The following is a 113,529-nucleotide window of genomic DNA, read 5'->3' as shown; positions in this document are numbered from 1 at the left end:
CAGAAAAACATAATAATAATAATAACTATATTTATATAGCGTCACATAGTCTATAAGAGTTTCACAAACAAATAAAAGAAGGCAGGAGAGCAGTCAAATTTATCATCACATTCAATGACTGAAATGGCAAAACAGCCTAAAGTCACAGCACAGTAAGGGATAAAAGAAATGCTAATGACGGATACAGCTATTTAAAAATAAATTAAAGGTTCAGTATGTTAGATTTGGACATGCTTGTGTGCTTACGTAGAGTTTGTTTTGGAGTATTTGGGTGTCTTATACTTACATTTGCACTGTGTTGTACATGAAGTACCTGAATGTATGCACAGAACTGTCAAAAAGGTGAGTATGTAATCCTGGACATTTCTCACCCTCAATGATCTTGGCCATGTAGTGGAAGAGAAGGGACTAAAAATCATGGACGAGGGAGATGTGATTAGGGTGTTGCCAGTGAACACAAAGTCCAAAATCATGGTCATCAAAAAAATTTGAATACAAAAAACTAGCAAATAACATTGTTGCATTGTCGTTTCCAGTTCTGGTAAGTGCGATAACTGTCACCTTGATTTGGGACAACACTAATTTGCCACTGTGCGAGTAAGTACACTATGTATACAGTGTACAACATGTAAATGTACTAATGGAAGTTCTCGTTTTAAGACACAGTATCTGAGTTGTGCTGGATTGCCGTCGTTTGTTGATGTTGGCTGTCACCATTTCTAAGCTAAAAGCAGCTAATAGTGTGCACTGTAGAGGAGCAGAAGAGAGGCATTTAAGAATTTGGGAATGAGTATAAGGACCTGGGACCTCTATGTATAAATATCAGTGTACAGGTTATCATCATGGATGTCGGTAGCTGTCACTCTTAACAGTTACTAGCCTAGAAATGGAGTTGGCTAGTATCAATAAATGACTGGATCCCTGCACAAAATGCACCCCAACATAAGATTTATGTAAGCATCTTCAAGCAAGTTCAGTATGTAAGAACATCTTACATAGGCTATTGAACATTTAAGTAAAACCCAGATGGTAAAGTAAGTCTTAGAATGTTTAAAAGGGCAAAAAGCTTTTCCAAATGGTTGTTAACCTGAAACATGCAAAAGAGAAGAAAACACATTGTGGTTTATGCCAAAACGTCATAGGCCTCTGTACACACTACAACATGATTTGTCACACTATCTGTAAGTCTCCACTCTCTCTTTCACTCACAAACACATGCACAAATGTTGAGCTGGGAAGCCTGGAAACACTCAGTCAGGTGCAGTAAAGCGTGGCCTACTGTTGCAAAGGGCAAACACGAGTTTCCAGTCATCATGGCAGAGGAGGACAGTTAATGCATCATACTGTACGCATACTGTATATCGCAAAAGAATCACACACAAAGAGATTGAGAGGGAGAGACCAGGAAAAGGGAAAAAAGTGTTTTTTGAGTCTGGGTGTGAGATTAGGAGACCCTCATTCACAGACATACACTCATGGTGTGGTTAGAAAATAATTAGTGGTGGGTCTTGTGTTCACATACACCCACATACTCATACACATACACACAAAGTTGCCAGTCCAGCGGTGGGCCTACACAGACAAACAAACACCCCTCATACTGTATGATGAGGACCCGGTGGCAGAGAGTGGGTGGTGGAGTTGTTGCGGTGAAAAAGGGTCATGCTCTGTTTTCTCAGGTCAACAGTAGAAAAGAAAAGGAAGGAAAGTAGGGGAGCAGGAGAAGAAGGGGAGGAAATAGATGAGTGTAGTTGGATGGAGGGAGATATTGACACACTCGCTCTTTTTAATTTCCCACATCAAAGGGCCGTTTGAAGACACAGCTGGGGAGAGAAGAAAAGAAAGAGTGAAGTTAGTCACTCTCCCTCATTCCCTCTATGGGCTCATGATGGGGGTCTCCTGGGTGGTTCTGAAGCACAAAGTCTTCTGGTAGGCCATCCGCCAGCCAGTGCTGATCACTCACACAGTGTGACACTGGCTGGGTGCCGTTCCAGTGTGTGAGTGTGTGTGCAGCACATATATGTCAGTGAGAAAATAAGAAGGGCATGTATCTTTGTTTAGACTTTTGTTTTTGTGTGTGTGAGAGAGCGAGCACACACTGGCGCATGCCTGTTGGAAAAGGGGGAATCCAGGGTTTGTGTAAATGGGTGTGCATACAGTATATGTGTGTAATTATGGGTATGCGGTGGTATAAGTGCGGTGTCTGTATAACGTGCATGAGCATCAGTGTTTGTGTGTGCGCCTGTGTGTGTGTGTGTTTGTGTGTGGCCTTCATATGCTACCCATTACATCACCAATCTGTGTAAACCACCATAGGAGGAGAAACAGAGTGAGACACTCAGACTACGACCTCAAAGACATCAGAGAGGAAGGGGAACCTGTGACAGGGCCTGCCAGGCCTCACTGCCAGACAAACTTTACTCACACAAGCTTCACTCATTTCAGTCATGCTTTACACTAGGTTTCCTGTGCGCCACGGCATGTATTCACACATTATTACGCAGGCTTCAAATCTTTTGAGTGTCTCACACTTCTTGCTCACCTTTTGTCCCATTTTACCGACAGTCTTCCTCAGTTCAGGTAACTATTTACTACCACCATCTTTGGTTTAATTTAGAGGAAGTACCAGAACCAACATAACAAGGAAGCTTTAGAGGGGTTTTTAATGTTGGGGATTTTTATGTTGTTCACTGTTTATTTAAATGTGATTAGTCTGTTGTCTGAACAAATACAGAATCAGTACATCCTGATATGGCTTCCTTATAAATGTTTACTGCCTCAAATTAATTTCCATGTCCAGGAGACTTGTGGATTTAATGGGTTAAGTCTCATGCTCTGCTTACCTCAGAGTGTCATGTGTAAACAGTGAAAATGTTGGCCATGACGCAACACTGCTCCGATGGTAAAATGGATTATGGGAGAAGGAGTAGTAATAAATTCATCATTTTTATGTAGCACCCTCATTTCCTCTAGGGAATTCCAGCAGGGCTTGTGTAAACAAACCCTGAGATTACGTTCAAAGGGAAAACCAAAGCGCTGACCCTTTTACTGTTAATATTTGCTCTCCTATAACAGGACACTTTCAAGTTTCCCCATGACCTCCTCTTACTGTACTACTCTCTTCTTATGCTCTCTTTCTCCGTCATTCTGTCCCTCATTCATTCTCTCCAGTGCTGTCTTTGCTTGGGCATCCTATCTCGGGAATTGTCATGGTAACCTTACCCTAAGTCATTACCCACCATCCCCCCGGCTCCCCTCTGCTTGCCCCCTTATGCTTGTATGTACGTCAGAGAGCAAGTGAGTGTGTTAATAGTTCAAGGGTGAGGGGGTGGGGGGCAGAAATAGTGACACACAGAAGGGGGTTACAGTCATTGAGCTATAAAGTGACGTCTCTTACTTTCTCTTTGTTACTGGCAGTGATCGGTGTCGTCTTTCATACAGATATATAACAAGAAATCCCCCTTGCTTGCCCCCTTTTGATCTGCCTTATACATACAAGTGTTTAGTTGGGAAAGCTCCCCCTAGACACGATTTACAAATTGTGCATGTCAATTGCTCCCTTCCTTTTCCTCGGCCCACTCAAGACAGATATGGCTGTTGTGCATCTGTTGCTTTGCCTTTTTATTAGACCATTAAAGGAGGACATTAACCAGCATCATTATTGCAGGTTTCCTCTACTGGCTCGTCTCACAGGGCTGTGCAAAGGGCAGGATGCAGGGATGAAAAGGAGAGCATGAGGCAAATTTCTCTCCCTGCAGAGACCGGGGGAGTGAAATGTTTAAATCGGCTCTCTATTAAACACACATTTACGAGGCTCATTTTGTTTGGAAACCAAACTCTATGGTATGTGACAAAACACAGTGTCTGTGTGTGTTTTTGTGTTGGCAAAAGTGAGAAGTAACAAAGTACAAATATGTTGTTATTACACTCAAGTAAAGATTTTTGGGTATTTATTTTTGCCTTTTACTCCTCACATTTAAAACAAATACCTGTATTTTCTACTTCATATTTTGGAAACAGGCTTGTGTCTTTAGCTTAAATCCATTTTAGGGCAATTATCAGTGGTTTTGATCAGTGTTTGGAAGGCACTGCCTGCCTTCCCAGCATCATGACCAATTAAACAGATGGACGATAACAGTCTTTTGTTTACCTTGTATGTATATGAGAAAACGGAAGAGAAAGACAGACTGAACAGTGTAGGAAAGGCGTCATAGGGGTTCAAGCTCTATTGAGGACACTGACCACTGATTTGTAAATGGGAGCAAACTAAATGTTTATTATTGTCAGTATGTATGTATGTATGTGTGTGTGTGTGTGTGTGTGTGTGTGTGTGTGTGTATATATATATATATATATATATATATATGTATATATACTGTATACATAATTTTTCTGAAGTCAGAATGGTTTAATACTCTGTACTTTTTCACTTTTGCAAACATAAATAAATCGAATCATTACTTCTACTTTGTACTTCTACTAAAGGATGTGTGTACTTTTGCCATCTCTTTGCATGTGTAACAGTGAGAGTCAGCCGAAAACCTTTTCCTCTCTGAGTGCTGCTCACCTGCTCACATTCTCCCTCACTCTCACGGCGTCCAAACAGTTTTGCGTCTGCCAGTAAGGAAATCTCTGAATTAAGTAGTTGAAGCAATAGGTCACAGACAGAGTGTGAGAAGGAGAAGAGGAAGGAGGAGGGGGGTACAGCGGGAAGCAGAAACCCACGCAAAAGGAACTTTTTACTCTGCAAACACTCTTTCCATCTACACTGCTCGCTCCCTTCATCTCAGACTAGTGTTAATACACTGGAGAGCCCAGGCCTGTGTCAGAGCTCCCGCTTTCTCGTCCGGTTCTCCCTCCTGTTCCTCTCACCGCCATTCTCAGTCGCTCTAAACATTCTTTCCTCCTCTGTCATTGCGTGTCCTGTCTGCATCCCTCTCTCTCGCCCTCTCTCTCCATCTCTTCCACCTCTCAAAGTGCTTCCTCTCAGCTCTCTCTTACTTTCTCTTTCACACACTCAGTTGCTTCCCTTTCATCCCCTGTCCTTTATGTTGTCTGTGGTGTGCTGCAGGATCAGCGAACTTTAAACAGACACACACTCTATGTAATCAAGCATTTACATGTAAACAGACTCTTCTTTTTTCATCTGGCTGCTATATTGTTGCCCAAGTGAATATCTCTGTCCTCTACAGCACTTTTATAAAAGTATGAGAGTGAAAAGATGAAAGTGATAGTCCTGTTTGTGGTGCATTCCTCAGCGTGCAGAATAGTTACCCCAGTAACATTACTTGTGCATTCTCTGTCTCTTTGTCAGTCTTGCGCCATGTCTGTGGTGAGTTACTACATTGGTGTGTGTGTGTCTGTGAGTGATGTGTACTGTATCAGAGCTGACCACTACTTGCCGGCGCGCCGTGCGTCTGCGTCAGCCACACACTGAGTCTGTTGTCGTGTTATTCTACGGAAGCTGAGAGCTGCTGACAAACACTCAGGGGAAATGGGGAGGGGTGTGTGTGTTTAAGGGGTAACAGAGCCTGGAGAGACGACAAGGAAGGAGTGAGGGGAGTAGAAAGACAAAGGGAAGAGGACTACTGTGACGTCGCAGCTTGCCCTTCTGTGGGACTTTGTCAACGTGACGTGACCTCAGTGACTCGAGAAGGTGGGACGATGGCCTTTTACAGACAGATAGACTCGCAAATACACACAGACACACAAACAAACTTACACTAACACACATATGCTTACGTCTGTGAGACAGTTCACCCCAGTACTTAAAACAATTTATAACCCACTGTCCCCTTCAACTTGACATGGCCTGGCTGTGTCTGTGAACGCTGACGCACTTCAGGCCCGTTCATCCACAGCCATTCATTAAATTAATGCTCATTACACACTGACAATCATAAATCAACCTCCCACAACAATGATAGCAGATAACACAACTTATAACAGAGCACATGGGCAGCTGTATTGATTCTACAGTCGTTCCGCCATCCACTTCCTGTGCGTCAACCATGCATAGTGTGTAAATTTCATCATAACTAAGAGCAAACACAGGAAAGGAAATTTCATATCCGCATGTTGTCAAGTGTTTATGTTTTGAAGTAGCGTACAGATGGATTAAGAAGCTGAGCACAACAGTTTGGAGGCTGCTGCTGTTTGGAAATCAAAAAGACTTCTCTCCACATTCAGGACTCTGAGTTTTAACCACACAGGGAGGGGAGGCGGACCTCAAGTTCACTGAAATGTCAACTTTGGTTTGAAGTGACTTTGACTTAAAGCGGTGCAAACACAGCACAGAAGATACACTGTCTTTCTCTTTTAGTTTGAAATTTCTGTAGTTGTTGTAGCACTGCAGTTTTCTTTTTTGCATCCTCCTGCAAAAAAGAAAACACTGACTGTAACTGTTTATATAAACTGTCAACTATCTATGCCTTATTCTTGGGACATCTTATCTCTGGAATAGCAAGATATGAAAGTAATGTGTTTGCGTGCATTCTTCTCAGCCACCATTATCATTATCTCCAGTCGTCTGTGTGACAGCCATTTTTCCTCATACAGCTGCTCACAACCTCAGTTTCTCCTCTTGACCATTGTTTATAATGGGATGTCACTACAACTATGTTTCATGCTTGATTATTAAACAACCTTTATCATTAGAGGGCTCTGACTAAGAAGAACAATATGAAAGTTATTCTAATCTCTCTCTATTCTTGTTCCCAGTGTTTATGTGTACTTCGACCTCCTGCTGTTCTCAATTAGCCACAAATGTCTGTCGGAAGAGATCCAAATGCCTTACATGTCTTATTTTACCAATAACAATCTGTGAGTCAGGAACTTAGAAATGAAAACTATCCAGAAGTTTCTATTTTTGGCTTGGAGTTCACATGCATTACTGGGCCTCCCCCCACCACTGTCTTTTTATGTCTCCCCACTCCCTTTTCTCCCTGGCTCCTCATCATCTTTCGGTTCATCAATCACACTGTCCATCCTCATTAGAAGGTCAGAGCTGGAAGTATGAATGGTGTTGGTTGGCCTCAGATTCTGTGTTACAGTACAGACGCCCTCGCATCTGGCTGGACCCCCGGTAGTGCCAGGAAGCATGCCAAGAATGCAAGGAATGGCTCAGTGAACGATAAGAAGGAAATTCCCCGCAACACAGTGGACTAAAAGCCCAGAAACAACAGGCACGCTGACACCCACTGGGCAGACATGAAAGGGATGACGACAAAGAGGGAGGATGGGAGGTGATGGGAGAGAATGCCAGAACAGACATAGGTCTAGGTTTGTCACTAAGACAATAAACCCAGAGACAAGGGCTATTCCTAGGAAGAGTGATGACGAAGTTCAAGTGGTGACATATGAAAAAAAAGAAGACAGGAGTGGGAATGGGTTGGGAATGCCGGTAAGAGATAGGTGAGATGGTTAAGGAGAAAAGAGCTAATGACCAGCGATAATGTCGATAGTGATGGCAATGATGCAAAACAGACGATGAATGTAAAGGGTGTTGGGTGGGAGTAAGGGACGAGTGTGGGACAGGAAGACATAGAGATAGAGGAATGACACGGGAAAGGCGAAACCCTATAATCAGCCTCTGATTGGGTGAGCCTGACAGTGAGGGTTCAATAGGAGGATACGCATGCATCTCACGGGCAGATTTCTAGCTGGTGAGTTTTTTGGTTTGATTGATAGCACCTCTTTATGACTCACTGACCTGGCTTTTCTACTGTCTCTCTTACTGTGCCATCTGCTGTGGTATTTAAGCTGTTTGATCAGTTAACATCACATCACCAGACATTGATCCAGATTAGCTTCTACTCTGCATTGACCTACTAAAACTGACTTTACATCAGTGTCTACTAACAAGTAAACTCTTTTGTCTGCTGCTGGAGCTGATTTGAGGGCAGCCAGTGGGTAATTGTTTTGAGCTGCTAAATTGCACCATGAGGGATTGGATTACCTACCACCAGGGTAGCCCCCCCCCTCCCCAAAACTCCCTGCTTCTTGTTTCCCCTGGATTACATCAGAGTTTAGGCTCCTTCGTCAGTGAGTAAGCACATACCTCACAGTCACAGGAGAGGTCAGATTCCTGTCCAAAGCGTTAGAACAAAATGGTACATAATGGAATATATGGAGGAGGGCAGGAAGTGTAAACAGTTCTTCTCTATTGATAGTTTTCAGTGGAAAGATAAGAGATATAGAACACAATTAATGGTGATCTAGTTTCTGTTTTTGTGTGTGCATGTGAGTATGCATGTGTGGCTATTGTTCAGATCTGGCCAAAACCCCAGTCTTTTCTTTATTCAGATCATAAATAATAAAACCTACAAGGAAATGAAACATTAGCCACACAAGACTCCCTAGTGTGTCTTATCTTCTATTACTATGATTCATCTCTGTAATAGTGATCACATCATAGACTGTGGCCAATTACAATAGCAAAAAAGAGATAGATAAACAATATTCCCGCCACAATCCGGGCTCCTTTTCTCAAAAGTTACGTTCTAATTAATCTTCAAAGTAAAAAGCCTTCTTGCATGACACAGCATATCCTCTAAGTCACCACTCGAAGTAAACTTTCCTGGGTCAAATCAATATTGTAAAGCTCAATAGAGACACAGTGCAGGACAATGTCAAGCATGAGACGTTATTTGTACTTAATACTGTGGTTGTACAGAACAAATTGGGGTCAGAATTTGATCTACCGAACATGAACAGTTTTGTTTTCCTCTAGTACTTTTGGGTCAAAACCGCACATAATGACTTAGTGTGGTTCCCTGCCTTTTCAACCCATATGAAACAGCTGACACAAGGCAGATAGGTGGGTGTGTGAGTTTTGAGGTGAGGCAGTGAAAGGCATAGGCAGACAAGGAGAGGTAACTCTGTTTTTTTGGTACCTCCATTAAAAGGAACCTGGGACGTTTGGACTCCTGACAGCTGAGGTGGAGCCCGGGGCAGCCAGGCAGGAGGGAGAGTGTTTTCATGTGTTTACGTGTGTGTTTTCCTTCACCGCTGGGACTTATATATGGCTGCGGGGCTGTCTCTGGGGCCTTCAGCTCATGTGATGGGGGTTCTCTCGGGGTATAGGAAAAGGCATCAGGGACGACCTGTGGAACACCCCCATAATCCTCCTGGGAGCAATGCTTTTGAGGTGCGGTCCCCTACCACCCTTCACCTCCAATGTGCCGAATCAGTGGAAGGCAGAAACCCAAAGAGTATCCCTGACACTAATATGGAAAAAAGCCTGTTTGGAGCGAATATAAGGGCAAATATTATTCTTCCTGAGCGTAACCACGGCGAGCACCTCTGACCTGGCAGTGAAAGTGCTGAAACAAAAAGCCCAAAGACTTTTTCTGCTCCATCAAAGGAGAGCTACATAAAATAAACATGGCCATCAGATTACCACGCTGAACACGGTGCCGCGTTAGCCTGCGCCGGCCGCCCTGCCGCCCAACCCCATAGCTCTATGGGAGTTAAGTGTGGGGTCCGCTCAGTCAACACCATGACGCAAAATGGAACAAGCTTCTGACAGAAGCCCCAGGCTGATGGAATAAGGCCCCTACCCACAGGCCAACAGGCCCCCCGGCCCGAGAGAAACATACTGAGCAAGAATAAGAGAGAAAGAAGCAGGAAAACAGAAGTGCAGAAGAGGAAAGAAGGAAAAGGTGGACGAGAACATTTTGGGGGAAAAAAGGAAAAGACGACTGGTCCCATATTGGTAGCATTGGCCCTATCCCAAATTAAAAGCACACACATAAATGCGTTGCTGACCCATAAGCTGCAGGGCTGGACAGACAGCCGCCAATAGAGAGAAGGCCGGCACAGGCAGGGCAAGGCAGGGTACGGCGGTTGGTGGTGGTGGCTGTAGCTGCCAGTGAGACTGTGAGGCTTAGCCGGCTTGTCGTACTAACAGTGGACAGCCTCAGGCCGGTGGATCTGACCTCACAGGGCTTCTTTTATATCCTGCGTGTGCATTTGTGTGCAGGGATATGCATGTGTGTGTTTATGTGTGCATTTTACATTTTGGATGACGTAACCAGGAGAAAACAGATCGGCCCCTTGAGAAAGACCAAGGCTTTTCTCTTAGCCTTTCTGTCACCTTACTGAGGCTTTGCTGTCTGTTCCATCTGAGTCTCCTCGTGTCTGACTGATTTTTCTCACAACACCTCTGACCTTCTCTCAGCTTGTTTCAAACCTCACAGAGATTCCTACACCCCCAGTCTGTCTTTCTGTCTGTGTCTGAACTAACGGAGATTCCCCTGTTCCCCTGTTTCCTTCCTGGCCTCAACATAGCTTGGAGCCTCACATAACACTCCAGTCTCTCTTTTTTCATTCTTAAACTGGCTCTTTCTGTCTGAGACGCACAATAAGAAATGCTGCTTTATTTCCTGAGAACCAAACTCATAAAAGCAATTATGCCTCCCTTGCCATGTGAGACCAGTATAAAAGAACAATAAGTGCATAGTGGTATAACAAAGCAGATTCCACAATATTTGGTGATGATGACTAGTCTTAAACCCTCACACTTTCCCCTCTTATTTTCTGATAGAGTATGCCTCACAACCTCCTTCAGTGGCCCTACAGTCATCATATTCCGTCTTTTCCCGTGACGTAGGACTTGAATAACCTCCTTATACTACAGGCTTTAGTGTGACGCAAAGCTCAGGTAAAGTGTTACCAGATCACAAATAGATACTGACACTGTGCCAGATTGTAGCTGTTAGTGTAAAGTGTGAGAGCCATGGGCTCTTTCTGGCCCCTGAAAATGACTCCTGTGTGTACAACAATGAACACAATCACTGTGGTCCACTGGGCCTCACACCAGCAGCATTGCATTACCGTGCTTGCCTCCCTACTGTTCTCCTTTTCTTTTCATCCCTCTCTCTCTTCTCCTCTGACTCAGCTGTTTTGTAGGAAACTCCGTCTCTTTGAAGAAGGGAAGAATCTTTCATTACTCGACAGCAGGCAAAGAAAAGGAAAGAGGGAGATGATAGGGAGAGAATAACTGCCCCATTGTCTCCAGCCCCCGCACCACCACCACCCTCCATCCATCTATGATAATTGTGCTGAGCTAATTACAGAGAGCCACTACAACAGGTGTGGAACTCTGCACCTGGGTAAAGAAGGCTACTTTTGTGAGTGTGTGAGTGAGGAAGAGAAAGAGTAGTGTGTGTGTGTGTGTGTGTGTGTGTGATTGCTCAATTCTGGGTGAAAGTGTCTATGACTTTTTGTCTGTGTCACTGATTGAGATCACAGAAAAGTGCCTATGTGTCACATGCTTACTAAACCTTACACGTTAGTTAACAGGACTCAGACATTGGTCACCATATTGTATCATAGACTACTGTACATAATATCACACAATCAGCATGAACCTATACCAGTCTGGACCCCATCTGTGTTTAATTATAAGGGTACAGACTACATCTGTATGACATTACTGGAAAGTTGAAATTAGCACACAAACACAGTCTCACTCTCACTCATACACCACATTGAATTTCAAATGAGAGTGATTACAATCACTTAATTGATAAGAGTAACCACAGGGAGCCTCTTCTCATGATTCATAATCTATAACCAGACTTTTTCAATAGCATGTTTTTTGATGTCAGTACAGTAAGAAATTGGGTGGACTGAACTGGAGACAACAGTGATGATGTAAGCAGGGGTCTCACGCGGGATTGATGTTTTTTTGAGCTTTTTACCGTAAAGGAATTCATCTGGGAAGCTGACCGGAAGAAAGGAAGCCATTTGGCCCTAAGCCAATGCACAAGCACGCTCATTTGAGTTTATCAAGACGTCAGAGAGCTTCTGAAAACAAAGACAGTGGTGAACTGTTTAATAAAACCATCTGGCTGACTAGACAGTGAAATTGGCTGCATATTAGAAAATTGTGACAGAAACAAGCTCATGTTCAGCTGTTAGTCACATCTGATGATATCACCTGTCTGCTGTCTGTTCATGACAACTAGTTTGCTAATTTATGCTTAATGAGCTTCCTGTTGGACATTTTATTGGGCTGGGGGATTGTACCACATAAATGAAATGGGAAATCCTACTGATAAGACCACTTCAGTGTGTCACTTCCACTAAAGGGAAATTAAAATCTCCCCTGCTCTTAAGTCACCAGCTCTGACCTTTACAACAGCTTACCTTAGCAAAGGTAACCTTTGTGTGTGGTCGTCACAGTCTTATTTGCTTGCTTGAGTCATTAACCTTTGTAAAATGCTACCATTATTACAGGAAATGAGAATGTACCTTTGGAGCAGACCATAATGTAGTTGCATGATCGTCTCCTTAGTCAAGTAATTCTACCTTGCAGACTCATCATTTAACGTCAAAGAGGAATGAGTCCTGCATTGCCACCTTGTGGAATGTTTCTCTGGTGATGAAGCTGAGATGAGTGCCAAACCCCAGGGGCCCTACTGTGGGAAACAAGCTTGTTGAAGATCACACAGAAACTGTGGGTCTTTTAGACTAAAATTCTGTGTTTTAATAAAAACATGTAATAAAAAACAGACACAGAACCTAGGTAGAACAGTCATCTAAAGCATTACACAACATGGCCCAACAGATGTGTGGTTTCAGTCTATGGTTTAAAATAAATTCTTTAAAAGACTTACCAAGACAATATGCTTTACTTAGTTTAAATATCTGATCGTAAATAAATGAAATGATATGCATAATTCAAATTAACTTCATGTTATCGCCTCATTTCAACTGAATTCTGTCTTTTTTTTAACAAACAATTCAATTCACAAACAGAGTCATTGCTGTTGATATCACTTTTCCTCCATTCATATATAGACAAATATGGGCTTTCTCAAAGCCGAGTTCTCTGATTGGCAGGGAGCTCATCCTGGTCAAGTCCCCACAAGAAGGTACGGAGACGTGTCACTTCCTTTTGGAGCTCTGGGCTTGGGATTGGCTGGGAGAGATCAAGGCGTGGAGTCTCATTTGGGAGGATAAGAGGAGGGTGGTCCAGGAAGCTCTCAAAGATGTCTAAAACAAATTTTAAAAATCGTTGAAAAAAATTGGTTTGATATATTCAGACTTCAAGTGTTTTAGTGTGTAATGTATGATTGCATCATTAATAATATCTTTTCTCATGTATTTAATACCTCCGCTCAGCTCTGTGCCTGGCAGAGGGGCCCAGGCTGCTGGAGGTGCCCTGGTCGGCCCCAGTTTGTAATGGGTGAGCAGGTGATGCAGCTGGGCCGGGCTTAACAAGGCATGGTCCTCCTGCAGACTGGTCCAGGATGACTGGACAAGAGAAAATGGTTATAATGTGTAATTTAATAGAAACAACGTCAGTATAGACATGTTGAGTGAATGTTGTCCACATATTTTGGTCCTACCTGGATAAGTCTGGTCTTGGGAATGCACAGGAAGTTGACTGTGACTGACAGCTTCTTCATAAACTCAGAGGCAATATCACCTAATCCTGCTCCCTGGAGCCAGTCCAAAACCAGGTCCAAGTTTGTTCTGATCTGCACTGCTCTGGACCAAGAAAACAGTCCATCTGAAATGGAGAATAAATTAACTTGTACTTCTATTCATTAAATCCAACACTATATACATGTTAAAAAAAATACAGCCATACACATGCCATGACGAAGTACCTGAGAAGGTAGACTGGCTCTACTTTATTGAAGAACATACATGTGCATCGGTGTGAACAAGAAGAGGCCAAATTGATTGAAAGCACTGTGCGTGTGTGTGTGTGTCTGTCTGTGTGTGTGTTTGAAGTTAAATTGTGAAAAGCATTTGAATTATAAAAACACACCAGTCTTCAGACGTGAATATTTTTACCCCGGTGGTTATTCAGGCTGAAACCTGTATATTCCATTATTTATATCTGGACGTGTGGAGAGTGGAACTTTGTCTACATTTAAATAACTTTATTTTCAGAACAATGTAGAGTATGGATATTTTTTCAAGTAAAAACAACATAAATTGAATGATGATTTAAAGACCAAAGAAAAGATGGTCTATGTTTTTTAATAGAGGCATTTATTAAAATCCTCTATCATCCTGTAATATCACAGCCCAATAGGTTTGAATCTCCTCCACTCTGTCCTTTTACCTCTTTCAAGGAGAGTGTTAAGCAAGGAGGTGTTTGTGAAGAAGAAGAGGTAGCCAAAGGTTTGAGACGTGAGTGGTGGAGACAGACACGCCTCCCGTGACAGCATCAGAGAACAGCGATACACTTCTACCAGTCCAGCAACTTTGGGTGGTAAGGCAGACACGTCATCCACCTCTCCTTCCTCTCCTCTTTTTTCATCACCCTCGGCACCCCTTGATCCATCCTTTTCTTTTTCCTTCTCATCGCTGGAGAATGGGTTTGTATCCAGAAGAGCCGGAAGGAGGGAGTAGAGGGTCTGAGGACAGAAAGGAGAGAAACAAGTGAAAATGACCTGCAGGAACAATGTGGGAAAGATTTAGTAGGGATGACTTAGGGAAGAGTAAGGATGTTGTCACCTTAGTGAGGTGATACACACACTGTTGAAAAGTGTGCATAATGACATCATCCAGCTGTGCCAAGGCCTCGGAGCAGGTGTCCATGTCAGCCGTCAGAACTGGGTCCCCAGGGGCTTTAAAAGAGTGATCATTAGGACAAATGAAAGAGCTTATGAAGCTCAATGTTTAATGTTATTTCCTTAAGGGAAATGTTTTATTTTTCTTAAACTGATCTAACCTTCAAACTCCCACTCTTTCTCCATGACTTCAACCTTGACCTGGAAGAAGTTAAGGAGCTCTGTGGCATTTGACATCCAGAACATCAGAGGTCGAAGGTCAGATGAGAGTGTCTGAACACTGGGTGTGCTAATCTCACCCTCTTGCTCTGTGGAACTGGACAGAATATGCATGTACTATTTAAAATAAGGTACAATTAACTGTAAAAATATTGGAAATGCCCTCTTCTTTTGTTGGTTTCTTGACAAAGCAACACACCATAAGGTGAGTAAAAATAGACTGAGGTATTATTACTCAACTATATTTGAACCATTTTTCAACATCACTGTGTTATACTGCTTGCATCATACCACAAAAATTCACCAAAGACATAACAACACAGGCACAAATGTATCATGAATCACTCTACAAATCTCTAAACAGAGGAAACATGACGTGAACAAAAATGCTCTTACTTTTGCGTGGGATGCTTATCCCCAAATTCCTTAATGTTATCCTGTAAAGAGTTTTGGACACAGAAAAGAGCAGAGACATCTTGGTTTAGTGTGGGGCTGGAGGGGGGGGGGCAGCAGAGTCTAGCCCTGCAGCCAGGACAATTACAGCACATTTTCCAGCAGGAGGGAAGTGACATCAGCTCATCCTTGCTCCTGTCTACAATGCAGTAGGCCACAATGAAGGGCATATGTCTGTCTGTTGTTTTTTTCTGTCTGACTGAACGTGGCAATCTCAGTCTACCGATGTGATGTTTTCCTGCCAAACTTTTCTGAGTTTAATTATCTCATGAGACAAGCCAGTCTAAGATATGCACTCAAATCTCACACAAAGTATGTCATATGTCATATACTGATCCCTTGTTTTGACTCACCCAGACAATTTCTTTAATTAGATTGGCTGCCTTGAGTAGTATCTGAGGTGTGAGAGCAGGGTCGAGGTGTTTGGAGGCATGATCTATCATGATTGACAGCAGATAAGCAGGAGCTAAAGGCCCACCCCCAGAGTCTGGAGAGGAATTTTTGGAAATGATCTCCTGAGAAAGAATAAACATAAAGGCATTTATTTTTTATGATTCGAGACAACTGCACATCTAGCACATCTCATATGAAGCCTTCATCTTTGTTCTCACCTGTAACAGAGCATCTGCATGCCGAGGGTGGAACTTCAAAATTGCCTCAGTAGATCCCAAGTACTGCCTAAGTGCTTCCTGTCTGTCCACCAGCCCTGATGGGCAGCAGGTGGTGGATGCATCCGCCTGCCATGGCAATGTCAATGCCAGCGGTGGAGCCGGAGACACACGGGGGTCACGGTACAGGAACAGGAAGTGGTTTCCAAGACCGATCACATCCCCAGGCTTTAACACTGTCTCCCTGTAAACACACACCCCGTTGTGTGTGACTGCACCTCCTCTAAAGGGCCGCATCAGAGCTGGGAAGAAAATCAAGTTATATATTTGTGTGTGTGTGTGTGTGTGTGTGTGTGTGTGTGTATATATATATATATATATATATATATATATATATATATATATAGTAGAATTTTTACATTTTGTAAGAGAACCACATGAAGTCACAAGTTTAAGTATTTAGATCATTCAGGAACGTAAAGAACTAATATATTTACATGTAAAAGTTCTGCATTCAAAACATCGCTTATTATTGTCAAAATGGACTTAACAAATGAAAATGCGAAGCAGTTAGTGTACTGTAAAGTGTTTCCTGTCAGTGTTTTTCTATTATATATAACATTTTTGGATTCCTATTACCTGCTATATTAATGTATGTTGTGTTTTACTGCTTTACGTGTTTAAATAGAACTCATATAAAGCATTTTAAATACCACTTATATTAATCAACAGCAAAGCATATCCTGTAAGACAGTTATGTATTTAGTTTCTCTTCCTGTGAAAACCATGTATCTTTAAAATGTGCTTCTGATTTCTGACACTGTATTTGCCACCAAATCCAAGAAACTACTAACCAAATGTAGTAGAGTAAAAAGTACAATATCTGTCTCTGAGATGTGGTGGAATAGAAGTATAAAGCTGCACCAAATGGAAATATACGAATAAAGTACAAGTACCTCAAATTTGTACGTAAGAACAATATCTGAGTAAATTATCTTAGCCACATTGCACCACTGGATTTTGAACAGCAGTGTTAGTACCTCGTCCACTGGGCGTATCGGGAACAGCTGAGTCTCTCCTGACCAATAAGTGTCTGGCCAAGAGGTCAGGAGCAGAAAGAAATGTGTCCACCTTCAGAGGCCTCCTCCCCTTCCTCTCTCTCTCTCTGTCCTTCTCTCTCTCCTTCATTGTTGGTTTTCTCCCAAACACATGCGTATGTCCCGCCATGATGTACAAAACAAAATCCTAGAAGAAAGTCAGGGAGGTCTGTTATCTTACAAGTGTTTTGGTTTACACTGATCTTCCATCTTGGAGGAGTTCAACTCAAGGTGGGTGATAAGGTATAAAGTGTGCCACAGTTTGTTACAATGAAGACCTGTGTGAGGTCATTGTGTGAGATGAAGTGATGTACACAGAGGAGTTTTGTGTTTTTGAATAGGTAAGCTGTCGAGGCATTGTGCAGCTCAGAGGCTGTTTTGTGCTGGATGCTGAATGGGAGAGGCTCGTAGAGGGATGGAAACGCTGATGGTATGCGACGATTACAGACATGCAGGTATGATGTCATACGCAGGGTGTGTGTACCTCTGGACACATCTGCTACAACATGACTTTACTTTGCATATGTAAACATTTGTGTGTATGCACTGTGTTATTCCATGGACTATATGTGTGTTTGTGTGTGTTTATTTTGTGTGGGTAGTGTTTGTGAAATCTTGTGATAACGTCTGTCAACATGTCTTGCCTTGCTCTGATCATAACCCTGAAGCAACAGGAAGTAGGGCCGGTCTGTGGGTGGAAGGATTAAACTCTGTGACATCACTTCCAGGTCACAGCTGGAGTAATCCTTCTCATCTTCTGTGGGCTGGTTTGTCCATCCCACCTTGGCTTCAGCTTTTGATGCTCTAACCTAAAAAAGTGTATATAAGTGTTGTGTGTAAAGACTTGACAGTATATACACCAAATATGTCATTCATTTCTAATCCTTTTTTTTTTAACCACATCATCGTCCTCACCTCTCCTGGCTGTGGACTGATCATGCTCACAATGGTCTTCCTGTCCTGCACCCCTCCACCGTTGTTAGCCCTATTGGCAGAGCCACGTGGCTCATTGCTGACGTGGTTGCCTTGACGACGACGTAGACTCAAGTTCATGTCACTGATGCTTCTCCTGAGCTCTGTGTTCCTTCCACGGTGGCCACGCTCACTCTCCTCTGGTCCACCTCCTGATGCCATTCTGCTCCTCCGCCAGCGCACACCTGTAAACCAGCCAATCAGAAGGTCAGACTTTCCTAGGATGAGTCACATCTAGGCCTGGGTTGAAAATATTATTTCCTAATTCAAATCAATCTTCATTGGAATGACCAAATGGTTTTAATATAATACAGAAATTGTGTTCTTAATTGTCCCACGGATGAGTTTACTTGACGCACATCAGTCACCTCTGTGTTAATGAATATATATATATATATATATATATAATAAATGTAGGTCATGTAAATAAAGAGTAAGCTGATGTTAACATATGTAGTAGTTCTGCCCCTATGGAAATAAATACCAAAAATCGTTCATTCATGATTCATGTGAATGTTTGGCCAATTAGATGAAGCCCCAGCTACCTGTCATCTACCCTCACATTAATTAGTTTCTATTGCATGGTTAGTTGGCCGTTATATTGTCATTGCAATATTGAACAATGCAACTGAATATTGCAGACTTTATTATATTATTATTATTATTATTATTATTATTATTATTATTATCATATCATCAAGTCATATTTTAATTATATGTACAGGGAGCAGATGACTGACTGAATTATCCTTATCAGAATACACACTGAAGTGAATGAAAATGAATTGGATATCAAATTGAATTGGGACCTTGTGAATTGAAATTGAATGGATTGAGGTGGTAGTGACACTCAGGCTTACTGACACCTGTCTGTTGTGTCTTAACCATACCTTGATAGTTATCTCCCTCCCTCTCTCGTTCTTTTTCACGCTCCCTCTCTTCTCTCTCATAGTCTTCCTTTCTTTGGATTTCAAAGCGCCGCTCGAATCCGTCCTTAGGCCGCCACATGTCCACTAACAACAGGGGACATTCCCATGGGGCCACACTTCTCCGGCACTCTGTCTCCCACTTGATAGCTCCATCTGGCTGCTGGATGGGCTTTCCAATGACATCACACAACAGGAAGTCCTCGGGGCTGTGTTTCTGGAGAACTAGAAGGTAATGGAGGAAGAGAAGGGGGAGGATAATTATTTTTCCATAACACTGCTGTTTTTGTTTATATTAAGTCATTCCCAATTGGTTAAAAATTTTTGAGCAAACAATTCCCAGTAATGGATTGCAGCAGAGGTCCAAATGACAGAAAGTTTTCCTGTCTCATACCTGCGTCATCTGTCTCCTCCCTCTCTCTTTCAGTGTAGCGAGTGATGACCTGAGCGATGAGCTGCCTGGCTGTGGAGTGAATGTTGGCCAACAGGGAGCGATAGTTGGCTCCACTGGAGAGTGCATCCCCATAGATCTTGATCAGGCCTGGAGCAGTGGAAGAAGCAGGGGGCAAGTAGTGGTGGGATGAAGGGGCAGCTGAGTGGGCCCAAACTTCTCTCTCCCTTTCCCCCACCGCCCTGTCCCGGTCACTATTAGAGCGCCCCCGCAGGAAAAGATGGGAAAGACGCTTTGTGCGGGACTGGGGCCCAGCAGGCCGTGGCCTGAGGAAGGCTGGGGAAGGAGATGGGGATGGGGTAGGGGAAGCCAGCGAGGGGGTGGAGTTTGAAAGGGAAGAGGAAGGAGCAGAGGGGGCCTCGTGGAGGGAGGCTGCGTCAGAGCTGGTGGTCGACCTGGGAACAACACAGGAGGGGAAGACAGATGGAAGAGAGAGGAAGGAGAAAGGAAGGGACCAGTCAGCTGTGAATTATGACTGTCTAAACACGGACAAACAACAAGGTCTAAAATAAAACAGGGAAAGGTTACAGGGTTTGAAGGAAGTCAGTGGCAGTGGAAGTCAGATAAGATGGCATCAGTGCGTACAGTGACTATAACTTATCACACATTCAATTACAGCTGAAACCAATGTAGCACAAAAGTGGGTAACTGAAGAACAAATATGCATGATATAGAATTAAGAAAAACTTCAAACTGACTTGACAGAGATAGCACTCGGCCAGCGACCCCCAAGTTTTGCAAAATGTTTTCTGGGAGAGTTGATCCACAGACCCACTGGGAAATGGAGCTTTCTGAAGCGAGGACTGCCAGACCCCTCCATCTGACAGAGAGAAATGAGAGAAATGCTGATATTAAGGAGCAATTTTGCTTTCCAGAGTCATAATATCAGTATGTTAGGATGAAGTCATGTTTCCTTGAATCCACACTGTAGAGAGGAAGGTGTGTCAGTAACGTCAGCATCGAAACAATATAACAATGGTGTGATGTTGAGAAATATCAACAGGATGCTTACAGCAGGTTGTCAACACTTTGAAAGTAAACAGAAAGTAACTAGTTAACCCTCCCCAATCTACAGCAAAAGAAATACGTGTATTTCAAATTCATAAACAGGAAGCATCAGGTCCAGCTGTTGCACTGACAGGGAAATACCCCCACCAAGGCCCACTGCCTGTGCAGTTCATGGTCTTCCATACAAGTTGTCATCAAAATGTCAAAATGTAGGATCTCAGTGGGTGACCTTATGATCAGCACTGTATTCCTCTGTAAATTACCACAGTATGATCTCTAATATCAACACTGAAAATCCTGTGTGGGAATTTCAGATATTCTCTCCTAAATCTGCTGTGGTCACACTAAAGCAAAAAAAGGCTTTTTTTTTAAAAAAGAGCATCATGTTGTACATTACAAGGTGAATAATTACATAATGAAACCGAAAGAAATACAGCAAACATGCTTTGATAGATTAGATTTTTCACTTACCCACAGCAACTTTTGATCTGTATTTAGTCTACGGTGATTATTCTTCAGCACTGAAATAGAAAGCGAAGCTTAAAGTAATCTAATAACTTTGTGTGTTTCCTTCTCCCTACAGTTGAATTCCATTTTCCAAATTTACATACACATTAATAATTCTTAACACGCATTTTACCTATCTTCTCTTAACTAAAATGCATTTTCTTTAGTTTTTCTCGCTAACTGGACAACCTCTGCTCCCTCTCTCTTTTGCTGGTTCTCGGCCACTCTGGGTCTATAGATAGAGAGACAGACCCATTGTTCTAAGTGACAGAATTTCCTTCCTTTGCAGTGGACAACACCTATATCCTGACTGAGTGAGGGAGAGAGGGAGAGAGTGGTAGAAAGCAAGAGGGGTGGATTTGCACATATATGGTTCTTTAAGACCATGCTAGAAATACTACATGCAGTGATATACTTTATGAAGCAAGCTAAGTATCTGATTCTCAGTTATTTGGATTTAAAGAAGTGCTTTATCTAAGTTCAACAACGTCAACATAGGAATTAGAGATGGTAAAGGACATGGTAATTTAAATCATGAATTATGTGTGATTTTTAGTGGAGACAAGTATAAAATATGCATCACAAAATGTGCAAAAAGCTCACAGCTTGATGTTTTGCTGGAAAGAGGATGAAGGAAGCACACAGTGAGACAGGAAGCAAGAGGGAGCGACAGAGACACCTGTGATCTCTGACCTTGTCTTCAACAGGAAGAAAGAGAAAGGAGACTTACAGTGTCCCAGTTCAAGGGATGGATCCTCAGCAGTCCACATTTCTAGAGTCATTGCGTCATAGTGGGCCAGTAGGGCCCGTTCCTATTTCAAAGGTTCCTTGTGTCTTTCCAACTGAATGAACTTACTGGATGAAAGGACAGAGGTAATTTCAGTTTACAGGTTTTCCTTTTTTTCTAGAGTAGATTGATCTTTGATGAATTACTTTTCATACTACATATTACTGTTATTGGTCTCATATAGATTATCAGTAAAAAATAAAGTTTTTACTCAATATAAAAGTATGAATAGGACCACTACAACATAATGTGCTGTTTTCCAACACCAAAAAGCAATATTGGAACAAAAAATATTGACTGAACACTAGTAACATTCCTTTAAGGAGCTGCTTCATGATTTCTTTTCTTATGTACATATTTTGACAGCACACCAAGACTTTCCCCTCAACACTGAAAATCTGTGATTTTTTTTTTTTTTTTACAATGAAAATTTAACTTTAAAGACAGTGCTGAGTACTTAATACAGATTTGTGTTTATCACGACACCAGAAGAAAGATTGGGAGTATGCTGAATGCCCTTGATAGTAGCCAATTTCTAATGAATAAACCAATTACAAATAACAGGATGAAACATTAATAATATGGACATATTATCCGGTAATTGGTATACTGAATGTTTTTTAAATGCTCTTTAGTTCATCAATAGGCCTACTTGTTCTGATTTGGATATTAATGTGTTGTCACAAACTTATTTACTTCTTGTACAGATCATACACTAACTAGCTTGTAAACTAACAAACTAAACAGTAGATGAGTACAAAAATGCAAAACCGAATTCACAAATAAACCAGCAGGACGACATAATGGTTGGCTATAGGCTATAAAACTCTGTTGACAGGGGGATAAATGTAGACACATGACCACCATCCGCCATCCCAGCATCCCTTGCGCGAGAAGGACATCTTTCCGGAGAGGACACAACCAGTATCGTTCCAAGGTTAGCCCCCGGTATTCAACAATTTCTTTTCATTTGTCCAATTTGAAGTATATTATTTACTTAGATTTTTCATATGTTGTCGATTAGAACACAGGGAACAATAAAGTGCTTTCAGATATATTATCTCTTTATCAGACTTTGTGAAGAATGCGTTAGCAACTAGCTAACGGGCTGCGCTAACCAACTGGTAGCAGGATATTGCTAAGATATGTTTACTATGCTAACTGGGCTCAGAGCCATACTGTATTTATATTTCTCCGTCAGTACTCTGTTAGGTGTTAGTTAGATAAATTATGACATTTTTATCTGATAGCTCTCACCTCGTGTAGAAATAAAGTTATCGCTAAACAAACCTATTGACACTGGTACGTAATGCTAGATGTAGCTTAGCCAGTTGGTGTTATTGCTGAGGTTAAAGTGAGACAGTAAATGATATGCAACAGTCGGTATGAAATTAAACCATGAATTAATACACTGCCTGTTTTGTTTTTTTTTTTAAAGATCTAGCAGAGGCGTATAAAGTTTAAAATGGCTGAGAGTATTGAGGAGAAGATTCAGAGCTACAGGACTGCTCCGTTTGACGCTAGATTCCCAAACACCAACCAGACCCGCAACTGTTTCCAGAATTACCTGGGTAAGGACAAGCTTATACTACATACTGTGATCATACAATGTTTACTTCATGTAAACCTGTGGAGAAGGACAGGCACCGCGTTTGGGAATTCTGTGTTGCCCGACTCCTTAAACATCCATAAATATGCTGTCATATAATACTGACAAGTCACCAAATAACGATTAGGCCTAATATGCCAGTTATTTTTTTGTTTAATTGATTCATTACGTAATTTACAAGGTGTCAAAATATAGTGAAAATGCCTTTAAATTCTTTTACTACGTAACAGCTGGAGCATTCTGCTTCTAATAATTTAATCTCACATACAGCTGTGTACAACATATTAATACAGTACAATGATTTGTCTCTCAAACTGGGTAATCTGTGGAAATATTGGTACTTTGTCATTTTGATGTGAAAAGATGCCCCTTAAAATGGATAAAGAACACTTTCATTTTCTTGTCTTCTAAAATCTTGTTGCATCCTATTTTGTCACTTTTTTAGTATAATAGTTGGTCCATCTTAATGGACACAACAAGTGTTATATCTACCTTTTGAATATCTTTTTTTTTTTTTTTAACACTTATTTTGATTTTATGTTTGGTTTGACACTGATTGTAAGTGACAGGTCATTTATGCTGCTGCCTGTCTTGGCCAAAACACTCTTGTAAAAGGGATTTTTAATCTCAGACTTTTCTGGTTAAATAAAGGTTGAATTTAAAAAAAAAAAAAAACTTTTAATATGTAATTTGAATGGCTCAATGCATTTTTGTCCTTCGCTGGCTGGTCTTTCTTATGTTGGTATTGTGTACAATGACCTTGAACTATTTTGTATTTGGCACTAGACTTCCACAGGTGCAATAAGGCCCTGTCGGACAGAGACCAAGATGTGGCCCCTTGTGAATATTACCAGAGGGTCTACAAAAGCCTCTGCCCCACAGGCTGGGTAAGTTTTGATCAATCTTCCAAATACTGTTTGATCACTAAGGCTGCTTTTTAAAATTAGGTTTCTTTGAGTGGTTCTCCCTACACATACCTAATGCTGGTAGCAGGTCTTCTCACACTCCTTTATGTAGTTTCCCAAAAAAATAATTTCCTTTTCTGTGTAATTTAACATGTCCTTTTCATGTACTAAAATCTATCTTTTTAAATGAATGGTTCTGCTACCATTTGAGCAGAGCAGTCTGTTGGATCAGATGGCGCTAATTTGACCTGTGTCTTTCAGGTTGGCAAATGGGACGAGCAGATAGAAAATGGAAGCTTCCCAGGAAAGATCTGAAATCACCAACTGTTACTGACCAGGACAGTCCAGTTCAAGACACTCCCGTCACTTGGACCTTTTCCTCTGTTGTGTGCCTAAGGACATCTTCAGACATCTATCACATCATGATTACCAATGTTACTGTTTATCTTAAACTAGAAACACGCACAACTTTTTACCTACATGTTAAAGGTCAAAATTTGTTTCAGGTGTTGTAAACTACTCCTCAGCATTGGCCATTCAATAAATAAAAAATATTTAATTCAAATGACATGTTTTTTTCCCTCCCAGTGCTCTGATTACTGGTGTTTTATCAAACTAGACTTTGTAAACCTTTGTAATCTACAAAAGCTACTTTTGTTTGAAAGCTAACAAACGTGATTAAACTATGTCTCCAGGGGAATCAAATGTGGTCAAGCTCTTTTATTGGCTGTGGACATTAATAATAGACCAAACATTTGACAAACACTGAATAGAAGAATGTCACATTACATTTACTAGCATATTAAATATTCAAACTCCATCTGAAATACTCTGAAAAGGTATCAAATGTTTTAGAGACTGAAGCTATTTTTGTAGAAAAGTTTCTGTAGCACAAAGTTTTCTGGCTTATTTTTCTCTCTGGAGTTTTATGCCTATGTCCTTTGGTCTTCCGCTTGTTATGTAACTTATTTTGGAGGGAAATGGTCTCTTTCTTTGATGTCAGTTATCAAATTAACTTGCAGAAACCTGTAGTGCCATTTGATTACCCAATATTGCCTTCAGCTTTCTTAACAGCACATCCTCCTTTCATCAAAGCATCATTGACGTGTTCTAGACTAAAGTATACACCTCAGATGACAGTATACACAATCTCCAAAAGTGCTTATTTCTCTAAAACACCCCCTGGGCCAGTCTTCTGTTTAGACTGACGGTGACTACAACAAAGGTTTTTTTTTCCATGGGGGGGCAGCAGTGATGAAGTCAGGTGAACTTTTTTGTAGTTTCTTCTTTTTACCACACGATGGCGCAGTTGAGCAGAACGTTAAATTAAGTCTACTACCAGTAATACACACATCTGTAATTTTACTCATGCCAAATTGCACAGGTGTGTGACAAGTGGACTATTGACACACAGTGTTGCAACCACATTTTCACAGCTTTACTGAGCTGATTCAAATCTGAAACCCCAGTCAGACTTAACCCACTGGATATCCTGTTAGGATGTTGAAAACTGCTGGTAATGTGGTACAATCTAGACCACAGGTGTCAAACATGCGGCCCGGGGGCCAAATCCAGCCCTCCAAAGGGTCCAGTCTGGCCCCTAAAATGAATCTGTAAAATGCAAAAATTACAATGAAGATATTAATCATTTTAGTTCAGCTTCCACATACAGACCAATTTAATCTCAAGTGGGTCAGATCAGTAAAATACCATCATAATAACCCATAAATACTCACAACTCCAAATTTTTCTCTTTGTAAATGTAATAATTTTCATGTCATTTTACTTTATTTACACTAAAACAAACTAACATTTCAGAAAAACACGAATAACCTCAACAAATATAAACATTTTGAAATGTCTGAAGTGTAATTTTAACAATATTCTGCCTGTTTTTAAATGCTTTGTGTATTTGTGGATCCACTGTGATCTGTCAGATGTAATTTACATGTTAAAATAATAAACTCAGACATATTTTTAAAATTGCACTTAGTTTTCTTAAGAAATTTCAGTTTGTTCATGTTATTCACATTGTTTTAAAGAATAGTTGGTAGATGTAAACATTTTAATCAAATAATTTTACTTTTTTTGCTCTAAAACATAGAAAAAAGTTTGGAGCTGACATTATTTATATATTATTATTTTATTATTTTACTGGTCCAGCCCACTTCGGATCAAATTTGGCTTAATGTGGCCCCTGAATGAAAATGAGTTTGACACCCCTGATCTAGACCATCGGTGGCTGTGGGTAGAAGTGAGCTCAGCCTAACCAAATGTGAGTGTTGACTGGCCAAACAAATGTTAAGACAAAGTCAACCTGCTAAGTGCAGTTGATTATTTATGTTCCCAAACCAGAATCCAAGCCGACTCACTGTCAACAAACCTACAACCTAATTCAGGTGGTAAGAGATGGTCTGTGTGTGGGTCGGCAGGTCCATGCCAGTGTGGTACACTTACAGTCATTTCTCTTGGTCTAGATCATGTTTGATGTAACTCAAGAATCCCCCCAAAACAAGTACCTGTACCAAAGATTTACACCACAGATATTTCAAATGTATTAATAGAACATCTGGCATTATTGAATGCCAGGTGTCTGATTCATGTTTTTTGTTGTGTTTGTGTAGTTTTTTTTTAGCTTTTCAACAACTTGTTCATGGAGAAGCAGCATCTGCTATTAAACAAATAAATAATAATAATAATAATCTTTATTTATATAGCACTTTTCATACATTAAAAACTGTAGCACAAAGTGCTTTACATATCAGTTTAAAAATCAGTACCACCCACACCCACCCACTCACCCGCACACACACACACACACACACACACATATATATGCAAACCCACAAGCTCACACATACTTAAGAAGACTGGCTGAGCACGGATAGACCAGAACAAAAATGTAAAAGTAAAAGAGTCCTGTTTGGTCCTGTTTTTACATAATGCATGAAAATAGAGTGACCATTAACTGCTCTCAAAATGAATCATGTAGGGGTTGCCATACACCAGTGTTTTTCAACCTTGGGGTCAGGACCCCACTTGGAGTCACCTGGAATTCAAATGGGGTCACCTGAAATTTCTAGTAATTGATAAAAAAAATAATAATAAAAAAAACTTACTAATAAAAAATACATGGTGAGTTGACAGAAACAATCACAATACATAAAAGACATGACAAACGGTGAAGCTGAAACTGAAGTACTGTGGTACTGTTTATCTTTCAAATGTTCATTGTGTTCAGTGTCAGATGCTGCAGCTCTTTCATAATTTATAGTTTGAGTTATTGTTTTTTCAGTATTAATTGTCAGCCTTGTAAATCCAAGCTGGACTGACTGTACATATCCTGACCAAGGAAAAAAAAAATCTCATTTTGTGCAGTAATCTACACCTGGCTTTTCTGCCTCCGTCCATAATAATATACATTACATAGACTAAATGATGTCTAAAATCAACCTTTATTTGCAACATAGTATAGCAAACTATTACATGATCAAAAACAAATTAATTTTAGCAAAAAAAAGTCCACTGGGAACCACTGCCATACACCCTTTTTTATTATTTCAGTGTGTTGTTTTGATAAATTAAAATTAGTCAAACATTTGCTACACCTTCACTTGAACATTTTTGTTTTTGTCAGTGGTTGTAGTGTGGAGGTTCTAGGTAATCCACCTGATGTACCCTGTTCTCTCAGATGGATGTTGTGCAAATATGGTATTAAAAGAAAAAAACAGCAGCTTTACAATATCAGTGGGATTACTACATATGCAAATGTTAATCTTTAAACAGTTTTGTACCTCTTTTCATATGGCTTCTTTAGATATCAAGGCTTTTTTAATTAACTTTTAGTCTACTATAATTTTTTGATTCGGTTTTACTCTTCAAACATGTTGTGTTCATGACTTTGAGGGTTGTCACTCACCTTTTCCTGTTGCCCCCAGTTATACTTCCTCTAGCTTTTTTTTATATATATATATTTATCACATTTAGGTCAGATAAAAGACTCTTTTATCATGGTTTCATTTCATCTACTTCCTATTTTTATGGGTGTTCTTAACCCTGAATATCTGACAGTCAGTCTTGAAGTAAAGATCACATTCTGTTGCAGTCTAGCACTGCGCTGACACTTCTGTCTTCTCACCACAGCAGTTATCTTCCTTTGATTCTCTGTAGCTAACCACATCCTCTGCCTCTGCTGACATCTCTGAACACTCTGCTACAATATGTCCTGACACGTCCAAATGGGTGTGATACTGGATTGTAGACCAAATAAATTCTTCTCTGAGCTTATCTTCATACTAATATTGATGTTAGTATTACTGAAAGGGGAAAACAGAAACTACAATCTCAACTGAGGAAAAAATAGCCAAATAGATAAATAAAACTGAAAGACATAGAATAGGGATGAATATCTCAGCAACACGTGGGTGAATGGCGCCTCATGGACACAAGATGGCGCTGTTGCATGATTGTTTGGATAAAAACCTAATTTCAACCACCTGTAAAGAAGTCACCTTAACCTACCTTAACCTAACCCTACACCGACTAAATTATCACAACAAATGCCTACTTCAATTGCTCAAAACCACACACAAAAAAAGGAAAAACAACTGTAAATTGCATGTTAAAATAAAGTGAAATGTACATAAAATGTTGTAGTGCATAGTCACTCAGTAACTGGAGTCATTTAAATTAGCCTCTATATGTAGTATATAGTGATTTTTAGATTATGTAATGGATGTGGTGTGTTGTGCCTTTAAAATACAAACAGATTGAGACTTAAAATTGTCACTGAAAGCTACAGTATCTGGTTTGTAATGATCTCTCCCATTATTCCTATTTCCTTCCCTCTTTGCAAATGTCTTCTAATTTGATTATTTCTCTCTCTCTCTCTCTCAAATCATATTAGTGGAGAAACTGCTGCAGGTTGCGTTTCTGTGGCAACGGTGTCAGAGGATACAGATAGGATGCAGGGAGTTTGAACAGATAGGACACGAACATCAGAGGCATTGGACATGGACATTTGCACGTCCTCTCTGTGAGTCAGTTTCTTTATTTCTCCTTTTGCTTAGTGCTTATTCTTTATTCAAAATTCGAATTAAAGAAGTAGAATTCTTCAGTTTACTACTTTCCACGGAAAGAGGAAGAAAGACACCCACAGTGGCTAGAAAACGCCCTTTTCTTATGGGTCATTCTTGCAGATTTCCGGTCAGTTTTAGTCTCACAGTTGTAGGTATTAAAAGACTGGTGAATCACATGCAGCAGTCCTGATGCAATATTTGAGCAAAACATAGAAACATTCCCAGTAGATAGCGTAGATCGTTTCATTTGAGGTTTTCTCCTGTATATCACTTGATCTTGATCAGGAGTGTTTGCTCCTGGAGGGTTCTGTTGGGTTTCTATAAATTGGCTTTAAGTCTGGTTTTCACCAGCTCTGTATGTAAAGTGTCATGAAAAAACTTTTGTTATGATTTGGCGCTATATAAATAAAATTTGATTGATTGATTGATTGATTGATTGATTGATTGATTGATTGATTGATCGATCGATCGATCGATCGATCTTAGGCACAGTCTATACAGTCTTCAAATGCTATATGCCCTCAGGATCAGAAATGGCTTGTTTTAGGGTCAAAGCTCTGCGGTTTGAACATCTCTAAGAAACACATTTCTTCACTCTTTCCTGTTTGCATCACAGTGACTCTTTTCCTGCCCTGCACGAGTGTGATACAGTCTGATACCGTGCATAATGACAGCTTCATAATGGCCTCCAAAGGCATCAGGCACATAATAGTCAACTTTTCTCAGACTGTGTACTGTTATTAAAACTCACAGTGGAAATTGTGTTAAAATAGTCACCAAATGAGCGACAAAAAAAAAAAAATCAATAGAAATATAAAACCACTTGCTTCGCATAAAGTGGATTTAACCCTTTCATGCATAGTGGTCACTACAGTGGACAGTTATTCTATAGCTGTTCTCTTACATAATCATGGGTTTTGTTGTTTTAGTTCCATATCAGCCAACACAGTCAACATTTATGCACCACACTGCAGTTCATACTATTATTATTCATACTGTTCTTGATAAACCTGATTTGCAGTAACATGTTTGAGAGTAAATCAATTACTAATTGTTATTAGACTGTAATTAACAGTTTTCTTAAACAAAAAGGTTTTTTTTTTTTTTTTTTGTTGCATATCTCCATGAAGTGAATAATAACTAGTATTAGAGTATGTTAAAATGTGAGAAAACATCAGATTAGCTGCATTATTATTATTATTATTATTATTTTTATTTTATTTTTTTTTTTCAGAGTTTTCACACAGTATATCACTTTCTGATGATGGGTTTCAAATATATGTTTTTTTGCTTCAAAAATTAAACATATGTTGTCCATCTGAGTGGTCATTTTTGTAAGTCCATGCAAAAATAGGTTCATTAAAAAGAAACTCAGTTGCATTGTTTGTTTGTTTGTTTGTTTGTTTTTTTAAGATGCTTAAAGAGGAATAAAATCACTCAAGAAAAAAATATTGACTAAGGTTCTCATAATTCATGCATGAAAGGGTTAAAAGTGGCCCCGGGTTTTTAATTTTTCTGGAGAACTTGTCAAATTCCAGACTGGGATTTAAGTGGGCTGTGAAGATTATACATAAGTATTAGGAGGGCTCCCGGTTTGTTTGCCACCCACTGAGTCGGTCTCATGATTTCTGCATGACCGGGCTTTGTATCTGAGCTTCGTGCACTTTGGCTTTTGTTCTCGCGCCCCCGGTGAGCAACCGACGGGGCCAGCAGCAGCACAGAGCCTCCTTTCACCGGCACCGTTTGTTCTCCATCTCCGGTCCGTTTTGTACGCTCATTCGAGCACGTCCCCCTTCTTCAACTGAGCGGAAACACAGCACATCTGCGCCGCTGCTATTACCGTCATTACGACAGACATGAGTGAGGGCCTTCCTCCTGCGCGCTTTTACGCACAGGGGCGATTCCACTGAAGTGTGAATCATATTGAAATGTGTTTGCGAGCATGTCCCACCTTCTTTAAAATGACTGAAATAGGAACAAGGGCTTAACATTTGTCAAAGCAAACAGATCTGAGCAAGACGGTTCACTTAAGGCTGTCCCACAGAACGGTAATCAAACATTTCTTTCTTATTTTTAATTAACATGGTGCTTAATTTACTGAGTTTTTAAAGTTTCGATTTTACTAAATGTCAAGAGCTACTGATACATCATTAGAGATAATTACTGAATTTAATTACAATTTTTTGAGAATTATTACATCACTGTATCCTCATCACCTGCAGCAAACAATAATTTAGTTTGAAGCATTGGCGTTACATCACTTTCCCCTTTTTATTTCATATTTGGAGCAGAAGAGGAGGGTTTGTACGGAAGGAGAAGCAGAGGGAGGGGTTTACTGAGTTCACTGAGTGTTAGAGCTGTCTGGGCCGCACAGTGCGACATAATCTGAGACCATTAGGTGTGTAGTTTATTCTGCTATTGTATAAATTAACCTACTATGTCATATCCAACATGATATTTATTCCAGAAATGCTACAATGAAAGTGTTGCTGATCCAAGGTTGTCTCATGACTTTCTGATGTTTGTTTATTTCAGGTTTTTCCAGTGACTGTAAAGAGGTGTGTGTTCATAAGGAGTAAGAGGTTGAATAGTTTTCAGTTTGCCACCTGAAGTGCCTTTGCAGTATTCCTCAACAAACAGCAAAGATGCAGCGTATGGAGGATGAAAAGGTAATTATGACTTTTCATCAAAACTACATGGTTTGCTGTGTTTTTAATTAATAACTCCCTTTCTTGCTCTGTTTTTACTTTGAACTATATGACATTTATTTTAGTTAGGTTTTGCATTTAGATCCAGATTGTTAGAATTCTTCAGTGTTTCCTAACTAAAAGTGTCACCCTTGTTGTTTGTTTTATTTCCGTCCTGTTTTGTGCGCACACCTCTTTAAAAGTCATGTACTTACAAGTCACAGAGGAGCAATACAGTAATTTTCCTTTCTGGCAAGTGTGAGAGGAGAGGACTCCAGGACGTGACTATGAGTAAGACAGTGGGCAACAGGGCTGATGGGTGGCAGGTTTGGACTTGAATGTGTGTGTTACATTGATTTTATCTGCCAAAAGGGGTGGAAAGGTGGAATGAGAGATTACAGCACAGAAATGGAAGCAAAGATCGACTACCTTATTGTAGCACCTTATAGTAGAAGGGAACCTGAAACTAGTTGTAGGGAAAACATGACACACTATAATGAGTTTTTTCGATTCAACTGTGAAGTTTTCAGTTTTATTTACATAACCTAATAGCACAAATTTGCTTCAAGGTTCTTTGCTATCTGCATATGTGACATCCACAGACTAAGGAAAAACTAGAGTAAATTTCTGCCATCATCATAAATCTCTTACTATCGCTGACCCTGTATTGAAACAGATGTTGCAAGCCTTCCTTGTGGTTTTAGTTTTGAAACTTGTTGCAGGCAGTTGCCTCATTTAATTTTCAAATCAACTGTGCTGGTGAAACCACCCACAAAAACCAGCACATAGTAATTATTTGTGGGTGATGAAACAAGACTAAATGTTTGCATAAAATGAGCATCCCATTGATCAAAAGTCTTCTGTTAAATGCACCCATACAGAGACATTTATGCAAAGTTGGAATTTATAATGAAAAGATACATGACAGCTCAAATTCAATATAAAAAAACCTAACAGGATACAGGTGGGAAAGAAATTGAATAAAAGAGAAGGATCACAAGATGACATGAATGTAGAAGATGAAGTTTCTATCTTCTATTTGTAGTAATATTTTCTGTACATGTAGGCAACACAAAGTCATCAAGAGTAACAGTTATAATTGTTTTTAAAAAAGAATGACTTGAAATGACTAATTAATGGAAGAACATTTCAGAAATTAGCATCAGAATTGTACTGTGTCTTTTGACATAAACTATGATGCATTTGCACACTTTACTCTTAGATATTGAGACATGTTTTGGGCTTGTTGGCCAAGTATTTTGCACAATACACACACTTACAATAACACACAAATGCACAAGAATGAATACCGGTCTGTGCAACCACAAGCCCTTACAACATGTCTATACAACCTCTGAGCCAGTTATATTGTGGTTGTAACACACATAATGCTCCTTTTTAGGTGCCTACACCCTGGTTAGAAACAAAAGAAGAGGATTTAGATGTGTAATACACTCATCTATATGTTACTCAACAGCGGTGCGTCTCTGCAGATACAACTGATATTCCTGCTTTTGATTTTCTTTCTGACTCACAAAACCACAAGCCCACAAGCTCACATCCAGTTTCTCGTAATCTTTGAGGCATTGTTGTACAACACAGAGAGGCAAAAGTCAGTAGTACTTGCATGTAACTAAACTATTTTATGTATTATTTCCATAGTCATTCATGAACAGAATTACAGAATTAGCATGCAGGCAGGTGGCAAATTAAAGACATGATGGGAGGTGTTTGTCCCAGGATGTCAATATTCACATCCATAGGACTCAAACGCTCACTGAACGGTTCGATCAAGATCACATGAATCATATGCACTGGCCTTCACAGTCACCCCATCTCAACTCAGCTGAACTCCTACGGGAGATTCCATTGTTCATCCATCATCCATCACAGTTCACAGGCTGCTAGAGTCAAAGCTGTTCTGGGGACACAGCACCTTACGAAGACCCTTTGTTAATTTTTTTTCCAACAGTGTGTCACATTTCTGTATGTGTGATACTTAATGTACTCTCTGTTTTGCACATTCTGCAAATTCTACATGACACTAATAATTTCAGTTTGTTTAAGTCCACATTAAACACAAGGCCACGGTGTCCCTGTGAGAAACATACTGCGACCTGGAAGTTTGATAACAGCTATCATTATCTCATTGTAGTAAAATATTCTCTGTTATCAATCCAGGCTTTTTTCCCTCCAAACTAGTTCATTACTTCCTTTTTAATATTGTAACTACTTTATAAGTTAAAAAATTAGGTTGTGTTCGATTTCACATTTAGTTTTTGATGTGTGAATTTCTGAACATGCATATTTATTTAAGGAATTTATATTTGTGTTTAGATAATGATATAAGTTATGAAAAAAATAGGCAGTCCAGAAAGATGAGTGAAAAGCTAAACTCTGGATGTAAATAATAACTTTAAAGAAGATCTCAGAAGCCAATGTATCACAGTAATTCATTCGAACTAGAATCTAAATGTCATTTGAACCAGTTTCAGTGCTCACTTCTGTTTGGTTTAACCATTGCAAAATTCACTTCCATGTAAGACTTGCCATGTAAGGGATTAATGTTAGGTGTATTAGCCACTTATTATGAACTAAGCCCACTTTATTAACAAACCCAGCAGGAAAAAAACATTCACAATAGGATTCAGTCTGTTTCTCTCAGGATATCTTTAGCTACTTAACTGAGAAATACCTTAGAGCAGTAAATCACAGAACTCTGGCAATGTTGTAACACCTAGCTTTCACAGCAGTGCTGCGAGCCTGCAGCTGCTAATGCATAAAGCTGAAAACAACAAGGAACAGCAGATGTAGAAAGGCTTATTGTGTGTAATTACCAGCGTCAGTGTAAACAACAAGATCTTTGTAGAGCCAGGAACAGGCCATGTCCTCCATTCAGACTGAGGGGATGATTGTACATCAACCCCATGCAGTCCATCACTGTTGTAATTTTGTTTGTATCTCTGTCTTTTTCTCTCTCAACAGCCAAAGAAGAAGGTGACGTTGTACCTTCTCTACTGTGTTTCAACAGCTGTCATTGGCTCGCTGCAGTTTGGTTACAACACTGGGGTCATCAATGCACCTGAGGAGGTATGTGTGCTTCTGTATATGTGTGTATAGTAGTACCTTAATCCTTTAAAGCTTCATGTTTCTTGCACCACTGTGAGCTTAATATGAGCTGTGGTCATGAGGTTTTTATTTTTTATTTTTTATTTTGTCTGCCCTCATTTAACAGCTTTAAAAGAGTTATTTCGATACATAATAGTAAAACACAACTTAAATTGGACCTAACTGATAAAGTTACAGTGTTAAAGTCAATAGCTTGTTTACAAGGATTACTGTATTATTTATTTTGACATTTAAAGTTAAAATAAATCACACATTTCCCATGACCTCAAAAACCACATCTGCTGTGGACTGTGCACACAGTGTGGCCTACATGTCAATGCATGACGCAAAAAGTTGGTGTTGAGACAAGTTACAAATTTGATTGAACGGAATATGTAAGCTATTGTTATTCATGTTTTATCTTGTTCACCCATTTTGTGTTGTGATGAAGAGGAGGCGAACACAATACGCTTGAGAAAGCAAGTGAAAACAACATGTTCAACTGTGACACAAGTGACTCCATGGTTCCCTCCTTCATTCACTGTTACCAGCCATGATACTGTTGACGTAGTCCAAGTGCATTAAAAATGTATCGCTTACCCTTACTGATTTAATGTAAGATACTGCAAACTGCACTGAAGTTATGTATTCTGTTATCTGTAGTGACTACACATCAAAGTAACCAGTCTCATCTTGCTTATGGGAACACTAAGAGCTATACTGCCCCCATGTGGATGTGTCAGACACTTAAATACACTGCAAGAGCTAACAGAAACTTTCTATCCCATTCCTACAGAAACTGCGAACATTCTTCTCCAACGTGTCTATGGAGCGATATGGAGAGCCCTTCAGCCCTGAATCCATCACCATGGTGTGGAGCTTTGCAGTGGCTGTATTCAGTGTGGGAGGCATGATAGGGTCCTTCTCTGTTGGAGCCATAGTCAACAAATTTGGCAGGTGTGGATATAGAATATATCCAATTTACTGCATGATAGTAGACAGAAAATCAACAATGTTTTTTCAGAATTGTAACCAAAGTTCATTGGCCAAGGCAGCAATTTAGATTTGTCTTCCTTTTGCATTTTGTATCCTTCCTTCACTAATTCTGTCCATCCATGGTCTTTTCATGTCAACAGGCGAAAATCCATGTTATTAAATAATGTCCTAGCTCTGGTGGGTGGAGGTCTTATGGGACTGTCCAGCCTGAGTCGATCGTTTGAGATGGTCATCATTGGGCGCTTGATTATCGGTGTGTTTTGTGGTTTGTGCACGGGACTCACTCCCATGTATGTTGGAGAGGTCTCTCCCACCGCTGTTCGAGGAGCGTTTGGCACTCTGCATCAGCTGGGTGTTGTCATTGGCATCCTGGTGGCACAGGTATAAAGTAGTGATAAGTTCAAGGTTATTAGATGTAATATGTAAGTAGAATCATCCACAACTAAAATAAATCATTTTGTATGTTTTGCCTGTGGTTTAGATCTTTGGTCTGGAGTTCCTGCTGGGGTCCTCTGAACTGTGGCCTCTTCTGCTGGCTCTGACCATCTTGCCTGCTGTGCTGCAGAGCATCATGCTGCCCTTCTGCCCCGAGAGCCCCCGCTACCTCCTCATTGTCCTCAACCAGGAGGAGGAAGCGAGGAAAGGTCAGTTTGTAGACAGACCTCTGTTTACCCTCAGCCTAAGATGGCAGTAAGAGGTTTTAATGAGACTAAAAGTAGAATGACTTATGCATTATTAATGACCAGTGGAATGATGCATGTCCTGTAGATGAGTTGGCCTTCTGATGTATTCATATTTTAACATTTAACATGATGTTTCAAGACAACAAACACTGACATTATACTCACATAAAATGTACTCACTTCCCCCCTATTACTGCATCCTTTTGTCTCCTTGTAGCACTTGTGCGTCTGCGTGGTCATGAGGACGTGAGTGAAGATATTCAGGAGATGAAAGAAGAAGGCATGAAAATGGCCATGGAAAAGAAAGTGACCATCCTTGAACTCTTCCGCTCTCCAAAGTACCGTCAACCAATCATTATTGCCATTGTTCTGCAGCTCTCTCAGCAGCTGTCTGGCATCAACGCTGTGAGTACAAGTTGCATCACATCCTGTAACTGTGCACAGTTATAAAAAGGTTAGGGTTATAATTATCAAATGTTACTCTACATGAAGTAGAGTGAGCAGCCATCCATTTCTTCAGTATGTTCTCAGACACATATCTTTATAGGCAGTAAATGATGAAAAATGTGTCTGACAGGCACATGATAGCAGATACTTCGTGACTCCAGGCAATGTTAGATTGAGTGGAATGATTTGAGCCTCTCAGGGTCACTGAAAGATGAGAAGCACAGTGGTATTTAATAGATATTTTGTTAATAAGGTCATGTAACCAGGCTAACGAAACGTATTAGTGGTTTCTGTCTGACCTGACAGTGACAGTGAAGCTACCACAGCCAGAGGCCAAAAGCAACATCGATTGAACAGACACATTAACAGTGATGACCTGTATCACTCACAAGCAAAGCAGCAAGAATGATTACGCAGCTTGTGTATATTTAAATCATTAAACTATTCACACAAACAAAAGTTAAAGCTGCTCTTATTTAACAGTGATGCCGTTTGTAATATATAGATCAAATAACTACGTGTCCTAAATATGAAAACATAAAAAAGCAGTTTCTCTTAGCTCTGCTAAACCTTTAATTTTTTTCCACATCATTGTTTTACACCCACAACTGAATGTGTGTAGAGACCCCACTTGTCTTGCTGTCTTTATATAAAAGTAAATAATTAACTGAGCCCAGGGGAATGTAGTAGTAGAAGGGTTCAGCATGTCCCTCAGGTCTATGGAAAGACCAAAAGAGCTAAAAGGAGCTTAACAGGCTTACATTTGGCAATTGGTGGCATCAGTGTCGGGGAGTAACGAGTTATATAATGGTTTTACATAAGAATAGCACAAAATGAATGCAAATGTAATCCATTATAGTTACAGAGAAAAAATAGACTACAGTTACAGTGATTCAAATTGTCAGTCATAAGGGTTTACATCAAAACATGTGACCAAACCACCACAGTAACATGGATGTGTATATCATCAAACCAGAACACTTTTCAGAAATTTCAACAATATTTTCCTTCTGAAATTAAAAAATGGCCCAAAAAATATAAATGTCCAATGTTCAATGTAATGTTTTCTTTTTAAACAGCAACATTTACAACCCAGTTTGTAAATATATATATTTTTAGAATTACATGTATGTATATATGTATGTTGCACTAGTATACTATACTATTCCATCACAAAACTGTTTTTGCCCTCTCCACTTCTAGGTGTTTTACTACTCTACAGGTATATTTAAAACTGCTGGTGTAACTCAGCCAATCTACGCCACAATAGGAGCTGGAGTGGTCAACACTGTGTTCACAGTTGTCTCTGTAAGTGTTTGACTGAATGTGTTGTCTTTCTTCATATTAATTGATATTCATATTTGTTGAAAATATAAATTGATGAGTTATCTTCTTGAACACCAGCTCTTCTTGGTTGAACGGGCGGGGCGAAGGACATTACATCTTGTTGGTTTGGCTGGAATGGCAGTCTGTGCCCTCATAATGACCATCTCACTTTCTCTTGTGGTAGGTGACTGTGACTGTATCCCTATGTGCTTTTTACTCATGATAATGTCTGTTTGTCTCACCTTCATTACATTTTTGTCTTCTTCCTTTTCTTCTCTGATCTGAACAGGAGACCAACAAGTCTCTAAGCTACCTGGCCATAATTGCGGTGTTTGGCTTTGTTGCTAGTTTTGAGATGGGTCCAGGTCCCATTCCATGGTTCATCGTAGCTGAGCTCTTCTCCCAGGGGCCCCGACCTGCTGCTATGGCCATTGCTGGTTTCTCCAACTGGACGGCCAATTTCCTGGTGGGACTGGGTTTCCCGAAACTAGCGGTATGGACACGTTACCTAATTGTAATCATCACATATACAGTTTGTGCGAGTTTCTCTTATAACAAACATCTGTCTGTTCTGTTTACAGGAACTTTGTAAGAGTTATGTCTTCATTATCTTCATGGTCCTCCTCATCATTTTCTTCATCTTTACATATCTGCGAGTGCCTGAGACCAAAGGACGGACCTTTGATGACATTGCTCAGGGATTTGCTGCATCTGAAAAATCTGCCAGCTCCCCGCCACCAGACGAAGTGGTCGTGGGCTTACCTGAGAGTAAAGAACCTATACCCATATCTCCCACAGAAAAAGTTCCCATGGTGGATCTTCCTCCAGAAAAGCAGTGAAATATTTAAGGAAGATTCAGGGTACAACAGAGATAACAGGTTTCAAGCACATAGATATTATATAGAGTTTATTTAACTCAAATGATGAAAAGAGCAGCTTAACGTCACAGGGTCAGTTTAGAACAGGCCAATTCAGTGTCTTAATGCCTGTAAGAGGATTTTAGTTTTTTAATATATGTTTATAGCATGCCTTTTAAAAATGAAATTCAGTGTTTTATGAAGATCCTCTAAGTAATTGTGTTTTACAAATTCTGAAAAATTTGACCAAACAGCATCTAAGTGTACCTTCAATGTGAGCCAAACTTAACTTACTTAATGTTTGTTGACATTTAAAGTGCAAGCTTCATGCATATTACCACATAAGAGGATCAACATATGTTCAGTGTTAAGACTCAAGCCCTGAGCTACCCCCAGTGTTAAAAGGCTCTAGGATTTGGGGTTTTAAGTATTGAGGTCAAGCTTGAAAAGCCGGTTTTGGAGCATGGTGGCTTGACCCAAAAAGCCTGACTCCGTCCTGTCAGTCTGAATAGGTCCCAGAGGAGGGGAGCCATGTTGTCTTGGGTAGATACAATAAACATGGAGGAGATGCTATTCGAGTCCCTCTCAGCTTCAGGTACACTAAAATTCTCACTACTGATTTTAAATATATTTATGTGTGACAAAGATTATAGTGTACAAAAGTTTGCTTCTCACCCTATAATACAATAGTGTGATGTCAGCAGGACTCATGCTGATAAAGAAGTAACACAAGGACAGTTAGATATGAGCTCAGTCTGCACCAAAAAAAATATTTATATGAAAAGTTAGATAAGGTATAGTCAAGCACCTCCAAGCCTTAACAAAGCTACAGGATTAATGTTCTTTAAAGCACAACTTAACCTCTTGTGTTTAATTGTTTCAGGGCAGGGTACAGCCAGGATGACAGAATCACTCCTGTTGTAGTGCTATAGTTTGCACAGTACATTACAACATGTATATGAGTACATGTAGTGTTTTGATACTCCACAATTCAGGTTTCTAGTTAAGTTACTGTACAAGGCATTGAAAATTATTTTTTCCATTTTTGTACTTGAAATTCTCCTGAAAAGAAAGTGTCACTATTCGCAGGAAAGGCTACATCATAGGCCATGAAATAAAACATCTTCACCTCTTTTAAACGGTGTTACATCAAATAAAAGGTTTGCATCTGTGTTTAATGCTTGAGGTATGTGTAGAAACGCATTTTGGGCTGATGAATAAAAATATATTTCAACTGGAAGAAATGGAGGCATTGAGTACAACACTAAATGAGTACGTTTTGTGATCTTGCGTAATTATTTCTAAGTGTTTGACATCGTGTATATATTGTAGAATTTCCCATTTTTATTGTTATGATCAGCTTTGTCTGCACAATACACATGCTTACAAATGTGGGTCCATGTTTGTATAGTTGCATCTTGTCAATGTGCGCACAATGGTAAGGAAGCACTTTGCAATATTTGAGTGTTTCACTTGCATTTGCAGTCTGCCTTCTATCTACTGATAGTTTGTATTGTATGTTACTCTTACATGTAAATATATGATGTGTTTGGTAGTAGTTTCTCTGCTACAGGGCATCACATCCATGTTTTTCTTGCACTCTAGCCAAACTGTTACTATGGTGAATGTCACTTTATTGCTTTGCAGTTCTCCACAGTGTTATGTGTGTCGTTAATATGTATATTTTTGCCCTTGTAATGCTTTTTTGTTGTTGTTGGGAATACAGAAGCAAGAAGTGATGAGAGTTGTGTGAATTGATCTATACTCTTTATGTTATAGGGCTCCTCTGCTGCTATAACAATATGAGACAATGCTTTGAGAGACGTAAAGGAAATAAAGTTCTCTATCTATGAAGGGAAAGTCTTACTTTAATTATGAGTGAAATCAGAGCTCTTCAGCCTCTGTAATCCTCAGAGTCAAACAAAGTTTGTTGGCATAAATGTTTAATGTGCTTGTGCCTCCTAAAATGAAAGCATGAGACTTGTCTAGTATTTTGTCTGGTACACAATTCAACATGGTGGCAACTCCATTTCCTTCATTGCACCGTAGCACTTCAGTCAGCTGTGCAGTCATGCTCTGTAGGACACACAGAAACACTGAAATAAAACTGTGAGTTACCAAACAGAAAACCAGAGTTCCATATTTCTGTGGCTGCTGCTGTACAGTTGGAGTCAGAAAAAAATATTCATGGGTGTGTTGATGTTTGTAGCTTCGCAAGCATTAGTAGGAGTATTTATGATTTAGGGTTTCCTCTTGGGTCAAACAGCTTCAAAAGCCCAACCAAAACACATATAGAGATGCAAGAGAATGTTTTCCTCAGTGAGGAGTTCCTAAGAAAATGCATTTACCCACTGGGAACAAAAAAAGTGTATTTTTTCTTTCATCCTAAGCAAATGAAATCTCCCAGTCAGCTGCATTTGTAGCTGTTTTATTTTAATGACTTACTTTAACAAAACTAAAACCTAAGACTAAATTTTTATGTAACATGAAGAAAACTGCTGTGGTAGAAAAAACTAAAAATGGATTAAGAAGTTTTAAATCTGCCTTAATGACCGCAGGACAAAGATCCATTTCTCTCTTCACTTTTCCTTCTGTAGTTCAGCCCCTCAGAGCAAAAAGCCTTTGGTAAAGGGCCCCCGGCTGGCTGGGAATGGGGCCATCTAACTGTGTCAAACCAATCAGCAGCATCTCCCTGCAAGAGTCTACTGGAGTCTCACTCAATGCAGTGAACTGGGGCATGAAAGCCCATCAACAATCTGTAGTACCACAGTTTGACCAGTGAGTGGCATGCACGGACTGGGGGGGGGTGTTTAAATTCATTGTGTGTGCCTCTAAATGCTGTCTGGATGAGCAATCCTGTGAGACAAGAAGTGTGTCTGAGGGCAGAGAGAAGGAAGGAGGAGGAGGTGTTAGCAAGAGTGAGCATCCAGAAATGTGGCTAAATTATATTCATTTCTCCTAAAAGGTAGTGAATGGAAAGAAAAAAGAAGTATATGCCACAGCTTGAAAAATGCAAGTTAGCACAGTGTCCAAACATGTGAGGGATGCCACAGTTTCAGACTCAGTCTACTGGGCAGCACCACCTAAATATGTGCAAGCCGGAAAGGACGTTGATAGACACGTCTAGACGGTTATTTATAAAGATCAGACAAAGTAGCTTTATTAATTTTCCACCACTTTCAGCCTCTCCTCCACTTTGTTTATTCTTGCTTGTTGTTGATTCTGTCTTTGTTTCTGTCACATATAAAAAGTCTCTCCCACTCTCGTGCATTCACTCTGTCTGATGTGTTCTTGCCCTCGTCTCTTTGACAACAGTGTTTTGTTTACTTCCTCACTTGGCAGTATTGTATGTGCTGTCTATTTTGCTCTGTAAATATTTTTCTCCTTCTCTCATCCCTCCATTCATCCACCCCCATTCTCTCTCTCTCTCTCTCTCGAATAAAGGGAGCAAACAGACTCCACCCCCTCTCTCACCCCCCTCTCTCGCTCTGTCACACACTCACTCTATCTCCCTCTTTCTCTCTCTTTCATGCTCTCTCCCTCCCTCTCTTTCTGTCAGTGTCATTCTGTAGTGGAGATGTGGAGTGTCTTTCTGTCTCTTTGCCTGTTTCTCCAGCCTAATTCAGCTGAGGAAGGTAAGAACTAACTTTAACTTTAATTTACGTACATCTGGTCTGTGATTCGCTTGATGGAGGGCTCACACAGCACTCTCATCATGTGCTTGTAGTGAGTCTACAAGTGAGGAGGGATGGACACTTGGTATGTTGCTGTAGGAGGTCTTTAAGAATGTGCTTCTCTGGGAATTCAAGGCATTTTGACAATGTGTGAAAGTGTGACATACAAGGCCGTAGCAGCAGCAGAAAATTTAATTCATTCTAATTTTTGGGGCTCCACCTCCAATCTGGGACACCCTGAATAATTATCACCTTTTTCCTGTTAACACATCCCTCAGTCTGTGTTACTTTGTGCACTTTGTGTGTGGTTTTATGCAGAGTGTGTCTGTGTGTGTATATGTATGGATGTGCTTACGTGTGCCACTGTGGTAGCACATCAGATAGGACTTTGTTGGCATGGCAGTGCCAGGTGCATGCTGTGGCCCATCAAGCTCCAGCAACAAAAGAATATGGAAATAAGGCATAGGGCAAGTGAATAATAAGTTGCATTACCCGTTTCTCATTTCTTATGTACTCCGTGCCCCCCCATTTCTCCTCAGCCTGGTGTCACTTATGACCTCACAGATGTGACAGTCAGAGACCCCTGCCCTGCTTTGTGGCTGTTGTCAGTGCCCCATCTCTCCACTGTTTTATCACTAGATGTGTCCTCTACTTTGCTCTCAGCTTTGCACACCGTGTTTACAGAAATGCAAACATTATGTGTCTTATAATATGGACAGTGAGCTGCAAACAGAAAGAGAACGAGAGTGTAATGTGTTAGTGGTGGTGGTGGTGGGGGCAAATGGTTAACTGGCTCCATCATTAAGTGTTTCTGTCAGATCAGAGTGGGCTGACTTGAGAAACCTGAGCATTAATTTGATGACTCAGACTGCTTTTATATGTCTTCTTGTGTGTATGCATCTGGTCATACAGTTATGAGCAGAGCTTTATAGGTGCATGCCAGCAGAAACGTCAGCCTATACATAGCTCCTGCTCCTACATCCTGTCCCCAACACTTGAGAGGGTTTCAGCAGTCAGCACGCAATTACTTTGAAAGGATCTGGATGCATGTTGGAAAGCGCTGCAGCATGCACCTGTTCACACTTATTCCCCCTCGGCTTTGGTTTGCTGCGAGGTATACGCGTGTCAGTAGTAGTCCATGACAGAGGTAACTTATATGTCAGCCTCATGCCACAGATTCGAGCTGCTTTGTAACAGATGGCCTGGACAAAGATGAGACAGAATGATTGAGAGGGAGAGAGGCTGCACAGTGCTACTGGCCTACTGACTCTGCCTGTAATTGAAATAGAGCTCCACATAATACAGTATTAACCCAATAGCATGGGCGTTCATACAAATCCACATGAATTACAACATCTAGTTATGTCAGGAAGGGAGGATTTGGTGTCTGTCTCAGCTTTGATCACAGTAAATGATGTGTCTGTCTGGACTGACTGGCTTTAGATGCCCATTAACTGATGGTGTGTTTACTGTCTCTTTCTATTGTTTATTGTCTGTCTACTGCCTTTTAAGTCGCCTATATCCCTGTATTTGTCACTAATAACACACATTCTGTCATTCAAACCCTGAGATGGTTTTGCACTTGTGAGAGCTAGTTTTCAGCTTCTTTGCTCGCAGAAAAACTACAAAATGTGTGAGTGACAGGACATTTGATTTATCACATTCACATGCTGGCGGTGTAAGTGTTGATGCGTACACCCACATGCATTGTTGTTGTGAGGTGTTGATGTGAAGCCACATGGCTGGCCTCTAAATTGTTAGATCTGTGTCTGTTGCGTGTTCACATTGGATTAACACACTACACTGACTGAAGGGGCATCCTGCACAGGAGGAGACACACCTGATGCCCCTCAGCATTTCACCTCATGGATGACTGGAGCTGCAGTGATGCTCACTCAGCGGAGTAGATCCAGAAATTAACCTTGTTTCATTAGCCTAGCGTAACTTTGCCCAGTGGAAGTAACATGGATGATTTCATAATTCATAGATAAGTGGCAAAACCCCAGTGCGAGGAATTTGAATGTGTGATACATTCAAAGCCTTACTTAAGAACAAGCACAGAAGCACTGGCATCACTCAACAAATACCTCAAATAGATCAGAAAAAAAAGCTAAGAAAAAAAAAAATAATAATAATTTTTTTAAAAAGTATAGGAGACCATTTAAAAGAATTAGAAATAGTCTGTTGCAATTAATATATTCATCATGAATATTTGAATTTTTTTTTTTTTTTTTCATACTTTATTTACAAAATACTGTATACACATATACCAGAACATGGCATGGAGAAAAAAACATAATGCTCGAGGTGAGGCAGGAAGAAATAAAATACAATTACATAAATAGGTAAGTAAATTAGATAAAATAAAAGTAAAGGAATAAACAAGAAGAGAGAGAAAAAATAAATTACAACTTAAATTCTTCCCATAAGGCTTTAGTCTTCACAGCTTTAGGGTTAGTGCAAAAGTTAAGTGTGTCTTGATAGGATTTCAAATAAGATTTAAAGACCACAAAGCTGGGTTTCTGATTGGCAAATTTTCTTGTATGTATATGAAATTTAGCAAATAAGGAAATGAGATTAAGAATAAACAATTTCCGAACAGGCAAGTCAGTAATAAAGAAACCAAATAAAATATCTTCAATTTAGAAGTTAAAAGAAATATCCAGCTTTCTATTTAAAAAAAAAAGATTGATATCACACCAAAAAATTTGACAAAAGGCACATTCCCAAATCAAATGAGTTAATGTTTCATCCGAATTATGACAAAATGAGCAAAAAGGGTCAACATTGATCTTATACTTTATCAGAGTTGAATTAGTTGGATAACACCTATGTAACAGTTTTAAAGTTACCTCTCTCACTTTATTCGAAATAAAAAAACTTCCTTGATAATAACCATACCTTTTCCCATTCCACATCAGAATATAAATTACTCCAAAAAAAGATGGAAGTTGGCTTACAAATTGTATTGAATATTTGAATTGGTAAAGGTAGAGCTTATTATAATGACTCTATAGTGTTGCACAGCTTAATGACACATCATATACATATAATAGATAACAATATGAATACGGAAAACAATCTGAAAAATTAGATAGAAGCAGCAGTGCTTGCATTTAGTTAGAAAAAGGTTAAAGGTTGATGTATAAAATAGAGTACTTCAAATAATTAGTTGCATTTGTGAGCAACTAGCTCACTTTTAGTGGTAAAAAATAACATTTTAATCAGTTATAGTAAAATTATATGGATGTTAATCCATAGTTTTTTTTTTTTCAGGATTTGAATGGACTAATGTGGTCAGGTGAGTTTTCTTCCAGGTTATAGACAGGTTCTTTATGTATTAGCCGCAGGAAAAGTGAAAGTCAGAAACGGTCTGTTACGCTAAATGCCTATTTCAATAAGTCTTCGTGTCATATAAAAATCAGTTTCATTTGTTCAGTGTTGAAAGATATGTTAACAACTTCTAAATGAGAACAGGTGTGACAGCTAATATAGTAGCTAACTGCTGTGTGCAGTCAGCCGTAATGCTAACGTTAATCTTGCTAGCTAACTGCTAAAGGACTGTAAATGTCTCCAAAATATACTGACTGTCTGTTAAAGTCAGCTGGTTTTGGATGTCTACATGTTAACATTAGAATATAATGTTCTGTGACTGTGGATTTTGGAGTATAAATGTACTTCATGCGCAAGTGAGTAATGCTATCTAAAGTGAGCCATTAAATAAGTTAACTAATTTTATTTATGTTATTTCATCATTAAAGTAGCTAATACAATAATTGTAATATCTCCTCATTTACATTGTTAAAGTAACATGTCCAATACATTTTATGAAAGGTGAGGAGTTTCTATAGGCTACAGACTATAGCTAATGCACCCTGGAACAAATGTTATATTGGACTAACTTGACATATAAAAATGTAGTTGACTTGTGGTAATTAATTGTCCATAACATTAGGGAGGTGAGAAACCATTGATTTCCTTTGCAATGCAAGTAAAACAGGCTGGGAACACAACAGCACTTATATAGTTACTACTAATTTAAAATTATTACAGTGTCATTGAGTATTGGCAATGAATGCCCATTTCAGCTTAATGGGTGTCAAAATAATAATATAAATAATAATAATCTTATCTGACAGCAAATGAGACAATCAAAACAGCAAGTCTGTTAGCAATAAACCAAAAAATAGTTTTACAAGTCTTACAGGCAAATACTTAATAAAAAGTAAATTAAACAAAAATTGGTACAGTCAGCACCCAATAAAGGAAGAGGCTCAAGATATGTGATTTATATGTGATTGAACTGATGATGATGATGATGAGGAGGAGGAGGAGGAGGAGGAGGTGATGCATTCACTTAAAGCCATCGTCATAAGTTGCTTATCTTTAGCTCCACCAGAGCCATTATGACATTTAGTTATTTCATTAATTCATTACAGTATTTCTTTATGTCATTTTCAAATATTTATTCCTAGTAATTGAATCAAAATGCATCTGTAAGAATCTGTAAGAATACCTGAAACGGCTGTATTTTGACCATAAAACACATTTATTGAACTGTAGTTTGCATGCAGAGCAGCAGAGAACCAGCCACTGCAATATTCAGATTAGATCCTGTAATATTGTGGTGTCAGGGATAAACACATTTGCACTACAATACTGAGTTTGTACGTCTTTTAATATAAGAATCAACTCAAGAACAGGGAGTACTGGGGTTAGAACTAATTGGATTTATCAGTATTTCAGTAGTGATTAGGACTTCGAGCTAAATATATCTACATCAGCCTGTATAAACTTTGTGCTGTGTTGACATTTTCACTTTAAGGTCATTTCACCTGCCCTCACTTTAACTGGGTTTAAATGAGTATTAGACAGATCATTATCTCTATCTGGGTGTCATAAGCTGCCTTTCAGGACAGTATTAATTAACCACAGTGTGATAAGAAAATAAATGGCATGCTTGTCACAGTGGGAGTGCAGTAAGACGGACGCCTTTACACAGCTATAAGGACTTTATGTTTGACACTATTTTAGTTTGTCATTTTTAAAAGCAGCCTAATTTTCTGTGGCTGTTTGCTATTGTGTGCTGAGAGTGCTGTAATGACATTAGGCCGCTTTTCCTCAAATGAATCACACATCTGCCATTTGTGATATGAGTGGTTGAAGCCCTCAGGGCGGCTGGCAGCCAAGGCTTTCTGCTTTGAGTCAGTCAGTGTCGTGGCTGATAGCGTCACAAATAATATGCCTGTGTGAACAGGCAACGAGTCAGAGCCAAAATGTAACTCAAAAGATGAACGCCTGGTATGGACTGCTGTGGCACTGGAATGCAGTTTACAGTTTTGGATTTCACGTTAAGCTGCATGTGGCAGTTTGGGTGTTGTCATCTACCAAATGATGTGAGAACCAAGTTGGATTGTTGATGGCTTCTTTATTGAGAAGTGACACAATGGGATTAGGTGCTCTTCTCATGTAAATTTCTTCGTTTTAGCTGTTGAGGGTGGAGATTAAAGTCAAGATATGTCTGTGATGATTCTTACTTTTTTTAATGCCTTTTTTACAACATCATTTTTTAACTTCTTGTATTAAATTCTCTGATTGGAGCTTATTTTCTGATTTGTTTCTCCTCTTTGTGTTGTGGACCGAGCAGGATGTTCAAACATTTTATAGAACAAACAACTCATCAGTTAATTGAGAAGGAAACAAAATCAGATTAATTTACAATGAAAATAATCATTAGTTGCAGCCCTATTAAACTCACTGCTGTGCCACTTTTGTAGTGAAGGTTTTGATCCTTCATTTTCTCTCGGCACTCATCATCTCCATCAAGTGCAGAAGGAGGGATAAACCTCTCCCCTGTGGCATTGTTAGGGAATATTTTCCATGTTTTTTTCATAGTGTTTATACAGTATTGTTAAAATCTGTCGTAATTCCTTCTTGCTTGCAAATTCTGCGATTTTCTAGGATCAGAAGTTGCTCCAAATGTGTCATGTTAGCTGTCTGTCCAGGGTTTGTTTTCCAGGTAAATATGCCACCACCTGTAAAGTCTTCCAGTGTTTAACCAGTTGGACTTTTATACAAATGCCTTGCAAGCAACAAGTCAGTTTTCATGAAAAAGAGCAACATCCCCCTACCTGCTCCTGTTGCTGCCTGTTCAGCTATTCATTGCTCTGTCATCTAACCTGGCTTTAGTGCTGTTTATTGCAGCAGCACTTTCATTTGGCTTAACCGCCAGAGACTTTTTGATAACTCCTTTTGACATGTGCATGCTTATTTCTGGAATCACGTTAATCCCCCTCCTTCCTCGCCCTCCTCCCGCTGCCTCTCTGTCTTGGCGTATCACTCTCTCCCTGTGGTTGTTTGTAATGATGGTTTTGTGTAGGCCTTGCCCTTGACTGACTGTCTGTGGGTGGGAGCATCTGGAGCGGATAAAGAATGGGTGGAGATGGACAAAAAAGACAAAACACAACCTGACCACTGCTGGAATTTTTTTGTGTGAACACATACACGTGTGTAACTTGTTGGTGTCAGTTGGTGACTCAAGTAGTGTTTTTAGATGCATTTTCTTTACTCACTAAACAATGGTAAGGCATTTTACACCTTTACACACTCAGAACATCTAGTTTGTGTTAATATTAACACTGAAAGTCTATGTGGCGCATTGAGGGGCTCGATTGCCTGAAAAACATGTGATGAAGTAGCTTACATCTGCCATCAAAGAGGCGTGACATGAGCGACAGCATTACACTCAGTGCTGGAGAGTGTCAGTGCATGCATGGTCACACAGAGTGGAAAGTGTGGAGCCAAGAGAAATGTCGGAGAGGGTCACTCTGCTGAAGTGAACACTTCACGGGTAGAGGGGACCGCCATGAACTAATGCAGGTCACCTCTAAATAGTGGAAAAGAGCATTTCTACACCCACATCACTGATAGAGAAGGGAAAAGAGTTAAAGAAGCACATTAATATGCACAAACACGATCTTATCCTCCACCTCTTTTTTCATCTCATAATCTTACCTCTTTCTCTTCGTTTCACTCCGTTTTTTTTTGTCAAAGTTTCACAGCCCTTCCCAAACAAACACCAGATCAGGCATCAATAATGGAGCAGTGCGTTTCTCCTTATTTAACGTACAGAGATGCCTGCCCTGCTGTCACTTTTTAGATAAATAATACACACATTGAAAGGGGACAGGGATCGGAGGACAGGGGACAGGATGGAGGTAGGAAAGGGGATATTGAGTAAAAGTACAGAGTGGAAACAAGTGAGCTCTATGCATTAACACAGCACTCAGATGCAGATTGCGGACTCAGCACTCCTCTGAACTGTCAGGGACAAACTTTGAGTGTCTCAGCCCCTCAGATGGACCAATAGTAGACGGGCTGTAGCACTCTGTGAGCAAAGAGGGCTTGCCGGAGAGTTAAATAAAGAAATAAAGGGGCTTTTACCGCTATAAAATGTCCCTCTCTTTTGTTCATGATACTAGAACCTGTCTGAGCTAAACCTAATCTTTGAAAGGTGTATAACACACCATGCAATGCGCATCTTAAGATGTCACAGTGAATAATTCAACATGCTAATGTCACGCAATGAGACATGCATGGAGCCCTTTGAACACTCCATGTAATCTTCATGTACAGGTTTCCCCTGGAAAGACAGAGGCAGTGCAAGGACCTGGTCCCAGAGCTCCACAACGGGAGGCTAAATAGTTGAAGCATAAATATTTATGTCAAACTAGTTTGGTATATATTATTTATGTATGACTATGCCCTGAAGCAGAGGGTTAATTGAATCTGGAATGACACATTTGCAGCGTTTGTGGGCATGTTCTTATCGGATAAAAATAGGATGGCGTTTAATGAGGTCATGATAAGTGAGTGTGCATTTAACTCATGATATGTTTATGCAGTCAGTGATCATTAGTTACTTTGACAAATGTAGGGGAACGAGCAGATGAGATAGATGATGAAGAGACAAAGGATGGAAAACAAATCAATACAATGTTTCCATGTCATCATACATCAGCTTTAATCTATTGATGAGAAAATCCAGTACGTGTCCTGCTCAGTTCTCTTTGTACTTTCTAAGTGCTGCAGTTAAGTACAAATTTGAGGTACTGGTAATTCACTAGTGTATTTGCCTTTTATGCAGTTTTATGCTTCTACTCTGCTACATTCCAGGGCAGTAGATTCACTTCACTACATTTGTCTGATACCATTTGTTTGATTACAGTTTTTCATCCAGTTCTTGTCCATTCCAAATGTGTTGATTTTGAGTGTTTGTAATAAACTGAAGGATTGAGCATTCCTTTATGTGTTGACACAACTCTCCTCCTTCTAAACCTAAATAACTCTTTAAAAACCCTCTTAGATTAACTGGAAAATGCATTGTCACAGTTGAAAACATGCCTTTTTTTTTCTATGCTTACCCTGCTTCTCGTATGACATGGATGCGACAAACATATGATGATCTCACAGAATATGATGCATCACTCTAGATTAAATTTCCCAACAACATATGATGTAGTTCAACTGAGCAGATCCTTAAACATCTACAGCAGTGAAATGGAACATACACATGAGCATGAATCCAGAGAGACCGTCTGGAAACAAAACACTGACAGGGACCATTTTACTGCACAGCATTGACTTTAATTTATCATACTTAAGGGTTTGCTGATACTATTAGTAAAATGGTTTAAATGCAGAACTTTTATGTGTAGTTTAGTATTTTTACAGTGTATTATTAGTACTTTTACTTAGGTTGAGAATTCAAACGCTTCTACCACTAGTTCTGCTTCAGTCCCTTCATTAAACAAGGCTGGGAAGGTGTGTCACCTACATAAATCATCATTCTTCTGAAAGGTTTTAGACATCTCCGCCTGCTGGATTTAGTCTTCTCCCTATAGCTGATTTTATCCTGATCAGCTCTGTGATTCCAGCCGCCAAGCTGTCCAGACATACGCTGCACCCGGCTTCTCTAAAACTATTTATTCTGAGGCCTGTGGCTGAATGTAATCCGTAGCTGTCACAGTCCATTTGTATTCTTTTCTCGATACAATTCATATCACTCAAAATCCTGGAGGACTTCCATGGAAAATGTGTGAATTGAGTAAGATTGACATAAAGACAAGCTAGTGGGTGAAAACAGACTGGAGGAGGGGGAATAGAGGTGGGATTGAATGACAGATTTGTAGAGTCTCCATCTGTGGGTATAATCCTAAAAAAAATCACTTTACAGCACAGTCAGAAAATGGGATGAGGAAAATTCATGCCACTAGCCACAAATGATATCAGGTTTTTATTATTTGTTTGTTTTGTTAATCAGAATAAAGGCAGAGGGAGTCAGTGTGTGTCGAAAATCTATACATGAGTGTGTTAGATAAGGACAGACATAGAGTGAAATGGACATCAAGGTATGTCAGTGGGTTGCTGGCGTTTTTATGAGGCAGGGTTCCTTTTCACATCCCATCCTGTGTCTGTGATGATTATGTAGATATCATTTTTCTGTCAGTCTTTGTCTGGTTGTCACAGAGAGAAAAAGAGCCCCTTTTCTCTCTGGCGGAAAATTGTGTGACATGAAATGGAACTGAAAGCAAAAAAATTGTATGATACAATGAGGAGAATTATTTATTTGTAAACAGGCAGATTGCTCTTGCCCTCCTTTGTGTTGCATGTACCTATGTGTGTCTCTGCGCATAAGTGTACTGAATACAGCTCTTTAGGTGATTAGTGTTGTGCATGATGAAATCAGGCAGTGTGCATTTTTCTCCATTAACTCCATCTGTGCAAGCTTCACGACCTGAAGTCTGATGTTTTTGCCACCTCTGCGTACACGACAAACTTTGGCTCGCGTTCAATCAGTGTCTCCTCAGCAGAACTGAGCGCAGACGGTGCCAGACTGAAGGAACGGCAGCCACCGTGGTTTTGGAATACTAATGGAAAATTCAAGGGCTTCAGCTCTGTGTGGGAAGCTGCCATGTGTCAGCACGCAGCACTCAGCATTAAAGTCACTTTGTGTGGGTCTGCATGTGTGATTTCTTTGCCAGTTAGGTTTTTAAAGCACTTAAACTAAAAGCAAATTATGGCAAAACACACTCCAACGTCAAACTCAAATGCTATTCTTGTGCTTTCAGGATACATGACTGGAAATGAAAAAGTTACTATTAAAACCCAAAACAAAAAGAGGACAACACTGAACATATCATCACAAATAATGAAGGTTCCCCTACAAACTACAAGCTGCATCACTTTGCAAAGTTTCAAGAAAATCTGACGGAAATCATTATGGCTTTTTAAGGTTGGAAAATTTGACCTTTAATCATTGTGGCCTATCAGGTCAGTCGCATTAATTTTCAAACTCCAGAACATGGTGCCAAAATCCATCATTACTCATGATAGCTTATTAGGTTCGACAGAGGCAAACAGCTGGAGCCCTTCCTGATTTTATTACATGAGGGAAAAAATCAAAGAGCAGTGCGAACAAAACTTGGACCTGTTCCATATTCAGCAAACCAGCTTCAAAGTAATTGTGGTGCTTAACAAAACGATGAAAAATGCAGAAAAACTTCTCTCCAAAAATATGACAACTTTGTGAAGTTTATCTCAGTGTCAGCATCACTGGAGTGAATCCATATTTCAGGTCCCGATAGCATCATAGAGCCAAAAAGTCTGCTGTACTTCAGCCCTGAGAGACTGATTAAAAATTCTGTTTTGCAGTCTTTATTCTTTTTTAGTTCTCTGTGCATATAGGTTGAATCCATTAAAGCAGCTAATTTGTGTTTGTCTTCTCTTTCTCACCTGTCAGTGATGCTGCTGGACACAACAGAATCTACCTCAGAGCTGGGCTGGACCACCTATCCAGACACCGGGGTAAGCAGAGAGAGCGTTTACTGTCGATGTGCTTTCCAGCTGTTGAAGCATTAAAGCCTAACTGCCTGATCAAATGTGTTAACCACATGTTACACACATTATAATGGATGGACATAATCACAATGTTTGTTCGCTGTTGAGGTATAACTAACATTCATAACACTGACACTAGATTTAATATAGTTTTATACAGATATGCTGTGGCATTCATTTATTAAAGTTTAATTTTTTGCTTAAAGGGGTCATATTTTGTTAAGCCCACATTTTTTAGTCTTTGGTACATTTATTTGTGTATTTTGAGACCCTAATAGTTCAAAAAGTTTGAATTTGAACCCTCCAGGTGCTGCAAAGCTATCTTTATATTAATTTTGGCAAAAATCAAGTGGATTTCTACAACCTGTTTTAATTCCTGCTTAATTTGTTACGTCTATAACTAGTTATGTCACAACATTTGCACATATAAGGTCAAGATGTCTGACGAACATTTCTCCGAATATGCTGTAACTGTTTGTCAGCAGCAGCAAGTATAGTCCATACTGAAAATATGTCCAAACTTGAAGCCGATTACCTAAAATGTTCAGTTGTTGGTTGAATGGGACACAGCGGCACAGCCAACAACCTGGAGGGGGTGGGGTGTGAAGTGGCTCATTTGCATTTAAAGGGCCAGCGCTCAAAATGACCTTTCTTGTGTCATTACTCAGAAATAGGGTTGAAGATGGACCTGTGGAGTTGAATTAATGAAGAATTCAGACCCAAGCATAGCATTTACAGTTTATGTAGACCACAGGGAAATGTTTTAAAATGCATAATTCCATTTTAAAAAAGCAAAATATCACTCCTTTAAGTTACTCGGATGAAGAGTATTGGCATTAGATTATACATCCCACTGACTTTGTGAAGGTTTATTCGCACAATAAATGTTTTTGACTTTGATATTGAAAATCCCATCTGGTTTATCTAATAAACCCTTTATTTATTATTGTGTTTTATGAATAGTAAATATAACAGCAAATACTCAAGCACCTTATAAGTTGTTGAATTCCATAGTTTTCTGGTTATGTTGTTAAGCTAGTCAGCCAACATAAAACCTCTGGACTATTGAAGTCTGTTTAAAGCAAAGAAAGTACAAACACAGCAACACAAAAAATCAACTCAGCACTATTCATTTTCGCGGGTTCTCCCACTGTAGTTTTGTTTGTGTTTTAGACGTTTTACTGCTGCATGACAGATATACGTTAACGAGTACAGCTTTGAGACAGGTTTAAATGGTTTAACTCGACCAAAGTCAGTTGTGCGATCATTAAAAATGATTCTGATTAATCGTGAGTTAAAGTCAGGGTTAATATCTATCAGATCGTTTGACAAAGGGCAGACAGGAAGTGAAGCCTGAGAGTAACAATACTGAAGGCTCAATTGCCCCTGAGCTCTTTTATATTGGTCTCTATTGTGCCATGATTGAACTGTAGATCTTCCATTCTTCAACTGCTTTTTAGTTTTAAGGGCTTCAGATCCCCTTGAGCCGTGTAAATACAGCTTGTGTGTGTGTGTGTGTGTGTGTGTGTGTGTGTGTGTGTGTGTGTGTGTGTGTGTGTGTGTGTGGTGCAATGTGTGTTGCGTGACTGTACCAGGGTCAACTTGTGGGTCAGCTAAATTCATTCGTCTGTGAGTGATTGTGGCTCAGTTCTAATATGGCTCATAATTACACACATACATTGTCGTCTTTGTCGTCTTCCTTGGAATAATCACTCGAAGTACATCTGAGAAAGCATAGCCTGTTACTGTGGGGGAAATTCCTTTACCAATTACTCTACTGACACACAATAATATTTTTCTTCTCAGACCCCTGTCCGTACAAGGAAAATATGTTCAAACATCTAATATATATAGAATATCTAACTATGCGTGACATGAAAACAAATCAGCTACTCTCATACATTTCAATTTGGCTGACAAGAGTGACCAGTAGTAGCCACAGATTCACATGTTGGCAGCTCAAAAAGACCGAAAGAAAATACGGTAGTCTTTAACTAACATCTGGCAAACATACCCACTCCCACAGCGCCTTTTATCTCACTTTACACTAAACTTCGGTTTTATGCGCTGTCATTATCACCACAGTCTGGCCTCCAGTGTCAGGTCTTAATTGTACATGATGTTTGATTAATTAGTGGCTCATATGTGTGGGGAATTTATGAACCGTGATGGCAGCTGCAAATAGGATGCCGTCCATTTATTTACACTGCATGTGTATGAGTGTATCAGTGAGTCAGGCATTTGCATGACTTTTTTTTCTTTATGGTCCCTGGATGAGAAGTGCTTTTGAGATGGAGATATGGTTATTTGACCTGGGGCATCAAGCTGAGAGAAGTAGAAAGACAGACCAAGAGAGGAGGGGGGAAGAAAGAGGGAGGTTTAGTGTGCATTTCAGTGTGCATGTACGTTCTTTTTTTAACCCTTTCCTCATTTTTCTCTGCATTTCCCATCTTTTTCTTTTGCTTCAGGCTCTTTTTCTTCCTTCACTGCACTCTTCTGGTTCTTTTTTTTTTTTTTTTTTTTTTACATTTTCTATTCTTTTAACTTACTGACAAGCAGCCCTCCTGCCTCTTTGTCTCTGCCCCTCTCACTCTCTTTTAATCTTTCCTCCTTTTGCCCTTCACAGTCCCAGTGCCACTGGGTCTCTGTCTCTCATTCTCCCTTTTATCCACCCCACTCACCCCTACCCCCACCACTGTGTCTATTCTGCCCCTCATTTCCCTTCAGTGTCAAAGCAGCAGGGATCTCCCTACTCTGTACTGTAGTGTATTTTCCCTCCCCTTGTTTTCAGTTGCCATTCCCTCATTGTGCGTTGCCTTTGTGCATTTGAACATGCATATGTCCTGCAGTAAATGTGCATGTCTATGTGTTTGTGTCCACGGCTGTGTCCAGAGACCTGCCCCTCCCTATCCTCTGTCACTGGAGAGATTGCGTGGCATTTCGGTTCAAATTAAATCACAAAGATGAGTCGTTCTTTCTTTTTTTCCCTTCCCAACACTCCATCCACCCCTCCTCCCCAATCTGCCCTGTTTCTTTTTTTCTTTACAAGGGAGAAAACGAGACGGGGAGAAACAGGGAAAGGAGCAAGAGGGGGAGGTGGGGGTGTTCGGATTTGGGGTCAAAAACAAATGAAAGCTGTGTTTCTTCTCAAAACTTCAGATGCAAACTGCACACAATGGCTCACATAGATTCCAGGGCCCACTTTAGGCCACTGTGTGTACCTGAAAGTCTCTGTCTTTTATTTTCTCTGTCACAACCGGCACACACATACACACTCAGTTACACTTTTCTCTCTCAGCGACACTCTCCCTCAGCATCCCTCCACCCCAGCATGTGCTCCCTGCTATCCCCTCCATCCCTCATTCCCATGTCTGACAGGGAATGAATCACTGCCTGTGAGAGGAAAAACTGTCCTTTCACTCCATTAGACTGACACCGCTTCAGACTCTTTCTATAAGCTCACTGATCTTATCATTATTCCAATTCGACCCAATATGAATGCACTCTCTCATGTCTGATGTACAAAGATTTTTGTTCATAGGCAGTCAGAGCCACACAGAGAAAGAGACTCGAACATGCAGAGATACAAACACAGAAACACACACACGCCAAATGCACCCTGATAGGGTGTCAGGACCTTTTGTCCCCTTGCCATTGTTGCAGGGAGAATAATGATGATGAGGCCTAATACATAATTCCTCTGTGTTACAACAGAAAAGGGCCTGCTTGTCACTCACGGCTATACAGGCTTAAAGCAGAGCCTTTTCATCTTTACAGCTACCGTACTGTATAATTGGTGAAACTAAAACCTGCGCCTACATTTACATTTTGACTCATCTGACAGCCTCATTCAGAGATGTCTCTCAGTTTTCTCCTTCAAGGTGTCACTCGCATCTTTTATCCAGATCCTTTAGTACATCTTCATGTTTTCAGCGCCCCTAAAAATATGACAAAATGTGCTTGTCTTATTTCGCAGCAGCTGCCACGAATCAGACACACAGGCCACCTGTCAAATGCAAACAATGGGACAAATGCAAATGCCAGAGCAGTGCAAGGGAGAAGCAACGCACATGTTATTTTAGAAAACTACGCTGTTGTTAATATACTATGATATTATAATGCAAAAACACATCGAATAAAAAATGCCTATGTAATCTTTTACCTCATGGTTTGCGCTGTCTGAACATTCAAGGATCAGCTCTTTCAGTTTGCCAAAAAAATCACACTTCTCTGTTGGCTACAGACATGTCTAGCCACGCAGATAATTTTGGATTTTGTTTGATGAGGATAAAAAATATGGGTCTATGTGTGCTTTAAAACCTAGTGTCCTATTTCCTGTTTCCACTACAGCAAGAAATAGCTTTTTTAAGAACTATTTGAGAACCCCCAGTGTTAATTTTTTTAATTTTAAGAGGCTTTTGAACAAACTTTATCTCTTGATCAAAAGATGGTTAAAGAGAAGCCACATCAACAGCTTTTAACTTGTGTATCCAAACCTTTGTGCGTGTTTCCTTTAAAACTAAACTGTAAAATATGGATGAATGTCACTGAGGATGAAGATGTCAAACAACAGTGTGTTCTGCTTGTAAAAGACTGGACCTACATGCCAGTAACTCTAGCAATGTTTTCAATATTTACTTTGTGACATGTAAACTCTCTTTTGAGATACACGAAAAGACTCATAACTGTTAACTAGCAATAAACATACTAGGGTTTTAAGAGTATATACACTGACCTGCTCAAGATCAAGTTGTTCTTTTATTAAGTGAAGTTTACATAAGCTCATATTTTTGTTCCTGTCTCTGTCAGTGGGATGAGGTCAGTGTCATGGACGACCGGGGGAAGCTCATCCGAACCTTTGAGGTCTGTAATGTCAACCAAAATCCCCGGCTTCAAGATAACTGGTTGGCTACGCCTTTCCTGTATCGCCACTCGGCTCCACGGGTATTTGTCACGCTGCGTTTCTCAGTGCGTGACTGCGCCAGCCTACGGTCACCATCACCCACCTGCCGGGAGACCCTCACATTGTACTACAAACAGGCTGATTCACAAAGGGAGCTGGAAAAGACCTGGGTAGCTGAGGTAAGGTGGAAAAAACCTGTGCTGGATTCCTTGAATGCGTATTTTAGTTTGTAAAGTAAAAGAAAGTAATTGACCCTCATGGAAAAAGTGGATCAATGCCATGTGATGTAACAGAAAAATTCTGCCCAAGTTTTTGTCAGTCTTAAGTGTCCCTTCTGGCAGCCACAAATAAGATATTTTCCATCTCCCAGCAACATGTTACAGCAAAACAGACAGTCATTCCTAGCAATTTGCATCACCAGTGAAATGCCCTCTCTTGTTAGACAGCAAAACTTAAAAAAAAACAAAACCCTCAATGCACCAACTTTTAAATTAACAGCTAAATTACAGTTGAATTTTCTTTTTAAACTCTCATAATCCAGGGCTAGGTAGGACTAATTTGGTACTACACAGCTCTATGTATTCCGCAAGAAAAGTTAGTTTAGGGAAGTGTCCCAATACAAACAAAGGGGAAACTGATTTTAGAAAACAGCCTCCTAATTTAACAATGTTAAGTACTTTAGTCAGGATTAGGATACAGGTCTTCTACAAACAAAACGTATTGACAGTTGTTGTTACTTTATATTTCTAAGGGTTACTATAATATCTGAAACTCTTTACTTGTGATTTTTTATTAATCAGTAAAGCACAAATTATGAACAATGATTTCCTGTTCTTCATCAGATGTATTGCTGGTTTGAAGGTGATCTGTAATAGTTAATACAGAAACAAAGGTCTTAATATAGAGGCTAAATGGTTAGGCTGAAAATAACTCATTATTTCTCTGAAATGGTTGTACATGTACACTATACAGCAGTCTAAAGTATATCCCAGGAGCCCAGTGAAATAGTTAAACGAATAAAGAAGAAAAATAACAAAAAAGAGAAAAAACTGACTTTCTGATTATAAGCATCTGAGCACTGATTCAAACTGAGTCATTTCTGTTTCTTCTCAGCTGACTATCATTACTAAAAGCTGCTCTAGGCAAAGAACCTTCTGACAGAATCATTAAATAAAGAAAAATCCAATTTTCATTCTTGTTATTCTGGTGTTTGAACAAAACAACAAAACCTCTTATCATCCCATGACAAGGAATAATCACCATAATCGCTGTTGCAAGAAGAGCTGTTGAGATATATGTCCTCCTTAGGCCACATGTGTATGAGGCACGTTTGAGGTTTACAAAATACAAAAATGTCACTTTGACCTTTAAAATGTCACTGGTGTTCCACTAATTACATTTTAAGGCCTAGAATAAACAACAGTGGCCATTTCACACTCATTGTGGGAAATTTAGTAAACCTCATGAAGCAGAAGCAGCTATGATGTTTCAGTGACACTGAAACTCTAAATTCAACTTTATTTATGGTTGTGGTTAAAATGTATTTTTTCATGATTGTTCTCCTAAACTCCTGGCTCTGAATTGCCTCTGCTACATGTACAGTCGCAGTCAAGGTGGGAGGGGTGCAGTATTTGTATATATGAATGCATTTCTCCTTAGGGAAGTGAGATGCTTTTTAAAAATGCAAATCAAAGCCTGATGAGGAATCAGAGGAGAGTTGCAGAGGAGACGGAAGCAGTGCAGCGCTGAAAGCCTTTGCAGGGACTTGAACACGAACCCCCACCGGGGCCTGCATAGATTTAAGTCACTGTTTACGCTTCAAACTAAACTGATTCATTTTATAAAAGTGCCTGGGAAAAATACAGTAAAACTCTAAGATAACTTCTATCATTTTTTGTCTTATTTTTCTCATTTTTTGTACAATTCTAAACATTTATTGGTTACTTATTTAGTATTATGTGATGTTTATATCTTTAGACTTTTATTTTGGTTTCTATGGACCACCTCTCAGAGTTGACTCATGTCCCCCTTCCAGCCATCCACTGGAGAGAAGGAGACCAGGGAGGGCTGGGTGAAGATTGACACGATAGCAGCAGATAAAAGTTTTTCCAAGGTGGAGCCCAGTTCACCTCACCAGTACCAGCCCAACAGATACAGCCGCATTAATATCAAGACTCGGAGTTTTGCCCCTCTTACACGCAATGGGTAACCACCACTCTAAAAGTCCTGACTGACGTTTTCTTAGTTTCCTCATCTTTACCTGCAGATCATGATAACGTCTGTCCTTACAACAGATTTGTCCTGGCCATCGTTGACAGTGGAGCCTGTGTGTCCCTCATGGGTGTCTCCATCTTCTACCGCCGTTGTCCAGCCACCAGCCTATACTTGGCGTCCTACCCGGCCACTCCCTCAGGGGCGGAGCCAACCGCCTTAGTGCCTGTGAGTGGGACCTGTGTACCTCACAGTAAAGCACAGCAAGGCGCGCTACCTCGCATGCACTGCAATGCTGAAGGAGAGTGGATGGTGCCTGTAGGAGGGTGTGTCTGTGATGAAGGCTATGAGCCCAACCTGAATGGATCTGCCTGCTTGGGTAAGTCCAAGGACAACTGACAATGCAATAAGCAGGTTCAGTCCTGTGCAAATAGTTCATGAAATAATTGTATCATGGTCAAGAAAATTGTCATGCACCAGCATCATGTAATGAGTACTCAGGTATTAAGCAAGACTTAAAAAACATGTGGCAACTACTACTAATACATAATTATATTGGCCATATATTGGTTCTCATACAAAATACTGCCAGTAAACTCCCACATCTTCCCATTAACAGTTTGTAAAGCAGATTATACATTAACAATCTGTTGTCTGCCAGGATAATTAGAGGTAATGTTGAAAATATAATAATACTCCATGTTACTCCATTTTAGACAACATGCAGCTGTCTTCACACAGTGAGAAGCACTCATCAGGACAGATATTTACCCTAAAAAATCAAGTTTGCATAAAATTTGTACCACACATATATTTGAATGAATTTCAAATCAAGTTGTAACTAAGGACTTAAGTATCAGTGTTTGCATCTTCAGCACACATTCAACTTCTGTAACAGTTTAAGACACATTTCAGTTCCTCAGCTAATGATCTGTTGAAAGAAATATAAGATCATAAGAATATAAGACACTTTTTTTGTTCTTGTTACACTACTGTTCTAAAGTCATAGTGTGTCACAGCTATGTGTCCGGGGGGGGGGGGGGGGGGGGGGGGGGTGAGCTGAGAACTGAGGAGTCGTTCCACTGAATGACTCTAGTTTAAGAGGAGTTTTAAGCAATTCCTCTGCTAACATTCAACGCTGGATCTTTGACAGACTCTCTCTGTTGTCTCTACATTAGAGCACATAGTGTGGAGTTAATGTTACAGTACACATTAGTTTGTGGTACGTGTGAAAAGGTGCTAGGAAACGGGTCTGGTTATGCGAGACTACAGATGGGATGGTTGACAGTGTGTTTGTGAGAGAGAAAAAGCAGCACAAGGAGAGGTTGTGCAGATCAATGGACAGTATACAGCTCTACAATGAAAACAGTAGTTGTTGGATGTAACTCTCGTTCTATAAATATATACGTAACCCTTTAACAGACTTTGCTATTTTACCTACTTTAAACAGTGCAAAAATAGAAAATCAATATGTGTCAGTGACTATTGTGGCATGTAGCCCATAAATAAATCAATTTATGAGAAAGGAATACTGTATAGTATTTGATCAAATACAAACTTTTCTGATGAGTTGTCGTCATGATTATTCATTCTGCACAGTGCACTGGTTTTCTCCATGCTGCATTAGCTAAGGGAACAACAGATGGGCAATACATTTTAGCGACACCCTCAGCTAATGCACAACACACTCCAAGTTTCTAATTTAGTAAAACTCATTTGAACTAAAGCATATCTTAAAAAAATACAAATAAATAAAAGCACTAGTCAGCCTGTCGTGATTTCCTGTCAGTTCTCATCTTGGTATTTCCTGAGATATGAAATGCCTGGATCAATACTGAAAGGAGCTGCTGTCAGTTTGATACACAGCTGTGTTTGATGAAGAGACCAGAGGGGAATGAGGGCAGGTGGGTCAGATCAGGATGAAATGAGATGAGAATAAGAGAAACTGTAGCTATCAGATCTTTTATGGTGCTGTAGAGCTGTAGCTCAGTGTGCAGTAGAAAGAACATGTAGACATACTGTTTGGAATACAGGAAAGTTTACAGTCTAAGGATGATGTATTAAGGAATGGGAGGAAGAGCGAAGAGAAGACACACACGTATAAGGGAGTATACAGATGAGGGCTGCAGTATTAGTATTAAGGTCAGCAACTGCAAAACTGGTCAAAAGTGTTCACACTTCTTAAAGAGTGTAAAAGTAGAAAAGGAAAAGAAGTGGAGAAAATGTTGAGAGCTGTCCAGACGAACACGAAGGAATATAGGGAGAAAGCAGGAGGAGGGATAGAGGAAGAGAGGGAGAAAGCCATAGTGAGAGGGATGTGACACATTTAGGTCATGGCGATGTAATGGCCACTCGTCTGTGAACAAGTGACAGAAACCGCAGGGGGAGAGAAGAGGAGTGGAGGGAAAATAGGGAGAGATTGAGGGAGAGTGAAAGATTGGAGGATGCAAGTTAATGACTTAAAGAACTGAGCATGCAAAAATTTCTGAGGGCGCTAAGTGGAAAGAGTTGATGTTGTATGTATCCCAGTGCTGCGAGGGAGCGATACTTGCCTGCTTGGTTTTGGTGATGTACTTTGTCTTACTCCACATACGTCTGTAAACGTCAGGATTACTGGATAGAACTGAAGTCTCCCAGGAATTTTACACCCATAACTGCTCAGCTCCAATACACGGTGGCCCTCAAATTCTAAGAACCTTCAGCACAATTAATTCTCAAATCCTGCCTAGTCAGCTGTGAAATTTGTTCATGCTCTTCTGCTTTACATCTGCACCCAGCCCACCACTTGTGTTTGTCTGCATTTGATTGATATTTACTGACAAATCGCCCCTCGAATCTGCTTGGCTGTGGAGCACAGCCTTCCATGACTGTCTATGAATGATCTTACACATTGCTGCCCACGCTGCTCAGGCTTTTTGTTCCAACTCCCATTTGATTATGTTTTGTTGATCACTTCACTGACTAATGATGTGAATTGGCATCATTACATTGTTGTCCTCTCTGGCTCCCTGGGAATGATGAGAAAAGAGACAGATGGTTAACTGGCGAAGCAGTCGTCAAGGATTATTAACAGTAGCCGCTGCTTGTTGTCAACACAAAGTAGAGCATCCAACTTTCTTAACTTTTTGAGCACGAACATTTTGTTCTTTGAATTAATCACCAAGGACATGCACACTCACGCATACCTCTGCCAAGACCCCACACTCCTGATTCAGACACTCCATCTTACAATATCAGCACCCGTGATGAGAGTTAAGCTCACTTCTGGATCTGCTACAAAATTTAAGGGCTTTCATGAATACCAGTGCCATATTCTTTCATAACCCTGCTGACAGACAACAAGCAAGGCTGTTATTTATATTAATTAACACAAAAACTGTATTAGTTATGGAACAATGGCCATATAGTTTTCACTGTTTCACTAATAGGCTACTTGCTTTCATAGTAATTTGCCCGTGTGTAAATTAATGCAGTTTAAATCCATGTGAGAATATATGCAGCACAGCTTTGCCCCCTCAAGCAAGACATAATTTTTAGGACATAGTCTTATAGTCTTGGACCCACCTCCTGTTATTCTCATGTGAAAATGAGGATCAGTGGTAAATGGCTGCGTTTAACTACACACAGCCCTAATAGCTTACTATTTTTAGACTTAAAGGATTCTCTGTAATGTGTTTCATTTGTGAAAATTGAGTATGATAGCATTTGAAGCAACAGTAAGAAGCCCCAGTCGTTAAAATAAATAAATAAATAAATAAATAAATGAAAAGTCAATGCCAAAGTAGCTTTATCATTACATTCACAGGCATTTGGCACTGATGTTCGATGCTTTTACTCTTACACACTTTAGTAATTTAGGATGCAGTATATTTTCAGGAGATCATAACATGTTAAAAGGATAAGTGGGCGGTGGTGGACACTCAGCTGGCTTTCTTACAAAGTGTTGAAACCGCTAAAACATCTTTTTAAAACATGAATATTAATGATTAAAAAAGGAAAACTAACATTTTTAGTTCAATAAGAAATCCTCAAATGTTATGAAATAAGAATGAGAAGGGACATGAGAGGGATAAAGAATAATTCAAGATCTGCTGCATCGTAACTGTGTTTCTGATGTGACAATCTTAATTTGATTGACATTAGATACAGAAACACAGAATAGAGTGATGTAAGTTCATGATAAATTGAGTGGACAACTCAAACACAAATAGAAACACAGGTAACATTTTTGACTAAATTAAAACAACAGTTTTGAAGATGTTTATCACAAGCACATCAACAAAAACGTCCATCTAGCTTCTGTCCAATCACTGTGACATTTAAAGCTCAGTTTTTGATAAAACTCGTGTTCAGTCTTTTGAAAAATGATAAGGACGGAGGCAGATGACAAGCGGCAGCTGTCTGCTGTTGTTTTATTTTTTCTGTCAAACAACAGAGGGATGTTTCCCCTCCTTTGACATTTGCATCCCACGAGGGAGACAGAGAACTGGAGAGTGCAGACAAAAACGCGGACGAAAGCATGAGACACAATTACACCTGTGCAGCCAGACATGAAACAGGCTCCAGTTTTGGGCTCCCTTAGCAGGTCCAAGTTGGCCTTACAACATCCTCAAACAAGCTATTCCCATCTGTTTGATTCCTCTGGAATATTAAACGACTTTTGAGGATTTGGGAGAAGGATTAGTCGGCTTTGAGTTAATTTGGACCAACAGTGGCATTTTCTGTAGCATGCAACAGTGAAATATTCAACACGTCACTGTGGCCTGATTTGTCACCCTGAATGCTCACTCTCAGAACAGACACATTCTCTAACTATCCCCAGGCATGCTGTGGCTGCATTCGGCCAGGGATGAAGTAAACGTGCCAGTGTGATATTGTTTTGAGTGTCATGGGTGGCTCTTCTCTGATCCCAAAAAGACAGGTTTACATTACAATCTTCCTCTAAGATTGAAGATTTTTTCTTAGTTTAATTCCTTCAAACGGTGTTTTTTTCTTAGTAACTATTACCAGCTATAATACTTCAAATACCAATGTTTGTGTTCAGTTGCTTCTGCTGTCTGTCATTTATAGAGGTCAAGCTTTGAGTAAGACACACATTTGACTGAAATAATCAATAGAACACTGAGTACTGGCTGTTGATTTGTCTGTGATATTAGTTAGCCTGGTGGTGACGACAAAATGAACCCATTTACACTCCACAGCCGTCATCCATCGACAGAGTTTACTGGGGTGTTGGACAGAACAAGTAGTGTAAGAATAAAAGTATTTCTAAGGCTTGAGTCTAAGTACTTTCATGATTAATCTTGAAAGTACTTAAGTAAGGGAAAATAAGCGCCATCAAACATCCACATAGAAGATAAACAGGCTTTATAAACACAAAAATGATCTATAGTTATAATAACAGTGCTTTGCATCATGCAGTATTCTTTTTGTGCATGTAGCTATTATTTTCTGTGTATTGATTAATTGTATTCACATAGGATTTTGCCTGGCAAAGCTTAACACTCAGAAAAAGTTTCCTTATTAAACTTTTGGGCACTTGCAATATTTATTGTGTATGCTGCAATAATTCTTTCATGGAGTTTAATAAACATGAAGCTGCAGAATTTATGTGAAACAGAGAGAGCTATTTATTTGTGTCTGCGATATAAGATACTAATAAAGCACAGCTTATAGCTACAGTGTAATGCATAGGCTGTATTAAAGGTATTTGTTTTTGTGGGAGAATAGAACAAAGAATTATTTTCTGCTGCATATGTCTGTGCTGTTGGAGCTTATGGCGATATAAGAGCTCATAGTCTGTTTCCTGACTGCGATGAACAAAAGAAAATGAAGAATGGAGACACAGCAAAAGGCATTTACAGTTAGAACCGTGCGTACCCATCTCTGCTGTTGTGCAGTCGCATCTGTGACTGAGCTTATGTGTGCGTGAGTGTGTTTGTGTGTGTGTGTGGATAGAGATTATGCTGGGAGCCAAAAGAGGGAATGAGTGCATGAACGAGAGAGGAATAGAAAAAGAGAAATTGGGTCAGTGATCTACATACCAAAGTATTATGTTAACGTCAAATTACTAACGTCATTCCTTTCTTTTTTTTCTATTTCTGTACAACTACTTTGAAATTGATTCTATTTTTTTTATATTGTGCATCAGTTTTTCTGCTCATCCAAAATTAAATTTTCTTTTCATGTATTCACTACTATAGGGAGCTTTTAAAAATATTTCTCATGTAACTGTGAAATTAATAAGCCAAAACATTATACATAAATAGCGAAACATTATCTCTTTTAAGCATGATAGGTGGGAAATGCAGATGCTCACATATGTAAGCAGAAATATTTGGCACTGGATGTAGAAATATGTGTATGTGTTAATTAATAATGACCATGAAGCGTCTACTTTACAGCTGGGAGAAAGAAGAGGGGGGGTGGGCTGCTCAAACATAGAGAAAGGGCAGAGGTCTTGCTCTCCCATTGGCTGATGTAATCAGGTGGATAATAACCAGAAGAGGAGGGGGAAGTGTTGCTAGAGCCCCTAACAGCAATGGGAGGCATTGTAGCAAAGTCATGTTTCGTGTCAGAGCTGTAAGAGAACACGTCTGGTAATGTGCAGCCAGGGACATAAAAGATGAAGAAACTATGCTTGCCTCTCTTCATCCTGCTTCTTTCCCTCATTTTTCACCCATCATCTGGCTCTCCTATGATCTTGTTGTTCCTCCTACAGCTGTCTTGGGTCTTCTATCTTCATGTTCACATCTTTCCCTCTATTTCAGTTCATCCTCCTCTTGTGATCTCACTCTATCTTTTTGCCTCTCTCTCTGTTTTGCCTACTTCTTTCTCTTGAAAGCAAAGTTAGCTCTCTGAGACAAGTGAGAACACAGAAAGCCTTTTACCTGTTTATTTTTTCCCTTTTTCACTCCTTATCCTCTTCATCCCTCTCCCCACACAACACCATTTGTGCATCCACACGCACATACCCATTGTCATATTTATGTCCTTAACTCGTTTGTATAAATAAGTTCAGGCGTTTACTCCCACTGACCGTAAAGATCACACTTCTTTGTGCCCACACATCTCCTCTCTCATCCCGTCCCTCTAATAGTACTTTACAACCTTTATAAACATGGAGGATCCTTCAGTTGAGCTGCTGGGTCAGGTGTTTTCAGGTATGCCATTTACACTTTCAGAAATACATGAAAGCCTTGGCGTATGAGGAACATACACACACTCTGCACTTAGCTCACAGACAAAGAGACTTTCTTTTGAATGATACAACCTTTAGCTGACACTGCTTAAGGTGTACACACACATTCACAGTGTGAAAATGGCACCAGACCAACCTGGAGGCGGAACACTCAATATTCTCATAGCCATGCTCAAGCAGAGCACTTGAGGCTCTGGCAGGCAGCGGCATGAAGTCGGCTGTGTTACCTTGACCTCAGAGCTCAGCTGTCCTGCTGTTGACATTAACAATTGGCACATTTTACAGTTTTCCACAGTAAAACACATCAGTGCAGGGTAAGAGCCTGCAGTTGCAAATGGTATTTTCTATGTGGGACAGAGAGCTGTATAAAATGTGCACTCTTTGAACTTGAGTTTGTAGTATTTGGTCCTGTTGTGTTTGATTGATTACACTTGTTGCATCATTAGCCTTAAAATCAGGATGAATTATCCCATTTTCATTTTTCTCCATCCAGTTTTGCAATGTTATCAAAACTGAAATCAGACCTCAACTTAAGAGCATTCTTTGAGCAGCAAATCACAAATCACAGGCACAAGCTGAAAGTCCTGAAATTAAAATGCATAACAAAGATGAAAGGGTCAAGAACGGACTCTTTGCTCAAGCATCTACATGTAATTTTTGTACTGATTCAGACAATGAACAAAAACTATTTAAGTGACTGATGCAGGGTCAGTGAGGCCAGTTACTTCTTTCATGTGTGGCCACTGGTTTGGCTGTTCAGAGGCCACTTCCTCTGTCAACAGAAGTAAATGACTGCACTGGATAAACCAACAACAAACAGCAGAGGTCTGTGTCTCAAATGCACTTTTCACTCAGACTGAACCACAAGCCAAAGTAAAACTGTTGCTTAACCCCAAAATAGTTAGTTTTGTTTTTCTTTGTCCAGGACAGAATGGACAAAACAATAAAAAGTACGAATTACATGTACACAGACCGTATAGTTTTCACAGCATAGATGATTGTTTTTAGTTTTTATGAGTGACTGCCTCTTCTACAACAAACTTTGATGTGGTTTGACCCATAGATTCATGCATAGATTCATAGATTATAGTTTCTGTACAGTTCATGAGCAGAGCTTGGAAAACTTAATTTGAATGTTCAGAGATAACTATGTGTGAACTTATGTAGAAATTCAGGGCTCTAAAATTAGGTTTCATAATTATATAACATGCCTCTTCATAATCTTCCCACTGTATTGTACTTTGTCACCTTTTATTCTATTCACACTTCAGTTAGTTCATACTTTCATGTACAGTGTGAGCACACAATACAATGGCACATTGTAAAGCTTTTGGGGCTTTAATGCTTTTAAGTTAAAACATAATAGTTATAGCAATTATATCTCAGGAAACGGCTGCTCATTTGTTCTTAATTCCTCTGCTTTACCCTGTTTTCCTAATCAGATCATGTTACCTCTATTATTAAAATTACCTAATTAATCATCTTAATTATTCCTAATGCATTTTAGTAAAAAAAAAAAAAAACATAGAATATCTGGAAGTCATACTTTATATTTCATCATACAGTTACGATACAGCAGCTGCAGTGTTTCATAGCAAAGCTTTTAGATCCTTGTAATAGCACCATACTGGACGTCACAGATGCCTGAGGAACCATGAATCACGAATAACTCTCATCTTTTTTTATATGTCTGCTCTCATCTCTGCAGCCTGTCCAGTGGGCTACTTCAAGTCCGTTTCAGGCGCCGTTCCCTGCTCGGTTTGTCCATCCAACAGCAGAACCAGCCAGGAGGGATCGAGGGTGTGTGAATGTCGCAGCGGCTTTTACCGAGGAGCCAACGATGCCAACTCCTCTGCCTGCACAAGTGAGCTTTGTGTGTTTGTTTGTTTTGCCTGGCTCTCTGGGAGGTGCTCACAGGGCCTCAGTGGAGTCATTTGTCATTTACCCAGACTGTGAGAACCACATTGATAATAGTTTTACATTTATCATTGTTGAAATTTGTTCTTGAAGATGTTTACTACTTTACTTTCATTATTTAGTTTAGTATTGAATGTCTGTTTTCCCACTACAGGCCATTTCTCAGGGGCAAGGTTTAAAAAAGGCAGGAAAATATTGTTTGATAAAATGGCAACAAAATATCTTACTGTTTGATGAACAATCCACAAAAGACACTGGTAAAAGATGTGTGTTTGTAACCATAACCCATCACAATCCAAATCCATCATCTGTTTTATCACACATAATGAATCACCCTCAGCAAAGAGACGTGTTTAAGTTTCTGGGCTCACTTTACTTCGGCTGTCTGACTGCCAAGCTCTGCATCATAAACTCTTTTACTTGGATGAATTTCTTTGCCAGCATGCAGTGTCTTTCATATCTTAAACTTTTTAGCAGATGCTTCCATCTAAGTGTGTTCCACATACATTATGAATGTTAAACTCCTCCCTTTCTCCACATTTACTTTCTTGTTCTCCACAGCTCCCCCATCGGCTCCAGTCTCTTTGACCTGGGAGTATGAGAGTGGTGACGGTGGCGTATCCCTAAGGTGGCGCCCTCCGGTGGACATGGGAGGCCGCAGTGAGGTGTGGTATGGTGTGGTGTGTCGCATCTGCCCCTCAGCCACTTTCACCAACCCGACAGCCTGCTCGTGGTGTGGGGAGGGCGTCACCTTCAGCCCCTCGAAGACCAATCTGAAGCAAACCAAGGTCACCCTCAACAACCTGCTGACCAGAGTCACGTATCTCATACAGGTACTGTAGACAGCTGTCTGCTCAAGGCACTAAACACCTGAAATGATTTATGGAGTTTAAAAAGATTTCCAGTTTGCACTTCTGGATATTCTGGTTACACTGGTGAATTTTTGGAAAGAATCAATTGATGCAGTTGAAACCAGTTTTAAGATATTTCAGCGAAGGGTGAAACATTTCCCGGAACTACAGAGGAGGCAATTCTCCTTAGGAGTATTATTCCATAAGCTCCACATCAGCAAATACACAGCGCCATTTATTATTTAGCTCAGCTTAGCTCAACTAAATCATAGTCTATATCTTATTCATAATGGGGAGATATTTCCCACATTGGTGTTTGTTGACCAGCAACAGAGCAAATACTTTGAGTGTCAGGCTGTATTTGTGAAATTCTGAAGCATATCTTTAAAGTAAATAGACAAAAAAAAAATGCTTTTGTCACATCTGTGTGTTCTGTTTATTGACAGGTGCAAGCCATGAATGAAGTTTCAGCTTTGAGCCCTTTCCCAGCTCGATACACAAGCATCAATTTCACTACAAGCCAGTCAGGTGAGCATAGGACAGCTGGGATAAAAAAGATGAGATGAAAGAGAGGGGTGGCTCAGATGATTATGTTTGTATAGTTATAGAGTGTGTGTGTGTGTGTGTGTGTGTGTGTGTGTGTGTATGTGTGTGTGTGTATGTGTGTGTCTGTGTGCGTGTATGTGTGTCAAGGGGTTCTCTTTCTCCTCCATCTTTCCTCTTCCTGCTCTATGGACAGAGGGTTGCTCGCTGTTACAATATCCTGTCAGCTTCTATTATTGTCAGTGTGGAAGAAAAACGGGACAAATCACAGACTGGAAGACAAATGAAAGAGAGACATAAACTAGTAGGACGGAGAATCGGACAGACAAAGTGGACCCATTATACAATTTTCGGAGAAACTGATGCAGATTGATTAGAACTCTGAGAGCTTATATTATCTAAAATCCTTTTCCTCTCAGAGTTTATTGATTAAATGAATGGAAGTTTCCTTTAGCCAGTTGGCCAGCCAGCTCAGTGCCTGTAACTAAATCCTGTGGTTCTCCATTAAAACCTCCACTTTCTTTATTCTCTACTAACTATCTTCCCCAGGCTCTGTAACATTGCCCCCATGTGGACAGTGTAACACAAGTTATACAGTATGAGATATGGATTAACTTAAAAAGAGTGTTTCACTAAAAATTCTTAATATTGAATACCTACATGGTGATTGTTGTTATAAGTTAACTTACTTAATAAGAAGCTAAAACTGTTCATATTGCACAAAACTGATCCTTATTGTTATCTTTTGTTTTAATGGATTATTTTTGCTGATATATGCATGGTTAAGTAGCATAAATGCATTATATTTTACTTCACTTCTTTCTTTCAAATAAACACCAGACTTACCTTGGGAAATTTTTACAGTTAGTGACTCAAACCTCCCATTCATAATATTACAGGTGGTATGGTTTTCATTTAGTGTTGAATGAATTTATTTATCTTACTTATCTACTTTGGACTTGATATCCCCTTAACTAAAAACCACAGAATGGACACATAATGGGGGAGGGGTTGAGGGTGTTTTTCAGTTACCTCTAATCTGCAACATCACTTGTAGATGCTACTAAAAATTATACCATAAACCTTTAAAAAGACTAATGTCATTAAATAAAAGGAGTAAAAGTGCATTTTCCTCTTTAATTGTAGTAAACATATGAAGAAGCATCAAAAAGAAATGTGTCAGTCACCAAGTGTAGGGGATGTTTGTGGTATATCATTCCCCTTCTCTTTTCCCTAGATTCAGATCATCCTAACACTCAGATTAATCAATGTTGTAAAAACGTAAACAAGTGGTGCCAGGCACAACAAACCCCGCCCCTCATACATATTTCGCCCATTATAAGTAAATAGGAATATTTGAATAAATCATGAAAAATTTGAACTTTGACCTACCTTTCCCAAAATGTAATGACACCTATTCTGGGTCACTGGCAATCTATAAACCCAGTCTGGTATGAATTCAACCAATAGTTTTTCTGCTAAAGTGTTAACAAAGAAATAATAACTTGTGTGTGTGTGTGTGTGGGGGGGGGGGGGGGGGGTGCAGCACTTGATTAAATGTCCATAGTTACATGTCTGTGAATCAAGGTTCCGCATATGCAACAGCTGTCTCCTCTCTCTCACAGTACCCAGTACAGTTCCCATGATGCACCAGCTGAGTCGTGCTCCAGATTCCATCACTCTCTCTTGGCCTCAGCCAGACAGGCCCAATGGAGACATCCTGGAGTACCAACTCAGATACTACGACAAGGTAAACTCATCAAACGTACAGGATTGGGCCTCTCAAAATTTCCCCAGAACTACTCTAAAAATCTAAATCAACAAGTGTGATTAAAAGGTGAACGCCATGACATGAGACATACTCTGTTTGTGTCCATCAGGGTTCAGATGTGGACAGTGCTCTTAATGTCTACAGTGAGACCAACACAGTGACTGTCAACTCTCTAATTCCCGGCTCCATCTACGCCTTTCAGATCAGAGCTCGAAATGAACGAGGCTATGGCCCCTTCAGCAACACCATCTACTTCACCACCCTGCCTCTGGGTAGAGCACTGTTTTTTTAATATCAGGAGGAAGTCTGTCAGTCACAGCTGTTAAATTAACACTGCTCTGCAGGTACTTTATGGGCAGGAACTCTTTATGGAGCACTGAATAGAGATCACTCATTAAATTTAGGAAAGAGGTAAATAATAGCTCTGGGTGATGAGTTACAGCAGCTATTTTTAATGGGTCTTTAATTAGTGTTGGAATGGAAGTGATGCTCTTAGGGCTTAAAGTAGAAAAACAGGAAGATCTTTTGATTCAGCAGCACAAATGTACCTTATTTTGTGATCTTTGTGTTTGTTTAAAGACAGTGTCTATTGTGTGAAATAACCTCTAATTGTTAGTGAAAGTAACATTAGCGCTCCTTTTACCTCTGTCTTTCCCACAGAGGAGCATTCACAGCAGATCCAGAATCGGCTTCCTCTGCTGGTTGGTTCAGTGATGGGTGGGGCTGCATTTCTCCTAGTAGTGGCAGCCATTGTCGTTGTGGTGGTGTTTCGCAGGTTGGCGTTTGGTCTGTTATGCCTTTTGATGTACTGTTGTATGCTTTTAATCCCATGTGCATTCACATAATTTCTCTCCTCTTACACTTTACAGCAAAAGGAGGGAAAGCCCGTACAGTGATAGACTCCAGAGGTACATCAGCAACCGAGGTCAGTTTAGAATCCACAGCGAGAGATTTACTCCTACAGTTTTTGCACATTCATATTTATACATCTTTTATCATATATAGTGAATCATTTGTAGCATAGCCAACCCAATTTAACAATAATGAGTTAGAATACCTGCTTATTAGGCTGAAACACAAAGGATGAAACCTGAAATTTTGGGTTTTATGTCCAGGTGGAGTAAAATATTACGTGGACCCATCTACGTATGAAGACCCTAGTGAAGCAGTCAAAGAGTTTGCCCGAGAGATAGACCCTACCCACCTCAAGATAGAGGAGGTGATCGGTGCAGGTAGGTCTGATATTTTCATTTATCTTCAAATCCTGTTTTAGTGAAGCCTTGACCGTTATGTGGTCCACCTCCTCTCCACCTCAGCTCAGTTTGGGGAGGTTTCTCGAGGCCGCTACCGCCCAATGGGTCGCAGGGAGGTGCTGGTGGCGGTGAAGACTCTGCGCTGGGGGGCGTCTGACAGAGAGAGGGGGATGTTCCTCAGTGAAGCAGGGGTCTTGGGACAATTTGACCACCCAAATGTGCTGAAGCTGGAGGGCGTGGTCACTCGCACCCCGCCAGAGAGGATCATCACCGAGTTCATGGAGAATGGACCCCTGGATGCCTTCCTGAGGGTGAGACAAAAAATTGCCTATGATATCTACCTTTGCCTGTTATTACTGACTGCACACATTTCTTTACACACACAATGAGAACGTATTTCCTCTTCATCTCCCTCTTTGTGTTTTAGGAAAATGAGGGACAGTTTAGTGTCCTCCAGCTTGTTGGGATGCTCCGAGGAGTTGGTGCAGGGATGCGTTACCTCTCAGAGAGAAACTTTGTCCACCGTGACCTGGCAGCTAGAAATGTGCTGGTCAATTCCAACCTGGTTTGTAAGGTGTCTGACTTCGGGCTGTCTCGACTCATGAGGGGCCTGGACCACAATATCCCTACATACACTGCCTCACTGGTATGTACTCACAACACAAGTTCCTATAGAATGCCATTTGCACATGTAACATCTAAATAGTAGTCAAATGTAGATTAAAACATACATTCTCTATGCCTTCCTATGTCACATTTTGTCATAAATGCACAAGTATTTGACTCAGCAAACATGTAATTCCAATCATGTCTAACAAAGGTGTTTAATAAAAGGGAAGGCTGAGGTGTAGTAATTTTTTGCTCTTCCCAGCTGAGTAGTTTATGAAGGTCAAAAACCAAAATGGTGCAAGTTCACCTTAATGCAGCTCACTTCAGGATGGTGATGGTGCACTTTTATCCACTTCTGTTTCAATATCTAGTTCAATCATTCATGCACCTTCTACTGCTAAACTTACAAATGAACACTTCTAAACCTCAACCCTGGCTCACATTTTATACCCTACCTTTCCCTTGTGGTCTTTTTGTACGAATGAATGCATGCAAATTACCCACATCAGTAAGTTATGCAGAATGTGCACAATGTTCTGCCTTGCTGAAAGAAAAGGTGTGCTTAAGAGTCAATTAAAATACGTGAAATAAATGTCTTTTAATATGCATCACAATGATATTTGCACAAAGAAACTTTATGATGTTTTGTTGTTTTACAAAGTGAAAACCTCTCATATCCCTGAATTCTGGGAATATGTTGTTCCTCACATCTGCGTATGCTTTGTGTTCATCCAATAACAGGGCAGTAAGATTCCTGTGAGGTGGACAGCACCAGAGGCCTTTCAGCACCGCAAGTTTAGCTCAGCTAGTGATGTCTGGAGCTTTGGTGTACTTATGTGGGAAGTGATGTCGTATGGAGAGCGTCCATACTGGGACATGAGCAACCAAGAGGTGAGTATGAAGGAGAATGTTGCAACATTAGAGAAATATATTATGAATTACGAAAGTGTCACCCCAACATTATAGTGAAATTATAAATGCTACTCAGGCTCATTTTTCCACCAGACAATGACCAGTTCTATTCACTCAGGGGGTCAGTCAGACATTTATTAGATTTTGTACTAGGAGGTGGTATTGTAAAGTTTATCTAATGTCAGATTCATCTCCTCCAGCTCATGTCTAGATCACGTCAGGGCTGCAGTGCATGTCTGAAAGGAGATTAAATATCCATTTGAGTTGTAACAGTCAATTGTGTGTAATGAGTAAGTTTTACAAGTTGAATTTTTTTCTGCAAAAAAGCTCAGTCACCTATGTTGATAAAGTGCTTTTAATCTTGTGTTGTTTGATGTTGAGGAATAAGTGAACTGGGGTTACCTAAGGAAGGAAACCTGCTCATAATTGTACTGTATTTTCTAGAGACATTTAGGCGGTGATAAAATGCCAGGCAGCTGAAATTTGCATAATTTTCTGTGACTCACACTTTGAATTTGCCTTCAGTGTCCTGTGACCTTTTTATGTAAGGCAATTTAACAAAACTGTCCTCACACCATCTGCCCTACTTATGTCTGATGTGGCCCTCCATCTCTGCAGGTGATGAAGGCGGTAGCGGATCAGTATCGTCTCCCTGCCCCCCACAACTGCCCTCCGGCCCTCCACTCTCTGATGCTCCAGTGCTGGCAGGCCGACCGAGGGGACCGGCCAGGCTTTGACTCACTCCTGTCCTCTTTGGATCGGCTTATCAGACACCCTGCCTCCCTCAAGGCCGAGCCAACTCGGTGAGACCGCAGCTCCTGGCAGACACTGCTGCAAAATGTTCAGAAGCAGCAGGTGATGTACAATCTGTTATATTTATGGAGTCTAATGCTCATATTTCTGATCATTTAACCCTTTTACAGAAGCTGCTCTCAGCCACTGCTCAGTCCCACCCCCACAGACTTATCGTCAGTGGCAACAGTCAGTGATTGGCTGAAGGCGCTGAGGTTGGAGAGGTATCAGGATGAGTTTGACCGCGCTCACCTGGACACATTAGACCGAGTCAGTAGGCTCACCATGGAGTAAGTACAGCACAGTGTGCTCTTATGTTTGAGCAGGAAGTAGAAAACTGATCTTTTTTACCTCTTAAGTACAAGCCTTGGATTTTTTAATTTATTTTTAATGGTATCAAGAAGCACAACAGAGGCAACAGATTTGAGTCTGATTCTCTACTTTTCAGGCATCTCATTTTTGTTTTGTTTTTATTACCATTAAGCATTATGTTTGACTTCCAGGCAGTTGTCTAAAATCAGAGTTTAATGGAAAAAAAACAGGGAAAGTTTCTAATCACCACTGGCTACAGCTACAAAAATAAAGAACTGATCTTTTTGAACTCTTAAATGTCAATGTAAGAATAAACAAACCCAAGGTTTTCCTGTCTGTACTTCTTTTATGCGTAAATACATTAGAAAGTAACTGTTTTTCTGATTCTTCAGACACTATCTTTGAAGCTATTGGTAATTTTTGCAAAAAGCACTCACCAACCACAAAACCATTCCACAAACCAGAAAAAAATATCACATATGTCTGACCAAAACCCATTATTCCAATAATCACACATAATATCAACTACCTAACTAACCATAACCCTAACCCTAACCCTAGTTTTATGTGTCGCCAGGATAAATCAGAGAACTACATAACAGAACCCTAGTCAGCCCCCTGAAAAGCTGCTATCGTTTCACTTCTAAACTGAGACGGCATTGCTGCAGTAGTCTGTATATCTTATAATGTGCACAAATTCTGTATCTCCTTTTTATTCTATTAATCCTGTATGTTGTGTGTATGTTGTAGGCTTGTGTTATACGGACTTGTGTCTGCAATAAAGTTTATTATTACTATGGTAACAGGGACTAAAAGCAACACCAAGTGTCAAATGTGATAGACTTTGTTTTTCATGGATAAATAAATGGCAGTGTCCAGCCACCAGCTGAGATCAAATATGTCATACATATTATACAATATACATGTTATTTAAAAAAAAATACCCTTTTCTACTTGCCATCACAGATGCATGTGATTAGTTGAGAATTTAGAAACCCTCTGGTGTATTAGTACCTGATGTGTTCATTTAAAACAACCTGCAGACTTAGCGCAGCAATATTACTGAAGTGACACAAAAGTGGACTTAGGTTTAATGGATTAATATATTGTTCATTTTAGGTGCCTTCCAAAGATGTGTGTATATTTTAACAACTTGAGGTAGTTTTTAGTCAAATAAATGCAAATTTATGGCCATTAAATAATTCTCTAGTCTGGAAACAGCATTAGAACATAAGCCAAAACGTTAATCCTGGCTGATGGTATGAATGAATAGTATATTTACATATAGTAGTTTTATTATACATACAGTAAACACACATACACACAAGTATCCAAATATGTGCAACAAAAAATTTTAGAAAAGTGACCAGTTAGGCTTAATCTTACCATCTTTATTGAAATAAGAGCAAATCATTCATCCATAAGACATGCATAGTGATCACTGTCTGAAGAACTGTTTTATTAAATTACAAAGTGTAAAACAGCGACCATGTAGTCACACTCTGTAATTGCATTGGCTACTGTTCAAGATTAAGCATTCAGAAAAATCACGAGTATGCACTAAAAACAAAATGTTATGATGAAGTACTTTCAGATTGTTGAATTAAATCCCCTCTGTTCATCTGTTTGGTTTAGTGACGTCCAGAACCTCGGCGTGAACCTGCTGGGACACCAGAGGAAGATTGTGAGCGCAGCCCAGCAGCTCAGAGCCCATCTGACACAGGGACAGGTGGAGGTGTGAAATCCACCCACAGAACAACCTGCACAGTGGCGTTCTGTGGTTTTCTTCCCTTTGCTTGCTGTGTCTGGTTACTGCAGCGCTCACTTCGAAGGAGCACGTTAAAGCCACTGAAAGCTTGTTGCTGTGTCTTCTGATAAACCGAACACTTCAAACAGAAGGGGTGAAAAAATTGGATCAGACTTTTCTACCAGTCACTGAAGACAGCAGAGAGATGCACTATGGGAACTGCAGTCCAAGTCAGAAGGAGGTTGCTATGGTGTTAGCGAAGGAGAAGGAGGACTTTAAAGGTCCCTCTGTTTTCACTAAATTTCACTTTATAAATGTCTGCCTTGTTCTTTCCTCACCCATCTGCAGTCCTACCTCTCACCTTCTCCTCACATCCAGATTGTCTCACCCCTGTCCCTCCTAAAACTCATTCACCCTCCCACCCTCTCTGACTACAATGTTTTTGTTAAAATACTTATGGAGGTGTCTCCTCACAGAGAATTGCGTGAAGACAATCAAAGCCTTTTTATAATACTTTTTTGAGTTATTTGTAAAGTTAAATCACTTTCTCTCCCTAAAAATGCCAAATGCTGAAAACTGTGCAAACAAAAAACAAAAAAAAACAAGAGTTTAACTGTTTCCCCGCATAGCCCTATGGTCTATCCCATAAAATTACACTATTATCTGTTAGAAAATGGGATATTTTGTCACTGGTTTTGCTCTTAGTCATAAAGTAAATCAGTGCTGCAAACCCTGAGGTCAGACACAAATCACTGCTGTGAAATTGGGGGAAAAAACATGCTTTTTGTAAGCTATAATTAATGTTTTCCCTCATTCTAAGGCATATCCAGGGTCACAGGGTCCAGGGGAGCAGCCCTGTACATCCATTTCACTCTCAGCACCAGCAGAGCTCAGACGCTGCAAATGTCCATCACTGACGAAGACAGAATAGAACAGCACCCACCTTTATGTGTACATTTCACACGTCACCTCTTTGTGTTCAATTGCCAGAGTAAAGACACTGAGTCGTTAAAACGTTGTGAATGTGTGAAATGAAAAAGACGGTCGAAATCTGATCTGATTTACACTTGAAGGAAGAAGGCTTAATGCTTTGTAAGTACATACCTGTGTGTCTGTGATGTGTGCTGTACATGAGGCTGTGTTCATGTGTACATCAGGTTTATGCTGTACATGACGCTGTGTGTGTGTGTGTGTGTGTGTGAGTAAGTGCGTGTGTGTGTGTGTGTGTGTGTGTGTGTGTGTGTGTGCGTGTGCGTGCGTGTTTGAGACAAGTGTGTCAGGCTACACACATTATTAGCTGTGTTTACTTGTGTGAGTGTTCACCACTATTCCATAACTGTGCAAATTTGTAAAATAAATATGATTTTATTTAAAAACTGGTGTTTGTGCCTGATTTTATCCAATGCTGTCAAATCACATGTGTTGAGGTTGAGGTTGAAGGTTAAGAACAATTATCAGAAAATTCATTAAAAGAATCCCATTTTACCATCGCTCAAAGTATTTTCTCCAAATCAAGGGTGTCAAGCTCATTTCAGGGGCCACACACAGCCCAATTTCATCTCAAGTGGGCCGGGCTAGAAAACTAATTACATAATAAATTAGAAATAATGACAACTCATAAATGTTCTCTTTGTTTTAGTAAAAAAATAAAATTACATTAAATTACAAAAATGTTTGCATTTGCAAACTATCCTGTGAATGTAAAATGTGAATAACCTGAACAACCATAAACCACCTGACGTTTCGTACAGTTTCAGCAATATTATGCATCAACTTATCATTTATACATGTGCATTCCACTTTACAAATCTCAGTGGATCTACAAAAGCACAAAACCTTTTGTAACAGGCGTAATATTGTTTCAATTTTGGAGTCTGGAATTTGGAGTTACCATTATTTATAGGTTATTATGCTATTATTTTACTGGTCTGACCCAGTTGAGATTAAATTGGTCTGTACGTGGCCCCTGAACTAACATGACATTTACACCCTGGACTGTTTCTACATTCAGTGTAATTTTTACATTTTGCAAATTTGTCCTGCAGGCCAGATTGGAACCTTTGAAGGGCTGGTTTTTGGTCCATATTTGTCAGACTCCTGTTATAAAAGTTAATTTTGTTTATTGCTTTTGTTAATTACATTTTTGTTGACATTATTATAGTAATGTACCACTTCTTGTTGTACAATATTGTCCCAGTAATGTTTCAGATGGTGCTATAATCATCAACTTTCAAAGCTTCATTTACTTTTATTTCTATGAAAAAGCTTACTTGTTCTTTTATAACTCTTTTTTTTCATACTTTTTTCTCCAAACTGCCAGAGGAACAATAATATATATATATATATATATATATATATATATATATATATATATATATATATATATATATATATATATATATATATATATATATATTTTTTTTTTTTTTTTTTTTTTTTTTTTTTTTTAAAGTTAGGCTACTAAATCTGAAATATAGAAACATATGTCTGTTTTAGGGAACATTAAACCGTGAAGATCTCACAGCATTTCCAGCAGTGGAAGTAAATGAAGCCTTGAGAGTTGATGTGATTTTCCACTGTGACTCTGTTGGCACTTTCATACCCTTTGTCTGTGTGAAAGCAGTGTCAGATCAACTATTATTACAGTCAGTAGAATGTTAGAATTATACCTGCATGAATTGAGTCATTGTCTCTGAAGAACCACACTCATAGATCTCTACAGGTTATGGAAGTTTTTTTTTAACACTTTTGATTTCCAATCACATTATAATACACTGCATTGTACAATAAACTGATTCCTTTGGTTTAGTAATATAAATGACTATCAATGCTTCTCAAAATCAAGGCCCAAATTCATCTAATTTAACCGTCTGTGTTATCTCTATGTGAAGAAACATCAGATCTTTCACATTAAACGTTGCTGGAGAGTCACCTTAACCTTCACAATGTTAGTAAGTCAACTTCATGTTCTTCAGGTTGCACAGATCAGCAGGTTTCAGAGGAATCAGAGTTTGAGATCTGCTGGGATCAGCAGCAGTTAAAGACCTGACGCTGCTTCCCACATGTCCCGCTGCCGCTGATATCTGATCAGATCTGCACGATAATAAGACCGCTTACACATCTTCAACATTATTCTGACTGTCTGATCCCGATGCCTGCAGGTTATAAAGTAATTACTGTAGTTTACTTCTGGCAAAAACTTAAGATATAATAATAATATATAACATTTTAATCAAAAAGTTTAAGTTGATGTGAGTTTAATTAGGTTAAAATCTAAATATATATCTATCACTAATGAGAAGAAAATGGCCTTAAAATATGTTCATTAAACATTGTGTAATCTCATTTTAAACAGAGGAATTTAAGAAAAAAAATTACATTTTGATCATTTATGTAACATGTTTGAATATGTGTCATTAAAACTGCTGGTTATTATATTAAAAAATTATGGATGAACCTCTAGAAATAGTGGTTGCCATCTGTCTGTTTTTTTGTGTTAAGTCACTCTGAATAAGACAGTCTGTCCACTTTCATAAATGGGCCACAGATGTCTGATAATGATTGTTTGCTGTTGTGTTTCCACTTAAACTGACATTGTGTTGTGAAAGAAGTTGTGCGACACCTGTCCAGAAACAGTGGACACGTAAACCACAAAATCATGTTTTTATGGTGTTATTGTTTCTTTATAAAGGCATCAACAGATTGGAAACCACTGGTCTTTATGACACTACTTAAAGATGGTGCTCGGTGTCCGGTAAACAGCTATTATCTCCACAGTCCTAAATGACGGCCACATTAGCGGGGCCTCCTATAGAGTCTCCTTAAATCCTGTTTATCCTGCGGCTAACCATCCTGTTAGTCATGACCTATAAATGGAGCAGCAAAATACCTGCACACTCGACTGAGTTAATCAGAAACATTGTAAAAGTGGACTGATTCAGCAGTTTACAAATAATTCATGGAGGTGGAAATTAAGTCTGGGGCTCAGTTTTACTTTGTAGCTTGTCGGTAAAAATAGTCTCCTTGCCTAGAAAAATGACATTTTCTCTGAATTTAAAGAACAAAGATGATCCAGTCAGGTTGTTTTCATTGGAGGAAAGTGACATGCCCTAATCGGACATGATGCTGCAAACCTCTAAATGATCATTATGGTCTTTGTAATGTGGCAATTACCATGTGTATGATCACTCCTGTTGACACGTCAATGGTGCTCAACATGTTAAATCACTGTGAATGAAAGTACTGAGTGTGTGCAAGAAGCAGCATGTTGGAAAATCACACATCATTGCCGTATTTAGTGCACTTTACATTACTCTGTTTCTTCCGGAGAAATGTACCCATTATTAGAACACCATAAACAAAGCACTGTGGACATCTGTGTCTTAATATCTGGTTTCAATTAGCAGCCCGTGTGCAGACATACATGCTTGCAGTTTTCAAACAGGTTCTCCTTAACGGTTCACCAGGAACAATGACCGCTATGTGAAGACTGTCATGATGTTGCTGAATTTTCACAGTGGCCATGCAGGTTTTGGTGCTGGTTAGTGGAATGCAGACAGGCCTGGTGATAACAGGACTGGAACACTGACATGCTACTTTGTGCAGCAAATTATTTCTGATTAGCGTGACAGAGAGGTTTCTGTTCTAACCTTGGACTGAACTTTAAAGCACAACATTACTTGTGGGTTTTTGTGACCAGCAGTGAAAGTCCACCTGCTCATTACCTGCTCACTCTCTCTTGTCTTACCTGCTCACTCATCCTCATTCTCCACCCATTCATTGTCAAACCCTCCACATGTCTCCTCCCTCACCACCAGGTCATATATAATGGTCATGCTGATTGGACTCCACTTCTCCTCAGGGACATTTTTTAGGTGTAGGTTCCAAACCTGTAAGTGTTATGACTGCATGTCGTCAGAAGCTGAGGAGCGGCACTTTTCTGGTTTAACAGTAAGACTGATATAAATATTCTCTGTTTTAAAAGTATTTGTATGTTAACAAGAAGAAAATGTAGACAGTAATCGACCTTCATGGCCTGCTGCTACAGCCAATAAACTACTCTACTGAACATTTCCATTGTATTATTTTTGTTCACTTACTGACTACTTCTCTCCTTTTTTTTTTTTTTTTTTCATTTCTCTCTTTTTTTTTTCTTGTAGCTGTTCACAAAGTGTCAATGTCTCCGTCCTGGCCAGATCTGCCTCCAAGTGAGCTAAACCACTGGTGGAGTCAGCTGAGGTTTCGCCTTCAAAACAAGAAAGGATGGAACGAGATGTTGGATGAGACATTTCTGCTCTACACCAAACAGTAAAAACATCCATTAAATGAACTGATTGATCCGCTTACAAAAAATCATGTTAAAACTGAATACATGTTGGTGAAAAAACATGTAGAGCTGTAATGAGTAACTGCCTTAATCATGCTAATTTTTTTTTTTTTAGCGTAAATGACATTCCTCTCTTCTATGCGGCTAAAACAAACAGTGTGAGTTGTATTAAGAAACTGCTGAGCTGTGCATCCACTAACATCTTTGAGAGAGGTAATAGCTGTAAATGGTGAATGCTTACTCTGCTGTGTGCTTCATGTCAGTGTAAAGCTCTTAAACTGTGATAATTTCTCTCAGGTTCCCTTGGGGAGACGGCCCTTCACGTTGCTGTGATGAATGACAACCTGGAAGCTGCCGTGGCTCTGATGGACGGAGCCCCTGAACTCATCAATGAGCCCATGACCTCTGAGCTTTTCCAAGGTTTGCACATTATGAAGTCCAAATGCCAGAAGCGAGCACCCACATACATACTACAGATTAAACTGTATTTGGACAGAGGGGAAATTTACATAGATCAAAATGCAATTCTGGAATAGAACATAAATCAATAGAAGGAAAGGAGGGACAAAAGGTGTCGTCATCATGCAGTAAAATGGTTTCTATTATATATCTGTGTAGGTTCTCATTTGCCCAGGTCATCATTTTTTTTGGTAGTTCTTCTCGGTTCAACTGGACTGGTTTAGCTCTTTTGAAAATGTGTCATCTCTCATCCAAGAGACTTCTTCAGTTCTAATATATATGATGTTTTGTATCCATGTAACTTCTGATTCATAGAATTCATATCAGTTTTTAAATCAGATTACACTGAACTAACGCACTTCATATTTCTACTCCTTCTCAGGTGTTACTCCTCTTCACATCGCTGTTGTTAATCAGAACGTCAACCTGGTCCATCATCTGATCAGTCGAGGAGGTGATGTGGCTACACCTCGAGTCACCGGCCTTTATTTTAGGAAAAGGATCGGAGGACTTATTTACTACGGTATGAGTGATCAAAATGAAAAAGATGAGGTGAAGCAGGACAGTGGAACCAAAGCATATAAGAAATTAAGTCCATCTTCCCTTTTTATTGTAATAACAGAGAAATGTGTGTGTGTGCATGGGTGTTGTTGTTTTTCTACAAAATTCCGTTACAGGTGAACACCATTCTTCTTTTGCTGCATGTGCTGGGAATGAGGATATTATCTCCATGGTGATCGATGCAGGAGCCAGCACCAGGGTCCAGGATTATCGGGGTATGAAATGAACATCTTGCAACAGCATAAAATATTGTCTCATATCAGTGCTTCAGTTGGATATTTTAATTATGAATACCTACCTTTTTACTGTTTTTGTACCCCTGTCTCCTGTCAACCCTGTTCTTCCTCCCTGTTCTTTCTTGTCTTTGCTGCAGGCAACACGGTGCTTCATATTTTGGTTCTGCAGCCCAACAAGACGATTGCGTGCCAGGCCATTGACCTGATTATGGCACGCGATGCAGAGATGGACCAGTCAGTGCCACTTGCATGGTGCCAACTACCGAGGCCTTACACCTTTCAAACTGGCAGCCAAAGAAGTGAAACGTTGTGGTGAGTGAGGAGAGAGATGGTCTGAAATACCAGCATGAATCCATGTGAGATGAAGCAGATTATTTCTCTAATCCCATTCTCACAGCTGTCATTTCCTGTGATTCAGGCTTTTCAGCACCTAGTTAATAAAAGGAAGATCGTACAGTGGCATCTGGGCCCTTTGACATCTAACCTGTACGACCTGACAGAGATTGACTCATGGGCCGACAACATGTCAGTGCTGGAGCTTATTGTGGGAAGCCCCCAGAAAGAAGTACAGTACATCATGTTCTGTTTTTATCAAAACTAATGACTTTGATCCAATGCTGTGAGGAAGTTAAAACAGATTTGTGTCCAGGCGAGAAGGATCCTGGAGGTGACTCCTGTGAGGCAGCTGGTCAGTCTGAAGTGGAACCTGTACGGAAAACACTACTTCAGGTAATGTATTCATACCAGCTTTTAAAATAAACAGATTTAACGCACTTGGTGTTTATTCTCAACACAATTTCTTTATTTTTTTTAAGGCTGCTGCTGTTACTGTATCTGCTGTACATTGGAACCTTCACACTGTGTTGTTCATATCGCCCTCTAAAGGATGCTCCTGAGAACTACACACAGTCAGAAATGGACAAAACAATCCGAGTCCAGAAAACACTTGATGTGTGTGAGCTCTATATACATACCATGAATTCAGTATTTAGATATATCATGCTTATTTATCGCTTTTTTTTTTTTTTTTTTTTTTTTAACATGGACAGATTCTGTTTACATACATACACTGAAAAAAGCCACAGAAAAAAATATTGCTATGTTTATAGTAAATTTGCAGAAGGCTATTATACTTTATAAACACCTGGACGTTTAATCTACTGTAATATATTTAAATTAATTCTATAAGCTCAACATCCTTGAAACATCCACTTTCCATAAACTCAGAAAAACAGCTTTATAAAAATTCCATTTCCAGAAAATCTAACAGGATTTTTACAGAGTTTTTCCAACCATAAAATCTCAAAGAACAAAGCATAAATTAATTAATATGTTATATAATTCTTTTTTTGTTTGTTTGTTTGTTTGATAAGGGACCAAATTAAAACTGTTCAGTGCAAATACCACAGATTACAACACCTGCCTTCAAAACGGCAAAAAAAACGGAGCAAAATATAATATCATAAAGCAAAAGCAGCAGGATATAAACAGATGCACATTGTACTTCAATACAGGTCTGTTGCTGAGTCTCCAGGTATATTAGCTCAAACATTATTTACTTATTAAACACATCTTATAGCATTTATATTGTAATGTAATCATACAAGTACACTGAAAGTACATTAAATCAGGAGCTGCATCTCTTACTCGGACCTTGTGTAAATGTCACACTGTGTGCCTGCATAAGACATCCACTATAGTCTAATAATAATGTGCTTTTAATATTAATACAAACTGTATTTCCTCCTCTTGTGCCTCAGGAGAGTTATGTGACATATGAAGACAACCTGCGGCTGGTGGGAGAGATCATCAGGTACTGGGAGCCTCTTGTCATCCTGCTACTGGAGGTGCTTTTATAAATCCTGCTTCCTCTTTACACATACCCCACACATGCAGCATACTCTATATTGCCATTTCCTTTTTTTTCCAACAGATCCCTGACATCCTGAGAGTGGGTGCAAGGCGTTACTTTGGCCAGACAGCACTGGGAGGCCCTTTTCACGTCATCCTGTATGTGCCAAATGCCTCCATGTCTGCGCAGTAAAATGAAGCACACTTATCTGAAAATGCCTTCTAAAACATTTTGTGGGTCTTTTTTGTCCAGTATTCAGCTACGCCTGCCTGGTGGTGCTGCTGTGTGTGTTCAGAGCTGTGAGCTGGATGGAGAAGCTGTGCTGATGGCGGTTGTGTTTAGTTCTCGGATGGTGCAATGTTATGTTCTTCGCCCGAGGTTTTGAGATGCTCGGCCCTTATGTCATAATGATACAGAAGGTAGGAACAACCTTGACTTACAGATATATGTGACGTTTATACAGTGATGTGACTGTGCAGGGTGGAGGAGGCATTTCAGTACTATAAAGTATTGATGTTAACCCATAAAGACACAAACAGCAACTGGCAAACAAAATCATTTACTGATCTAAAATGTTTAATACCTGTTAATCCACAAATCCTATCAATACAAGTGAATAATTGGTATGCAGTTTGTCATCTTTTCATGGTCATCAGATATGACCCATTTGTACGTTCAGAGGCTCCGTAGTGAACATGGAAATATATCATCTTCTACAACATTGATTCACCAGTAAAACCCATGGAGGTGACAAATGACAGTGGTTATTTTTGTGTTCAGTTATGGATATATTGCTTAAAAAGTCCCCATTTATTTGTTTTTCTCTGTTTCTGATATAATAACCTTCAACTTTAACCTGACCTTTGATGAACATCTACCTTATCAGGAAAATTAATATAGGAAAATATATCATTTTTACTGGAAAAAATGCAAAATACAGGGATAATATTATAATAACTGATGATAAACAATTTAAGAAAGGTTATATCTAGACAAAAATGTATTCGGGAACTGCCAGAAAATAGCACTGGGTCTTTATGGGTTAAAAATAAAAATCTGCATTTTAAACTCTTGTTCAGTAAAATATGCAAAATGCACTTACAGTATGAAGAGTCAAAGTATCCAGTTTGCAGGAAAATTGTCCCCATCGGTGTTTTACTAATATTGATGATTTTAATGCTGCATTAATGCGTCTGCTGCATTTAGATGTTTTTGGCTGATGGTTCATTTTTGCTACTTTATATACTGCTGATTTAATCTACAACAGTGCAACATTCTCTTTAATATCACCATGTTCTCAGCATTGCCACCCTGTAAGTAGTGTTATGGTCAAAACCAAGGCAAGGAGAGACAAGGCCAACATTTGTAGTGGTTGAGATCAACACCAGAATAGAAACGCATCACAGGCCCAGAAACCAGTTTTACAAATATTACAAATTGATATGGCATGAGGAAGGAGACGACAGGCTTTGTTATTAAGTATCTGAATGGGGCAGCCTGTGGAAAGATGAATAATATTATACTATAATAATAAAGAATTGGCAAAAAGATTTATGCAACAAAACAAAGTTCAAAACATAGTACAATGTTAATAAATAAATCAGAAAACACATCAGGTACCACCACTCTAAGGGAGTGTGATCTTTGTCTGAAACTAAGACAAAAAAGATAAAAATAAAAAATAAAAAAAAAACACATCTGAGGTGAGACCAAATAATCAAATACTAAAATATTACAATACCACCTTTAAGGATTACATATTCTTAGATGTTTGACTAGACTCCAAGAATATATTTGACATAAGACATGAGGAAAATTATAACAACCCATAAATTATAAATATCCAAAAAGGATCATATTTGGGAGATATATGTTTTTCACTGGGCAAAAAGGGGAACAGAAATTGTAATATCATCATTAGCATGACCAAGTTAATGTTTCAGCTACAGATCTGATGTCGGACCTTACTTGACACCTGTCTTTGCATGATTCAGTTCACCCATAAAGACCCAAACATCTACCATTGAACAAAATCATCTACTGATCAAAATGTTTAATACCTGTCAGTCCACTAATCTTATCAATACATGTAAATAATTTATGTAAAATGCAGTTTTTCATCTTTTCATGACCCATTTGGATGTTTAGAGGCTCGTAGTGAATTTGAAAACACCATCATCTTCTACAGCATTGATTCACCAGTAAAACCCATGGAGTTGAATCAGTGACAGTGGATGGAGACGCTTGATTTTACACTCAGTTAATGATTGATTTTGCAAAAAAAGTCATGATTTCTTTGGTTTTCTCTGTTTCTGATATAATGGCCCTCAATTTTAATCTGAGTTTTTAATGAACATCTACATGATCAGTGAATTAAAAATAGGAAAATACCTGATTTTCACTGAAAAAAAATGCAAACACAGAGGTAGTATTGTAATAAATGCTGATAAATCACTTAAGAAAGGTTAAATATAAAGAAAAATTCATTTGGTAACTGACATAAAAGTAGCACTGGGTCTCTATGGGTTAAAGTTGTCAGACAAACATAGTGAAAAGTACAATATCTGTGTCTGAGTTTGCAAAGGGCTGTAGTGAAGTACAGCTGCATCAAAAGTGAATACTGTACTTTCAACCACGTTATGGCATCAAATGTTGAAGGAAAGAGATGTATTCATTTGTTTTTCTGATGTTTGAGGTTCATCTGTTTATATTTTCAGACTGACCTACCTCATGTTTCATTTTCCACTAGATTATATTTGGAGACCTGACAAAGTTCATGTGGTTGAGTTTCATTGTGCTCCTTGGTTTTTCCACCTGTGAGTATATTTTGTTAAAAAAAAATACATCAAATCTGAAATCCCTTACTTAGATTTCATATCACAGACTCATTGTTTGTCTCCAGCTCTATGGATGGTGTACATGACCCAGGAGGCAGACGCCATCCCTTCCTATCGCTCCTTCCCCATCACCCTGTTCTCCCAGTTTGAGCTCAGTGTGGGCCTCATTGATCTGCCTGTGGACCACACCATCACCACACCGCCCATCGTCCACGTGCTGCACTGTGCTTTCTCTGTCGTTTCCTACATCCTTCTGCTCAATCTGCTGATCGCCATGATGAGCGACACACACTGGAGGGTGGCCCAGGAGAGGACGAGCTCTGGAGACTCAGGTAATGCATTTAAGTAGAAAAACCACCTCTTCAGATTATTAACTAAGTCCACTACATCATATCCTATCACCCTAATTTTTCCCATGAACTCCAGAAAACATTTATTTATTAATTCATTTCATGACTCTGAAATACAGAAAAACTTTTAACCCCTCACATTCTCTACCGGACCCGGAAAATCAGATGATTCCACCAACCAGGCTTTCATTTATGCTCCCTTGGTCTTTTACTTTAACCCTCAAAGACCTCAACAGCTGCCTGACACCTAAAGCATCTACTGATCTAAAGTGTGTAATAACCTTTGAACCACTAATCCTATCAATACATTAAATAACTGAGGTAAAATGCAATTTCTCAGCAACATCAGAGGTAACCAATTTAGATGTTCACAGGCTCTGTAGTGAACATGAAAACCACCTCATCTTCTGTGACATTGATTCAACCAATAAAACTCACGTAGTTTTACAAATGAGGCTATTTTTTATATATATATTAAACAAAGCTTTAATGGTCCCATGAGGTTTTATGAACATGTATACATATGGTTAGTAAATTAAGCAAAAGAAATATCTGATTAACACTTAAAATGCCACGTACTGAGGATAATATTGTAATATATCGTCACATATCCCTTAGGAAATTTTTAATTTAGAGACAAATTCATGTGGAGGTCACCACAACCATAGTTGTAGATCATTAAGGGTTAAAGAGAACAGTTAGAAAATGGCCTACGCTGAGCAATTGTCAGTCCACTTTCTCAGAATGTTTGCCTTTTAAAACTATATGATGTTATGTACCTTCATATATATTTCTGATAAGTGAATTTTTTAAAATATAGGCTATAGAATTTAGATTTACAGTCAATGTTTGCATCAGGATAGGGCAAATCCATGACCTGTTTTGACTTTGCCAAAAGCAAAAAAAAAAAAAAAAAAAAAAAAAAAAGACAGATGAAAGATGATAATAATAATAATAACAATAATAATAATACTGAGAAGAAGAAGGAGAAGAAGAAGATAAGAGCTGATTACAATTTTGTTTTTGTCATGACCATGGGGAACCTTGTATTATGATTATTACTGTACAGGTGGTGGCCTACAACTCTGATGCTGGAGAGGAGGCTCCCCCGCTGCCTTGGCCTCGCCCTTGGGGTCTGCGGTCAGAGCTATGGTCTGAGGGAGCGCTGGTATCTCCGGTAAGACAAACCTCACCCTCACATGACATAACTTTAAAGGAGGAAATACTAAAAACAAACACAACCCATCCCAACACTTTAGAATGTGTGTAAAAAGGCTGTAGTTACACTATTTTGAAGTACAGTGACATCAGGAGTAATAGCACTAGGTTTATCACAGTCTTTGGAGTTAAACCTGGCACTATTTTTACTTAAATAATCACGCAGGGAGAAACAAGTTTGTCGACTGACCTCAACCTTAGTCCTTAAAGCCCTGCAGCCACAAAGGATGTTGTGCTGTGAGTAAGAAGCACAACTCTCACTGTCTTGTTGATACAGTGCTATATTATCCCTCCTGTTTGGGCGACTCAGACTCACTAGAGCAGATTTTCTATGTCATATCATAACTTTGAGCAAATAAGAAGTGTCTAGTAACTATCTTACAGTAAACATCCTGACAGATTAGACTGAAAGCATATTTGTTGAAACCTCCTCCTTCATCTCTTCAGTGTCGAGGACAGAAACGACCCCATGATGCAAAAGATGCGGCGTTACGTCAAGGCTTTCTCCAAAGATGACGAAAAAGAAAAGGAGGGTTTGGAGAAGTCTGACTCGATGAAGGGCTCGAGCGCAGGAACCCCCAGACTTAGACCCAAAACAGAGAGGATAGAAGGGGGAGGCCTCTGTCCGGGTGGCAGATCATTCGCCACAGCGCTTTAGGTCTGGATATGGATCAGTACGAGCTGGACGAGGACCCCCGACATTAAATTTGTCTAGAGTGAGATTCTGCACAGAGGAAGAGACTGGAAAAGGGACTTCACTAATGCAACAATGACACACCTGCAATGAGCACACAAGACACAGACTTAACTTTTCAGTCTTTATATATAGTCAAAGGTGCAATTATTCCTGCAGTATTATGCTATAGAAAAGAATGCATTATTTTGTAGCATATAATCATATGTAGCAATAATATATACTAAAAAAGCCTGAATATTTTGGACATTCAACATATGAAGTGGTTTCATGAACATTTTTATATGACAATAAATCCTTGAAACAAACTCACTGGCCTTCGCTTTTTGTAAAATTCCAGTAGTTTACGCATCATATAGTACATGAGCACAAAATGAGCTGCCTAGTGCTGACAGTGGCAGTGACAAATTGCAGATAAAGCTACACAATGCTACTTGAAATAATTGTTATTCTTGTTCTTTGTTGGTTATGACTGGTTTAAGTGAAAGTTGGAAGGGTTGCTCTATTGCGATGCAGTTAGATGTGTTGACAGGAGAATGATTCGCTCCATATTCAGCTCAGGGCTGCAGCTGGCAGATGAAGTAGGAGATTCTTTGACAGCCTACTTAAGCAGTTCTTGTCAGCTGGGTTGTCGGTGTTCAGCGTCACACACTCGCCGTCACCGGGAACATCTGACCAGTAACTGCAAACAAGAATATAAAAAACATGACTATGATAACACAAGAAAGATTAAATAGTTTATCATGAGTATTTGTAGTGAAGAGCAGTAGGACTGAACCTCTCTCTCAGAGGACTGTTGTCGACCCAAGTCCAGGATTCTCTCTCTCTCAGCCCAATCCAGTATTTCAGGTTCCCCTTCTTACTCAAAAATGTCTGAAAAAAGAAAGAAGCATTTACTCTATATTCTATATATCCAAAACTGTCATTCTGCATGGTCATACTACACTGTATATTGTTTGTGGTCATCTTATGACACCTGAACTCTCTGGCTGTTGATGATGGTCAGAGATCCTCCTCTGTTGGTGCAGTTCCTCTGGCTCTCATCCCAACTCAGCCTGTACGTGGACAGGAAGAAGCAAGACTGGTCGAGCATCAACCAGCTTTTGGGGCACTCACGACCCCAGAGGCCTAAAAGGAAAGAGAATATTTATTTAAAAAAACAAACAAAAACAAAACTAAACCTGTTTAATATGATCTATTCCAACATCTGAATTCCTGACTTAAATCTTTACATTGAATAGTCTTTGTATAAATCACTGATCTAAATAGACAGTTTTGGTTTCATTTGGTTTCATATTAATATTTCTATTAGTATTGTTTTTTTTAATTCAGATTCTTCTATACTGGCTATGGTTGTCATGGGAGAGGGAGCAAAACACTTTAAAAAGAAAACTAAATACCAAAACACAAAAAAAATATAAAAATATTTACAGTCACAGCCAAATGTTTTGGAAATGACAGAAATGGATTATTTGATTAAATGTGATTTATTTGTCAATTGAAACACTCAGAAACACTTGAAAAATTTAAATAAATAAATAAATAAACTTAAGCAGCAAATTTTGCAAAAACAAGTCTTGTGTCATTCCTAAAACTTTTGCCATCAACTGTGTATAAAACTGCAGTCCAGATGGGCTCCAAAGGGACTTAAATCTGTCATTATCTACGATGCATCTGATAATCTCCTAAGAAATCCATGATATTTTTACAGTTTTAGTTCTCTGTACACCTGCAGTCATAATTCTCTATATTCCCATGTATGAGGAAATGATAACAAGTAATTAAATGACTAGAATAACTCCTTTCTCAGTTCTCAAAAAGCTTGCACATGAACTAACTTCCTCTGAGTCTTTTCTGAAAGGCATCATGGTCAGCTATGAAAGCAGAACTATTGTTTACAACATGGTGATTGGGACAGTGCTGTATGTTTTTCTTTTTCTGTATGTCCTTGGATGGACTTGCACCATACACTTTGCGTGACACTTACGCCGAGGTTGAATCTCGGGGAAGTGATTCTGGCACCATTCCATGCTGCACCTTTCAACAACTGCATGGTTGTCGGTTGTTTTCTCTCCGTCTGAGCAGACTGTGGATCCAGTCTGGACTGGAAAAGGGAGCAGAGAGGGTGGAGTTTAAAGGAAAAGCTTAATGCCTTAAGGCTGCAGCTGCACAATCAGACACACTCTGTTTTCCTGTACTCATTGTTTGGATTATGAGCAGAGGAACTGGGCTGATATAATATAACATAAACAAACCAACCAGTTATGATCCCTTGATATTGGTCCATATTCATATTTCCATATTGTAAATCCTATTAATCCTTTCACAATCTGCGTCGATTGTACAAATGTTGCACACATACGTGGCATGAATTCAGATCAATGGCTGTAAATACTCACGTTTCAGACCAAGGACGACAGTGATGAGGAGCAGAATCAGACAGATTATGCTGAGGCACAAACACGCTGCACGCCACAAACCAATGTTGGCCTGAGTTTGGCTTCCTGAAAAGATAGATTCAGCTTGTAAGCAAATAACAGCTCACAGACATAATGGAGGCTTGAAAAACACTGCGACCTGCCTTTCTCCTTCTCCACGTCAACTGATAGCTTGGAATCAGATGACAGATTCGCACTGGCTTCGTCTGTCTTATCCTCAACATATCGTCGAAAAAATGTAATGTACATGGTGAAAAGTGTCCTGCTGTTCCTGAGGAGGGTTGTCTGGTCTGTCCTCCTCTGACCCCTATGTCTTACTGACTCACTACTCTGCACTAAAATCCAGCCTCAGGACGCCCCTCATCTGGTCACCACGGCAACCTCAGATCCAATGATTCCTAATTTATTCATAGAACACAGAGCTCCAGTTGTCCTTCAGCGGCCAAAACTTTTATCTCTGTGTCTGTCCTCGAGAATAAGTGGATAAGTGAGGGACTTTCTGCTCCAAAACAACAGATAGAAGTGCCCCTTGAGGTCTGTCTGGACCAGATTTTGTGTCAATGTAGTTCAAGTCCATGCCAGCAAACTTCACAAAATGTTGAATGTATGATTAATTCATAGTCACTCTTAACCTCTTAACTCTGCACCTTAAATTAAAAAAGCTTAACCTATAAAGACCTAGTGCAACTTTTGTGTCAGTTCCCAAATGACTTTTTTTCTCTCCATTTAACCTTTCTAAAGTGATTTATCACCATTGATCGCAATATTACCCTCCTTAATTTGCTTTTTATCAGTGTAAATCATGTATTTTCCTATATTTAATTCACTGATCATGTAGATGTTCTTAAAAGCTCAGACTATAGTTCAGGGTTATTATAACAGAAACAAAGAAAACTGAAGAAAACAGGACTTTTTCAGCAAATATATCAACAACTGAACATAAAAACAACTGTCGCCATCCACTTTCATTGATCAAACTCCATGGGTTTTACTGGTGAGTCAACGTTGTAGAAGATGAGGGTGTTTCCGTGTTCACTACGGAGCTTCTGAACGTCCAAATGGGTCATATCTGATGACCATGAAAAGATGACAAACTGCATTTTATGCTAATTATTACATGTATTGATAGGATTAATGGATCAACAGGTATTAAACAGTTTAGCTCCGTAGATGATTTGGTCACCGGTGGCTGTTTGGGTCTTTATGGGTTAAACAAACTATAAAAGTAATTATAATGTTAGTACTCTCCTCAATTTATGAACTATACTACATAATTACTAATGATACTACAGGCTTTTTATTGACACACTTTACTGTGCTGTCTATACATATCTGTGATCTCTTTAAAACAGATATGAATTGTTTATACAGGATGTTCATCACTGTGTGCTGTTTAACATAATATTGTACAAAATGTCCTGTTACTTCAACAACACATGACCTTGATTCACGTTATCAATGTACAGTCAAGCAAAAAGTTGCTCTAGTCTCACATGTTTGAAGAAATAATCACAAAACCCAAACTTTTACATATACCTTAATTAAATAAATATAAAATAAAAGCTGCAATTTTGAGTTTTATATGTAAGGCCTTTTTTATCTGGATAACAAATAATGTCTCTGCAGTGATTGTAATTACTCTTTGTAGCTACATGTGAACTGTTTATTAACACGAAGCATCCGTGAAAGTCAAAGTGTCACATGTCTAATTCATCCTGCGTAACACAAAGAACAGAAAGGTTAAGTATAAATGTGAATGTGACTGAAATGCTTTCTAAAGGTCTGACTCCCTATTCCACCGCTTGTATATTCTCGTTATTTGAAACATCATTTGAAGAACAAGCTGTTTTATAATTTTTCTCTGGTGCAAATATGAAAATTAAAATTAATTTAACCTAAACTAAATAAATGTCTAAACAAGAGACCCAAGATGAGTGGATAAAAGAATGTTGTTTAGAGCTATTTTCAAGTAACAACTAAATAACAATAGATGAGTTTATGCTGTTCCCTGACTTGCTCAAGTTTTTTTTTTCAAACTCTTTAAGCTGCTTCTGCTTTCTTTCACTTTTTGCCAGTCAGTTTTCTGGGAAATAGCTAGGCGTGAACCTTTTCATAGATATAGTAGTTATCCATTATTTTTTGATTAATAAATACATTTCACTTTAGAAAAAAACATTATATGGGTGAAACACCTAATATATAAATGTCAGATACACTTTTAATTTATTTATCTACTATAAGACCTTGCAAAACCATTTTACAAGATGTATCAAAACATTTTCTTCTTTTACACTTTCACAGAAGCATGATGTTGACTGCGTCATCTGATTGAAACATGTATACACATGAAATAAAAACATACCTGCTTTTTTCTTCCGCTGTGTGTCACCAAAAAAAGCCTCTGTATACACATCCTCCATTGGACTGGTCAGTTCGGTGTAATGTTCTGTTTCTTCTTTCTCTAAATCCAGACAGAAATAAAACAGTTTTAAGAACAATCTTGCATTTGTTTCTGAATATTCAGCACATTAAAAGCAGGAAAATAAATCACAGATGATTATTTTTACACCTTGGTTTTCCTGTGAGGAAATGTTTGCAAAAACTTAAAAATTGTTGTTCAACTTGTACTGAAATTCTGGTACCTTCAGTTTTGACTTCCAGCATCGGCTCACTCGTCCCTTCATCATCGTTTTTCTGCTGTTCTGGTGGGATCTCCTGTTTCTCTGGTGGGATCTCCTGCATCTCCATGGCTATTTAATTCTTCTATTTCTTTAACTTTCGTTTTGAAGGGAAGGTCTTCTTAACAGGCTGATCCAGTTACAGTGCAGTTGCATAAGCTTTGGCCATTCAGACTGAATACATCACACAATAGCAAGTGTCTGTGTTTTGTGTTTGAAAAAAAAAAAAGTACAAAACACTTCGACATCTAAAAGTGCAGAGTGAGAAAATGACTCATGCAACAGATAAAAAACAAAACCAAGTTCCCCATGCAGACTTCTCCTCATCTTTCCTTCCTCAAAACTTCATTTTACTAAGTGGCTTTTCGGGAAGACACTTGTTTCTACATATTTATTGCATCTTCTATAAATACTTATGTGTAATGCACAATGTTGTGGTTATACCTAGAAAAAAATGTTCAAACTACCTTCTTTAAAGCAAGAAAAAACCCAACAAAAAACCCCCGAAGTGCAAGGATTTAATGACTTTAATTTGCCTTGTCGTGTAAAACTAAAAGTCTGGCAGACTGACACAAACACACAGACAGGAAAAAAACAAAACAGCAAGTTTGTATTTTGATCTTTATTTTCCACAAAAGTTTATGATATTAATTTACAAAAAAAAATACTATTTGCATTAAATACAGATGACTGAGAAAGACAACGAGAGTTCTCTCATAATCATTTCCGATAACTTCCTTTTACGATGCATTCTCTCAGTTTACCATTCTTCCTTCTTTTTTTTTTTTTTCAGGAAATCTACTAAACTTTAAGTGCCCTGAAACAGATTACGTTCACCCCAAAATACTGACAAATGGAAACCCAACCCCCAAACTTTCTTTACCATGTAATGAAGATACTTATCAAAACTAATATAGTGAATAATAGTGGTGTGAAGCATTACAAACAGCCTTAACTCTTCACTCTGTCTGTCTCACTTCATCATCTCTCACTCTCTGTCTCTCTCTCCAGTCTTTTGTCCTCCCTCAGGCACCATACACACTCTCATTACTGTAAGTCATGTAGAGAAACAGGTCCTCTTCATGATGCTCCTGGAAGAGAAGAAGGCAAAGAATGCGTCACACAGCAAGAAGGAAGCACATTAAGTGTATACATACATGTATACAGAGACTGATTGTCAAAGAAATAAAACTGCTTTATAAACAAATGAAGACACTGCTGAGAAGTTACATACACTGGTAGAAAGTTACATCTAAAAATGACCACAGCATTGTACTTTAATCGCCCAAGCATATAACTAATTATCAGTTTCAGAATGACTAAATGTCACCACTTTCGTAAATCAAAAGTGTATGTAGTTACTGGAATACTATGTGCAAGTCAAGAAAAGTGAAGTAACATCTCTGTCTAGCCAGTCAAACCATAAAGACATTTGGGTCGGTTAATTTGAGGCGAAGGGAGTGTAAGGTGAAACTTGGCACTCCCCAAATTGCAACAAGACTGAGTGACAGAGAGGTTTAAAAAACAGAAGACGATGGATGCTGTCAATATGCTGTAACTATGAGTGCTCTACTGTGGGTCAGAGTCATGTAAATGCTGAGTGGAAAGGTGCAGTTACCTCATATACAGCAGAGAGAGGGGAGCTGGATGGAGGAAGGGAGTTGTTGACAAAGAAGAAGAGCGCCTCCTCTGGCCTCAAAGACACTCGCTGACGGATGAGGAAACACAACTGGCCAACTAAAAAAAAAAACGCAACATGGTCAACAAAGGTCACAAACGTTAACTTCCATTTCACATGAAGAGGAAGAAAATAAGAAAACCACAAGTCATGGCCTGGTCGGTAATGATACAAACAGAACTTGACATATTAGCGCCACCTTCAGACTCACACCTACATTACATCCAGGTTTGTTTCATCAGGCCCTTTAAACTTTGCCAGTCAAGTCAAACATTAAAACTCTTGGTGATCATTAATTTATCTGACCCTATTCTGGGAAACCTACAGTGTTAATATCTGTGGGATATTTCAATCTAGTGAGGAAGAAAAAAGATGCAGGTGAAAATAGTCGTTTTCTTTTTAGATAGGCTATGTGCTCGTCTTGGTAGGTTTGTGCATTACCTGTTAGATCTGAGGGCACTAGGTATTTTTTCTTGTCCAGTTCAGGTGCTCGCGACCTCGGAGCCCTCTCCACAATGATCTGATTAAAAAGACCAACACACACATTAATGTTACTAATAAAACACATGGAATTTGCAATGCTTTATATTTGAATCAGTTTATAAAATCATTCCAAATCATGACTAAAATACACATTCAGGTTTGTCAGGTTCACTGCTGATTTCAAAAGTCCACAGGAGTAAATAGATTTTATTAACAACAGAAACCACATTTCATACTGACCGGTATTTTGTCCGGATGCTTTGCTCGGACCCTCTCTCCCTCTGCTCTCCTCACCTCAAGTGGTACTGACCGCTGGTATTGACTGCCCATCTGAAAACAACACAAGAAAACATGAAGTCCCTGACAATAGCATTATTTACCAAATGAACAAAGGAGAAAGAGCATGGGCTGACTTCACCAACAAGTGATACTGACCACTTAAAGAGCACAATATTCTTTGTTACACCATGAGATACTGTTACATTACAAATATCTGCAACTTTTATATGTAAAAGTACCAAAATGTATGACCTGATCACACAAATCTATTATTTACTTACTGTTTATACTGAGGAAATAACCAGTTATATGCTTTTTTTCCCCCAAGTAATCTACTTATGTTATTATTGAGGTTGCAGATTTTTTATTTTTATTTTTTTTTGCAATATGTGATGCGAGACCTTTACAACTTGTACTAGATGGCTCCTGATAATAACCACACATGTTCACTAGTTGCACACAACACTTTACACTTGAGTAGCTGTGAATATTTCTATCAGCCATTTCTTTCCTATCATGTTAATCGCTTCATGTCCTTTTACAATTGATTGTAATGTAAAATCTAGATCAGAAAATCAAACATTGATCCTGAAATATCCTTAACTGTGTAAATACGTAGTGCAACTTAACTATTATTATCATTTTCATATGCTTCAATCCTTAGTAGATGGGGGGTGGATAGTAAACACCGAATATGATTTTTGCACAGCACACAAGGAGGGGCATGTGACAGCAGTCACTAACGGTAAAGGGCAGGACAGAAACATTAACGCCCCCAAATGCTTTACACGATTCTCATTCTGTCATGAACATTGAGTTAATATCCATGTGTGAGTTAGAAAATAACTTTGTTTGTATTTTTTTTTTTTTTCTTTTTTTTTTTTTTCTCAATATGCTTTCGGACGTCGTAAAGGCCACGTCACTTTCCACAACAACCGCTGACATGAAGCTGCTATCTGACTAGCAACCACAATTACTACATGATTTATTATCATAATTTGTTCAACTACGTATCTACATAAATAATGTAGTTTGGAAATTAAGGTTATGCGGATATCAACAAAAATCAGCTGTTGACGGCTGGATAATGCTTATGCTAATGCTAACTATCCACTGCAGTTAACGGGACAACAAAATATCAACACAAACCTACCTTTACAGAAGACAAAACACTACAAAACACAAAATCAGATATATTCCACTGGTCCCTTGTGTCTTTAGCTATAAAACGCCTGAGGTAAACAATTTAGCTCAAAATCTGCTCATCACGTACTGGAATGCGATCTGCTTCAAAGATGTCGACTGGTCTACTTATTCTGCTGAACGAAAACAACAACAAACACTGTAAAGACCGCCCACCACAGCTGTGGCCAATAGGAAACTTTATAGGAGATTGACAGAATATTTTGACCATTCATAGAGAGCCTAAGGCAGGGTTGCAACACATTAATTGGTTAAATACTGCTGTCTATCAAAATTAGTTCCCGCCTTTCCTTCTTTGAGTGATAGCGCAGTAAACCAATGGCAGGTCGTTGAAACTGGGCCAGGTCGGCGCACGGTTCCGCCTACAGTCACGTCTTAGCTAAGTTACGTGCATAACGTGCATGCCAGTTTTTTTTTCTCCATCGAACTGCTCACTTTGTACTGTAAACAGCTCATGCAGAAACATGCCAGTACTGTTTTCTAATTCATTATAAATTCTGTGTAATAGAAATCAGATGAGCACTCCATGCACGGTGTTTTCATGTGTTTTTATTCCACCATCTTAATTTACTGAAATGTCCACATTTCCACCTTAACATCTTTACATCTTATAATTGTCTTTGAGAAGTTGTAGATTTTCCATGTTGACTATCCACTTCTCACCAGTTCTAAATCATACACTTTATTAGAATCTGTTACATATACACATTACATTAAAACAAATCCTGGAAGTAATTTCCCATAAAAGTACTCTTTTCTTACGCAAGTTCATCACTGTAGCCTACTATGATACACACGTTGCTTGTCATGTGGATAAAAGTTAGTCACAAGCTCATTAATATCTTTCAGACAGGCCTCAACAGTTCTTTCTTTGCTCCAAGGCAATACATTGTTCCACCAAGTGAAACAAGTGAGACCAAATGCATCATTCCAACGCATTTTTATAGCCTTTCAGTCACTGCATTCCTGTGAACAGTTCACAGACGGAAATTTGCATTTGGAGAGTTGAATAATTCACTGTGGGATCTCCAACATTTCGAACCAGACAACTGAATGTGTAGGCCTTTCTGTCAACCCAAATGTCTTGGTGTTCAGTCCCAAATATTCAGCTCAAACTGCAGCTGTAGCCGTTGTAAGTTTGAGTGCATCTGACAGGTTGCGTTGTAGGACTCTAGAGTTGGTTATGGTTTCCAATGTGACTCTGGTATCCATCCTCGCTGCCTATCGGATAGCCTGGTCCCCTCCACCCAATCTGAGAAGAAGACAGGATCCAAGATAAAGGAGGTAAATTATAAAGTAGGACTATATTGAAAACATACATGGAAATATTTTCTGTAAGCCTGTGATGAAACACATAGGGACTTACGGTCACTGCTTTGCTGGTGCACAAGTATGACGTCTGCTTTTTCCAATGATAGCTCATCAGGCTGCTGGGCAACAAAAGCTCTGATACACTGCATCTGAGGAAAATCTGCATGGAAACAGATGCAGGAGGTCAAATCTACATGCTTGAAGATCAGTAGGTCATGGAGCTTAAGAGTAAATAATGTGTTTTCACACAATATAGAATGAAAACAGGTCGTTAAATCAGTCTCTCAGCATGGGTCATTTCGCCTGAAACCTTCATTTAATTCTCAGTTTGTTCTACACTGGTGAATTATTGAATTCAGTTACCCTTTTCGACTTGTCAAAGCATGAAAAAGCTTGGATGTCATTGCTGGTGGCTCTGTTCCACTTAGAAATAATAAGTAATGAGCAATTCCAATGTGTGAGCCAACATGAACACACCCAGATCCCTGGAACCAGCTCATGTAAAAATGCACAAATCACTCATTTCATAAATTATAGCGGTTCTTTTTCAAAACCGGAAAAAAAAAAAATGTTTAAAAGAAATGTATATATTATATATAATATTAGGCCTGTCAAATTTAACGTGGATTAATCCATCATCATGATTAATCTGATCAAAAATTTTAACGCAATTAACCCATTTACAGCGCAGAATGACTCAAAACGTCTCTGCCAATGCATTTGGGGCAGTTTGTCCAAGTAGAGTTAGCATCATGCACGTGCAAATGGGCAGTTGATTCGGTAGTGACAGGCAGCAGAACCAACCCATAAAGATGGAAGACAAAAGAAAAACAAAAATGTGACTGACAGCACTTATATATATATATATATATATATATAGTTTTGTCTTTGTGCATCAAATCATAGTATTTTTAAGGGAGGTGCACACCAAATAAATAGGTAAAATATAAATACAGATCTTAAGGCATCAGACATAGTTATGGCTTGAATCCTTGAAATCTTTGATACAATTTTTTGTTATTAATTCAGGATAAATTTTTTGCTCCCAGTTTTGCATCAAAAACTAAATCAGATTACATATTAGGATACAAAGTTTCTTTTTAGGTCATAAGTATTTTTATCCTTCCCAAATTTCAGAAAATAAACCCTCTTGCTACAGCTTCAGTTTGTCCATTAACATAATGTTATAAACAAAAATGTGTGTGTGCAGACACTGATGAAATATGCTCCTTAGCTATTAAAATTTGGTATCAAACTAGAGGACATTTTTCCATAATTAACTGCATCTAAGCAAAAATATTTCTGAACAACTTTTTGGTCCCAGCATTGATTTAAAAGCAGCACAATGGATATTTATATTTTACCTTGAGCAGCAGAAAAATCTATTTCAGGATGGGGACGGGAAAGGGCTGATATCCATCGTAGCTTATCACTCCTAAAGGAGAAAAGGAAGAGGATTGAACCTCCTGCAAATGTTTACACTTTTATTTCCAAACAGGACGCACACACACCGGTTGTGTGTCTGTTTGAGTCACTCACTGTGTGTCGGTCCGTAGCAGCAGGGCTTTATGTGACATGTGCAGCCGGAACAGGTTCTTCTGCAAGGAGTGGAGTTTGACACGACAGTTCTCTGCACGCAGGTCTGATACAGGAGCGTGGTCTATTACTGTAAACCTCCCTCCTCTGGAAGCAGCAGGGGGTGATGGGAGAAAAGAAATGCCATATGACAGGGCAGATAGGATTAAAGGGGTCATTAAAGAGCACTGATATGTGGAAAACTGGTTTCAGCAAATAGTAGTTTAAGAGGTGCCATCACTCGAATGCTACATAACAATGTCATGTTGATTTGACTCACTCTTTTTGTAGTGAAAGTAGCAAGTAGTCGTTGAATAAGTGCATGTAAATGTTCCTCTCCGTCTCCTTCAGAGAGAAATCCATCAGCTCTGTTACCTGTCCCTCCCGTACCATTCTCCGAGACTGACTGATGAGGGAAGAGTCTGAAAAGCAGAGACGTAAAGTAAGATTTAGTCAATTAAATCAACACCCCTAAACCTTTACATGCGTTGAAGCAAATTTGACCCGATTTAACATTAATTCTAATTTACATTTTTTTGTGGCCTGAAATTTGTTGACCTCTCCTGAAGTTGAAATTGAAAAAAAAAAAAAAAAAATTGCAACTTTGTACGGGTGCTGAAACTGTTGGTGTAGTGAGGCAAATTTGACTGTATCTGTTAAATGCTTTTTGGTGGTTGTAAATATTAGATGTTCAAGAATGTACTTGCTATTTTCAAGTCTGTTATGTTTTCATATAAAAAAGAATAATTAGTATAAAACAAAATAGGACATAATATTGGATGATACAATAATTGGGATATTGTCCCAAAAAGTTTGTAGCTGGTGTAAAACAAAGAAATACACTCAACTTAATATCTGGAACATTAAGGAACATCACCTATTGATGACAGACATATGCTCCAAATAGACCTGTGGTTCAATATATAATGTAGATACTTCAAAAATTAACTACATTATACTGTGAATGTGCAGAAAAGTAAAATGTATGCAAGGGTTAAAAAAATAAATGTAGTCATAAAGGCTGCATGTTAATAATGTAAAGCATATAAGATATTAATCACTACACTTTATCTTAATAACTACAGTTGAGTTCAGTGCAACAAACTGTGTTAAGCTCCTTGAAGTAATTAATTAATTACACTGGTTATGCAAAAAACATAATTTGCTTGTTATAAATTATGATTATGGAAACTATACTGTCATCTCAGTGATTTCAGAGAGATGCTACTTGTTTTCTGCTATACCCAGATGAATTTACTTACCCTGCATTCAAAGTCCACCTTGGCACTAAGAGAAACCAGTGATTCAATGCTTCTCATTTGAGTGATGCTGTCATTACTCTCTTGAATGAGCTACAGGAAAGAAAACAGCCACGTGTCACCAAAAGCAATTCAAATGGCATGATATTTCACAGTAATACTAAACTTCTGTCTGCAGCAGGGGTCTCAAATATGTAGCTTGGGGGCCAAAACCAGCCCGGCAAAAGGTCCAATCTGGCCCATGGGATGAATTTGCAACATGCAAAAATTACACTGAAGATGTTAACAATCAAGGGTGTTGAACTCATTTTAGTTCAGGTTCCACATTCAGATCAATATGATCTAAAGTAAAATAATAGCATAATAACCTATAAACAGTGACAACTCCATTTTTCTAGGTTCTAGGGTCAACTAGACTAGTTTTGCTTTTTTGAAGCAAAACTAGTCTAGTTGAACCTCAAAGAACTACCAAGAACAACAATGACCTGGGCAAATGAGAAATTGAATGAGAAATTGTTCTTATTTTAGTTCCAAACTCCAATATTTAGTAATATTATTATACCTGTTACCAAATTTTTGTGTAACATTGTGTGTAATACACTTATACAAATGATAAGTTGAGGCATAATATTGTTAATATTGTTTTTTTTCAGGTTATTCACATGTTTTTTGTGAAGGGTAGTTCATAAATGTAAATATTTTCATAATTTAATGTTTTTATTGATTGTTTTATTTAAAACAAAGAGAAAAGTAATTATAGGTTATGATGCTATTACTTTACTTGTCGGGCCCACTTGAGACCCAGTTTGGCTGAATGCGGCCCCTGGAAGAAATGAGTTGACACCCCTGGTCTACAGTAATGTACATTAAAAATGGGATGGTACCTTTTCTAAGAGTTTCAAAGCTTTAATGGCCTGTGTTGCCTCAGCTGTGCCTGGAGTTGTTCTTTTCACAATGTTCTGGATAAAAAAAAAAGGGTGTTGAGATGAAGTTAGGTTCAAAAAAAAGGAATGGGGTTGGACAGCCATTGCATCAAAAAGGCTGAACACACACCTGCACCAGTAGTTTAATACGTGTGATCCGTTGAAAAGGGAGGACAAGAAAGGACCGAAGGGGGAGTCGCTGGCAGACAGGACTCCTTCCAGTTTCTCCACGGTCCGCTTGAACCCTTGATTCTCATTCCTGAAACATGAACACATAACAAGTGAGGTTTTTATGAAGAGGAATATTATAGATTGCTTTAAACTAGGACAAAAAATGTCATTTTCAAAGACAGGACAGAACATGGAGCTGGGTGATCACCTTGTATACAGGACATTCTAACAGTTAAAGAGCTTACATGAGTCTCTGGTAGGTGGCGTCCTGGTATGACTGGTTGGTGAGGTAGGGCACATAAACCATTTTAAAGCGCTGACAGTGTCGAGCAATGACATCGCACACAGTAAAGTGCAGGATGTCAGATTCAACTTGCTCCTCCAGCTTTGACAGAAAGCTGAAACAAAAGTACCAACAAGCTGGTTAAGCTCTGTCGCATTCCTGTAAAGTTGTCTTTGCACAACACAAACATGACTGACACTCACTTTAAGAAGGTATTATGAGCTGAACAACAACATTTCAAACACTAAAAAAAAAAAAAAATCATTATTAATAAAAGAAAGATGACTAAATGTATTGTGTCACCTGTGGCTGATGGCCCGGACGTCAGCTAAGCGGGAAAACAACCAGTTCCTATCTTGAGTGGTCAACAGCGCCCCCAGTTGTTTGGACTTCACAAAATGTTCAACAACAATGTCCAGACTCCTGCAGTAGGATGCCTCTGAAGTCACTACCTCAAATCGCACCTAAAAAAAAAAAAAAAAAATTAGAGGAAAATATGACACTGAAGGTAATAAATTGTAGATAATACAACAGTTGTCAGTTCCCTTGAGAAATGACTGGTGTTGTGAGAAGGATGTGACTAACTAAGGGGGTGGCCTTCACAGTAAACTGGCTTTTTAAGTTTCTGGTGTTATTACATAACCCTCATGACCAGAAAAAAGAAATGACACGCAACTTTTCTGGCAAGAGACGCCTAAGCCAATAAAATGAATATCAACTTGGAGGGTTTTTCTGGGATGTGGCAATACCCAGCAATCTTTGATTTTAGCAGTCTGACGTGTGGGGAAATAACAAGGAAATGCTGATTCACATATGTCTGGCTATTTCCTATAAGTCCCTGACAGCTGGAGCAGGAGAAAACCGTTACTGATGTGAAATGACTCCCAAAACAGTAAGTTGTAAGCTGACAACAAGCACGAGGACATGAATCACTAAAAGTAGAACTGGAAAATTAAATATTGAATATCATGATTTAGGGTAGAGCTCAGCGATATGGATAAAATGTGTGTAATTTCATCAAACAATTACAACAAAAATGCAGCACTTTATACTACTACTACTACTACTAATAATAATAATAATATTAATGTAAAAATCACTGCTGTCAGAAAAAGCCTGGCGAAATATTTTCTATTCGCTGTAAATCTATTGCAATAAACAAAGTGCTTGCAGAGGAAAAACTAATCTCAATTCTGTGACTCCTTCCAACATCTTTCAAAAAGAAAATTTTATTAACTGAATTATTTCCATATATACGGTCCAACGAAAGGGAAAAGAAAAAGAAGACCCTCCAGCACATCATGTATTTCCCTGACTTTCTTTGCTGAATTGAAAACCTCCACAACAACCACTGACACCAAGACTTCATACAAGGTGAAAGAAGTGAAGTCAGGTTGAAGAAAAAGGTAACAGTCATGTATTCACTTGTCCTGAGAGGAAACTTACATACAACCTACATAAATAAAGATGTGACCTAATTTTCATATTTACAGTAAAACAAAGCATTACCTCCTGTAGGCGTCTCTGGTCCTCTGTGAGCTCCTCCAGCTCAGTACTGTTCCTGACGCCCGGCAGGTCTCGCCACAGTGTGGCCGACTGGCCAATGGAGCAGGACAAGCGTGGAGAGGAAGCCCTCCGTTCACTCCTGGGGGGCTCAGGGAGAGGTAAACTTCTGACACTGGTGACGGAGCCTGTGTGGGACAAGGAGTGGGGGTGCGGGACAGGAGGGAGGGGAGGAAGAGGTCTGCGGGCAGGAGGTGGCGAGGGAGCAGGAGATGCAGAGGCATCCTCACACACTGAGACGACCTCAGAACGGGCCTGGCGCAGGATCTCAAAGTTCTGGGCAGCCTCGCTGTACTGCTGGTAGAGCTGGGCAGCATCTGGAGTAAAAGGAGCAAGAGGAAAAAGACAGAAGAGAAGAACAAGGAAAGATTGAAAAAGAACAGGAAGCAAAGGAAAGTAGATAGATACAGGAACAGTTAGCCAAGAAGACTTGTTTGCATTTGACATTCCTTTTACACATACTTGTCGGAATGCAAAGTCGCTGCAGCAGCTGTTTTTCCCTCAAGTTAGAAGATATGAATGCTTGCAGAGACCTGTCTGTGGCCTGAATAGACACACACATACACAGCACAAACTCATACACTCCTACAATATTTTTTTTTTCATCATGTGACATGAGTTGCAAATGCAAAGTGAGTCACTGTCACTAAGTTGTTTACAATAAATCTGTGAGCTGTTTGCTGTTAGCTCTGTAAACAGATTTCTGCTTTTCATTTCATTTTTCATTTCAATTGTGAACCACTCTGTGCCGACACTAATAGTAACTTGTCTCTACATGTAGGTGAATCACACACATTAAGAGGAAATGCTAAACTTGTCTATGCTTTTCCCAACCACTGTCAGTATAGATGTAATCTGAAGACATGTCACTTGGACGCCTACAAACTCTAATACTCAACTCTTTTCTGAAAAACTGATAAAAATGACATGCTCCAACTGATCAACATTTTTGCTGTTTCTCAATTTTTTTTTCTTTTTTAAGTTTCAGTGTCAATAACTGCACAAAATGAGTTAAGAGCAGAGATACTTACTGAAGAACTTGGAGTTCCTCTTCCGTCTTCCAATTGTATCCAAAACATTCCTGCAGTGTCAGGAAGGATTATTTATAACTTTTTGACATGGATCAAAAACACTTCACAGAAACATCTCTGTTGTATGAAATATTTGCACTGAATATGTAAAGATACAGACCTAACTCAATATATGGTTTTTAAATTGTGTTGCCTTGACTGATTCCATATTTCAGTTAAGTCCTAAACACTTTCTTACATCAGGGAAACTAAAACAGTAGTAAAATGTAAATACAAAGGATGCTTCCAGATGGATATTGCACTTCAGTATCACTGTCCAGTCAAATGTGTCACACAAAAACTGTTTCACTCACCTCAGATCTACTTCACTCCAGCTTTTGCTGCGTCCATCCTCCTCATCTGGAATCAAAAAGAATCCATTTGTAGAAACATTATATAACAGCATACCTTGATGAACTCAAACGGACTACGCAGATTGTTCAGCAAACTAATGAATGAAAACGAAATCCAAAAAGTATAATGAATAAAATAAATAAAATTAACAACTACACGCTAATTTAGTCATCTGCAATAACCATCTTAGACAAGGCTTCTTGTGTTTGTGTCAAAACTTGATCAACCCAACCTTTTTAACTCATGCTGCTTTGCCCATTTTCCCCACCCACTACCTGTGAACCACAACACAGTGACGCACTTTCCAGTGTAATGAAATCTGTTCACAAGTTTCCATGATAATATCTGGCACTGGATTTCTGCTCATGACTGAAGCACAGACACAGTAGTTTCACAGTGTAGCTCTTAAATAATCTCTACATGAGATTAGGTTCATTCAGACGTTACTTCCTCTGTTTTTATCTGATTAAGACAGATGATCAAAAAAGGTAATGACATAAACTGAAGGTGGGAGTCAAACTGGGGAGATGCCGTACTGGACTTTTTATAAAGACTGATATATGTAGACAACCAGTCATCTAAACCTCAATCTTCTTTTTTTACCTGATGTAGAGAATATTCTGGTTCTGCGATCCCTTCCAACACCCTCCTCCTCCTCCTCTTCTTCTTCCACCTCTACAAGCTCTTCTTTTCTTCTTTCTGTAGTTTTACGGATTCCCCTTCTTCGTAATCGAGCCTCAGGACCCAAATCCCGAAAACTGCTGCTGCTTGTCAACGTCCCTCCTCCTACTCTCTTCTCTATCACCTCTTCTCCCTTTCTGTTATCCATCTCATCTACTTCTCCTGCTTTCTCCTCATCTTCCTCCATAGTACCCTTCTCCTCTGGCTCCTCTACTTGCATTTCAGCTTCATTTTTAACTATGTTTTCCTCCACCTCTGGCCCCTCACCCTCTGTGGAGGGGTTGGGAATGTCTGATTCAAGTTCATAATTAAGAACAGGGCAGCTGTTAGGTTTGTACAGTGTGTTGCTAACAGATAAATACATTTCCAGTTCCTTCTGATTGCTAATTTCCTTTTCTATTTCTTTTACCTCATCCTCCTGACTAAATATCACCTCCATGTTTGCCTTATCTAACTGGAGCTGACCAGAAGGCTCAGTCACTTTGTTCATAGCAGGTTTGTGATCCTCCTTCCTTTCTGTGTCTAACAATGTGTCAGCATGAGTGCATGTAGGTGTGTCATCATGCATAGCTGTCCACTGGTCAGCATGCATGTCAGCAGGCTCTGCCCCATACCTCTCAGTCCCTCCACCTCCAATGGCTCTTCCCCCTCCTCTTCCTCCTCCAGCAACTCTGAATCTGAGTGTCCATCCCAATTTCACCTTAACAACAGGAATCTCCTCACGCCTTTGTGCAGTCTCCTCCCCTTGTTTGTCATCTTTAATCACAGCCTCAGACTGGTTGACCCCTTGGTTTTGCTGTGCCTCTGCATAAGGGTTTCATCAGTCTGTTCCTCTGAGGAGTGTCCCAGGATCTCTGATATTACATTTTTGGCCCATTTTAGATGGGGGGCCTGAGAATGCCTCTTAGTTCTTCCGAGATGCTCCATGTCCGCTCATTCGGATCCGAATAGCCTCTACCTCCTCTGGACTCATTGCTTCCAACGTGGGTTGAATTTGTTCATAACTCACTTGGGTAAGAACATCACCATAAGGATTACTGGGATGGGGTGAAAGGCTTTCCCTCTTTTCTTCAGAGCGTTCTTGATTTTCTCTCTCCATTCAACAAGGAGTCCTCAGTCTGTGAGTCTCTTTTCAAGGTACCCATTTCAGGATAGTGATGCTCCACCTTGCTCCTCATTGCCACATCATGTGTATCATGAACCTCTGGAGACACTCTGTCCACTTCAGATGACTGCTCCTCCTGTGGTAAGTTCCTCTCAGCCTCTACGTCCTGGTTGTTGATGGTGTGTTCGTCATTTCTGGTCCGTTTAAGTTCATACTGAGGTTGCAGGGTGACATCATCACTAACATAATGCAAACTTTCTAGATTTGACTCGTCTCTTTCAGCTCCTCCTATCTGGTCAACATGTGACTGTGACTGGTCACCGGCTTTTGTCCTGGGTAAAGTTTGCCCAATCACACAGAAGACGTACTTTGGCTTCTTATCCCTCTCCTGTCCTTCAGCATTTTCATCCTCTTCATCAACTGTTTCCTCCTTTCCCATCGTCCATTCCTCTTCCCTCTCCTCATCTCCTTCGTACTCTCTGAAGCTAAATCGTGAGGCCGCATCACACGCAATCTCACCTTCCCAGAACTCTACACAGTCCTCAAACTCCTCCTCCTCCTCCTCCTCTCTCTCATCCTCCTCATCTCCACCACTGGACACGGTGACAAACCCGTCTTCTCCTGACAGCACTCTTTCTTGCCTCCACCCTCTCTCGCTTCCTCCTTCACTCTCGGAGCGGGCATAGTCGCTCCCTCCCTCTTCCTCCCTGTCGCTGTCCTCAGTGTTATCTGTCACATTCTCTCCTTCAGTGTCCCTCTGCCAACTTCCCCCTATCCCTCCATCGCTGTCAGACAGATGTCCCTTTCCCTTGCCTATCTGTCTCCCTCCAGGCCTCTCTGTCTGCACTAACACCCCTCTGTCTCCTCTACCTTCAGCTCCATGTACTCTTTTCTCCCACTCTCTTTCTGCCTTCCTCTGAAACTGTTTTGGTCAAAGTACCTCTCATCTGCTTACTCTTTTACTTGTTGCCCCTCTCTTAAAAACTCAGCCTGTGACTCCACACTCCTCTCTCCTTGTCTCTGCCCTTCTTTTTGCCTTCTATATGCGTCTCTTTCTTCAGATTCTTCTTTCTAACAAAGATACCTGACTATTTTTGCCCCTCTGTGGGTCTACCACATCTTCCTCTGCCCGGTACAATGTCTGCCATTTCTCCCCTATCTCTGTCTGATCTCTCACTCTGTGCTGTTCCCTCCGTCTTCTTTCAGCAGTTCTCTCCGGGCTCCATTTGTCCCTCTCACTTTCCGTGGTGCTCTCTCTCCCTGACTCCCTCTCCTCATAGCTGTCTCTGTTTCTCCTTGGCTCACTGTCCATGTCGCTGCTCCACTCCCCACTGCTCTGGGCTCGTGGTGGCACCCTGGGGTCTGTATCGTTCAGTGATCGGCTGCTCCTGCCTGTCATTTTGTCCCACCTTGGATCTGCCTCTCTTCCCTTTCTTTCCCTGCCTCCCTCTGTTCGCGCTCCCTCTCTCTAGTCGGTCATCTCTCCTGTCATTTCTGTCATCTTTAAAGTCCCTCAAACTTCCTTCATATGCTCCCCCTCCCTCGCGGTCCTCCTGTCATAATCTCTATACCTCTCTCTGTCTCTGTCCACTCCCCTCCTATTCCCCTCTTCCCACTTGGATCTATCCCCTTCTCTGTCTCTGTATTTCGGCCTGTCGTGCTCCCTGTATCGCTGTCTTTCCTGATCTCTCTCCCTTGCTGTTTTGCCCTTGTTGTCCCCCTCACTTCTGCTCTGTTGATATGTCAACTCCTCCCTCTCTCTCTCCTTCATTCTTTCCCTCCTAAACTCCCTCTCATCACTGTCTCCTTCACTCCTTATGTCCCTCCTTCCCTCTCTTCTTTGGGCCTTTTCCCTCTCCTTTCTGTCTGAATACATGTCTCTGTCTCTTCTTCTGTTTGGTGAGGAAACCCTGGCCTCCCTTTCTCTGTCCCTCTTATTGTAGCATATCTTTCTCTTCTATCCTGTAAGCCACCATCAGGACTCCTGATACTTCTCCCTTTGTCGTAATTTCTCATCTTCACGAGCCTGACTTCTTTTCCCCTACTTCGGAAATCCTCTCTTTCCCTCTCTCGGTACCCTTTCTCC

The 113,529-nt window shown here is 39.5% G+C and overlaps 8 protein-coding genes across 14 annotated transcripts; 4 read left to right on the top strand and 4 right to left on the bottom strand.

Annotated features, from left to right (window-relative positions):
* Window positions 1–12,703: 12,703 nt before the first annotated feature.
* Window positions 12,704–20,878, bottom strand: rasip1 (Ras interacting protein 1). Its single transcript, XM_030157897.1, has 16 exons — window positions 20,743–20,878; window positions 19,962–20,083; window positions 19,207–19,658; window positions 18,777–19,037; window positions 17,830–18,071; window positions 17,559–17,723; window positions 16,858–17,062; window positions 15,821–16,119; window positions 15,563–15,724; window positions 15,153–15,193; window positions 14,699–14,853; window positions 14,482–14,594; window positions 14,087–14,381; window positions 13,359–13,522; window positions 13,122–13,263; window positions 12,704–13,002 (listed from the first exon to the last, which is right to left on the bottom strand). The coding sequence occupies exons 2-16, from the start codon at window positions 20,081–20,083 to the stop codon at window positions 12,824–12,826; spliced, it is 2,997 nt and encodes a 998-aa protein (XP_030013757.1). The 5' UTR covers window positions 20,743–20,878; the 3' UTR covers window positions 12,704–12,823.
* A 1,512-nt stretch (window positions 20,879–22,390) lies between these two features.
* cox6b2 (cytochrome c oxidase subunit 6B2) lies at window positions 22,391–24,775 on the top strand. 2 transcript variants are annotated; one of them, XM_030157947.1, is made up of 4 exons: window positions 22,391–22,502; window positions 23,004–23,136; window positions 23,961–24,061; window positions 24,341–24,775. In XM_030157947.1, exons 2-4 carry the CDS (start codon window positions 23,031–23,033, stop codon window positions 24,392–24,394), a joined length of 261 nt encoding a protein of 86 aa, XP_030013807.1. In that variant the 5' UTR covers window positions 22,391–22,502; window positions 23,004–23,030; the 3' UTR covers window positions 24,395–24,775. The 2 variants fall into 2 exon arrangements, with proteins under 2 accessions (XP_030013807.1, XP_030013809.1); XM_030157949.1 differs by having other exon boundaries at window positions 22,443–22,513.
* A 4,320-nt stretch (window positions 24,776–29,095) lies between these two features.
* slc2a3b (solute carrier family 2 member 3b) lies at window positions 29,096–41,245 on the top strand. 3 transcript variants are annotated; one of them, XM_030157910.1, is made up of 11 exons: window positions 29,096–29,114; window positions 31,693–31,826; window positions 34,830–34,934; window positions 35,749–35,909; window positions 36,089–36,329; window positions 36,430–36,592; window positions 36,849–37,036; window positions 38,282–38,386; window positions 38,483–38,584; window positions 38,694–38,897; window positions 38,986–39,243. In XM_030157910.1, the coding sequence occupies exons 2-11, from the start codon at window positions 31,803–31,805 to the stop codon at window positions 39,241–39,243; spliced, it is 1,551 nt and encodes a 516-aa protein (XP_030013770.1). In that variant the 5' UTR covers window positions 29,096–29,114; window positions 31,693–31,802. The 3 variants fall into 3 exon arrangements, with proteins under 3 accessions (XP_030013770.1, XP_030013769.1, XP_030013771.1); XM_030157909.1 differs by lacking the exon at window positions 29,096–29,114 and adding an exon at window positions 31,028–31,205; XM_030157911.1 differs by lacking the exon at window positions 29,096–29,114 and adding an exon at window positions 31,449–31,555 and having other exon boundaries at window positions 38,986–41,245.
* A 1,520-nt stretch (window positions 41,246–42,765) lies between these two features.
* Window positions 42,766–80,232, top strand: ephb6 (eph receptor B6). Its single transcript, XM_030157892.1, has 19 exons — window positions 42,766–42,896; window positions 53,737–53,801; window positions 58,644–58,916; window positions 60,773–60,942; window positions 61,032–61,327; window positions 69,858–70,013; window positions 70,628–70,899; window positions 71,364–71,445; window positions 73,086–73,210; window positions 73,341–73,503; window positions 73,892–74,006; window positions 74,101–74,156; window positions 74,347–74,463; window positions 74,548–74,795; window positions 74,912–75,130; window positions 75,835–75,984; window positions 76,624–76,808; window positions 76,929–77,087; window positions 78,745–80,232. Exons 1-19 carry the CDS (start codon window positions 42,791–42,793, stop codon window positions 78,848–78,850), a joined length of 3,063 nt encoding a protein of 1,020 aa, XP_030013752.1. The 5' UTR covers window positions 42,766–42,790; the 3' UTR covers window positions 78,851–80,232.
* A 3,474-nt stretch (window positions 80,233–83,706) lies between these two features.
* Window positions 83,707–92,410, top strand: trpv6 (transient receptor potential cation channel, subfamily V, member 6). Its single transcript, XM_030157950.1, is given in 21 exon segments — window positions 83,707–83,806; window positions 84,016–84,163; window positions 84,298–84,395; window positions 84,480–84,602; window positions 85,024–85,164; window positions 85,319–85,417; window positions 85,576–85,690; window positions 85,692–85,737; window positions 85,857–86,003; window positions 86,088–86,167; window positions 86,254–86,389; window positions 87,199–87,285; window positions 87,372–87,454; window positions 87,550–87,709; window positions 90,040–90,106; window positions 90,193–90,435; window positions 90,438–90,459; window positions 91,547–91,654; window positions 92,143–92,294; window positions 92,297–92,388; window positions 92,390–92,410. Coding segments are annotated over 20 exon segments (2,151 nt in total). The 5' UTR covers window positions 83,707–83,806; window positions 84,016–84,032.
* Window positions 92,411–92,720: 310 nt separating this feature from the next.
* LOC115435485 (C-type lectin domain family 7 member A) lies at window positions 92,721–97,739 on the bottom strand. 3 transcript variants are annotated; one of them, XM_030157928.1, is made up of 7 exons: window positions 97,470–97,739; window positions 97,190–97,294; window positions 94,789–94,893; window positions 94,377–94,493; window positions 93,366–93,517; window positions 93,168–93,262; window positions 92,721–93,071 (listed from the first exon to the last, which is right to left on the bottom strand). In XM_030157928.1, exons 1-7 carry the CDS (start codon window positions 97,573–97,575, stop codon window positions 92,942–92,944), a joined length of 810 nt encoding a protein of 269 aa, XP_030013788.1. In that variant the 5' UTR covers window positions 97,576–97,739; the 3' UTR covers window positions 92,721–92,941. The 3 variants fall into 3 exon arrangements, with proteins under 3 accessions (XP_030013788.1, XP_030013789.1, XP_030013790.1); XM_030157929.1 differs by having other exon boundaries at window positions 97,190–97,288; window positions 97,470–97,737; XM_030157930.1 differs by lacking the exons at window positions 97,190–97,294; window positions 97,470–97,739 and adding an exon at window positions 94,971–95,180.
* A 370-nt stretch (window positions 97,740–98,109) lies between these two features.
* Window positions 98,110–101,268, bottom strand: LOC115435493 (gamma-aminobutyric acid receptor-associated protein-like 1). Of its 2 annotated transcripts, none has more exons than XM_030157943.1 (5): window positions 101,096–101,268; window positions 99,907–99,998; window positions 99,625–99,703; window positions 99,124–99,242; window positions 98,110–98,596 (listed from the first exon to the last, which is right to left on the bottom strand). In XM_030157943.1, the coding sequence occupies exons 2-5, from the start codon at window positions 99,994–99,996 to the stop codon at window positions 98,531–98,533; spliced, it is 354 nt and encodes a 117-aa protein (XP_030013803.1). In that variant the 5' UTR covers window positions 99,997–99,998; window positions 101,096–101,268; the 3' UTR covers window positions 98,110–98,530. The 2 variants fall into 2 exon arrangements, with proteins under 2 accessions (XP_030013803.1, XP_030013802.1); XM_030157942.1 differs by having other exon boundaries at window positions 99,907–99,996; window positions 101,099–101,267.
* A 409-nt stretch (window positions 101,269–101,677) lies between these two features.
* On the bottom strand, window positions 101,678–112,842 carry arhgef5 (Rho guanine nucleotide exchange factor (GEF) 5). The gene is given in 17 exon segments (XM_030158401.1): window positions 101,678–102,400; window positions 102,515–102,619; window positions 103,824–103,894; window positions 103,999–104,142; window positions 104,315–104,456; window positions 105,293–105,386; window positions 106,178–106,252; window positions 106,347–106,432; window positions 106,435–106,475; window positions 106,633–106,785; window positions 106,974–107,134; window positions 108,180–108,550; window positions 109,265–109,314; window positions 109,618–109,663; window positions 110,261–111,142; window positions 111,480–112,365; window positions 112,528–112,842. Coding segments are annotated over 17 exon segments (3,693 nt in total). The 3' UTR covers window positions 101,678–102,329.
* Between the last annotated feature and the right edge of the window lie 687 nt (window positions 112,843–113,529).

This window comes from Sphaeramia orbicularis, chromosome 16 (genome assembly GCF_902148855.1).
Source record: "Sphaeramia orbicularis chromosome 16, fSphaOr1.1, whole genome shotgun sequence".
Classification (NCBI taxonomy): domain Eukaryota; kingdom Metazoa; phylum Chordata; class Actinopteri; order Kurtiformes; family Apogonidae; genus Sphaeramia; species Sphaeramia orbicularis.
The sequence above is the reverse complement of the archived record's forward strand: the minus strand, read 5'-3'. Positions and strand labels throughout refer to the sequence as shown.

Bases quoted from the DNA above. Each gene is read 5' to 3' on its own strand.
- rasip1 (XM_030157897.1), bottom strand. From the start codon at position 20,083: ATGGAGGGGTCTGGCAGTCCTCGCTTCAGAAAGCTCCATTTCCCAGTG. The intron at 18,072-18,776 runs GTATGGTTAAGA...GCTGGTTTACAG, and splicing joins GGAGGGAGATAACTATCAAG to GTGTGCGCTGGCGGAGGAGC. The intron at 14,854-15,152 runs GTAAGAGCATTT...TATTCTGTCCAG, and splicing joins GATAAGCATCCCACGCAAAA to TTCCACAGAGCAAGAGGGTG.
- cox6b2 (XM_030157947.1), top strand. From the start codon at position 23,031: ATGGCTGAGAGTATTGAGGAGAAGATTCAGAGCTACAGGACTGCTCCG. The intron at 23,137-23,960 runs GTAAGGACAAGC...ATTTGGCACTAG, and splicing joins CTGTTTCCAGAATTACCTGG to ACTTCCACAGGTGCAATAAG. The intron at 24,062-24,340 runs GTAAGTTTTGAT...TGTGTCTTTCAG, and splicing joins GCCTCTGCCCCACAGGCTGG to GTTGGCAAATGGGACGAGCA.
- slc2a3b (XM_030157911.1), top strand. From the start codon at position 31,803: ATGCAGCGTATGGAGGATGAAAAG. The intron at 31,827-34,829 runs GTAATTATGACT...CTCTCTCAACAG, and splicing joins AGCGTATGGAGGATGAAAAG to CCAAAGAAGAAGGTGACGTT. The intron at 38,898-38,985 runs GTATGGACACGT...TTCTGTTTACAG, and splicing joins TGGGTTTCCCGAAACTAGCG to GAACTTTGTAAGAGTTATGT.
- ephb6 (XM_030157892.1), top strand. From the start codon at position 42,791: ATGCTCTCTCCCTCCCTCTCTTTCTGTCAGTGTCATTCTGTAGTGGAG. The intron at 58,917-60,772 runs GTAAGGTGGAAA...TCCCCCTTCCAG, and splicing joins AAAAGACCTGGGTAGCTGAG to CCATCCACTGGAGAGAAGGA. The intron at 74,007-74,100 runs GTTGGCGTTTGG...TACACTTTACAG, and splicing joins GTTGTGGTGGTGTTTCGCAG to CAAAAGGAGGGAAAGCCCGT.
- LOC115435485 (XM_030157928.1), bottom strand. From the start codon at position 97,575: ATGGAGATGCAGGAGATCCCACCAGAGAAACAGGAGATCCCACCAGAA. The intron at 97,295-97,469 runs GTACCAGAATTT...ATTTCTGTCTGG, and splicing joins GCTGGAAGTCAAAACTGAAG to ATTTAGAGAAAGAAGAAACA. The intron at 94,894-97,189 runs GTATGTTTTTAT...CTATCTTTTCAG, and splicing joins ACAGCGGAAGAAAAAAGCAG to GAAGCCAAACTCAGGCCAAC.
- LOC115435493 (XM_030157943.1), bottom strand. From the start codon at position 99,996: ATGGGCAGTCAATACCAGCGGTCAGTACCACTTGAGGTGAGGAGAGCA. The intron at 99,704-99,906 runs GTCAGTATGAAA...CTTTTTAATCAG, and splicing joins AGCATCCGGACAAAATACCG to ATCATTGTGGAGAGGGCTCC. The intron at 98,597-99,123 runs GTAACTGCACCT...CTTCTCTTCCAG, and splicing joins CTCTCTCTGCTGTATATGAG to GAGCATCATGAAGAGGACCT.